The sequence below is a fragment of the Hemiscyllium ocellatum genome, chromosome 28 (genome assembly GCF_020745735.1).
Source record: "Hemiscyllium ocellatum isolate sHemOce1 chromosome 28, sHemOce1.pat.X.cur, whole genome shotgun sequence".
Classification (NCBI taxonomy): Eukaryota; Metazoa; Chordata; class Chondrichthyes; order Orectolobiformes; family Hemiscylliidae; genus Hemiscyllium; species Hemiscyllium ocellatum.
In genome coordinates, this window is record NC_083428.1 from 30,895,587 (window position 1) to 31,039,765 (window position 144,179).

The 144,179-nt window shown below is 40.3% G+C and overlaps 4 protein-coding genes across 5 annotated transcripts; 2 read left to right on the forward strand and 2 right to left on the reverse strand.

The window, feature by feature from the left end:
- Positions 1-4,915: 4,915 nt before the first annotated feature.
- On the forward strand, positions 4,916-28,732 carry LOC132828784 (uncharacterized). Its single transcript, XM_060845870.1, has 9 exons — positions 4,916-5,116; positions 10,331-10,582; positions 14,906-15,153; positions 15,550-15,708; positions 16,903-17,005; positions 17,405-17,551; positions 23,055-23,249; positions 23,600-23,775; positions 27,855-28,732. Exons 2-9 carry the CDS (start codon positions 10,543-10,545, stop codon positions 28,002-28,004), a joined length of 1,218 nt encoding a protein of 405 aa, XP_060701853.1. The 5' UTR covers positions 4,916-5,116; positions 10,331-10,542; the 3' UTR covers positions 28,005-28,732.
- A 9,646-nt stretch (positions 28,733-38,378) lies between these two features.
- Positions 38,379-82,128, reverse strand: med16 (mediator complex subunit 16). Of its 2 annotated transcripts, XR_009646156.1 has the most exons (15): positions 81,834-82,128; positions 79,916-80,023; positions 78,865-79,034; positions 78,227-78,658; positions 72,173-72,278; positions 66,613-66,765; positions 59,494-59,705; positions 58,192-58,398; positions 56,305-56,515; positions 50,861-50,994; positions 48,664-48,856; positions 41,815-42,031; positions 39,656-39,739; positions 38,522-38,704; positions 38,379-38,396 (listed from the first exon to the last, which is right to left on the reverse strand). XR_009646156.1 is itself a non-coding variant. In XM_060845985.1 (14 exons), the coding sequence occupies exons 1-14, from the start codon at positions 81,967-81,969 to the stop codon at positions 38,578-38,580; spliced, it is 2,490 nt and encodes an 829-aa protein (XP_060701968.1). In that variant the 5' UTR covers positions 81,970-82,127; the 3' UTR covers positions 38,484-38,577. The 2 variants fall into 2 exon arrangements, 1 of the variants encoding a protein (XP_060701968.1); XM_060845985.1 differs by lacking the exon at positions 38,379-38,396 and having other exon boundaries at positions 38,484-38,704; positions 81,834-82,127.
- Positions 82,129-101,661: 19,533 nt separating this feature from the next.
- LOC132828900 (iron-sulfur cluster assembly 1 homolog, mitochondrial-like) lies at positions 101,662-113,439 on the forward strand. The gene is made up of 4 exons (XM_060846092.1): positions 101,662-101,767; positions 107,119-107,172; positions 109,622-109,727; positions 112,236-113,439. Exons 1-4 carry the CDS (start codon positions 101,687-101,689, stop codon positions 112,382-112,384), a joined length of 390 nt encoding a protein of 129 aa, XP_060702075.1. The 5' UTR covers positions 101,662-101,686; the 3' UTR covers positions 112,385-113,439.
- r3hdm4 (R3H domain containing 4) lies at positions 113,437-137,719 on the reverse strand. Its single transcript, XM_060846091.1, has 8 exons — positions 137,583-137,719; positions 124,331-124,485; positions 122,129-122,244; positions 120,612-120,735; positions 117,431-117,516; positions 116,096-116,181; positions 115,642-115,697; positions 113,437-115,549 (listed from the first exon to the last, which is right to left on the reverse strand). The coding sequence occupies exons 1-8, from the start codon at positions 137,642-137,644 to the stop codon at positions 115,446-115,448; spliced, it is 789 nt and encodes a 262-aa protein (XP_060702074.1). The 5' UTR covers positions 137,645-137,719; the 3' UTR covers positions 113,437-115,445.
- Between the last annotated feature and the right edge of the window lie 6,460 nt (positions 137,720-144,179).

Consider the following 144,179-nt stretch of genomic DNA (forward strand, 5'->3'; position numbering starts at 1 on the left):
CTTTCATACAGTCCTCCCATACTACTGCTACCAGTATCTTAGCCTTCCGTTCCTCCGCCATTATGCCTCTCTATACAAATACCTTCTGAACCTCCTGTAACAACTCCGACTCATTTCTACCGCTCCCGTCCTCTATCTTCTGTAACTTCTTCTGGATATCAGGCCATGCCTTTGTACTCATTTCTACCGCTCCCTTAATCTGTGTAAGAATGGACAGGGAGACTCGTCCTTTCCCTGCCTCAGGTCGAAAACCTTGGCTAACTTTCGCTGTTTGGGGATGCAAGTTTGTATCCCTCGGATTATCAAATTTTGCATGTCTAGTATATTATTTCACTTTTCTATATTATGGTTGTCTCAGTTAGGGTTCTGAAGGGGATATTTGTCCTCACCCCTAACCATCCCCCTCCCATGCCAAATTGTCCGGCAAGCTTAATACCGGCGCTGTTACTAGTTTTTTAAAAAAAATCTCAATTAACACTTTCCCTATTCAGTATCCCCATATAAGTCTCCTTTCTCCCCCAGTAAATAGTATATTCAAAAATAGACATTATCTCAGCCCACATATATAGACTGGGCCTCAAACATTAATTAATTTGTTCTGACAATCCTATCGGATTCTCATCCAGGACCGTCATTTCCTTTTAAATGTTCCGACCTCCCCACTGGTGAGGGGGTCACACACAAACCCAATTTCCTTGTCCCCTATCGGCACTTTTTAAGAAATATTGTAATGTTCCAAACTTCTCATATCCTCAAACACCAATTTAATAATTCATGCTTGACTAACTTTAAAGCCTGTTCCTAAACTGTAAACATATATATATATCCATTTATTTAGTATTTAATATTTAAAATATAAAATACATACAGTTCCCAAATTTTAAAACCCACTGTAATCACCCAAATTTAGTATCCTAATTTAGATCCAAAATTAGTTTTCTTGTGTACTCCTAACTATTTCTCAATTACAATACTTTAGGTCATAAAATAATCATAACTGTCTTACAATAATTTGTCATTTCAAGTTTTAAAAAATTCTAATAGCCGAATCCAAGGTCTCAGATAATAACTATGGAAGTCCTAACTACAACTGTCCTTCACATAGTGAAAATAAATCATGTTAAGTTTTCATAAAAATCACATTTAAAACAATCCTGGAACTCAAGTTCCAGTGAATAAAACTTCCTCATTCAATCACCAACAAACAAATGTGCATTCAACCCGAATCACAGAGAGTTAAATGTTTTGCAAGCAGTTCTCTCTATCTCTCTCTCTCTCTGTCGGTCTTACTGCAAACTGCTGGTTAAAAAAAAAACTTTGTCCGTTCCCCAACCGGGACCTCCCGTGTGGGGACAGTCTCACTACTTCTTTATCCCCTTTTCTCCTCATGTCTCTCTCTCTCTCTCTCTGTTTCTCTCTGTTTTAGTCTTGGATTATATTTATTCTTTAAATGATCATTTAAAATTTGACAAACCCAATCCTCGTCCGATCCAAATTTGGGCCACCAAACAGAACCCCCTTGAATAGGTTGTTGTGACCATTTTTCGCAAAATTTAACCATTTTTCGTCTAGACTTCCCCTTTCTTTTCCCATGACCCCAGTTACGTAACATTCGTCCTAACGGGCTATCATCCGGCACCCCCTTGTATTCTTCATCAGGCAACGGTTCAGGCACTCTTGCGCCCCCGTTTCCCATGCCGAAGATAAATACAAGCAAATAAACCGCCCGTGCGAGAAACAAGAATATCCCACACTCACCGGATTTCCTTATGATCGACCAGGTAGCGGCAACAGGTAATCAACCCTTGGTAACTGACTGAACGCAGAGTCTCCGGTACGTAAACAACACCAAACAAGGCAAGGTGTCCTTGAGTTTCGCATCAGTCAGAGACCAAACCCTGGTAACTGATTGAGCGCAGAGACTCCGGTACGTAAACAACACCTGACAAGACAAGGTGTCCTTGAGTCCTGTGCATCAAGCAGAGACCAAACCCTGGTAACCGATTGAGCGCAGAGACTCCGGTACGTAAACAACACCTGACAAGACAAGGTGTCCTTGAGTTTCGCGCATCAATCAGAGACCAAACCTGTCCGAACGCAACAGAAGAAATCTGTGCCTACCTGGCTTCGGTGCACCAAAATTACTCGATCCCCTGCCCGTTTTTCCCTTTATGACTGGCCAGTCTCCTCCCTCTTTGTTCTCCTGAGCCTCCCGGATACCACTCGCTCAAGCCGCGAAGCGGGACGGCGAGGAAGGAATCGGGGACTACCGAACTCGGTAGGGTGCACCGTCTCCGATGTCCTTCCTTGAGCCCACCGCAGCCGGAGTGTGGAGCCGGACGAGCCCCCAAGTTGTTAGAAATGAAAATTCACTTCTAAATAATCGCTCTGGACAAATTCAAGAGAACAAAGATTTTATTAACAAATTCTGCAGAATTGGACGCCTTCCCAAAGAAAAGCGTACCCAAGCATTACAGGGATCTTTCTTATATAGCAATTTAGAGCCTCCCCTATGGCCCCTAGAGGTCACGAGGGTCATTGCTTTACAATGATCTCATTTCTTACAGAGAAAGCATATGATCATGTCCTCATTGTCTCGAACTCCAGCCGCATAACCCACTTCCCTGTCTAATAATATTTTCAGCCCTTGAACTTAGCAACCGTCTCGCACCTTGTACTCTTATCTGGTTGTTTTTGCACCATATTAGCAGAAGTATTGTCTCGCTCAAGGTTTCGTTATTTTTCAAAGCTGACCCCTTGCCCCCAGCTAGCTTGTTTTTCTTACTAACTGCTTACATTGCAATACTGATCGTTAGAAGATCAATCTTTACGTAAATTAGCCCAAACGTTAACATTTCCTTAAAATAAAACAGCCAGTATATATAAAATAAAGTAGCAAGACATACCACATATTTAGTTTGGTTGTATATTAAATGTCTAGGGTACCATGCACATCTTAATAGCTTCTTGTTGCATAATAAAGCAAATCTAAATCTCACAGCTGCCTTTCTCTTTCACAGCTACTATCTGATCTGTTGGGTATTTTCGACCTTTCTTATACGTATTTCATGGCTTATGTTGCAGCAATTTGCAGATTGTATTCTTAATCAAACGTCAAAAGTTCACAGCATGAAAGCTTTATGCGCGTTTATTTAAAGATGTGAATTATGATTGGAAGATTGTCCTTGCTGAAGCGTGGAAAGAAGTTGCGGTCGGAACCAGACATCTAACACAGCCAACTTTGGGGGAAAATAGGTGGGAAGTTTAAACTTCCGATGGACAACTATCCAGCATTCTCAAATGTTTGAATAAGTTCCAGGCTCGCAATTCACTCAACGCAGAATCCGTGCTAGAGGCCAAGATATCTTAATCACGGCACGAGATCTGTTGAAAGAGTTTAATGGGCCCAAATACACTTTAATAAATTGTGAAGAGAAGTGTGTAGGGAAGGTGGGCACAGTGCCAAGCTGGTTTGCGGGAGGTCAGTGGGGTCAGGGGGCTAGTGAACTCCGACTGTATAAGCCAGGACTCTCTGTAAAAGTTCCAGGAGTTGGAAACTTCGGGTAGCTCCTTACCTGGATAGTTTCCCGATGAGAAAGTAAGGATTGGAGAGTCAGACTCAAAAAGCGTGGTGCTGGAAAAGCACAGCCGGTCAGACAGCATCCGGGGAGCAGGAGAGTCACCGTTTCGGGCAAAAGCCCTTCATCAGGAAAGTGGTCGATTTTCGTGCTCCCCGGATGCTGTCTGAGCGGCTGTGCTTTTCCAGCACCACACTTTTTGACTTTGGATAGTTATTCTAGAAAATCAGAGTAATTTGAAAACCTGTTGTAATTCTTATGTAACCTCAAAACGATCCAGTTTCTGTCCCTGACATTCTTCAAAGCGATCTGACTTGATTACCCTCCCAGTCTGACCCTCCCCTCCTACCACCCCCCCCCCCCCCCGGGCTGATTACCCTCCCAGTCTGACCCTATTCCCCTCTGACCTGACGAGCCCCTACAAACCAACCTACCGCCTCCCCACCTGGTGCAGTGCCCCCTCACTCACTTTCCTTACACGCTTCTCTCCACAATTTATGAAAGTATTTGGGACCATCATGTCCTTTCCACCAGGTGTCGGTGCGGTGACAGCAGTTGTCTGGGAATCTGCCTCTGTTCCTGCGCTGAGTGAACAGTCGGTGACAAATGGCCAAACCTGACATTCTGCCTTTCCAACAAACCACCAACCACCTTCCTTCCTTGATCTAACCTGAGTCGTTTACCTAGAATGAGACGATGTTTACAAACATGAGACTTGCCGGGTCATGAACGAGTGATTCCTGTAGACAGATGGCTTTCCTCAGCAGATTTGAAGAAAAGTTGAGGCACCTGTTTAAATGTATTGGTATTGCAATGTTACTGTCCGATATAAAAGGATTTGTGTTATGTGGGATGAGATGTCGCTTGATTTTCTTTCCTTTTTTTGTGCAACTGTTTATATTTAGAGTTTTAAAATCAGTTTTCAGAATAAATTTATATAAGCCATTGTTCTATAAAATTATTTCGTTGCAAACATATTCCTTCATGGATTTTTTTGTGTGTGTATGCAAAAGCCAGTGATACAAACTATTACTAATAAGCACTGTCCCTTTAAATGGTTTTGGGCTGGAATACAATGCTCCGCCATTGCCAATGTTAATACAGGGTGTAGCTTAGCAACGCCAAGCCTCTGCCATGTAAACTGAAGCTTCCTCCCTCCTTGGCGGAGATGTGCAGTTGGGACAATTGGCAGCGCATTGATGCTTCAGCTGAAGGGCCCCGGGTGGAGGAAACAAAAACGTTCGATCGTTTAGTCGTAAACCCCGGGCAGAGTGGACAGGGTCACTCGCCATGGGCTGTGCCCCGAGCGTAAAGACAACATCAGCCGGAGATCCCCGGCCACAGCCACCCAGCCGCAGCCCGCTCACTGACGCTGACCGCTTGGATCCTGGTGATCACAACCGGCCCCCTGAAGACCTCCCGAGTTTGATATCAGGCTGCGGGACAGCAGACCAGGAGACCGGGGAGATCGTGTGCCAATCCCGGTCACCCGGAGACCAGAGAATCGCAGATTCCAGTCCTAAAGGCAAGTTCCTACAGTAATGTCAAAAATACTACATAATTTAGATCTGAGGTTGCTCCTAAAAAGTTCATCAGTTCCTTAAACAATTAGTTACAATCAACCTGCCGAAGTGATTATGTCACAGTGAACACAATATGCTCCCTGTTAATAGTAATCAATAAACTGAGAGTATTTGGTCTCCTGCGGACTAACATAATCATACAATCGGTTTCCTAGATGTTGAACATCGATTTTAGCAGGGAACCTAGTAAAAATTACGAGTCAGAGTTTTTAACGATTCGGGGAAAGAGGCTCTTCGGCCCATCGGGTCTATCATAGCCGCCAAAGATCTATTTATCCAAATTCCATTTTCTGGCACTTGGCCTTGTATGCTATTTCAAGTGTTCATACACATACTTCTTAACTGCCTTGAGGATTCTTGCCTCTTAGGCAGAGTTCTAAATACCCACAACCCTGGAGTGAAAATAAATCTTCAAATCTCACTAAGCCTGCTTCTTACTGCTAATTATTGACCCCCACCCCTAGACAAAGGGAACAAATATCCCTGTCTCCCCTGCTTATTCCCTTCAGAACTTTGTATACCTCAATCAGAGTGTCCTTCTCTGCTGTAGGGTAAATAACCCAGCCTATGTAGTTTCTCTGCATAGCTGAATCACCCAGGTAATATCTGAGTGAATCTCTTGTGGACCCTCTAGTGCAATCACATCCTACCTATGTTGAAGAGACCAGAACAGCAGACAGTACTGCAGCAATGGCCTAACTAACATTGTATTCAGCTCCATCATAACCTCATTGTCCTTGTATTCAGTGCCTTGATGAAAAAGTATCCCATATGCCCCCTTTGCCACCTTATCTACATGCCCTGTGCCTTCAAGGATTCTTGGGCAATAATCTTTCAGGAGCGACACCTCAGCTAGTTTCTTCTCTCTGACTTAACAGTTTATGGGTCAACTTTGCCATTTTACCTTTGGCTGCCAATAAAGCTTTGGGATGTAACAGAATCTTCCTATTCTGTTTTATCCAGTCCCATAGTAAATGGCTATTCACCCATAACATTCAGGGGAGCTGTTTCCTAATGCATTGAAGTGCTGAGCTATGTATGTTCTGTGATATGTGATAGGAGTTATAATTGTACTGAATTAATTAATTCTAAGAACTTGTTTCATTGCACTACTATGGAAATGTTGCAGTATTCAAAGTGCTATCTTTTTGATAAAACAACAAATAAAGGTGTTATGTATGCTTTCAAAAGACACTATTCAAAGAGTTGATATCTTGGCCAGCATCACTCCTTCAATCCATATCACCCAAAATTGGTTCTCAGCTCATTTTTCAACTGTTGTTGTGGGTCCTAGTTGAATGCAACAGTTTCTGCTACAGTTGCTTGTTTAACATCTATGACTGTATTTTGGATTGGTTGTAAAACTTTGGAATGTTTTAAGGTGATGATAAGACACCATTTTAAATGTATCTACTGTCTCTGGGAAGAACATGTGTCGATGAAGTAATTGGAGTTTTCAATTTTATGAAGCAGATTGTTAATGACCAACAAAATAGGAAATTTGGTGAAAGCGGAGGTAAAGTAAAATATAGGATCAAATTACTGCAGATGCTTGAATCTGTACTGAAAACAAAAAATGCTGGAAATCCCAGCGGGTCAGGCAGCATCCATGGAGCGAGAGCAAGTTACTGTTTCAAGTCATTTAGACTCAAAATGTTAGATTAGATTAGATTACTTACAGTGTGGAAACAGGCCCTTCGGTCCAACAAGTCCACACCAACCCGCCAAAGCGCAACCCATCCAAACCCCTACATTACCCCTTACCTAACGTTACGGGCAATTTAGCATGGCCAATTCACCTGACCTGCACATCATTGGACTGTGGGAGGAAACCGGAGCACCCGGAGGAAACCCACGCAGACACGGGGAGAACGTGCAAACTCCACACAGACAGTCGCCTGAGTCGGGAATTGAACCCGGGTCTAGCTTGCTGTCTCTCCGAGGAGACTGCCTAAACGGCTGGGATTTCCAGCAGGTTTTTGTTTTCAGTAAAGTGAAATATATTTGTTCATGCTGTTGATCAAATTACTAGACAGAATTATTTTCAGAACGGAATCTGAGGGAAATAATGCAGAAATGCATATACAAAAAACAGTGCATTTATATATTGCTTTCATACCTCAAATATTTTAGTGTTTCAAAAGATATGTTTTGTTTGGACATGTGGAGACTGCTTTATGGAAGCACAGTGGTAAAAGGAAATGAAAATTCCTACAAGTATTGTTGGAATGAAACAATTTTTAAAGCACAGAAACATTGCAGTTGTGGATCTATGTCCTTGGATAATCAGGAAAAAATATGGTTTTCTATAATATTCACTTTAAGTCCACTGAATAAAAACTTCATGTTTGCAGTCCATTCCTCCTGTTTAGGGCTGTTTTAATCACAATCAGTTCAGCAACAAATCATATTATTTTCATAGTCTGAATGAAGGATAAGGTTTAAAACTCTTGAAAGTGTCACACCTCCAACATTATTACATAGCCTGTAATTCCGAGTATCTGAATGAATTGATTCCATTTTCTTTTAATTTATATTGTTAGTGAAAATTAACAACAAAAAAGTTAATTTTCAAAGTACTCTGCATCCATGATTCCACGAGTCAGAAGTTAAATCTGTAACAAGTGTCAGAATTAAATGACAACTAAAGGCTAGGAGTTAGAACCACGTAGAAAGAAATGCATTAGGATTATCAAAGTTAAAGATGTTGTGACCTTGCTCATAGGAGGATTCACCTTACTCATAAATTTTTACTAAATAGCAGAACATAAGTCTTTTGAATGATTTGGAGATTACACATTATAGTTGCTACCCCCATAATTGTGGACTCGAGATTTCTACTACCCAAAAATATCTAGAAGGCAAATAGGATAGTCATTTTCCCCATTTTTTTAAAGATGTTGACCCATTACTTAATGATGTTTCAATGAATATTCATCACCTGCAGAATTAAAACATATGATTTAATCTGCATCCCATGTCTTTTGTTTTCAATGTGGTAAAGTATTTATCTTCTAAATCCAGCTAGCTTGTCCTGTAGCAAAATTACAGGTGCAGTTTTTTCTATTAATGTAAAGGAAGCTGGATTTAATACTATGAATATAGATTCAAGCCTCATACATTACTTTCCAGTCACAAAATGAGAAGTGGTGCAAAGCATTGTATATGACTATATGTAGATGTGTAAATTTAAATGTACAGGAAATGGTACAATTTTATATTAAAATATACGGTTTTTATTTGTCCTGCCTCCTCTTTCTGGAGTATAGATCAACCCTACAAATTGGCAAGCAAACTGTAGAATACATGTGCCATGATATTTAATCAGAAGAAGTTGAGTCTCAGCCTGTCCACACCTAGTGTTCACATATAAATTTCAGAAGGGGCTTAACAGATGGTGATTTAGAGAAAAAGCCTAGATACAGCTGGTAACCAATTGGATAGTCTGTCCAAAATTAAAATTTATGGTAGCAAATTTAATAGACGATTTGTAAAATGTTGTAGGTGAAAGAAATAATGTGACAGAAGTGATATTAACTATTTTTTCCCTCTCCCCTTTTTATGCATAGACCCAAAGTAACCCCAATTGTGCAAACAATTCAGTGTCACTGTTTAGTATTAATCTAAATACGTAATCTAGAGAGATTTCTTCAACAGTCAGGAGGAGAATGATTAAGAATAAACCAAGTATAATTAGGACCATGAGCATGGATCATATTACACCAATCTGTTTACTCAGCATCACAAGGACCATTGAAAGATTATCCAAATTAGACATCTTATTTTAAAGACTTGCTATCATTTAAAAAAAAGTAATGAACAAACAATGGTTTATCAGTTCAGCAATTGAGTTGTGGTTGGCAGCTTCAATGATAAAATGCTGAAGACAAGTGTTCAGTTGGAAAAGATTGAGTTTTTGATCCATTTATTCAGCACTGGATCACGAAGAGTCTGAATCAAGGAATTTACAGCTGGCATTTTTGATGCATCATGTGGTTGACTGTTAAATACCCCTTGAAAGAGCTTACTAAACCAATCAGTTGTATCAAAAAACGCCAGAAAAATGTCTAAAAGGAATGAACGTGGATGGACCTAACACTGGAAATGACAATGGCAAACCCTGTCAGCACTGCAAAGTCCTCTTTACCAACATCTGGGGACTTTTATCAAAATCGGAAGAGCTGCCCCACAGGCTGGTCAAGCAACAACCTCACATTGCCAGATATGAATCCATGAATATGACTATGTGCCAGACACTACAATCCCCGCTGGTACGTTGACAGACCCACTAGCAATATATAGTCATTTTGGAGTTACCCTTGTAGTACTTATTATTGACTGCACACATTATGAATTCTCATGCCAACAGGTCAAACATGGGCAGCTTGGAGATGATCACCTACTACCATATACCAGCACCCCAAGTGATAAAGCATTATGCCCCCATGTTGAATCCTACTTGAAAGAAGCACCTGAAAGGACATAAAATGTTCTTTGGGTGGGGACTTCAATATCTATCACCTCATTAACTCAGTAGCACATCACTGACCAAATGGTTAGTATCTGAGGAAGGGTCACTCTACCCGAAACGTTAACTTTGATTTCACTCCACAGATGCTGCCAGAGCTTTTCCAAAAAATTCTGTTTTTGTTTTAAAATCTTAAAGGATTGGATTTGTCCTGGTGATGAATGATCTAACAAAATGGAAAAGCCTACTTGACCTCATCTGTTAATGTGTTATAGATATATCTGTCCATAGCATTTCTAGTTGGAGTGACCACTACATAGTAATTGAAGAGGCAAAGTATCCATCTTCGATTGAGCATATCCTCCTTTAGTGTGAAATGCACTACCATTGTGCTAAATTGAATAGTTTTAAAGCAGATACAGCAACTCAGAACTGGGCGTCAAAGACATGCTATTGGGCAGCAACAGAATCAACCATCTTCTGGAAAGACATGATGTAATATCTCCCCCATTCCACCATTACCATGAAGCTGGGGAGGGGAGATGACGGGTGGGGCTGGGATTAACTCTGGCACTACAAGGCCAGGAGGGCATATAGTAATACCAGGAGTAAAACCAGGCACACCTAAAAATGGGATATCGATCCTGGGAATTAATTTTAAGAAGTCTCTTGTTAAGTCTCATCAAATTCTTTAATTTTAGATTCAAACAGCTCAATTACTGTGGAGAGAAACAAAAGGAATAATGAAAGGAATTTGGGAGAGCAGCAGTGTGTTTTGAAAGACAATCTAGAATTGGTTCCTGAGGATCAGGGCCAGACTATCAGCAAGGTCAGTGTGAATGTTCAGGATGATGTAAATGACCCAACACAGCCAGAAGCAACCAAGACACAAAATGCTAATTTCCATAACCAAATGCTACATTGTGAGAGAGACCTGCTTATGAGACATGATGGTAAGAAATACGTTTACTTATTTAACTTCACATCAAATGCTATTGCCTGTAGTTTTCTTTATTCCCCCATCGTCTACTGTAGCTGCTTATTCTTGAAATAGCTCCACAGAGGATGATATCCCATCACCAAGTCCCCATTTATCTACACATGCTCAGTACTTGACACTGGTTCAGCCTCCTCAGTGCCAGCTCTCATATGGAATAGAACTTCAGCCACTCCTGTTACTTCTTTAATTTTATTAAACAATTCACAGTTTACAAAACAATTAACATTAACAGCTGTAATACAGAGATACAGCAATTTTACATGGGAGAGGAGCAGCAAAGTCAGGTCCCAACCCCTACCGTTCAACCTGTTTTCAGGGAAATGAGGACAAACCTCAAATTCCAGTTTCAATCATTTCAAAACAGTAACAATGACATTTGTACATACAAGAGAGTCCAATTACATAAAAAACAGTGCATACAATACAGACCTCAGAAACCCAGCAAGCGCCCCCCCGTCCCTCCCACCCTCCGGCCACTCTAAGGCAGCCCATCCCTACACACCTTCAGGCTCTCGGTCCGCCCTATGCCCCTTCCAGTTCTTGGTCCATCCCTACACACTTTCCGACCACCTCGAGGTCCGCACCGCACAACAATCAGCAGACAGGAGGGATCCCCCCCAGTTGGGGAAACAGTTCAGTGGTCCAGGACATTCAGCCTCGGACTTTCGGGTGACCATCCGCCAAGGTGGACTTCGGGACAGGCAGCAGAGAAAAGTGGCCGAGCAGAGGTTGATAGCTAAGTTCGGTGCCTATAGGGAGGGTCTCAACCGGGACCTTGGGTTCATGTCACCTTACAGGTGACCACCACTGCACTACACACACACACACACACACACACACACACATACACACATATTTTGTGGGGTGAATTTGTACTTGCAGGGTTACATTGTACTTTGTTCAAAAACTGCATGCATTCATGTAGACTCTGAGCTGCATAAATTATGTAAAACTCCATTATCTCACTTTTTAGATTAGAATCAATCTAAACATCATGGCAAAGACAGAGAACACAGGGTGCCAACACCTTCAACATGTTGTCTAGATATCACCATAGTTAACAGCTAACCCAAGAATGCAATTTTTTATATATAAAAAATTTGTGATTTACACATGAAAGAAGTGAAACTATCTCTGTATTCTAACAGATGAAAGGCTTAACAGACAATCAATTTTTCAATGTATAATTGCATTTACATCACACTGTAAATTTTTGCTATAAATTCTGTGTGTTAGGATTGAGCCCTCCACTAATGCCTGATGAAGGAGCGACGCTCCGAAAGCTAGCGTGCTTCTAATTAAACCTGTTGGACTATAACCTGGTGTTGTGTGATTTTTAACTTTATATTTTTGATGATACTTGAAAGTACGCTTTTCATTAGTTTAAAGCATAGGAGGCCTAAAAATGTGTTTAATCAATTATGTTTTACTTTAGTCATTTGTCACAGCAAAACTTTTAAAACATGACATTTTAATGTGGCACTCTTCAAGCTATTAATATAAGTTCAAATTTCTCCAATCCTTGTAAGAAGATCTCAGCTATCTGTAAAAATAGTAGGGTGGTTATGGTAAGGGATTTTAACTTTCTGAACATAGACTGGAACTGCCATAATGTTAAGGGTTTAGATGGGGAGGAATTTGTTAAGTGTGTACAAGAAAATTTTCTGATTCAGTATGTGGATGTACCTACTGGAGAGGGTGCAAAACTTGACCTACTCTTGGGAAATAAGGCAGGGCAGGTGACTGAGTTGTCAGTAGGGGAGCACTTTGGGGCCAGCGACCATAATTCTATTCGTTTTAAAATCGTGATGGAAAAGGATAGACCAGATCTAAAAGTTGAAGTTCTAAATTGGAGAAAGGCCAATTTTGACGGTATTTGGCAAGAACCTTCGATAGCTGATTGGAGACAGATATTCACAGGTAAAGGGACTGCTGGAAAATGGGAAGCCTTCAGAAATGAGATAACGAGAATCCAGAGAAATTATATTCCTGTTAGGGTGAAAGGAAAGGCTGGTAGGTATAGGGACTGCTGGATGACTAAAGAAATTGTGGGTTTAGTTAAGAAAAAGAAGGAAGCATATGTCAGTTATAGACAGGATAGATTGAGTGAATCCTTAGAAGAGTATAAAGACAGTAGGAGTATATTTAAGAGGGAAATCAGGAGGGCAAAAAGGGGACATGAGATAGTTTTGGCAAATAGAGTTAAGGAGAATCGAAAGGGTTTTTACAAATACATTAAGGACAAAAGGGTAACTAGGGAGAGAATAGGGCCCATCAAAGATCAGCAAGGTGGCCTTTGTGTGGAGCAGCAGGAGATGGGGGGAGATACTAAACGAATATTTTGCATCAGTATTTACTATGGAAAGGATATGGAAGATATAGACTGTAGGGAAATAGATGGTGACATCTTGCAAAATGTCCATACTACAGAGGAGGTAGTGCTGGATGTCTTGAAATGCATTAGGAGAATAAATCCCCAGGACCCGATTAGGTGTACCCTAGAACTCTGTGGGAAGCTAGAGAAATGATTGCTGGGCCTCTTGCTGAGATATTTGTATCATCAATAGTCACAGGTGATGTGCCGGAAGATTGGAGGTTGGCTAACGTGGTGCCACTGTTTAAGAAGGGTAGTAGAGACAAGCCAGAGAACTATAGACCAGTGAGCCTGATGGTGGTGGGCAAGTTGTTGGAGGGAATCCTGAGAGACGGGATGTACATGCATGTGGAAAGGCAAGGACTGATTAGGGATAGTCAACATGGCTTTGTGCGTGGGAAATCATGTCTCACAAACTTGATTGAGTTTTTTGAAGAAGTAACAAAGACGATTGATGAGGGCTGGGTGGTAGATGTGATCTATATGGACTTCAGTAAGGTGTTCGACAAGGTTCCCCATTAGAAGCTGGTTAGCAAGGTTAGATCTCACGGAATAAGGGGAGAACTAGCCATTTGGATACAGAACTGGCTCAAAGATAGAAGACAGAGGGTGCTGTTGGAGGGTTGTTTTTCAGACTGGAGGCCTGTGACCAGTGGAGTGCCACAAGGATCAGTGCTGGGTCCTCTACTTTTGTCATTTACATAAATGATTTGGATGCAAGCATAAGATGTACAGTTAGTAAGTGTGCAGATGACACCAAAATTGGAGGTGTAGTAGACAGCGAAGAGGGTTACCTCAGATTCAAACAGGATCTTGATCAAGTGGGCCAATGGGTCAAGAAGTGGCAGATGGAGTTTAATTCAGATAAATGCGAGATGCTGCATTTTGGGAAAGCAAATCTTAACAGGACTTTTACACTTAATGGTAAGGTCCTAGGGAGTGTTACTGAACAAAGAGACCTTGGAGTGCTGGTTCATAACTCCTTGAAAGTGGAGTCACAGGTAGATAGGATAGTGAAGAAGGTGTTTGGTATGCTTTCTTTCATTAGTCAGAGTAGCTGTACAGGACATTGGTTAGGCCACTGTTGGAATATTGCATGCAATTCTGGTCTCCTTTCTATCGGAAAGATGTTGTGAAACTTGAAAGGATTCAGAAAAGATTTACAAGAATGTTTCCAGGGTTGGAGGATTTGAGCTATTGGGAGAGGCTGAACAAGCTGGGGCTGTTTTCCCTGGAGCGTCGGAGGCTGAGGGGTGACCTTATAGAGGTTTATAAAATTATGAGGGGCATGGATAAGATAAATAGACAAAGTCTTTTCCCTGGCGTGGGGGAGTCCAGAACTAGAGGGCATAAGTTTAGAGTGAGAGGGAAAAGATATAAAAGGGACCTATGGGGCAACTTTTTCACACAGAGGGTGGTACATGTATGGAATGAGCTGCCAGAGGAAGTGGTGGAGACTGGTACAATTGCAATATTTAAAAGGCATTTGGATGGGTATATGAATAGGAAGGGTTTGGAGGGATATGGGACGGATGCTAGCAGGTGGGACCAGATTGGGTTGGGATATCTGGTTGGCATGAATGAGTTAGACCAAAGGGTCTGTTTCCTTGCTGCACATCTCTATGACTCTGTGACATGGAGATCATAATACTTACCAATGTGATAACCTGAAAATCACTAATTGTTTATCTCCTCTTTAGGCCAAGGCAATCTCTTTTACATATTGTCCATTCCTACTTGCATCTAACTTACTGTATTGAGGCACAATCGACTCACTGTCATTAAGTTTTAAGCTTTAGATAGATTTTACTTAGGTGTTGTCATGCAGACTCATGTCAGTTTTCAGCAATCATAACTATGTTTTGCTATACTTATTGTTTCATTCGTTCAAATTCTTTCCAGATTGTTCAGTTTTTAGGCTGACTAGCTCTTCCTCCAGCTTAGCTAGTGAGCTGTATCCTCCAGTTGTAATTGATAATGGCAGTGGGCTGATAAAAGCCGGACTCTCAGGAAATCATTCACCAACGCACGTTTTTCCAAGTGTGGTAGGAAGACCAAAGAACACAACATTGAACGTTTTTGGATTATCAGAAAGGTGCACTTATGTTGGAGAAGAAGCCCAAAGAAAACGTACCATTCTTCATTTGGTTGTAAGTAAAATGCTTATGTGCCAATATTGGGATAACTTCTTATAATTTACCCACTTAATTTGGCATGTTGTTAGTTTTACTCAATGAGGATGCATTGACTGCAATATAAGGTTAAGGTAAGTGCAGACGTTTGGCTTGGGATAGCTTAGGTTGAGAAAGAATAGAAATAGCCGTATTTCATTCACGATCACCATGTTTGCTACTGGATGAAAATAATGAAGGCTTAATTTCCCAAACCTGATATTTATCCACCAAAGGTTCAACCAAAATGCTGAAATCTGTACATCAGAAAATACAATCAGTACAAGGGGTGAATAGCAGCTTTGGAGAATCTTATTCCTGGGCTGATTAGTAGGTGCTTATTCAGATATTTGATTAAGTTGTGTTTGATTACAGTATCCAATTCAACATGGACTGATTGCAAACTGGACAGAAATGGAAGTGCTCTGGAGGCATGCGTTTGAAAATGAGTTGCGTGTTGACATTCAGGAGCACCCAATTGTTATGACAGAACCACCAAATAACCCCCAGCAAAACAGAGAGAGAACAACTGAGGTAATAAATTAGTAAGAAGCTCCACCAGAGGACCTGTTCCTTTGACTACACTTTCAAGTCCTTTTTGTAATTTTAAGCACTTTAATTAGGTCACTCTTCATTTATTTAAATTACTCCACAATTTAAGTACTAATCTCATTCCAGTGAATCGGCAGTGTACCCCTTCTGAAGGTTGATACACGAAACTCAATATAATTCAGCTAGATTCTGGCCGAAGCATCATTTTCTCGCTTCTTATTTCCAAATGCCTTGAGACAAAGATTAACATTCCATTAGCCTTTTTGATTACTGTTTGCACCTGAGCATTAGCTATCAGTGACCTCTATGCAAGAATGCCTAAATTTCTTGCTCCTTTACAAGTCCTGGTTTCCTCACTATTAAGAAAATATTCAAAGTTGATTATCTCACATTTCCCTGCTTCAAATTTTATGTGCTATGTTTTTCCTCCTTATTTATGTTCCTTTGTGTGAATTGGTTTGATCCTCATAATCTGTTGTGCCTCCTTCATGTCATGTTTTATCCATTCAGGCAAAGCTATCATTTAATACCCATAATTGACCTTGAGGTAATGGTGAGATCTTGAAAAATAAGTGACTTGATATACCATTTCAGAAGTCAACCCATATTTTCTGTGGACCTGGAATTCATTTGGGTCAAACCATATAAGGAAGGCACAATCCATTCCATAAAAGTGAAAAAGTGATCTAGATGAGTTTTTACATCAATCTTGCAGTTATACAATGACAATACCAACTTCTTACTCCAGGTTTATTTAATCGACCAAATTTAAATTTCCAAGCTACTGTTCCAGGATTTTAATTCATGCCTCCAGATCACTAGTCCAGTTACTCAATCAATATGCTACAGTGCTGTACCTGTAAGCTTGATATATCAGTTTCTGTTCCTACATACAATATGAATGAATGCATACCAAACAAAGGACAGCAACATAAAGACTGCCTTTCTGTTCTTATCCTTTGTCGGTAAATATTTATGACTCTTTTTAAAAGTCACAGAAATGATTGTCTACCCTCTCCATAATTAGTTCATAAATGAACCTGACTCCCATTTCTTAGGCACATATGATAATATTCCACATGAAAAGTGAAAGTTAGAAGCATTGTAAAAATGTTGAGAGTATTTCATCTAAATTTTGCGACTAACATTCTGTTGCATTTGTTTTGTTCAATATAGATTCTTTTTGAAGCATTTCAAGTTCCTTCTTTATTTCTGGGTGTTCAGGCAGTGTTGGCACTACACTCCACTGGCAAAGTTACAGGAACTGTTATTGATTCAGGTAACGTCTTCTTAATTGATCTTGGAATTATTTCAATAACTATTCATTATATTCCAGGGCGGGTGATCTCATACTGCAGGTGACAGTCTCTCAATCTTTCGTAGAGTGGATTTAAGCTGATCGGAAAGTAGGATGGCTGAAAAAGATCACATTTCATCAATGTATTTAACTCTCCTATTGATGATTTGCATCTAGATTTCAAACTTTGCATAGTTAGTCCATCATAAACCACTCCACAAAAAGTAAAGAAACTTTATATTTTGAGAGAGGATTTTGTTAAAACAATGCAGCAGGTCAGTAAACTGTTAGCATTTGTAGTCGATGCTGGTATCCTGTTCCCATACCAAATTATCAATTGTTTCATAAAATGAATTTATTTCCAAATGTTACTACTTGCAGGATCAACTGTGACGCATGTAGTTCCCATTATTGAAGGAGATGCTTTAGAGAACATTACTCAGAGTGTACACCTGGGAGGAGAGGACCTGACAGAGTACATGATGAGATCTCTGGCTGAAAATAATAGCTGGTCCTTCACTTCCAAAGGTAATGTTCACAACTTACCAACATCCACCTCTGGTATCACTCAGTATAGGGAGATTGAGTCATATAATCTGAGGCATGGAAATCACATGTGACATGCCACTCCATCCCTTTTTTGCACAACGAAAGATTCCAATCAGGATTCCTTAGGAAATCCAAGACTGTATTTAGTTTCTGACAGGTAATGCACAAAAAAAATATCGAAGGAAGACAAACCACACCTTTTTCATAGCAGTCCATTGCATAATCTGTGATTTAAAGGTCCAGCACCTTTGAAAAGGTAAGTGTGTAAGGGAAGTGTGAGGTTAAGGTGTCAGGTAAGTAGGATGCCAGGTAGGTAGGTTTCCAAATAGGTTGGGGTAGGGTTTCAGGGGGTTGAGTGCCTGGTACGTATGATGCTAGGCACATGGTCAGCAGTTAAATTGCACAACATTTGGGTTTGGTGGTTGTGAGCAGGATGGAGTGGGCTTTGGATCCCACTGGATGTGGAGTGTCAGGTCTCAGGGTGTTAGTTTCCCCCAGCTTTTATGCTGTTCCACAGGGGTCCATGTGGAACCCAATGTGTCAGCAGCAAAATTGGCATGACCAAAGGCCTTGCTGTTTAGAGATAACATTGGTCCTGAGGCAGAGTAGAGAGTTTGGTCTAGTGGTTGAACAATGGGGTCAATTTCCTGGTGTTGAGGGTGGGGTCATGGTGAGTCAAGTTCAGAACAATGGAGGGACGTTGGGTGTGTTGGCAGGCTTTTGGGACTCAGGGGTAGAGATGGGGAAGTTTAATGGCTCTGTGGAGATGTAGCTGGAGATCTGTAGTCACAGAGTCATAGAGATGTACAGCATGGAAATAACCCTTCGGTCCAACTTGTCCATACCAACCAGATGTTGCAACCCAATCTAGTCCCACCTGCCAGCACCCGGCCCATATCCCTCCAAACCCTTCCTCTTCATATACCCATCCAAATGCCTCTTAAATATTGGAATTGTACCAGTCTCCACCATATCCTCTGGCAGCTCAATCCATACGATATAAGAATGGAAAAGGTTGAGATTCTGAAGGGAGATTAGAGAGAGTTAGGCAGAAATTTAAAAAGGAGGTCCTCAAGGGTAGTAATGTCTGGATTATCCCCAGTGCTATGAACTAGTGAGGGCAGAAATAGGAGGATAGAGCAGATGAACGCATGGCTGAGGAGCTGGTGTATGGGAGAAGGATTCACATTTTTGGATCACTGGAATCTCTTTTGGGGTAAAAGTGACCTATACAAGAAGGACAGATTGCACCTAAATTGGAAGGGGACTAATATACTGGCAGGGAAATTTGCTAGAACTGCTTGGGAGGATTTAAACTAGTAAGGTGGGGGTCGGCTCCAGGGAGATAGTGAGAAAAGAGATCAAATGAGACTGGCAAAGTTGGGAACAGAAGTGAGTCAAACAGTCAGGGCAGGCAGGGACAAGGTAGGACTAATAAATTAAACTGCATTTATTTCAATGCAAGGGGCCTAATGGGGAAGGCAGATGAACTCAGCTGGCCCCTCTCCCCCGTGAGAACATTCTGCACCCTCTCTGAGACATCCTTGATCCTGGCACCAGGGAAACAACACACCATTCTGCTGTTTGTCTGCTGGCCACAGAAATGTCTGTCTGTACCTCAGACTACAGAATCCCCTTTCCCCTAACACAATCGATCTCTTGGAAGCTGACATACCCTTTGTTGCATTACAGTCAGTCTCAATACCAGAAACTTGGCTGTTTGTGCTACATTCCCCTGAGAATCCATCACCCCCTACGTTTTCCAAAACAGCATACATGTTTGAAATGGGTATATCCACAAAAGACTCCTGCCCTAGGTGCCTACCTCTCTTATCCTTCCTGGAGTTAACCCATCTGTGTGGCTGTATCTGAGACTTTCCCTCCTTCCTATAACTGCCATCCATCACATACTGTTGCAGTTGCAAATTCTTCATCGCTTCTATCTGTCTCTCCAACCGATCCACCCGATCTGAAAAGATTCGCATCCAACGGCATTTGTGGCGGATATAATGCGCAGTAACCCTTAAACTCTCTTTAAACTCCCACATCTGACACAAAGTACATATCACTGCAAAGGCCATTTTTGCTCTTTCACAATCTACAGACCCAGAAAATAACACCATCTTATCCACCTCTGCGTGAAAAAGTTGCCCCTTAGGACTCTTTTATATCTTTTCCCTCTCACCCTAAACCTATGCCCTCTAGTTCTGGACTCCCCGACCCCAGGGAAAAGACTTTGTCTATTTATCCTATTAATGCCTCTCATAATTTTGTAAACCTCTATAAGGTCACTCTAGAGAAAACAGCTCCAGTCTGTTCAGCCTTTCCCTATAGCTCAAATCCTCCAACCCTGGCAACATCCTTGTAAATCTTTTCTGAACCCTTTCAAGTTTCACAACGTCTTTCCGATAGGAAGGAGACCAGAATTGCACGCAATATTCCCAACAGTGGCCTAACCAATGTCCTGTACAGCCACAACATGACCTCCCAACTCCTGTACTCAATACTCTGACCAATGAAAGAAAGCATACCAAACGCCTTCTTCACTATCCTATCTACCTGCGACTCCACTTTCAAGGAGTATGAACCTGCACTCCAAGGTCTCTTTGTTCAGCAACACTCCCCAGGACCTTACCATAAAGTGAATAAGTCCTACTAAGATTAGCTTTCCCAAAATGCAGTACCTCGCATTTATCTGAATTAAACTCCATCTGCCACTTCTCGACCCATTGGCCCATCTGGTCAAGATCCAGTTGTAATCGGAGGGAACCCTCTTCGCTCTCTACGACACCTCAAATTTTGGTGTCATCTGCAAACTTACTAACTGTACCTCTTATGCTCGCATCCAAATCATTTATGTAAATGACAAAAAGTAGAGGACCCAGCACCGATCCTTGTGGCACTCCACTGGTCACAGGCATCCAGTCTGAAAAACAACCCTCCACACCACCCTCTGTCTTCTATCTTTGAACCAGCTCTGTATCCAAATGGCTAGTTCTCTAATGTTCCAGGATACATATGCTACAGGAAGGATAGAAAGGGAGGCAAGAGAGGAGGGGGAGTGGCATTTTTGATAAGGAAAAGCATTACAGCTGTGTTGAGGGAGGATATTCCCAGAAATACATCCAGGGAAGTTATTTGGGAAGAGATGATAAGAAAGGGATGATCACCTTATTGGGATTGTATTACAGACCCCCTAATAGTCAGAGGGAAATTGAGAAACAAACTTGTAAGGAGATCTCAGTTATCTGTAAGAATAATATGTTTCGTTATGGTAGGGGATTTTAACTTTCCAAACATCAACTGGGACTGCCATACTGTTAAATTAGTGTGGAAATCACTTTAATAGCTACTCAGGCTTTAGATTAGGTATTTAATTGTCTGACTTTTCCTGTGTGATTATTTACTCAACTGCAAATGACCTTTCTGAATTCTACAATTTAAATGGACACTTTTGGAAGGTCCCAAGTGTTGGGTAATTGTTCATCAGAATCTTCAATGACAAGTTTCCTGTGTTTCTGAAGGAAACATAATTGAAATCTCTTGTCAGAGCTCAAGAAGATTATCTAAGGGCATAACAGGATCTTGATCAGCTGGGCCAATTGGCCAGAGTGGCAGCTGCAGAATTATTTAAATTAACGTGAGGTGTTGCATTTTGGTAAGACAAACCAGGGTAGGACTTACACAGTAAATGGTAAGGCCTGAGGGAGTATTGTCAAGCAGGGAGGCCTAGGGGTGCAGGTACACGATTCTTTGAAAGTGGCATCACAGGGAGATGGGGTGGTGAAGAAGGCATTTGGCGCACTTGTCTTCATTGGTGAGAACCTTGAGTAAAGAAGTTGGGATATCATATTACAATTATACAGGACATTGGTAAGGCCACATTTGGAGTGCTACATATGGACAGTTCTGGTCACCCTGCTACAGGAAGGTTGTTAATAAATTGTAAGGAGTACAGAAAAGATTTACAAGGATGTTACCACATCTTGAGGCTTTGAGTTACAAAGAGATGCTGAATAGGCTGGGACTTTTTTCCCTAGAGCATAGGAGGTTGAATGGTGACTTTACAGAGGTTTATTAAAATCATGAAAGACATACATAAGGTGAATAGCAAATATCTTTTCCCTAGGGAAGGGGAGTACAAAACCAGAGGCCCATGGGTTAAAGGTGAGAGGGGAAAGATTTAAAAGGGAACTGAGGGGCAACTTTTTCTGAGGGTGGTGTAGATATGGAATGAACTTCCAGAGGAAGTAGTAGATGCAGTTACATTTGGATAGGTGCATAATTAGGAAAGGTTTAGAGGGATATGAACCAAACACATATAAATGGATCTAGTTCATTTTGGGAAATCAGATCGGCACTGAAGGGTCTGTTTCTGGGCTATGTGACTTTTATGACTCTATAAATTATAGAAGCAGGTGAAAATCTGGCTATCATTACTCCTCCAAAAATCCAGCTCATAGAAAAATTAATATAACGACAGTCAGTTCTGCTACAACCCGGTACGTCTGTTCTCCTTCAGTCCCGTATTCAGAAAAATTGTGTAATAGGAGCACCATTTAAACTAATGGGGCCAGAATCATGTTGTAACCAATACATACTTTAAAAGTTTGTGCTTTGACACATTGGCAACACTGTTTCTGCTCATGTTATAGCAAATTCGCATTTAACAAAATGTGAGTTATAGCACAACGACCTGTATAGTTTAAAAAATGCAAGGTCAACCTAGCTAAAAGTTTCATTGTCCCTCTTTGTTCACTTTAATTGCCTATTGTGCCAATTGCCATGATATTTTAATATATAATTGCTCACTAGTTAACATCAAACATCACCCACCTGCATTGAATGATGTGTATCAGACATCATTCACAGTCTGACCAAATGTGAAGCTGAGGAATAACAGCTCTACTGCATTGTGTAAAAAAAAATCACTGATACAGAAGTACAGGATTTCTTTCTTCTGACGTTCGTTTGTTATCTGCCTCCTAAATAAAACACCAACAGACTGGAGGAGAAGCACAGAGGCATAAGTGAACATGTTAACTCACTATGTTCCATTAAAGTCTCTTATATTACATAGTATTTTGCATGCAGAAACAAGCCATCTGGTATAATCTGTTAGTGCCTTTGATTTTTTTTTCCCCTGACAATCCTCTTCCCACCTGACTTTATCAGATATGGTTTGATCTAATATTAAATAATAGGATCTCAATTATTAACATGGAAAGTATACCAGTTAAAACTCAACTTCTGATGGCTCATGGTAAAGATGCAACATACAACATAGTGCAGAACAAGGCAGACCAACAAGGTATTGATAGGCTCCTACTTGCTCTAAGTAATAACAAGTTAATGTTAAAATACAATCCAACAACCTGACTCCAAAAGTGTTTTATTGATCTGGGAAATCTTTAAATGCACTAGCAATAATTTAAATGATCCACTCTGTACATATCGAATTGTATTTTGTGTCAATTTCCAGCTGGGTTAGATATCATCAGAAACATCAAGGAGAAATTTTGTTACGTTGCCAGTGATTTTGAAGCAGAACTTGAGAACTTCAAGAATAATCCAGGAGAAATAAAGGAAGAGTATGTGCTTCCAGATGGACAAAATATGATTATCACAAGTCAAAAATTCATCTGCCCTGAAGTCATCTATAAGCCATTTTTAATAGGTAACTTGAGGCACTTGACCGGACTCTTGATAATTTTTCACTGTTCATAGATTATTGACAGTAGAACAATGTTTCGGTGAAAAATATCTCCTTTGTGACATCTGTCTCCTGACTTTCCACTGCTCAACTGGTAATTAACTTAGTTGTAATACAAATGGCTCATTACTTCTTTTCATTTCTGTTTTTATTTCATCTCTAAACATGGTCCTTCAGAATTACTTAATTACAGCAGTCTTCAAAAATGGATGCTGGAAATAGCACAGATGGCATGGGGTGAAGTAGCAGTTTTTAAAAAGAAAAGTTTTGCTTTGGCACAATGTATGTCATTGAAAAACCTCACATTGTTTCAGGCAAAGATATCCAGAACCTGCCTGCATTGACACATTCAGTGATTGAGAGATGCAGTGAGGAGATCCGCAATGACTTGTACACCAACATTGTACTAGCTGGTGGTAACAATATGTTTAGAAATTTGGAAGAACGACTACAACAGGAGATGTCAAACCTTGTAAAAACAGGAATAAAGGTATTTTCCATATTTTCTACTATCTTCTCCAGAGGGTATAGAGTCTTAATGGGATATGATTCTTTGACTGTAGCACTCCTACATTCCCAGTTACATTTTCATTTGCCCAGGATGTGCCTAGATATAAAGTGACTTAAGGCTATTTGATCACCTCTGAATCATCTCCTGTAGATACCAGTCATTTACACAAGTTCCAGTGGAGGTCACTTGTTTGTAAAAGTTTAAACTGCATATAAAGTCAAATAAAATGTTAATATTGAAACAGCCTATGTGACTCGAACAACCCTTTTTCTTAATCAGATCAACCTAATAATTTCTTTGTTGTACAGCAAGCACTTGCTGAAATGGCTAAATAGCAGTCTCATAAACTGAAGTTTCCACATGGTCCTCAATTTTTCTCTCTCCAGCTATGCATTTAGTAGTCTCCTGACTTCTTAGCTCAGTATTAATAGTGTGGGCCAAATATTACAAGTTAGTGTTTTTGGGTAAGTCAGAACTCCCATTGCTTGCTCTGAAAATTCGAACCAATCTTGGGTTAGGCACTACCGCTGGTCCATTGGAGCTTCGAGCACAGCACAAAAAGATCCATTCACATAATTGAACTAGTGTCTTTCATGGTGTAGGCACAGTCCATTCCTTGATCATTCTTAAAATATCTTTTGAAATGTTCTTTATGGCATAAAAGAAAGTTGTTTGATGCTTCGAGTGCATATTATCCTTCCGTACACCAACCCATACAGCCCCACTGACCTGCTCTATTCCCTGCATGTTTAGTTAATTTGAATGCCAGTCCAACTTCCTATGCTTATTATCTAAAATGCTTAAAACTGTATTGCTTAGTCCTTATATATTGCCAAAAGGGAATAGTTATTTTTTTAGTCAACCTTACTAAATCCATTATAATGTGTATATTTTTATCAAACCTCCTTCCTATTGCTTTCTTCTTAGGCAAAACAGCATGTCAAACCTAACTTTGTGGCTAAAAGTTCTCAACCCTAGAACCCCAGAATTACTTGAGTAATTCTCCTCTGCCCTTTCTGAACCAGACCCTCCCTGGTTTCATACTCAAAATTCCATTCATGAAGCTCAGAATCCCATCTGCTTTGCTAGATACTCTCATACTATGTCTTTTGACCTTCCAAGATCTATCTACAAAACTCCCTTTCATTGCATTATCACTATCCTCTGCCATTACGTTTATACTGCCTTTATGCATCTCTTCTACCAAAATATATTTCCTCACGTATATAAATTAAATTACCACCTGCTAATTGCCCATTCTTTTAGGTTACGTCCATTTATAGTTGATTGGTATATCATCCTCACTCTAAATTTGATGTCATTGGCAAATTTTGGAATTTTACTCAATTCAAATATCCAAGCAATTTATTTAAATGAAAAATAAATGATAAATAAATTAACAACCATAGCCCTAGAAGACCCTTGAAGAACCCTACTATTTACCATCCTCCAATCTGATAAGCAACCATTTTGCCTGACACCGTCTTTAGTTCTTAAGTGTTTTATTGATTCAAGTTGATCCTGGCACTGACATTGCCTTTTCTTGAGTCTTAATTCTGTCAACCAGCTTTATGCGGTACTTTGTCAAATATTTTATCAAACTGATTTTCTGGTTATACATCAAACATTTATTTGGACACAGTCTGCTTTTTACACACCTACGCTGGGTCTCCTCTTTATCTCGGTTTTGTTTTGCAAAACCTTACCCACCACTGATGTTAAACTGACTGTCCAACAGATAGTAGGATTGCCCTCACCCTTTCCTAGATATGGGTGTTGGTATTTGATTGTCTCTTAAATTCTGGTATCTTTTTTAATCTAATTGTAAAGTCCCAGCTGATGGTCCAACTGAACAGTTCAGATCCCAATCTGGCCCATGATAGATCATGGGTGGCACGATGGCACAGTGGTTAGCACTGCTGCCTCACAGCGCCAGAGATCCAGGTTCAATTCCCACCTCAGTCAAATCTCTGTGTGGAGTTTGCACATTCTCCCAGAGTCTGTGTGGGTTTCCTCTGGGTGCTCCGATTTCCTCCCACAATCCAAAAATGTGCAGATTAGGTGAATTGGCCATGCTAAATTGCCCGTGGTGTTAGGTGGAGTGGTAAATGTAGGGGAATGGGTCTGGGTGGGTTATGCTTCAGCAGGTCAGTGTGGACTTGTTGGGCTGAAGGACCTGTTTCCACACTGTAAGTAATCTAAATATATTTTTGTTAGTTAACATCATGGTCATTTACTGTAACTTAGTCATACATGGCTGCGGATGGTTTTTAACAACAGAAGGTTATTATTGCAAAGGACAAAAACAAGCTATCTAGATCTAGAACACAGAAAAAATTGAAAACACCCAACAAAACACAGTTTCAGTCTATACCCCAACACAACCATGTTACAGAGAAAGTATCCCTCAATATCCTATCGTTAAGTTTGATGTAGCCAATTCTCTCCAGTTTCTTCCTGTGAACTGTTAAGTCATCTTATATGAATATTCATAAATTGAGAGAGTGGATTTTCTCAGTGTTTTAGTAACCTATAGATGTCTAAATAAACAGTTCCAGGCCAGAATTTGCACAAACTAAACCTTTCTATTGAGGTTGCTGTTTTCCCTTTGAGATAAACAATATTTAGTTCTGACCCCAATCAGATCTTCTCTTAAGCACCCAAAAATCATTTTATCTCCAGATTTTCAAATCAAAATCAATCCATGGTTATCCTGAACCAAAAACAATCCAATAGCCCTCTTACATTCTCTGTCATAAACCAGCACAGGATTCCCTGCTCGCTGACAAACCAGATTAGATCACTGTTATGAAAAGAGTGTCTAATCTAGTTTTTTTTAAACTCTATAAAAATAACTAATTCCATATGCCCACTATTGTAAAGTCTACATTCTATAAATGATTAAAATATATAACATATGTAAAACACCTTTCATCAGAGTAGAAAGATCAGAAAGTTATGACAACCCCATTGCACTTTGTTTAGTTAACTTGGCTCCAATCGGCAGGATATTGCTCCACTTGCCAATTCAGAATAGGCAACTTATATTCATGAGTCGAGAGTGTGGTGCTGAAAAAGTACAGTCTGTCAGGCAGCATCTGAGGAGCAGAAGAATTGACATTTCGGGCTAAAGCCCTTCATCAGGAATGAGACTCTGATCTCCAGCATCTGCAAACCTCACTTTCTTCTAATTTATATTCATGCTTATACTTCTGTCATATCTGTTTTTAGCAATTATTTTAGCTCCTTCTTGCTTAATAAATCTAGCTCCACACAACATTTGGCTATCTCTATTGCCAATTCTATTTCACATCAAAATATATTTGCCAAAACAAATGAAAGCTATTCAGTTCGTTCAGAAATAACTGCTTTTGCCAGCAATTTATTTCATATTTAGATTAGATACAGTGTGGAAACAGGCCCTTCGGCCCAACAAGTCCACACCGACCCGCAGAAGCGCAACCCACCCATACCCCTACATATACCCCTTGCCTAACAGTACGGGCAATTTAGCATGGCCAATTCACCTGACCCGCACATCTTTGGACTGTGGGAGGAAACCGGAGCACCCGGTGGAAACCCACGCAGACACGGGGAGAACGTGCAAACTCCACACAGTCAGTCGCCTGAGGCAGGAATTGAACCCAGGTCCCTGGCGCTGTGAGGCAGCAGTGCTAACCACTGTGCCACCGTGCCGCCCGTAACTGTGCCACCGTGCCGCCCTTGAAATTTCGAACCAATAAGAAAGCAAAGTTACTGTTTCTGCAAACTTGTATTTTAGTGGTTCCAAGCTGCTTAAGTTCACTTTAGAAGCATCTTACAGCAGAATAATTCTACATATTTGACAGATGTAACCTTGAGAGCCCATTGGTTACCAGGGAGACCGATGGGATCGGTTTAGCAAGATTTGCATAGATCAAATTAAATTATGACAGAAAGGAATAAATTGCAAATTAATTTTTAATTATTAACCAACTATGACTCAGTCAAATTCCTTTCTGGTCTAACTAGATTCCAACACATTTCTTTATCTGAAGCTCTTTTCTCTCCTTCAACAGGTGAGGGTTCATGCACCTCCCAACCGGAATTACCTTTCATGGAAAGGAGCAGCCATTTTGTCTGGTCTTTCCAATTTCCACCAGATGTGTGTATCCCGCCAAGACTTTGAAGAATTTGGAACCACTGTTTTGTACAGGAAGCTAATTTAGCAAGAAAGGAACATTTCCTGAAATCCAAATGAAGAGATCAATCATTAACAGAGTAAAGGCAGATCAAAAACTATGACTATTTGTTATAAACCATTGCTCTTTCACTACTTAATCATCACAGAAACAGTGGGGTACAATGGGGTGAGGTCATTGCTATTTGTTAGAGTGGGCATGGGCAGCAGCAGTGTTTGGTGAACAGATATGGTATGTATTTGATAAGAGATCATTGGCTGAGACTAATTTGACAACTAAGTCTGACCATATATCATTTTACTCTGTTCCTTAAGTAAATTTCATTAGCAACATAGAGTCATAGAGAGGTACAGCATGGAAACAGATCCTTCAGTCCAACCTGTCCACGCCAACCAGCAACCAACCCAATCTAGTTCCACCTGCCAGCACCCGGCATCTCAACAAACTTAACCCTCAATCCCTAAAATGTTGCTGCTGTCTAGCCAGACTACTGCTAAGTTTTCAATCTCAGCAATGCTTAATTCAATGTTCCATTCTTTTACATCTCTACAATAAAAATGAGACACAATCAATTTTGTTTCTACCAAAAATATATCCCTAAGACCACAAGAGCTTATATTGAAACCTCCTCACATATACTTGGAATGTAAAACTATGGAGGTAAGGTCCCATGACACAGAAAATTTTAAAATTTATTTACAGCTGTTCTGCAGCAGTTTCTTTGTTTTTAGACTTGTATCTACAGAGTCCTCAAATATCAGGTCAGTGAATACCTCATTTAAACCTTTCATACAATTCTGAATGTAAGTTGAAAACATATAAAATTTGTGATTTATGTATAATGTTTTTGTGGAAAGGGGGTTACTTATTTTGAAAATAAAACTCTTTCCTGTGTAACTACCAAATAATAAAACTGAGCAATGTATACATTTTCTAATATGTACAATAGATAATAATAGTTGCTACCTAAAACAACATTTTTTAATACTGTCAGGAAACAATTGTTCTCACTTATTTGTCCTTTAATGAATAGTTTGCATGGTGTTTCATTAATAAATATATAAGAGTCTGACTAGGTGGCGCAATGACCATTTAATTTTCGGAAATGTTGTGTACATTACTGACATGTTGTGGTTCTGTTTGCCGAGCTGGGAATTCGTGTTGCAGACGTTTCGTCCCCTGTCTAGGTGACATCCTCAGTGTTTGGGAGCCTCCTGTGAAGCACTTGTGTGATCTTTCCTCCGGTGTTTGTAGTGGTTTGAATCTGCCGCTTCTGGTTGTCAGTTCCAGCTGTCCGTTGCAGTGGCCGGTATATTGGGTCCAGGTCGATGTGCTTATTGATTGAATCTGTGAGTGCCATGCCTCTAGGAATTCCCTGGCTGTTCTCTGTTTGGCTTGTCCTATAATAGTACTGTTGTCCCAGTCAAATTCATGTTGCTTGTCATCTGCATGTGTGGCTACTAAGGATAGCTGGTCGTGTCGTTTTGTGACTAGTTGGTGTTCATGGACACGGATCGTTAGCTGTCTTCCTGTTTGTCCTATGTAGTGTTTTGTGCAGTCCTTGCATGTGATTTTGTACACTACACTGGTTTTGCTGGGTATCGGGTCCTTTGTTCTGGTGAGTTGTCTGAGAGTGGCTGTTGGTCTGTGTGCTGTTATGAGTCCTAGTGGTCGTATAGTCTGGCTGTCAGTTTGGAAATGCTCTTGATGTATGGTAGTGTGGCTAGTCCTTTGGGTTGTGGCATGTCCTCGTTCCGTTGTCTTTCCCTTAGGCATCTGTTGATGAAATTGCGCGGGTATCCGTTTTTGGCGAATACATTGTATAGGTGTTCTTCTTCCTCTTTATAGTGTACTGGTTTCCAGTTCTGGTGTACTGCAGTGTGTTGTGGCCCTTTTGAATAGTGTCTTGATGCAACTTCTTTTGGGTGTGTTGGGGTGGTTGCTTTCGTAGTTCAGGACTTGGTCTGTGTGTGTGGTTTTCCAGTATACCTTTGTGGTGAATTCTTCATTAGGTGTTCTTTGTACCATCACATCTAGGAATGGGAGTTGGTTGTCCTTTTCTTCCTCTCTAGTGAATCGGATTCCTGTGATTGTGCCGTTGATTTGTTCATATATTTGGCTGTTGAATGTGAAGTCAAAGGGCACAGGTCCAGTAGTTTGAGTATGCCGTCTTTGTTGATAGGTTCAATGTCCTGTTGTCTGTTCTGTATGTCCAGCAGGTTGGCTATTGTTTCTCTGGCTACGGTTTTGTTGATAGAGGTGAACAGTGCCGTTACATCGAATGAGACCGTGTACAAATCAACGGCACACCCATGGGCTCACCCATCTCTGGACTTATAGCAGAAGCGGTAATGCAAAGACTAGAATAAACAGTCTTACCGCAAATTCAACCCAAACTCTGGATCAGATATGTGGATGACACCTTTGTAATCATTAAAAATACAGAAATAGAAAACACGCACCAGATCATCAACGCCACACTCACAGGAATCCGATTCACTAGAGTGGAAGAAAAGGACAACCAACTCCCATTCCTAGATGTGATGGTACAGATGGTTCACAGGTAAAGGGACGGCTGGAAAATGGGAAGCCTTCAGAAATGAGATAACAAGAATCCAGAGAAAGTATATTCCTGTTAGGGTGAAAGGGAAGGCTGGTAGGTATAGGGAATGCTGGATGACTAAAGAAATTGAGGGTTTGGTTAAGAAAAAGAAGGATAAATCAAGTTAATCCTTAGTAGAGTATAAAGGAAGTAGGAGTATACTTAAGAGGGAAATCAGGAGGGCAAAAAGGGGACATGAGATAGCATTGGCAAAGGGTTTTTATAAATATATTAAGGACAAAAGGGTAACTAGGGAGAGAATAGGGCCCCTCAGAGATCAGCAAGGTGGCCTTTGTGTGAAGCCACAGAAAATGGGGGAGATACTAAATGTATATTTTGCATCAGTATTTACTGTGGAAAAGGATATGGAAGATATAGACTGTAGTGAAATAGATGGTGACATCTTGCAAAATGTCCAGATTACAGAGGAGGAAGTGCTGGATGTCTTGAAATGGTTAAAGGTGGATAAATCCCCAGGACCTGATCAGGTGTACCTGAGAACTCTGTGGGAAGCTACAGAAGTGATTGCTGGGCCTCTTGCTGAGATATTTGTATCATCGATAGTCACAGGTGAGGTGCCAGAAGACTGGAGGTTGGCAAACGTGGTGCCACTGTTTAAGAAGGGCGGTAAAGACAAGCCAGGGAACTATCAGTGTTGGAGGGAATCCTGAGGGACAGGATGTACATGCATTTGGAAAGGCAAGGACTGATTAAGGAAAGTCAACATGGCTATGTGCATGGGAAATCATGTCACACAAACTTGATTGAGTTTTTTGAAGAAGTAACAAAGAAGATTGATGAGGACAGAGCAGTAGATGTGATCTATATGGATTTCAGTAAGGCGTTCAACAAGGTTCCCAATGGGAGACTGATTAGCAAGGTTAGATCTCATGGAATACAGGGAGAACTAGCCATTTGGATACAGAACTGGCTCAAAGGTAGAAGACACAGGGTGGTGGTGGAGGGTTGCTTTTCAGGCTGGAGGCCTGTGACCAGTGGAGTGTCATGAGGATCGGTGCTGGGTCCTCTACGTTTTGTCATTTACATAAATGATTTGGATGTGAACATAAGAGGTACAGTTAGTAAGTTTGCAGAGGACACCAAAATTGGAAGTGTAGTGGACAGCGAAGAGGATTACCTCAGATTACAACAGGATCTGGACCAAATGGGCCAATGGGCTGAGAAGTGCAAGATGGAGTTGAATTCAGATAAATGCGAGGTGCTACAGTTTGGGAAAGCAAATCTTAGCAGGACTTATACACTTAATGGTAAAGTCCTGGGGAGTGTTGCTGAACAAAGAGACCTTGGAGTGTTGGTTCATAGCTCCTTGAAAGTGGAGTCGTAGGTGGATAGTATAGTGAAGAAGGCGTTTGGTATGCTTTCCTTTAATTGTCAGAGTATTGAGTATAGGAGTTGGGAGGTCATATTGCGACTGTACAGGACATTGGTTAGGCCACTGTTGGAATATTGCGTGCAATTCTGATCTCCTTCCTATCAGAAAGATGTTGTGCAACTTGAAAGAGTTCAGAAAAGATTTACAAGGATGTTGTTAGGGTTGAAGGATTTGAGCTATTGGGAGAGGCTGAACAGGCTGGGGGCTGTTTTCCCTGGTGCATCAGAGGCTGAGGGATGACCTTATAGAGGTTTACAAAATTATGAGGGGCATGGATAGGATAAATAGACAAAGTCTTTTCCTTGGGATCGGGGAGTCCAGAACTAGAGGGCATAGGTTTAGGGTGAGAGGGGAAAGATATAAAAAAGACCTAAGGGGCAACTTTTTCACACAGAGGGTGTTGCGTGTATGGAATGAGCTGCCAGAGGATGTGGTGGAGGCTGGTATAATTGCAACATTTAAGAGGCATTTGGATGGGTATATGAATAGGAAGGGTTTGGAGGGATACGGGCCGGGTGCTGGCAGGTTGGACTAGATTGGGTTGGGATATCTGGTCGCCGTGGACAGGTTGGACTGAAGGGTCTGACTCTATGACCAAGAACAAGTTAAATTAAAAATGAACAATACTTTAAGAAATAAAGCATAACAGGGAATAATTAACTAACAACTATTTACAATTTCTTACTCTAACCTGTTACCTTACCTTCTATAATACTAGTCTGATAAAACTCCTGATTACGATTTACAAAACAAATCTTCTTATTTCAAAAGCAGGCAGCTTTCGTTTTCTCTGAATTCTGGTCTTCTTTTTCTTCTTAGTGATTTCTGCTTCACAGGCTACTGATCGATAAAGGTACCTTTTAAGAGGGTGATTGTTCAGGCAGTCTTTTTACATATTGGGGCTTGGCAGTTCTCCTCTCAACTGTTCAATTTTCCCTAGTCTTATACCACCCCACCCCCCCAATCAAAGCATCAGATTGTGTCATTGGCTTTTATGAATGTCAATATACTAAATTAAAAGGTACCCACATCTTCATAACACCTCCCCCCTTTAGAAGAAAAAAAGAACCATCATCATGAAAAGATGGCTTCATTTTTTTCTCTACTTTTTAAACACATTACCCTAACATACATCTTCCTGTAGGAATACATCCCCAACTCCTATGTCACTAGCATCGATGGTGACGTTAAAAGGTTTTGAAAATTCTGGTGTAGCTAAAACTGGTTTATTGGTTAATATAGCTTTCAAATGGTCGAATGCTTCCTGATATTGTTCCGTCAACCAAAACTGTGTTCTTTTTCACCAAGTTTGGAACAAACTTCTGGTAGAATCCGCTGAGTCCTAAGAATCGATGCACTTCCTCGTGGTTGGTCATGGAAATTCCTCAATGACCTTCATCTTTGCATTCTGTGGGGTTAACCTTCCATGACTGATGTCCCAAGAACATCACCTCTGCTTTTGCAAATTCTATTTTACTTAAATTTATCACCAGTTTTGCTTCTTGTAGTTGTTTAAAGAGCTTTGCCAACTGTTCTATATGATCTTTCCAGGACTTTCTAAAGATCACTACATCGTCCAAATAGACTGCACATTTTGTTAACCCAACCACAGATCTGTTCATGAGTCTTTGGAACGTGGCGGGTTCATTCTTCATCCAAAGGACATCACTTTAAACTGATATAGCCCATTTGGGGTTTCAAACGCAGAAATTTCTTTTGCCGACTCTGATAAAGGTACCTGCCAGTAACACATATTAAGTCCAACTTGGTGATGTAACTGGCTTGTCTGACTTGCTTGTTAGATTGGATAGGAGTCAGATTTTGTAACGGCGTTAACGTTCTGATAATCCACACAATCATTGAATCCAGTCTGGTTTGGGAACTAAGACGATCAGCAAACTCCATTTGCTCTGGCTTGGTTCAATGTTGTCCTCATCAAGCATTGCCTCCACCTCCACCTGGATCTGTCTTGCTTTAAAAGAATTAAGCCAATAGGGATGTTATTTTATAGGAGCAGTATTGCCTCCATCTACTTCATGTACAATAGCATCAGTCCTCCCCATCTGATTCTTACATGTGTTCTTACACTGCAGTAACAAATCTTTCAACTGTTTTCTTTGCTCCTGAGACAGATCACTTACTAACCTATCCCGCTCCTCAAGGACTTCATTTTTTAATCTATTTCGAGGCACCTCAAATTCCACGTCATCTGGATTTGATTCCTCACTCTGTGGGGCAGTAACTAACACCTTTTTCTCCAGTATAACATGGTTTTAACATGTTCATGTGACATAACCGAAACCTTTTCTCCCCCCCCATCTGGCATCTTTACTAGATAGTTCACCTGACTCAACTTTTTCTCAATTTGACAGGGACCACTAAACCTGACTTTGAAGGGATCGTTTATCACTGGTAAGAGTACTAACACGTTATCCTGTTGGGAAAATGTCTGAGTCTCAGAGCTTTTATCTGCCACCTGCTTCATTCTACACGGTGCTCTCTTTAGGTACTGTTGAGCTAACTCACCTACTCTATTTAGTCTCTCCCTCACTTCCGATACATGATGTCCGACTTTGGTCCAGTCAATTTTTCTTTCATTAATTTCAAAGGGAGTGAACCGAGTAGATCCATTTGGGGCATCTCTAATGGCAAACAATACAAATGGGATACCTTTATCACTATCATTCGGGTAGTCCTGATGTATGGTCTCAACATGGTCTTCAAGGTCTGATGCTACCTTTCTAAAGCTCCCTGGGATTCAGGATGATACACACTGGATTTAAAGTGCTGTATACCTAAGCTATCCATAACCTTCTTAAACAGCTTAGCAGCAAAATTTGACCCTTGCACCAACTGAATCCCTCTGGGTAGCCCATAACGTATGAAGAAAGCTACTAATTCCTCTACTACTCTTTTATCCTTGATACCCAGTGAGGGAATTGCCTCCGGAAATCTGGTTGACACATCTATTATAGTTAACAAGTACTGGTTACCACTTTTAGTTCTCAGGAGAAGACCCACACATATCAATTATAACCCGCCTGAAAGGTCCTTCAAGTGCGTGAATTGGCAACAAAGGTGTTGGTTTTCTTACCAGCTGTGGCTTACCTACTATTTGGCAAGTATGACATGTACAGCAAAAGTTAACCACATCCTTGTGCATTCCAGGTCAAAAAAATGTTTTTGCACCTTAGCCTGAGTCTTTGTTACGCCTAGGTGACTTCCTCCAGGTAGTTCATGCGCTACCCATAACACTTACTGTCTGTATGCTACCGGCAACACAAGCCAGTGCACTTTGGCCCATTCTCCTCTGCACTAACCTGCTGTGGTTTCCATTTCCACCTTAGGATCTTACCTTTTAGGTAACAACCTTCCAGAATATTATCTGCCTCATTTTCAGAGTACGCGTCCACGTATAGATCTTTTATCACCTTGTCTTGCTGTTGCAAGTCTCTTAGCCATTCAAGAATAAACACTTCTGTCTGACCCTCTGTCTTTACATCAAACAGGGTATCTTCTAACTGAACCTCAACTCCTTCATCCTACTTTTTAACTTTCACTTTGTGCTGTGACTTTTATGATAGTAGGATCTGGTTACTACGCAATCTGGGAAAATACCAGGATATTTCTATTTTGATTCCTCAGTTTCTCAGTCTTCCTTGGGCTTCTCCACAACAAGGGGTGTCACTCCCACCTTGGATTATGTGAAATCATTCCTAAGAACAAACTGAATTCCTGGAACTGACACACGGTCAATCACACCCACTGTAACTTCCCTAGTCTTGAGGTGGCACTCCAACCTGATCTTACACTCAGTGAATGCTAGATTTCTGTCCATTTATCCCATAAATTACCACACTGTCAGGTAACAGTTCAGAAAGAGTGCATATTCGCACATCTCTTACTATCAGTGACTGGTTTGAACCTTCTGTCTCTCTCTTTCCTCTCAGTTGTGTCTCATTCTTTTTCCCTTTGTTTATCTAACTCCATTTTCCTCAATTGTAATTTACGTTTTTCTGCCTCTGCTGCACTTGTCTGTTTCTCTGATACACCTAAGTGTTTGCATAATTAGTTTACAATTTCAGCTTTACTTTTGTCCTCAGTTAAAACCAAATCTAACTTATTTGTTAATTCTAAAAGTAATGTCCTTTTTGTTTCCTTCTAAACTTTCTTGGCAAAGTTGAGAATAATCTTAAAATCCTAGAACCTCTTTAGCAATTTTAAGAGCCATTTCTCTCATTTTAGTCAACCGCAAGTCACCAAAATTAAACAAATCGACTCACCTACGTTTTATTTAAGTCCCGGATGAGCCACCAAACTGTTACGACATGGGTAAACTCTCCTGCTTAATTTAAAACAAGCAACACAGAAAAGATTTATCCTGTGCAGTGATCTATGAAAATTCCATAGAGCAAGAACTAGTTAAAGTAAAAACTAACAACTTTAAGAAAAAAAATGTAACAGGGAATAATTAACTGACAACTACTTACAATTCCTTACTCTAACCTGTTACCTTCCCTTCTGTAATAGTCTGATAAAACTCCTGATTATGATTTACAAAACAAAACTTATCTTAAAATCAGGCAACTTTTGTTTTCTCTGAATTCTGGTCTTTCTTTTCTTCTTACGGGTTTCTGCTTCACCGGTTACTGATCGATAAAGGTACCTTTTAAGAGCACTATTTTTCAGGCAGTCTTTTTACATACTGGGGCTTGGTAGTTCTCCTCTCAACTGTTCAATTTCCCCTGGTCTTATACCCCCCCCAAAACATCGGACAGTGTCATTGGCTTGTAAGAATGTCAATATACTAAATTCAAACTGGATTGGAATTTGGTATTTTCCGGGTATAATTTAAACTGATTGGCCTAATTCAAATCTGTTTTGTCATTTCCAGGCAACCAGCTAATCGAGTTGTTCAACCAAATGTTACATTATATTTCTTTTCAGAACACTTGGTCCTGTCAGGTAATTCTGTTGCTTTTAACACTCTTAAAAAGGTAGAGTATACCCACATCTTCATAACAAAATAAATAATCAGCATCATATAAAGCCATATCGCTATGAAGACAAAGGACAAATATTTGCCCCAAAGTAGCTGAAAAATTAAGTACCAAGTACAAGAAGGGCCTATTTAAAGCTGGCTCAGTTACTGTTGTTTTGCTTAACTAATAAATAGTGATAGTATAAGTCACTATTGTGAATTTCAGTTTAATACAGATGTGCCAAATGGCCTTCCTGCTCTTAAAACCTTTCACTCATGTTTACACATTTACATCCAGTTCCCCAGATCTTTCTCTATTTCCTGCCATCAGTCTTCTTTCATCACATTTCCAACCATAATTTTTCCAGCTCCTGTTCCCACCCTCTGCCTTACCTTTAAAGTCTCTAGTGTCCACTTTATTCTGGTTGTTCAGAACCTATATAGGTGCTCTGGGCTACACCAGTGTTAGAGGTAGATCAATATAATTCTGCTAACACTGACCAACTTCTGCCACTAAATGAAACCCAGTCAAATAAAACTTCATCCGGAGAGTTTAATTTTAATATTTACTTATTATTAATTGTTATGATGGCCCTCCTATGGTGCATTGGCCATGTCCCTACCCCTGGACCAAGAGGCCCAGGTTCAAGTCCCACTTGCTCCAGAAGTTTGTTATAACATCGGAGTAGTTTGATTAGAAGAGTAAGAAATCCATTTTTCTAAGTTATTGAGATCACAGGTTTGGAAAGCAAGGTCTAAGCAGCCTTGCTGAGTTGTTGCAGTGAATCTTGTAGCTGGTACACACTGCTACCACTGTACCTCTGTGGTGGAGAGAGTGAATGCTGAAGAAGGATGAGCTGCTAACAAGTGGGTTGCATTGTCCTGGATAATGTTGAGCTTCATGAGTATTTGAATTGCACAAACTGGTGGTGAGTCGGAGACACTGTATTTATAATCGGCTGCTCCTGTTTAGTTTCTGGTCAGAGTAATGGGTGGGTGATTCAAATGCTATTGAATGTCAAGGGGTGTAGTTTGAATTCTTTCTTGCTGGAGCTGCTCATTGTCTGGCCCTGGTGTTGGCATTGCTTGCCACTTTTCAATCCAAGCCTGGATATTATCCAGAACCTCTGCAATTGACAGAGATTGCTTCAGCATCTCAAGAAATTATACAATGTTCAAAACTCATAACATCAGCAAACATCCCCACTTCTGACCTTATGATGAAGAGAAATTAACTGTTGAATTAACTAACTAAAGATGGTTTGGCTTAGGGTACTACCTTATGGAACTTCTGCAATGCTGTCCTGGAGTTGAGATGAATGATTACCAACAATCACAACTATCTTCCTTTACTTCAAGTATGACTCCAACCAGTGGAGAGGTTTGTCCAAGGCAGTAATCCTCACTTCCTCCTGGAGGTCAGCTCATTTGTTTATATTTGGACTAATGAAGTAAAAATCAGAAAAATAGCCAAGAAAACTAAGCGTTCTATGAAACAAGTTCATTTATTACAATAAAAATTCTATCAAAACTCAAGTTTTTTGGTGAGAATTAGAGGCAATATATACTTTCCAACTGATATCTTCGAATGCATATTTTGTCTTATCCTCGTAACAAAGATTATTTAGGACAGACTAATGGACACTTTGCGCCATAGCCCTCCGCACAAACAGTTCTTAATCCACCGTTGCTCCCATTGTTTAACTGCAGTCGACTTGTTTGGTGATTTCAACATGGTGTTACACCCACATCTGTTTGAAAGAAAAAAAAGAATTCAGTCATCCCAATCTTACCCTTAGACATCAAACTCCAGATTAAACATATTTCATACAAATGGCAGTACTTTTGCTGAATAGGCATTACCTCCAGATATTGTTGTTAAGCTAAGAGAAGTTATAAAACGAACAGCATGTATCGTTAAATACAGAGGAACCTTGATTATCCAAATGAGATGGGTAGGCACTATTTCGTTCGGATAATTGATTATTCGATTAATTGATTCAATGCCTTTCCCTGGGGCTCGGAGTTTTCTGTAAAGTCTGCTCCCTGTTCAGGAGATAAGGTAGTATCACAGTGCGCGCGTGTGAGCCGCCACGCCCTGTATAACCTTGCTCCCCAACCCCATCCACTCACCGGGGCAGTCAGATTGGACACCAACAACAAGACTGCTGCTGCCTTTTGGAGGGTGAGTCTCCAAATAGCATAAACACACAAGTTCTTTGACAGGTTCCACCTTTGCCCTGTACAGGACAATGTTGGAGAGATTATCTAGGGAAGGGGGGTTTAGGCTACGAGAGAGAGAGACAGAGAGAGAGAGAGACAGACAGTCATTTAGAGAAGGTGCCTGTGCTCCCATCAGTCCAGGACTGTTCTTGGCAGCACTTTTAATCACTAAACAAAAGACACGATCAGTGTTGGACACATGTCTTTGATGTTACATTTCTGTCGGGACCTCGACATCTCCTTCGGATAATCCGATTTTCGGATAATTGGTATTCAGATAATCGAGGTTCCTCTGTAGACAGATTCACAGTTAGAGCAATGTGGGGAGATCTTGTGGTCAACTTAATACTTATACTTACCATCACAAAAAAAGAATTCTGACAAATGAAGCAGCTGGACCTATGAAAACCCATCACTGGTGCTCAGCTGTACAGGTAAACTCTTACATAAATTGCCTTTTCATTTTTTTTGCTGCTTACCTAGTACAAGATTTGGTTTCTTCAGTTGGACAGACTCCTAAACTAAGTCTCCTTAAGTTGTCCATTTTCTGATACCCTGGTGATCTGCAAGTAACATGAATTTGAAAGCATATCAGGTATAATGACAAGGAATTATTATGACAGAGTAATACAGTGGGGTTTATTTACATGCATCCAATTAGTGGAAAAACAAGGTTTCAATCTGTTATGGTACTTCAGCTTTTTGCTTGGGCTGACCAGCAGAAATGATTCAGTATTTATTCTGAACAGGATTGTATTTATTCACATGGAGCTTACTGAAGCTGGCTGCCCAATATCCGGGACACAGGTCTATGACTGCAGCAAAGAATCATTCAGTTATTAAGCTCATTTAGTACTCTCCATCCTTGACACCATGCTGAGAATTTGGACTGAGCACATGTAAGGAATGCAAGATTTCATTCTGGAATCTCAACCAAGCATCCTAGAGGAAGCTCATTTCCAAACTTCAGTAACAATATTAAATCAAGGAAAATGTTTACAATACTAAGGCTTGTTGACTATCAGTGCTATTTCGGAGTCTTTCCTGAAGGCAGCCCAATATTTAGCTATGATAGTTCTTAAATTGACATGCAGTACAACAGACAAATAAGAAAACATTTTTCAACAGAAAGTCAAAAGTTTGTTCTCAAATACATGTCTTCAGTGTTAGTGCATTTAGAACATAGAACATAGAAAAATACAGCGCAGTACAGGCCCTTCGGCCCTCGATGTTGCGCCGACCCAAGCCCACCTAACCTACACTAGCCCACTATCCTCCATATGCCTATCCAATGCCCGTTTAAATGCCCATAAAGAGGGAGAGTCCACCACTGCTACTGGCAGGGCATTCCATGAACTCACGACTCGCTAAGTAAAGAATCTACCCCTAACATCTGTCCTATACCTACCTCCCCTTAATTTAAAACTATGCCCCCTCATAACAGCTGACTACATACGTGGAAAAAGGATCTCATTGTCAACTCTATCTAAACCCCTAATCATCTTGTACACCTCTATTAAGTCACCCCCAAACCTTCTTTCCTCCAATGAAAACAGCCCCAAGTGCCTCAGCCTTTCCTCATACGATCTTCCTACCATACCAGGCAACATCCTGGTAAACCTCCTCTGCACCCATTCCAGTGCCTCCACATCCTTCCTATAGTATGGCGACCAAAACTGCACATAATACTCCAGATGCGGTAGCACCAGAGTCTTATACAACTGCAACATGACCTCAGGACTCCGGAACTCAATTCCTCTACCAATAAAAGCCAGTACACCATTTTCCTTCTTCACAGCACTATTTACCTGGGTGGCAACTTTCAGAGATCTGTGTACATGGACACCAAGATCCCCCTGCTCATCCACACTACCAAGTATCTGACCATTAGCCCAGTACTCCATTTTCTTGTTACTCTTACCAAAGTGAATCACTTCACAATTACCTACATTGAACTCCATTTGCCACCTTTCTGCCCAGCTCTGCAGCTTATCTATATCCCACTGTAACCTGCCACGTCCTTCCTCACTGTCAACAACTCCACCGACTTTCGTACCATCCGCAAACTTGCTCACCCAACCTTCTAGCCCCTCCTCCGGGTCTTTTATAAAAATGACAAACAGCAACGATCCCAAAACAGATCCTTGTGGAACACCGCAGGTAACTGCACTCCAAGATGAACCTTTACCATCAACTACTATGCTCTGTCTTCTTCCAGCCAGCCAATTCCTAATCCAAACCTCTAACACACCCTCAATGCCATACCTCTGTATTTTTTTGCAGGAGCCTACCATGGGGAACCTTATCAAACGCCTTACTAAAATCCATATACACCACATCTACCGCTTTACCCTTGTCCACCTCCTTAGTCACCTTCTCAAAGAATTCAGTAAGGTTTGTGAGGCACGACCTGCCCTTCACAAAACCATGCTGACTATCCTTGATCACATTATTCCTATCCAGATGTTCATAAATCCTATCCCTTACAATTCTCTCTAAGACTTTGCAGAGTCTTATTATACACATTATTTATACACATTAATACAGGAGCTTGTAAAACTATTCATAATGGCATTAAAGCAAACTCAGCATGGTAAGAACAACTAGGTGAGCATTAAAAAGCAAAATAGGAAATTACCTTGCAAAAATATCTAGCTGAGAGGTTGCAAAGTGACTGGGTACACTGATCGGCTTTCCAAACTGCAGTTTTAACAGCTGTTTACTCTGTAATTTGCCAATAATTCCATCATTCACTGGCAACCAGTCCATGCTGGGAACAAGCAGTTGGCTGGGAAGCAGACAACATTCATCAATCAGATTGTCATCAGGTTCAGTTATATGATTTTCATCTCTACCTGAAAAAAGCATTGCGAGAAGCATTAGACTTTACAAAAAGCAACTTTATATTATTTATTAAGCTGCAAGTTTGGTTTCTTGGGCATTCAACATTTAGCATTCAATATTATTTAATATCGTAAGTACAGAGAGTCACCATTAAAAAGAAAACTTTATGAACGGCAAACGAAGGAAATATTATTTTTTCCTTCGAGTAGCTATACACCCTCCATCAGGTGGCATACTTTAATCTTAGCTACTGCAGTCCCAATAATGTTTCAACTTAACCATATTCTGTCCTTTGTAAAAGACTGGACATTAATTAATGCACCCATTGAAAAGCATCCCTCAGATCCAAAGTAATAGCCAACTAGCAAGATAACGAAAGCTCGTAGATATGAGAATCTTCCTTTTTGAATATGAAAAATACAAAGCTCAGTAATAAACAAAGTTAGCAAGAATTTATATTATTGATCACTATTTCTAATCCTTCATGTGTTAGGTCAGCGATTGTATGTGTCCTCTGCACAAAACTATTTCAGACTTTTGTTTCCTTTAGTAGAGGAAATCTCAAACTAGGGGACATAGTTTAAACGAATGACTCTTTATTTTTGTAAATGAGATGCAGAAGAATTTATTTGCTCAGAGGATACTGAATGTCTGGAATTTCTAACCCAGAGTTGTAGATGCTAGATCACAAAGTATTGAAATAGAGGAGTTGAGACCTAGGGTAACATCAGCTGTTATAGAATAGTAGGATAGGGTTGAAGAGATTAATGTTCTCCTTCTGCTTCTATTTCTTATGTTCAATTTAAACTTGCTGAGTTCTAGTCTTAAAATTTTAAAATGTGGTGAAGCAAATTAATTGTGGTTTTAAAAGTTTCAGACTTAGATTCATGGCTAGATACTCTAACTATACCCCAATAATGCGACTTCAGTTCAACTTCAGAAGACCATTTTCCATATAACAATTTTTCTTTGACTCATATGAAATTTCCTGTGTGCTGTCTCTTGTGCTGAAAGCCATTTTTTAGGAGGTACATGGATCCAGCTCACATAGTAGCACCATTACAAACCTATTATATTAGTCTGAGTGGGAATCAAGCTAAGGACATGCAATGCTAAAGTATCATATCAAATCACTATCACTCAAACTTCAGAACTTTTGTTTTAAGTAAACGGCAATGAATATTTCACAAATTAATCAATAAAGATAAAGCTAACCCAAGACCTAATCCTGACATAATACCTTATTCTTGAATGCTAGAATTTATTTCAGTATTGTATTACAGACTCAGTTATTTCTACAGTCAGGACTGCAAATTAATATTCTCTTGGGGAAACACAATATGCCACAATTAGTTTGCCATTTTCGAACATATAAGGAGGTATGCGCATCCATAAGTTTAACAAAAAGGTTCCAGTTTACTCATTGGAAAAAATACACCGAAAGGGAGTAATTTTTAATAGTAAAACTTGAAATAAATCCAGTAAAACACATTCTGAAACTGTAGTACTACAGGACACAACACAACTGAATACACTGAGCCAGTCCATTACTTAAGTAGCTGATCAAAATTATTCAACAGCTTTCTGGATTAAAATGGCAGGGAGAAATTTTCTGAATTGGATTGTCTCACTTTACGGACTAATGTATGAACTGAACAGAAGGTTACCACTCAACCCTTCAAGGCCCCTCCATCTTGCAATAAGGTCATGGCTGATCAGTTTGTTTCTGAAATCCAGATTCCCATCCATGCCTGATGACATTAGATTCGTTTTAGACAAGGGAATCAACCTACTTCCATTTTAAAAATAATCACTAATGTAACCTCAACTCAGAAGGTGGAGGAGATAGGGTCATGGAATTTTTAAAGAGAGAGGTGGGTAGATCCTTGTTAGGAAAACAAATCTAGGGTTACTGGGATTTAAGGGAAAGTGGAATCCTGATCAGTCAGGATCTTATCAATCCTGTTCTGCAAGAATAAACAGCCTTTCCACATACATCTTATCAAGATAGTTTAGGATGTTATAAACCTAAATCAAATAATCCCTCCCTTCCTCTTTTAAACTCCAAAGAAATCAAACTCAGGCAGTTCAATATTGCCTCATTAGACAACCTACTTATTCCAGGTATCAAACTAATAAAACTTCTCTAAACCACCACCTATTTATGTCCTTCCTAAATAAGGAGATGGAAACTACACATAGCATTTGATATATGGTCTCATCAATACCCTGTATAACTGAAGCATAACACCCCTAATTTTAAAAGTTCAATTCGTCTTTTGATAAAGTATAAAGTATAACATCCTATTATGTTTCTTAATCATTTACTGTACCTCTACATTAACTTAGTGATGTGAATTAGATCATCTAGCTCCTGCAACTTGGAATGCTGCTGTCATTCTCCATTTAAATAATATTGCTTTTTAATCTTCTTGTCAAAGCGAGCAACTTCACATTATACCACACTATATCCCATTTGCCAGATTTTTGCCCACTCACTTTAATCTGGTTGTAATGGTTTGCATCCTTGTTATAACAACTTCACAAGATGCTTTTCTCTGTACCTTCTGTCATCAGCAAATTTAGCTACCATGTCGTTAATGTGTTCATCTAAATCATTGACATATATTGTGAAAAACCGAGGGCAGCACAGATACCTGCAGGGATCTGTCACACCCTGCTAAACTGATAATGAACAGTTTAAACATACTCTGTTTTCCACCAGCTAGTCAATCTTCTATTCATGCTACTATATAATCCCCTACATCATGAGCTCCTGATTTGCACAATAATCTCACATGTGGAACCTTGTCAATGCCTTCTGGACATCAAAGTATAGTACATCAATGTCTCTCCTTTCTCCACAACTACACTATGCTATGCCTCGAAGAATTCCAATTAATTGGTTAAACACCATTTCATTTTCACAAATCCATCCTGACTTCTCTTTATTACCTTCAGTTTCCCCAAGTGCCCAAACCTCCTTAATGATCAATTCAAACATCACCCACATAACACGTCCAGCAAATTGCTTCATGTTTTCTGCCTCCTTTACTTTCAAATACTAATTTGATTGGAACATAAAGGGTGACTTTGATCTAATATTTACAGATGATCACCACCAACCTCAACACAATCTTATCTAAATAATATATGCAATTTGCCTCTACCCCCTTTAGAAACAAACTGACTAAACCTGGATGAAAATGCCAGCTGGAAGAAAGCGAGGACTGCAGAAGGTGGAGATCAGAGTCGAAACACGTGGTGCTGGAAGAGCACAGCCAGTGAGGCAGCATCTGAGGAGCAGGAGAATTGATGTTTTGAGCATGAGCTCTTCATCAGAAATGGCAGGGTGGCCCAAGGGGGCTGAGAGATATATGGGAGTGGAGGGAGGGAGGTGGGGGGGATGGTGGTGGTGGTTGGGGTTGCAAAAGGTAGATAAAAGTGGCGGTTGATGGCAATAGGTTGGGAAGGTGGGTGGAGTGGATAGATAGGAAGGGAGATGGACAGATAGAACAGTTAAAGAGGTCGGTGCCAAGTTAGAAGATTGGATCTGGGATAAGGTGGGGGTGGCTGTGGGAGAGAGAGAAATGAAAAAACTGGTGAAATCCACATTGATCCCGTGCGGTTGGAGGGTCCAAAGGCTAAAGGTGATACATTGGGTGGCTACAGTTTGGCGGAGTGGGAGGGGCAGTTCGTGTTCGGCCACAGGGCACTGGGGCTGTTTAGTCAGTGTGTTCCAGAGATGTTCTGTGAAACATTCTGCAAGTTGGCATCCTGTCTCCCCAATGTAGAGGAAACCACATTGAGAACAATGCACACAATAGATGACGGTGTGTGGAAGTACAGGTAAATCTTTGTTAGATGTGGAAGGATACTTTATGGCCTTGGATGGAGGTGAGGGGGAGGTGTGGGTGCACGTTTTGCATTTCTTGCAGTGGCAGGGGAGGGTGGGCTGGTGTGGGAGGCATGGACCTAACAAGAGAGTCACAGAGGGAATGATCGCTGCAGAATGCAGATAGGGTGGGGAGGGAAATATATCCCTGGTGGTGGGAATGGTGTAGGATGATGCTTTGTATCCAGAGGTTGGTGGGAAGGAAAGTGAGGACTAGAGGTGTTCTGTCCTTGGTACGATCAGAGGGGTGGGGCTCAAGGGCGGAGGTGTGGGAAGTGGAGGAGATGTACTGAAGGGCATCACTGACCACGTGGGAGAGGAAATTGCAGTCATTAAGGAAGGAAGCCATCTGGGATGTTGTATGTTCTATGGTGGAATTGGTCTTCCTGGGAGCAGATGTGGTGGAGCCAGAGGAATTGGGAGTAGGGGATTGCGTTTTTACAGGAGACATGTTGGGAGGTGGTGTAGTCCAGGTAGCTGTGGGTGTCAGTGGGTTTGAAGTAGATGTCAATGTTGAGCCGGTCGCCAGAAATGGAGCTGAAGAGGTCCAGGAAGGGGAGGGAGGTGTCAGTGATGGTCCAGGTGAACTTGAGGTCTGGGTGGAAGGTGTTTGTGAAGTTTATGAACCGTTCAACCTCATCATGGGAGCATGAGGTGGCACTGATACAGTCATCGATGTAACAGAGGAAAAAGGTGGGGAATGGTGTTGGGTTAGCTGCAAAAGATGGACTGTTCCACGTACCCAACAAACAGGCAGGTATTGCTGGGCCCCATGGGGTGCCCATGGCTACCCCTTTTCTTTGGAGGAAATGGGAGGATTTGAAGGAGAAAATGTTGAGGGTGAGGACCAGTTCAGTCAATTGAATGAGTGTGCCAGTGGAAGGGTACTGGTTGGGCTGGCAGGAGAGGAGGGCTTGGAGGCCTTCATCATGGCGGATGGATGTGTATAAGGACTGGATGTCCAAAGTGAAGATGAGGCATTGGGGGCCAAGGAAATTAAAGTCATGGAGCAGGTGGAGGGCGTGAGTGGCGTCCCAAACATACGTGGGGAGATCCTGGACCAAGGGGAACAGGATGGTGTCAAGGTATGCAGAGATACGTTTGGTGGGATAGGAGCAAGTGGAGATGATGGGTTGATCGGTGCAATCAGGTTTGTAAATTTTGGGTAGGAGGTAAAACCAGGCACTGTGGGGTTCCCAGAACATGAGGTTGGAGGTTGTTGGTGAGAGATCCCCTGAGATGAGGAGGTTGTGGATGGTCGGGAAAATGATTGTTTGGTGGTGGGAGGTGAGGTCGTGGTTGAGGGGGCAGTAGGAGGAGGTGTCAGTGAGTTGGCACCTAGCTTCAGTGGTGTAGAGGTCGATGTGCCAAACTGCCACTGCGCCCCTCTTGTCTGCTGGCTTGATGATGAGGTTGGGGTTGGAGCGGAGGGCTGTGCATTGCAAAGGTGAGAGGTCAGAGTGGTGAGGGGTGTGGACAGGTTGAGGCAGACAATGTGATGGTGGCATTTGGAGATGAAGAGATCGAGGGCGGGTAATAGACCAGTACAGGGTGTCCAGGTGGATGGGGGTGAGAGTCCCAATGGAAAAGGTAAGCATTGAAAAAGGAGGCAGAGGCAGTGGACGAAAAGTTCGATGTTGCAATTCCAGAAGGACTAATTCCATCATTGAAAATCCCAAATTTCAATCCTTGAAGCAGGAGGCTATTTCCACTCCCACATGGTTAACGATGCTCTCCAGTGCATCTTCTCCACTTCCCACACTTCCGACCTTGACCCCAACCCCTCCAATCGCAAAAAGCACAGAACACCCCTGGTCCTCACCTTCCACCCCATCAACCTCTGCCATTTCCGCCACCTACAAACAGAACCCTCCACCAGGGATATATTTCCCTCCCCACCCCTCTGCGTTCTGCAGAGACCATTCGCTCTGCAACTCCCTTGTTAGGTCTGCGCCCAACAATCCATCCTCCACTCCCAGCACCTCCCAAGCCACAGCAAGAAGTGCAAAACCTGCACCCACACCACTCCCCTCACCTCTGTCCAAGGCCGCAAGGGATCCTCTCACATCCAACAGAGATTTACTTGTACATCCACAAACGTTATCTACTGTCTCTGTTGCTCTTGATGTGGTCTCCCCTACACTGGGGAAACAGGATGCCAACTTGCGGAATGTTTTAGAGAACATCTCTGGGATACAAGCACTAAACAATCCCAACACACTTCGACCGAACACTTCAACTCCACCCCCACCCCCCACTTCGCCAAGGACATGTGAATCCTGGGCCTCCTACACCTCAAAACTCCAGCCACCCAATGCCTGGAGGAAGAACTCCTCATCTTCCACCTTTGGACCCTCCAATTGCACGGAATCAATGTCGATTTCACCAGTTTCCTCATGTTCACACCTCCTCCCCCCACCCAAAGTCTCAGATCCAACCTTCCAATTCAGCTCAGCCCTCTTAAACTGTCTTACCTGTCCGTCTTTCTTCCCACCTATCCGCTCCACCCTCCTCTCCAACCTACTGCCATCACCTCATATCTTCATCTACCTATTGCATTCCCAGTTACCTTCACCCCCCCCAGCCCCACGCCCACTTATATCTCAGCTCCCTTCGGCCACCCCCTCATTCCTGATGAAGAGTTCATACTCAAAACGTTGACTCTCCTGCTCCTCAGGTGCAGCCTGACTGACTGTGCTTTTCCAGCACCATGCTTTTGAAAATGCCAGGTGTACAATTTGAACTTACAGCAGAGCCAGAGTTTGGTGAGCAGTCGGAAGAGCAGTGACATGCTATCTTGGGTGTCGGATGTCGCGGTGTATATCGGCAGACAACCAGGCTTAAGGAGACCCCATATTCGGATCACCACCATTAACTCTCTGAGCATTCCAAGCGAGGTGCCATCTCTGAGGAAACTAAATCCTGGCCGAACTGGAGAACCCTGAAAATACAGATTGTAACACCAGTATGACACTAACCCACACGCGGAAGAAGCAAAGTACGGAAGAAGGACTGTTTGATCAAAATATATTCTTGCCAATTATTTTGTTAGTATTTTTGTGGTGTAGAGTTAATTCTGCCTTAGTAATCTTTGTGTATCATTCCCTTCCCTGCTGTGCAGTGCAAACATCGCTGTATGGGAAATAACTACCTCCATTTCAGATTCTATCCTATTCTATCACAGTGAACTGTGATTTCAGACAAGCTCAGCAACAGCTGCAGAACCTCCTGACCCTCAGGATGCTACCATCTGGGAAATATTCATTCACAATTAGCAGCAGAGTTTCTGAAAGATTGCATTTGTCCTTCATTGTTTTGAAGTCACTTGAATAGCTCAAAAAGAGAGATCTGATTAAATGGCAACAACAGAAGTTGCTGGAAAAACTCAGCAGGTCTGGCAGCATCTGTGGAGAGAAATCAGAGTCAACGTTTTGAGTTCAGTGAGCCTTCTTTGGAACGGTTCTGAAGAAGTGTCACTGACCCAAAACATTGACTCTGATTTCTCTCCACAGATGCTGCCAGACCTGCTGAGATTTCCAGCAAAATTGTTTTTGTTTCTGACTTGCAGCATCTGCAGTTCTTTTGGCTTTTTTTAATCTGATAACTGATGAACGAAAAAGCAGTTAATATGACATGAATGTATATCGTTCTTGTAGATCAAGTGGTTTGAATAAAGATATACATACATTTGAAAAGAAGAACAGAAATATACTAATTGGTGCATCAAATCCATCACATTCAGGCATGATCAGCCTAATTTACATTTACAAAATGTAGTTGAGACAAATGCCATAGATGTAGTTACAGAAAGGTGCACAAATAATGTTAGGAAGACGATCACGTTTAGTATAATTACTAGCAAGGTTAATTGTGCTGAATATATGTATGTGATGTATGTTCTATGCAAACTCATTCTCCTTAGTCATATAATTGCTGGAATAAAGGTGTGGGGGAAAATGAGGAAAAACTGACATTTCTTTCTGACTAAGTAAATATAGTCAAGCTGCAGCAGGTCAACATAAACTGTTCAATCTAACTACCACAAATATCTTACTACTTGCTCTCCATTCTCTTGCCTTCTCCATGAATATTATTGTACATTATGCCATAATAATGGAACTGAAATCTCACATTTCTAAATGCTCAAGAAATATTTGCACACTGATCAGCATTCCTCAAGTTTCATGCCGAGGACATAACGGTTCGAGGTAGCCTGATTATAAACATTTTGTGCAAACCCCAGATGTTTTTTGTGGGCATATTTTGTATTCTGTTTCAGCACTCAAATATTGAATTCTTATCCAAAACACCATTAAATAATCATAGGAAGCAAAAAGGAAGTACAAAAGGTAAGCAACAGAAGTTGCCTAATTTAACAGGACATAAGTGCTCCTCAATCACTTTCATGTAGCTTTGATCCAATATTCATCTAATGGATGGATCAAACTAAATTTTAAAAAAGGCAATTGATATCTTCTTCAATGGACTTGCTATAGCAAAGAATAGAATATTTTTAAAAACAAAATGGGGACAAAATTTGGAATCAGTTGGCATTAAATGAGTAAAACAATGCAGCACCCATTACAGAGTAATTTTCAATGTAAGTAGCAAAATAACATTATCGGTTAGCCTCTGTCACATTTCCTAATCAGAGAAACAGTTTCACTTTTGGACTAAGGCACACTTGTTCATTGATGCCTATACTCTGGGATTGTCTGTTTAGGACAGAAATTTCTCAAACACTTAGAAAGAGAATCAAATTGATACTCCGAACATCCTGTTCAAAGAACTGAAATACTAATGCAAAATTGTTGGTGATGGACTGAACAATGCAGCCTTTAATCTTTGGGAAAGATTCAGAAAAATTTTGATCTCTTTCTTGGCATAAATTCTATTTTGATAAAAAATATTTAAGTATACCACTCTATATTAGGACTATACTCACTTGATTTGGCAAACTAGCCAGAAGGTATAGCACAAAGTCTCCAACCCACTGTATGAGCTGCTGAAGTGACTGTAACACCCATGCATCCAGGACAAACTCTTCAGTTTTCAGATTTATCATAACTTTATCGATATCTGAAGCAAACATGTCAGTTAGACCCTTTAAACGACTAGTCACTTAAAGAATAGAAACATCAAAGATACTTTTTGTTTCTTTAAACGTTCATGCAAAATGGAAGTTGCTGGCAAGTTCAGCACTGACTTCTCATTCCCAATTGCTGTTGAAGAGGATGGATGGGCTGCTTTCTTAAACCATTACAGTTCATTGCTATGTAGATACAAACAAGTTAGGTGGGGTCCTCCAGAATTTTGACTTGCAGGTGGTGCTGTTCCTATATGGCTGTTGCAGTTGTTTCCAGGCTTAGGGCTGGAAGGTGCTGAAGAAACCTCATTAATCTACTGAATAAATCCATTTGCAGCAGTTACAGTACAGAGGGAGTGAATGCTTGAGGTGGTAAATGAGCAGTTAATCAAGTTGTTTTGTTTCTTAACCATTGAAATTCCAAGGAATAGAATCCTTATTTATGTAATCTCTCCTTGTAAATTAACTCTTCAATTCCAGATGCCATCTGAAAAAGCAAATTGGAGTTACATCCACGGCCTATGGATACTTCCTAAGATGTGACGCCCAGACTATATGTATTATTGAAGGTGTGACATAACCTGCGCTTTGTATGGCAGATTATGTCACACCTTCAATAATACATATAGTAAGCATTAGTACTCCATCCTCAAATATAAAGGCCAGCATTCCACTTGTATTTTTAATTATTTTCTGTATTTCATAATATTTTAATGATCTCTGGACTGTCCCACCTAACTACTTCCATCATGTCTCTTTGGACTCCATGGTGTCTGGCTGTTCTCTATTTAGAAACCGTTCTGCTCTAACCTTTTTAGGTCCAAAATGGGTGACATCACATTTGCCGACATCAAAGTTCATTTCCCACAACTTTGTCTACCTAATTCATCAATACACTTCTGTTTATAATACTGTCTCTAGCAAATTTGGATATATGACTTTCTACGGAAATCATTTGATGTGGGGGCTCTGTCACTCTGTTGTCATTTTTCTCTTCATTTTTGTGGTTTTCCTTAAGCAAATTTAGAAAGTTCCTGACCCTGAATCAATATTGGTCCTTTTGCAATGTCTGGCATGTTGACCTCTTCTTCCAATGTAGAGGATAACATTAAGTAATTAGTAACATGTCCATCAGTTTCTCCTTTAAGAGGATTGTTTGACTCCAGTTAGACATAGCGCTCCAAACAGTATGTGCCCTCCTCATTCTTCCCACCAAAATGTATTACCTTGCATCAGATTTGTCACAATTTTCCTGTACATTTACTAAAACCAACAATTTTGCGTCATCTATGTTGAACTTGTACTTCAATTCAAGTCCAAACATCATTGCAAAAGATGAACAGTGATCAAAAAGCCAATAATCCTTGATTACTAATCCCCACCATCTGACAAATTGATTAACTCTTACTCTGCTTTTCTTTTGCAACTAGTTTTCTATCCAGATTGCTACTCATCATGTGACTCTACATCTCCTAAAACTCTGCCATATATATCTATAGTCTACAAACAAAGGAAATCTGAAAGCAGCTTGGTAAACACAGGGTTTTTTTTAGACTAGACTTACAGTGTGGAAACAGGCCCTTCGGCCCAACTAGTCCACACCGACCCGCCGAAGCGCAACCCACCCATACCCCTACATTTACCCCTTACCTAACACTACGGGCAATTTAGCATGACCAATTCACCTGACCCGCACATCTTTGGACTGTGGGAGGAAACCGGAGCACCCGGAGGAAACCCACGCAGACACAGGGAGAACGTGCAAACTCCACACAGTCAGTCGCCTGAGGCGGGAATTGAACCCAGGTCCCTGGCGCTGTGAGGCAGCAGTTTTGTAGTTGACCAAAGGAGTCTAGAGAAAGAGTTGTAAAACTCCATTAGAAAAATGAATTCTTCATATGTTACAGAAGAGCAACATTGAACATAAGGTAATTCAGTCATATTTTTGTTTGAGAAAATCTGAAAACACGCCATACCATTATACATATGGGTTATCGTAGCTAAATTTGGGAACAAACAGAGGCAGTTGTTGCTTTGTTTTTTAGGTAGACTAGGTCAACTAATGATATTGATATTCGTTATATCTGCCAGTTAATACAAAATTTATCTTTTCAATTTGTGTGTGAATACAGATTTAACTTACATTGATTCTGGATTTAAAAGTATGGGTGGTTAGCTAAGTATATTTATTCTGTTTTGCTCAACTATTTTATAATAAAAATTCTTTGGTTTTAAACTGTGGAATTTTGTGTCTTCATGGGTTTTTGTAAATAACTGGGATTTCAGGTATCTTTGTGTTTTAAAAAGCAAGTTACTGGTCTCTACTGAGATTGTTACAATTTCATTTTGGAAAAGTAGTTAGAAGATTTACTCTAGCGTGCAGTAGTGGAAAAGATCTACAGTGGTCCTTCAAAAGCCTTGTAACAGAATACACAGTCAGTTAACTTGAAAAACTGTGGAAAAATAATGGATATCTGAGCAGGGAGCTGAAGCATCCAGAGTTGACAGATCCAGGTAGCCAAATAATAAACAAATGGAAGGATTACAACAGAATCCTACTCTGGAGAATGTTTGGAACATTGAGGAAAATTAAAGTGAATTCCAGAGTGGTGTGGTATACTTTTGGATTGATTTATACCAAAGTCAATACACCCTCAAGATTATTGTAATGTATAAGAAAATCCCTGGGTGTGAGGGGCTAGAGAAATAGAAAAGTGAAACGGAGCTCATAATAGTGTAGGAGAAAGTGAGGACTGCAAATGCTGGAGATCAGAGCTGGAAAAGCAACACATTTTCAGCTCATAATAGTGTAGTTTGAAACTATGTAAATTAAGTTAATGTGCTTATTTTGTTTAATTATTTTTAATAAGCAGTAAACTTTGCCTTAGCTTAAAAACAAAATCTTGTTGCAAAAGGCAAAGTCGCCCCAGTCCCACAGGACAATAGAAAGATGGAAGACTCAGGTAAGAGGAGAAGTTGAGAAAATGATTCCTTCACAGTAACCTCACCCAGTATGGGACCTGAACCCAGGCGTGGGCAATAAACTGCTGGCCTAGCCAGTGATGCACAAGTTGCATGAGTAAATAAAAAAGAAAGAAGATTAGTACTAAAAATTTTCTGTGGACATTGCAGTCACTACTAAGGAAAGCATTTGTTGCCCATCCTAATTCTCGAGTCACAGAGTCATACAGATCAGGAGGATCCCTTTGGCCCACCATCAAGTCTGCAATGACAAAAAAACCCATCACCAATCAATACTAGTCCCATTTTCCAGCACTTGGCCCACAGCCTTATCACATTTCAAATGGACAGCCATACATTTTTTTTTAAAAAGTTGTGAGGTTTCCTGCTATTCAGTAGCCTCTGGGCTAGTACATTCCACATTCACACTGCACTCCAAGTGAAAAGATTCTTCCTTAAATACTCTCTAAACTTCCTGCCCTTCACCTTATCCATAATGTTCCTCGCACTGACCCTTCAACTAAGGAAAGCAGCTGCCTCCTATCCACCTTATCTGTGCTCCTCATAATCTTATACACTTCAATCAGGAACCCTTTATATCGGCTTTCCCTGTTCTAAAGAAAACAACCTGGGCCTATCCAGTGCCATTGTAAAAGGTGATTTCCAGCCTCTTTCATGAGCTCCTGCAGTCCACATGCTGTGACTACACCAACAGCAATATCAGGAGACCCAGGACTTCAATCTAGTGACAGAGAATGATTAGTTAGAATAATGTTCCTTGGGAGGGAACTTGCTAGTGGTGGTATTCCCATATGTACAATTCTGGTTGCCCTGCTATAGGAAGGAGACTATTGAGATGGAGAGGGTTCAGATAAAATTTACTAGTCTGTCACCAGTGCTGGAGGGTTTGAGTTAAAGGGAGAGGCTTGATAGTCTGGGACACTTTTCACTCGATTGTAAGAGTTTGAGGGGGGACCTTATTGAGGTTTATAAAATCATGAAGGGAATATATAAGGTGAACAGCAAAACATCTTTTCCCTATGGTGGGGGAGTTCAAAGTAGGAGGCATATTTTTAAGGTGAGTTGGGAAAAATTTAAAAGGAACCTGAAGGCCAAGTTTTTCCACACAGAGAGTGGTTTGGTATGAACTGCCAGAGGAAGTGGTACATGCAAGTAAAATTACAACATTTAAAAGGCATTGACAGATACACAAACAGGAAAGTTTGAGGGGTACATGGGCCAAATGCAGACAAGTGGGATTAGTTTAGTTTGGGACACTTGGTCTGCACTGATGAGTTGGACTAAAGGGTCTGCTTCTGTGCTGTATGACTCGGAGTTCACTGCCCTTGTCCTTCTAAGTAGGAGGGCTTCAGGAGTTTGGAAGATGTTAAACAGGCTTGGTGAGCTGTTGCAGTGTATCTTGTTTCTAGTACACAACGCAATCCTGTGTACCAGTGGTGCAGGAAATATTTATGGTGAATGGAGTTAAGAAGGCTGCTTTATCCTGGATGGTGTCAAGCTTCTTGAGTGTTGTTGAGCCAATGTGACAAGTGAAGAATATTCCATCACACTCACAAATTGTGCCTTTTAGTGGGGAGACAGGAGGCAAGTTACTCTTTACAGAATTCCTTAGGTCTAACCTGCTTTGTAACTGCAGCATTTATAAAACTGCTCCATTTCAATTTCTGGTCAATGGTAAACCACACAATTCAACAGTGATAATGCTAGAATGTCAATGGGAAGCAGTTAGGTTCTCTTTTGGTGAAGATGGTAATTGGCCAGATTAGTATCACTTACTAATTTTCAGCCCAAGCCTGAATGTTGTCCAGGCTTTACTGTATATGGATATGGACTATTTCAGCATGAAGAATTATGAATGGTTTTGAATATCATGCAATCGTCATCAAATATTCCTATCTATGACCTTTTGATGGCAGAAAGGTCATTACTGAAGTATCGTTGAACATTGTTGGACCTACGACATTACCCTGATGATCAGCAGCAGTGATGTCCTGGGGCTGTGACAATGCTGCTCTACTTTGCCTAAAAACTGTCCAATTTTATCTTAAAATGTAGAAATCAGTTAACTTATTCAATGACTTAAAGAAAGAACAGAATTTAAACCAATGATCCCAGCTCTATGCTTATTTGCCTCGGGTTTGGCAAAAAAAAGGCAACTGTAATTAAAAATAAATAACTAGCATCATGAAAGTCAGGATATGACTCCAACTTTTGTTACAAATTACAGGTGTTTTTAAATGCAAGTTCAATCTGAAAACACTAGTAGCAGTATCTAAACTGAAGAAATCAGAAAGCTTGCATTTCCATCACTTGGCACATACCAATGTCAGTATTTTTACAGCAGATTTCAGTCAGGCGCTCTCCAGGGCTCTTGTCTGGCGTGTTAAGCAGATGTGGTCGAAGGAGTGATTTCAGTGTGGAACCAATCGCAATCAACAACAGCTTTGCATGGAAGTCACAGGCTCTTGCCAATGTGTTCGTTGACAACTTACACAAAGATGCTTTCATGGCAACAATTCGAGTAGATAGAACCTTAATCAAAGCAAATAAAGCAATTTAAGTACGTGCACAGAAAGAGAGCTCCCAAGTTTCCAAGGAAGTAATATTTTAACAAACTGAGCAAAGATCACTGCTATCCCAAGGTATTACTCAAGGAAGGCTGGACAACACTGGTCTATAATGGGATGTTACAGGTGGCTTCCCAATGTGGAAACAATGATTTACCTCTACATTCATTTTAATATATAGTATTCATTGAAAACAATGCAGTCTCCACTACCTTGGGGTCACCAAAATACAAGAGTGATTGCTTTGCCCAACATCTCTGTTCCACCTGCAGTTGTTCTCAGTTTCTGATCTCCCGCAATTTAGTTCTCCACCTTGCTCCCCTTCTGACTTTGTTGTCTTAAGTGTCCTGCGATGTTCCAGCGAAGTTCAATGCAAGCTCAAGGAACAATACTTGAACTGTGTCTGCCACTGGCATTTGAAAGTCTGCCAAATTCAATATCACGTGTGGCAGGTTTACAGCATAACCTCTGCCTGATTTTGTTTCCTTTTGTTTTGTTCAACTGTGATTTTTTTTTCTGAGGAAGAATGTTTCTTAATTTATTTCATTGCCACTATCTTTCTTAGACCATGATCCTTTTGTCATTTAAGCTCTTCTACCATCTTATCTTTTCCTACGTCCCGACAATTTACTTATTTTTTAAAAATCCCATTCTGAAGAAAATCATTGACTTGAAATATTAACTCTTTCCCTCCCTGCAGATATTGCTAGGTCTGAGTATTTCTAGACTTTCCTGGTCATATTTCAGAGTTTGCATCTTGTTTTTGAAATTTTTTTAGATGCAAGTTGTGAAACATATGTCAACCTGGATATCAGAAGTACTCCCCTGCTCCTTACTGAATATAGTGTTATATAAAATTGTATATGTGTTTACATTTGTTCATTTAAGAAAGCAGATGATGACATTTGTTTTTCCTGGTGGTGGTGGTGGTAATGATGACCAGTTTCACTCATTAACTCCAAGGCATAACTTCAACAAAGTAGCATAGCCTTAGCACGGAACAGAAGTGCCCAGCTTAGACTCTGTAGAATCATAGAATCCCAACAGTGTGGAAAGAGGCCATTTGTCCCATCAAGTCTGCAATGTCCCCATCACACTAATGAGAAAAGGGAAGTGGATAAATATATTTTTTTTCCTTTCTCAATGTGAATTCAAGTTTCAGTAATCTGCTACGATCTCTTTTGTCTGTTGTAAAAAGCTGTGATTACATAACTAAGGATTAGGTTAAGTACTCAGCTGTGAAAATATAACTACCAACTGTACAAGCACAGCTTCACATATCTGAAGCCTTAAATAGTATTTTCCTAGCAGTCTCTTATCTATAGTCTTCTGATTTAGCAATTGCATTTTAACTAACACCATTTTGAAGATACCAAACTGATGAAATAAACTGATTCATCACTGCTACAGAAATTTGCAGAACTGTCAAACTCAACCTCAATTCCATGCCTTCACCACTCTCCAAGTTGAGGGCTGTGTTCCCTAAGCTCACATTTCATTAGTAAGATAGAGTTTAGCTAGGCTTTTGTTTATATATGCAGGTTTAATAATCAGCAAAAGTGGTTAATCTAAAAACAAGTGAGCATTACGGACAGACATATTATGTAACCGACACAACATGACATTCTATTAATCCCTTACCTGTTGCAAAGCCTGATTCTGGCGTGTGTATTCCTCATGTAATTTCTCCACTAGGTTTTGCACCATGTTAGGCTGCACATGCAAAAGAATGTCCCACCAATCGTAACCAGTCACCATGCAGTACTCCAGTAGGAAAAGCAGGTGACGTAGCGATGTGTTCATATCTAACGTGTGACCCATCGAAGGTGAGATCCTCAGCATACTTAACTGTTTGAAAACAAGATAGAAAGCCAGACTTCAAAATTTCAACAAAAAAGGACAATGCAAATTTTCATTATGAACACCGTATTAATTCCTTTAAAAATTCAGACAAGAGCAGAACTGACTCTTTTATAATTTATTTCTGTGTTTTTTCAAAAGTAAATCAACTTTCAAACCATGAAGAACCTTCTAAAAGCTGGTTAAGTAATTTTTTTCATATATTTATAGTTTTCTTCTACTACTGCCACTAAAAGAGAGTTGAGAGAGCTGGGGCACATACTGACATTGAGTACCACTGATTCAAGATCAAGGAGGTAGTGAGGATTAGATGAGATTCCCTACAGTATGGAAACAGGCCCTTCAGATCAACAAGTCCACACCGACCCTTCGAAGAGTAACACACCCAGACCTATTCCCCTACTCCCTATATTTACCCCAACTAATACACCTAACACTACAGGCAATTTAGCATGGCCAATTCACCTGACCTGCACACCTTTGGATTGTGGGGGGAAACCGGAGCACCAGGAGGAAATACACGCAGACATGGGGAGAAGGTGCAAACTCCACACAAACAGTCACCCGACGTGGGAAACGAACCCGGGTCCCTGGCACTGTGAGGCAGCAGTGCTAAGCAATAAGTCACCGTGCCGCCCCAGACTGCAGATGTTGAAGAGTCAGAGTCGTTAAGGTGAGGCACAGCAGGTCAGGCAGCATCCGAGGAGGCTTTGGGCATAACCCTTCATCAGGACAAAAATGTCGATTCTCTTGCTCCTCAGACACTGCCTGACCTGCTCTGATTCAAGATTAATCAAATCAGTCCAGCTCCAAATCACAAGTCATTGGGGAATAAACGTAAACTCACTTGAGTAGCCCACAAATAGGAAAGATGTGGTGAGTGGGAAAATATTTCTGCAATGTATAGCATTTTTTAAAAAATGGGATGCATTTTTTTAAAATTTGAAATGGCTACTTTATTTTTTAAATTAACAAAAATGAAGCAGTCATTTTAAATTTTGAAAATGCATCCTAGCAGAAAAATGCTATAATGTTTTATAAATGTTGCATGTACTTTCTAATTAACTCAAATTTTGTTCTCACCTTTCCATGGTTGTCTATTCCTACCAATGCCAATGAAGTCCAGGACAACTGTAATGCTTTGAAGTGTACAGAAGAAGCAGTTGTACGTTGTCGTTTAATAGTTTGGTCATCTGTTGGTCGCTGAGAAGGAGTGCTGTAGAAAACTCCCATTGTTTGTAGTGAAAGTCTGTGAACAATGTGAATAGTTCCATCATGGAATGCTAATGCAAGCCCTGAACAGAATGAAAAATAAAAGCTTTAGAATTTAGTACAAGAATGTTGTCCACATCAGATGCAATACACTTCTGCAGCCCAGGGATTATCATTGCTGTAGGATAATTAAGTCAATGCATGAAACAAAAGCCACCATGTACTTCTTCAACCAACAATATTTGTTTGAAGATAGCACAGCTTTAAAAAATATAGATAATAATACATAAACCCATTTCTGGAAAGTCATTCATAATTTCTGTTAAGTTTAGATATCCTATTAAATAGGGGCATAGCAGGGTGACCACAGTGCCATGGAGCGCACATCTAGTTCAATATGGGAATTCCAGGAAACTTTCACGTTTTTAACAACTAAAAGTGCAAGCAGTGTGATCACCAGGAGAAATTTAAGACTTAGGCATTAGGTTGTGTCAAACTAACAGGTATTGGCAAAGGGTTTAAGTTAGGTTTTCCTGGGGTGGGAGAGTCCAAAACTAAAGGGCATAGGTTTAAATTGAGAGAGGAAAGATTTAAAGGGACCTAAGGGGAAAATGTTTCAGGTAGAGAGTGGTGCATGTATGGAATGAGCTACAAGAGGAAGTAGTGGAGGCTGGTACAATTACAACATTTAAAAGACAGATGGATGGATACATGAATAGGAAGGGTTTAGAGGGATATGGACCAAATGCTGGCAAATGGGGCTGGATTAATTTAGGATACCTGGTTGGCATGGATGAGTTCGACTGAAGCTTCTGTTTCCATGTTGTACAGATGTATGACTCTAAGTGTGGCAAATAGGATTGGTGAGTTGTAGGCAAAAATGAAGTGATAATGAAGACCTCGCTTGAAAGAAGTCAGAATTGCATATTAAATATGTCAGAATGCACTGTGTTCAGGAAACACAAAGAAATAAAGGAAGGAAATTACATAGTTACAATGATTATGGAGAAATTTAGTGCTGTACAGAAGAGATACCCTGAAGAGATCAAGGATAGAATCTTTTTGGTTAGACAAACAATAAAGGTATCATACACTGCTGATTATTTTCTATCGGTCACCAACTAGTGGGAAAAATATAGAAGAGGAGCTTTGCAAGAATATTGTAGAGAAATACAGAAAATAGAGTAATCATACTGTGAGGCATCAAATAACCTATTATAGTCTGGGGTAGGAATAGTTAAAAGAACACAAAGGGGGAAAGAGTTTTGAACCTGAAAGAGAATTTTCTAGCCGAGTGAGGAAAAGGGTCTTGCTGGATCTGGTTCTGGAGAATGAGCGAGAAGTCAAACATCAGTGAGGAACTTGTAGACAACTGTGAACATAGTGGAAAGTATAGGTTAGGCACAGAAAAAGACAAAGAGCAAACTAAAGTAGAAAAAAGTACTAAAACAGAAGACATCCACTTTAATTAGAATGAGAATAAATCTGCCCAAGGTAATTACAATCAAAGATTGGCAGTCAAAGCAACACTGTAAGAACAGGCTGCCTTTAAAGGTCTGAGTACATATAAGGTACATTCCCACTATGGAGATAGGTAATGTAATGCAACTAAAGCCAGGGCTTCATGATTGATGAGAGGGACAAAGGAGGCATATGATAGGTACCAGACAGACAAAATATAAAGATGTCCAGGCTGAATATGGAAAGTTCAGAGGGAAAGCAAAAAAGCAAATATGTGAGGCAGAGAGTGAGTACAAAAAGAGATTGACATAACTTCTTCTTCTTAGGCAGTCCCTCGAGACAGAGTATGATTTCCTTGCACTCCAGAGTTTGGGTCCCAAGGTGACTAAATAGTCCATTCCTAGATCTTCATACCTTGTCGGAAGTGGGGCAGATAGTGCATGAAGAGGCAGGTGGCTTGGATTTTTGCACATTGCTTCCATTTTTTGTGCTTAACCGCTATTTGGACCTGTCAGAGATGCTTAAGATGACCAGCACCTGAGCGAATGCTTCTTCTCCAGTTTAGGCAGTGCTGAGCTAGATTCCCACAAGTTTACAGGGATTTATACATTTTCAGGAAGCAGATAAATTGTTTTGGAAGTTTTGTGCCAGGCAATGTGAACAATGTGAATTACCCAATAACAATGGCATAACTAATATAAAATGGAATCCAAACATTTTCTGTAAGCACTTAAATTAATAGGTCTTTGTGGTGGAACCAATGAAGAAAAAAAAAGCAGATACACACAATGGCAGAGGGCAAAGCTGAGGTACCAAAATTAGTGTTTGAATCTGTCTTTACCTAGGATAAAGATGCTGCCAAAATCAAACTGAAAGAAAATGTAGTTAGATGTTAGATGGGAAGTAATGATAAGGCTTTAGAAAGACTGGCGGTACTTATAAGTTGATAAGTCACCTTGACCAAATGAAATGCAAGGTTGCTGGGGTGGAAATTGAGGTGGCACAAGCCATAATCTTCTACTTTATCTAGTCTAGTGTATTCACTGCTCATGAGATGGTCTCCTCTGCACTGTGGAGACAAAATGCAGACTTGTCGACTAATTTATAGAAACCTCCTGTCCACGAAAATAACCCTGAGCTTCCCCTGGCAACCCTGCAACCTACAATATCAAGTTCAATTGTTTTAGAACTTCAACAGCTTCTGCCATGTTCTTTATCCACCCCCACAAACCAGACCCTGTCATGACAGGGATTGCTTTCAGCAGAGCCATTTATTTAAAAAAGATTCCTATAATCAGCTTTTCTTTCTCGCTGGCATACTATCATCTGTCACTTTGTTTGCCTGTTACTCACTCTCTCTCTCTTTGGGCTCCATGTCCACTTACTGCTCACTCCTCCTTCAGCTATATACCTACATTTCCTGGCTACTATTAGCTCTGAAGGGTCATTCAACTCAAAATGTTAACTTTGCTTTCTCTGCACAAATGCTGCTAGACCTTCTAAACTTCTCTAGAAATTTCTAATTTTGTTCCATAAATTTCCCATCCTTCCTGGATAAGGAATTGTAGCCGAGGACTGAAGAATTGTGAATGTTACATTCATCGAAAAATGCCCAAGGGTACACCTAACCACTCTAGCCCAGAGTTAAACCCTGGAGGTGAGAAATCTGGTGGCTCACAGCACCAGGGTCCCAGGTTCGATTCCTTGGGTAACCGTCTGTGTGGAGTTTGTATATTCTCCCTGTATCTGTGTGGGTTTCCTCTGGGTACTCCGGTTTCCTCCCACAGTCCAAAGATGTGCAGGTTAGGTGAATTGGCCGTGCTAAATTGCCTGTAGTGTCATTGCCCATTAGTCAGAGGGGAAATGGGTCTGGGTGGGTTACTCTTCGGAGGGTCGGTGTGGACTGGTTGGGCCAAAGGGCCTGTTTCCACACTGTAGGGAATCTAATCAATATACTGAAGATAATAATCTGGGACAAAATCAATGGTCAGTGGACAAGTATAGATTATTTGGCAAAGTCAGCACAGATTTGTTAAAGGAAAACATGTTTGATATTTTCATGACGTAACAGAGATGGTTAATAAAGGTAATGCCAAACAAGTTTTGATAAAGTGACCCATAAACTTCAACTTTGCAGGCTAATCTGATGAAATAAAAGTAGACAGTGACAACATGGAAAGAGACTTGGGCGAGCTACAGGAAGCAGAGCAGTGTTGTATGATTTTTATTGGATTGGAGGGAGGTACAAATTGGAGTTCCCTGGAATCAGCATTTGGAACACTGCTTTTCTAGTATAAATGAATTACCAAATGTTAAGGATGTGCACACAGTTTAAAAAATTGCACATGGCAAAACTAGGAACTACCTTAAACAGTGAGGCTGGTAACAGTCTTCAGAGGTCACAGATAGGCAGTTAAACTGTTGGACAAGTGGGAAATAAAATTTAATGCAATGTGGGAAGTGACACGTTTTCATATAAAGGACAAAGAGAGGCAGTAGAAAACAGAGGGAATGATTTTAAAGATGTGCAAGAACAGAGAGACTGGAGGTATATATGCACCAATCTATGACTGTGACGATCATTGAAGGTAGGAAGGTAGACTGAGAAAGGCATACTGAGTCCTAGACTGTATAAAGGGAGACAGAGTACAACAGCAAGGAAGTTATGATGAACTGTTTTAAAACACTGCATCAGCTTCAACAGTGCAGTTGGTCATTGGTTCGGAGCACTGTATTTTAAGGAGGATGCAAAGGTTCCAGACTATTACAGGAATGATTGAAGGTATGACAGACTTCTATTAACTGGATAGATTGAAGAGACTGGGGATCTTCCCTTAGAGAAGTTTAAGAGGCCATATCATAAAAGTGCTGAAAATCATGACAGTTTTAGATAGAATATTAAGAGAGGAACTGTTCCCATTAGTGCATGACTTTAGAAAGGTCATTGTCTGAGGTGATTAGCAAAAGAACAAATGGTGTCATTATACAAGAACAGATAGAAAAGTAAGTTGTGAAGAGAAAATAAGGTGGTTATAAAGGGATGCAAATAGATTAAGTGAGTGGGTAAAGATCCAGGACATAGGGTTTGGAAAAATGTAAAATTGTCCACTTTGGCAGGAAGAATTAAAGAAAGTATATTATCTAAATGGTGACAGTTTATAGAGCTTTGAGCTACAGAGGGATCTAGTGTATGAATCACCAAAAGCTAGCATGCAAATATAACAAGTAATTAGGAAAGTATTTATTGAGAGGTGAATTGAAGGGAGGTTATATTTCAATTATACAGGTGCAACTACATGCAGAGTATGGTATACAGCATTGTTACAGTTTAGGGATTCACTCAACTAATCCATACCATGGGCGACTTGTCCTGTGAATAAGTATTGGACAAGATAAACGTGCATCTGCTGGAGCTTTGAACAGTAAGAGACAACCTAATTGAAACATGCAAGGTCCTGAGGGGTCTAGATAGGGTGCATTTGCAAAAGATAGCTCCTCTTCTGATCACTGTTTAAAACTCAGGGGTTGTCTATTTAAAACACAGATAAGCATAATTATTTTCTGACAGAGGGTTGTGAATGTGTAGAACTCTCTCAAGAGGTAGTGGTTGCAGAGATTTTTTGATGGAGTTAGATACATTCTTAACAAGCAAAGGGTGAAAAGGTTATTAGGGATAGACAGATCAGTCATGATCTTTTGAAGTGGCCTATTCCTGCTCCTAATTCAGATATCTGCATGTATGTTCACAAGAAAAGAAAATCATGCAACCAATGATTAGAATCTAGAATGCATTAAGTTTGGTAGAGACACACACAATTAGGACTTTCAAAAAGGAATTGCATAAGCACCTATGGAGTAATGATTTGCATGACTTTCATCATTTATATAAATGATTTGGACGTGAACATAGGAGGTATAGTTAGTAGGTTTGCTCATGACACCTAAATTGGAGGTGTAGTGAACAGCAAAGAAGGTTACCTCAGTTTACAATGGGATCTTGATCAGACGGGCCAATGGGCTGAGAAGTGGCAGATGGAGTTTAATTTAGACAAATGCAAGGTGCTGCATTTTGGAAAAGCAAATCAGAGCAGGACTTATACACTTAATGGAAAGGGCCTGGGGAGTGTTGCTAAACAAAGAGACCTTGGAGTGCAGGTTCATAGTTCCTTCAAAATAGAGTCACAGGTAGAAAGGATAGTGAAGGTGGTGTCTGGTATGCTTTCCTTTATTGGTCAGAGCTTTGAATATAGAAGTCAAGATTAGAGTGGTGCTGGAAAACCACAGCAGGTCAGGCAGCATCCAAGGAGCAGGAAAATCTACGTTTCGGGCAGGAGCCCTTCATCAGGAAATAGGAGTTGGGAGATCATGTTGGGGTTGTATAGACATTGGTTAGGTCAATTTTGGAATATTGTGTGCACTCTTGTCTTCTTATCAGAAGGATGCTGTGAAACTTGAAAGAGTTCAGAAAAGATTTACAAGGATGTTTCCAGGGTTGGAGGATTTGAGCTATAGGGAGATGTGAATAGGCTGGGCTGTTTTCCCTGGAGTGTCAGAAGCGGAGGGGTGATTTCATAGAGGTTTATAAAATCACGAGGGGCATGAATAGGATAAATAGAAGGTAGTTTCCCTAGGGTGGTGGAGGGGAGGGAGTCAAGAACTAGACGGCATAGATTTAGGGTGAGAGGGGAAAGATATAAAAGGAACCTAAGGGGCAACTTTTTCACACAGAGGATGGTGCATGTATGGAATGAGCTGCCACACAAAATGGTGGATGCTGTACAATTACAGTATTTAAATGGCATCTGGATGGGTATATGAATAGGAAGGGTTTAGAGGGATATCGACCAAGTGCTGGCAAATGGGACTAGATTAGGTTACGATATCTGGTCAGCATGGACAAGTTGAACCAAAGGATCCGTTTCCATGCTGTACATCTGTATGACTTTATGACTTTGTTAAAAAGCAGCTGAATAGAACAAAAGGGAGTTGTTGTTGTAGACAACTAAGACAAACAAAATAGACAGAATTGCCTCCTTCTGTGTTATAACCATTTTTTGAGTAGATTTAGAAAATAAATTTCAAAAATGGCATATTCTCATTACAGAAAAGCATCTAACTTTTTCCAATCAACTGTTCTTCATCAGCAAATCTCTCCCTAAGGATAGGAATGTCAAACTGCCCTGAAAACAATACAAATACGATTCTAGCAAACAGAAGAGAAACAGCCATAGATTCCAGCTATTTCCAGTGCTAATGCATGCCAACAAATACAGGTAACTCAAAACACCATACTCTCTTGAGCTACCAGACAAGGATTTGATGATGTGAAAGCCATTCTGCTCAGTTACCATCACAGCTGGTCTTCAGCAATTTCTAAATCTCACCATAACATGATCAAACATTATTAAACAGAAAATGAAGACTTTGAGAAGTTCAAGCTCAGGGATTTATAAAGCCACATTTTATTGGACAAGTGGAAAAATATTAACAAAATTTTTACTTGGATTTAATGTAAGGGGTAGTACTAACCAAGTCCTGGGAAGAATTTGGTGTCTGTCGCCACCTTTAGGTCAGTGCTGGTCAGTGAAATTGGAAGTTTGGGTAAACCCACAGCTGTTACTCTATCCAGGTCATTGGTTGCAGACAGAATTCTCCACTTCAGAATGCTTGGTTGTTTATCACCTAAACAAAGCAAATCAAGAATTACAACATGAAATAAAAGAAAAATATAAGGATACTAGAGATCACAAATGAAAACAAAATGATGGAGAAACTAAACATAAAAATGACTGAAGAGTGCTATTGGATTCAAAATATTTCAGTTTCTCTTTCCACAGATGCTATCAGACCTGACCAGTTCCTCTACCATTTTATTTTTATTGCAATTAATAAAAGGTGCATTTCAACAATGAAATAGGCAACATGATGCATCAGATAAATTGGTCTGTAAACTGAATGTATGAAGGAACTTGCACATCCAGAGAAAAACTCAAAGGTCAGTTAGTGTGACCAAAATGGTACACAAAATTAATGACCTTGATCTTTTAATTGATTTTCACACCAACTTCCAGCCAAACTACCTACAGTTTCTGATAATAATAGAATTGACTTCTTGGGCAATAGTACAAACAATATTAATCCAGCTATGTGAACAATATTCTGCTTCTTAGGTCAGTTTTAAAGAGAGATGGAAATTGGGAAAACTCTCAGTATTCAGTACAAAGTGAGATTGCCATCCCTGCTATAATGCAATTAAAAGGTTACCATTGTTTTTAATGAAGAATCATTAATCATTTACTACTAATGGCTTATGAAATTATCTTACCAATGCAACAAACTTGATCATTTCCCTCATACACAGCTGAAGAAGCCCAACGATTTTTAATTATTCAGATCTTTTCAAAGAAACATCACAGATATGAGTCATAGAGATGCACGGCATGGAAACAGACCCTTCGGTCCAACCCGACCATGCCGACCAGATATTCCAACCCAATCTAGTCCCACCTGCCAGCACCCGACCTAGATCCCTCCAAACCCTTCCTATTCATATACCCATTCAAATGCCTCTTAAATGTTGCAATGGTCCCACTTTCTCTGGCAGCTCATTCCATCTACGTACCACCCTCTGTGTGAAAAGGTTGCCCCGTAGATCTCTTTTATACTTTTCCCCTCTCACCCTAAACCTATGCCCTCTAGTTCTGGACTCCCCAACCCCAGGGAAAATACTTTGCCTATACACCGTATCCATGCCCCTCATGAAGTGCACCCATCTCCAGCTCCTCCAAGCCCGTGTTAGGGAACTGGAGCTGGATTTGGATGAACTGCGGATCATTCGGGAGGCAGAGAGGGTCATAGATCAGAGCTTTAGGGAAGTAGTTACTCTGAAAGTTCAAGATAGATGGGTGACAGTGAGGGGGAGTGGGAGGAGGAAGCCAGTGCAGGGACCCCCTGCAGTCATTCCCCTCAAGAACAAGTATACCGTTTTGGATACTTGTGGGGGGGATGACTTACCAGGGGCAAGCAACGAGGTTCAGGCCTCTGGCACGGAGCCTGGCCCCGTTGCTCAGAAGGGAAGGGTGGAGAAAGGTAGAGCGATAGTTCTTGGGGACTCGATAGTGAGGGGTACAGACAGACGGTTTTGTGGGGGCGACAGTGACTCACGTTTGGTATGTTGCCTCCCAGGTGCAAGGGTACGTGATGTCGCTGATCGTGTTTTCCGGGTCCTTAAGGGGGAGGGGGAGCAGCCCCAGATCGTGGTCCACGTTGGCACCAACGATATAGGTAGGAAGAGGGGTGAGGATGTCAGACAGGCTTTCAGGGAGCTAGGTTGGAAGCTCAGAGTTAGAACAAACAGAGTTGTAGTCTCTGGTTTGTTACCCGTGCCACGTGATAGAGAGTCGAGGAATAGGGAGAGAGAGCAGTTGAATGCGTGGCTACAGGGATGGTGCAGGAGGGAGGGATTCCGTTTTCTGGACAACTGGGGTTCTTTCTGGGGAAGGTGGGACCTCTATAAAAAGGATGGTCTACACCTGAACCTGAGGGGCACCAGTATCCTTGGGGGGAGGTTTGCTAGTGCTCTTTGGGAGGGTTTAAACTAACTCCGCCGGGGCATGGGAACCTGGACTGTAGCTTTAGGGTACAGGACCTTGAGTGTAGGGAGGTTATGAATAATGCAGCGATCTCGAAGGAGGGTGCCTGTAAACAGAAGGGTGGATTGAAGTGTGTATACTTCAATGCCAGAAGTATAAGAAATAAGGTAGGTGAACTTGCAGCGTGGGTTGGTACCTGGGGCTTCGATGTTGTGGCCATTACAGAGACGTGGGTAGAACAGGGACAAGAATGGCTGTTGCAGGTTCCAGGGTTTAAATGTTTTAGTAGGATCAGACATGGGGGTAAAAAAGGGGGAGGTGTGGCATTACTTGTCAAAGATAGTATTACAGCAGTGGAATGGACGATGGAAGAGGACTTGCCATCTGAGGTAGTTTGGGCTGAGGTTAGAAATAGGAAAGGTGAGGTCACCCTGTTAGGTGTTTTCTACAGGCCTCCTAATAGTCCTAGAGAAGTAGAGGATAATATTGCAAGGATGATTCAGGAAAAGAGTGAAGGTGGCAGGGTGGTTGTTATGGGGGACTTTAACTTCCCAGATATTGACTGGGAGAGCTATAGCTCGAGTTCATTAGATGGGTCGGTGTTTGTCCAATGTGTGCAGGAGGGTTTCCTGACACAATATGTAGACAGGCCAACAAGAGGTGAGGCTATACTGGATTTGGTTCTAGGTAATGAACCAGGCCAGGTGTTAGACTTGGAGGTAGGTGAGCACTTCGGGGACAGTGACCACAACTCGGTGACTTTTACTTTAGTGATGGAGAGGGATAAGTGTGCGCCGCAGGGCAAGAGTTATAGCTGGGGGCAGGGAAATTATGATGCAGTGAGGCATGACTTAGGATGTGTGGATTGGAAAAACAGGCTTCAAGAGAAGAACACTAATGAGATGTGGGGATTGTTCAAGGAGCAGCTACTACGTGTCCTCGATAAGTATGTACCAGTCAGGCATGGTGTAAAGGGCCTTGTGAGGCAGCCGTGGTTTAGTAAGGAATTGGAATCCCTTGTGAAAGGGAAGAAGGCGGCATATGTAAAGATGAGGCGTGAAGGTTCAGTTGGGGCGATAGAGAGTTATAAGGTAGCCAGGAAGAATCTAAAGAGAGAGCTAAGAGAAGCGAGAAGGGGACATGAAAAGTCTTTAGCTGGTAGGATTAGGGAAAACCCAAAGGCTTTCTATAGGTATGTCAGGAATAAAAGGATGACTAGGGTAGGTATCGGTCCAGTCAAGGATAGTAGTGGGAAGTTGTGTGTGGAGGCGGAGGAGATTGGAGAGACACTAAATCAATACTTTTCATCAGTATTCACTCAGGAACAGGACACTGTTGCTGACGTGAATATGGAGTCACAAATGATTAGAATGGATGGCCTGGAAATATGCAGGGAAGAGGTTCTGGGAATATTGGAGAGGATGAAAATAGATAAGTCTCCTGGGCCTGATGGCATTTACCCTAGGATCCTATGGGAAGCTAGGGAGGAGATAGCAGAGCCATTGGCCTGGATTTTTATGTCGTCATTGTCAACGGGAATAGTACCAGAGGACTGGAGGATAGCGAATGTGGTCCCCTTGTTCAAGAAAGGGAGTAGGGATAGCCCTAGTAACTATAGGCCAGTGAGTCTGACTTCAGTGGTGGGCAAAGTCTTAGAGAGAATGGTAAGGGATAAGATTTATGAACATCTGGATAGGAATAACGTGATCAAGGATAGCCAGCATGGTTTTATGAAGGGCAGGTCGTGCCTCACAAACCTTATTGAGTTCTTTGAGAAGGTGACTAAGGAAGTGGACGAGGGTAAAGCAGTAGATGTTGTGTATATGGATTTTAGTAAGGCGTTCGATAAGGTTCCCCATGGTAGGCTAATGCTAAAACTACGGAGGTATGGCATTGAGGATACATTAGAGGTTTGGATTAGGAATTGGCTGGCTGGAAGGAGACAGAGGGTAGTAGTTGATGGACTAAGTTCATCTTGGAGTGCAGTTACTAGCGGTGTACCACAAGGATCTGTTTTGGGACCATTGCTTTTTGTTATCTTTATAAATGATCTAGAGGAAGGGCTTGAAAGCTGGGTAAGCAAGTTTGCGGATGACACAAAAGTCGGTGGAGTTGTGGATAGTGAGGAAGGAAGTGGTAGGTTACAGCGGGATATAGATAAGTTGCAGAGCTAGGCAGAAAGGTGGCAAATGGAATTCAATGTAGCTAAGTGTGAAGTCATTCACTTTGGTAGGAATAACAAGATGATGGATTACTGGGCTAATGGTAGGCTACTTGGTAGTGTGGATGAGCAGAGGGATCTTGGTGTCCATGTACACAGATCTCTGAAAGTTGCCACCCAGGTAAATAGTGCTGTGAGGAAGGCATATGGTGTACTGGGCTTTATTGGTAGAGGAATTGAGTTCCGGAGTCCTGAGGTCATGTTGCAACTGTATAAGACTCTGGTGCGGCCTCATCTGGAGTATTGTGTGCAGTTTTGGTCGCCATACTATAGGAAGGATGTGGAGGCATTGGAACGAGTGCAGAGGAGGTTTACCAGGATGTTGCCTGGAATGGTAGGAAAATCTTATGAGGAAAGGCTGAGGCACTTGGGGCTGTTCTCATTGGAGAAGAGAAGGTTTAGGGGAGATTTGATAGAGGTGTATAAGATGATTAGGGGTTTAGATAGGGTCGACACTGAGAACCTTTTACCGCTAATGGAGTCAGGTGTTACTAGGGGACACAGCTTTAAATTAAGGGGTGGTAGGTACAGGACAGATGTTAGGGGTAGATTCTTTACACAGCGGGTTGTGAGTTCATGGAATGCCCTGCCAGTAGCAGTGGTGAACTCTCCTTCTTTATGGTCATTTAAGCGGGCATTGGATAGGCATTTGGAAGTTATTGGGCTAGTGTAGGTTAGGTAGGATTCGGTCGGTGCAACATCGAGGGCCGAAGGGCCTGTACTGCGCTGTATCTTTCTATGTTCTATGTTCTATAATTTTGTAAACCTCTATAATGTCACCTCTTTGCCTTTTTCCAGAATCATTAATATATTGAAACCCTTCTAATGTGTCTAGTGTTTAACTTGTTTCTTAGATCAAGATTTGATTTGATTTTGATTCAACTATAACAGCCATTTCCATGGGGTGAAGAATAAAGGGGTCGGTCCAAAAGCAGTAGCACAAAACATTAATACCCGCATTTAGCAAATAAAACAGTAATATGCTGAATAATAGTACAGCTGTGGGGAGACTAGTTTTTCAGCAAAAGGTTTGATCTCAGCTTTGTTCTCAGATTCCACCTAGGAGGAGTTCACAAAGTTCAATTTACTGGGGAGTCATCAAAATGGGGAAAGCACACCCAACCTTAATCACTGATAACAACCAGGTTTCAGAGGAATGTACATTCTGTAGTATACTACTTGCAGCCTCTTTGAAAGAGCAGGTTGAGTGTCAAGTACTGTTATGTGCAATTTATACTTAATGAATCTTGTTTGGAGCAGTAACATCAATACTCACCCACAGGGGAAATTGGCTGAAAGATGTTATTCACTGGTAGCCCTTCCTTCCTTAATGACCAACATTCTACAATGCTGCCAGTCAGACTGGAAGCACACAGTAATACCTGCAGGGGACATGAAATATCAATTACTTTGACACCCAAGCGTTTACATTAGTAATAGTGACAGATCGGAAACAAAAGATTAATTCTCCTAATCTGAAACGGTTTGTTACCATCACAGTTACTCGCCCCCAGATTGCCAATTTCAGTTACCAGTAGAACAGAATGCTTATCATACCAAAGTACTATTAAGAGTGAAAACTTAAAAGTCAAACCATCGTTTGCAGTGATCAAATGTATCAGTGGGCTGATTTTAACATACTCAAAACCTATGCACTTGCACAGTTAAAATCAGACACTGCAGAAACAGTTACAAAGCAACAACAAGCAGTTACAAAAATAAGAAAATAAATTATGGTCAGGCAGCACCAGTAGACTGATGCATGATTCCCTGTTAATGGTGAAGGCACCCCCTATTCTAAAGGAATTTCTATTCCTTGCACTGTAGATCATTACCATAAACTTGTTCTCCCTAAAAAGGAATACTACACCCGATCTGAAGAACATGATGGCATGAGAGAGGGTACAGAAATACATAGTCAGATTCATGAGCAAATGCATACCATTCAGCCCTCGAGTCTACTCAGTCATTCAATAAGATCATGGGTGACTGGATTGTAAACTCAAATCCACAAACCTGCCTCCCCCTGAAAACTTTTTAACTTCTTAACAAGATTCTACCTGCCATTGCTTGAAAAATATGCAAGGACTCTGATCCCACCATTTTTTCAAAGCTCCAAACACACTCAATATTGAGAGGCACATATAGGTTGAATACACTTAGTCTTTTTCCTAGGATTGGGAATTGAGGACTGGAGGGCATCAGTTTAAGGTTAGGGGGAAAGAATAAAAGGGAACCTGAGGAACAACTTATTTTACAGAGGGTAGTACGCATATGGAATGAACTGCCAGTGGAAGTGGTTGAGGTGGGTACATTAACAACATTTAAAAGGCATTTGGACAAATACATGGATAGGGAAGGATTAGAAGGACATAGGCCAATTGCAGTGAAATGGGGTTAGTGTGGACAGACATTTTGGTTGGCATGGATCAGTTTGGGCCAAAGGGCCTGTCTCCATGCTTATAGGACTGTATGATTCAGACACAGAATTTCACCTAATATCTGATTTTCAAACAGAGATCCCCTGGTTTAGATTCTTCTCTCAAAGGAAACATTCTCTCACATCGATCCTATCAAGAACCTTTTGGATTTTGTATGTTTCAATCAATTCATCTTGTAGTCTTCTAAACTCCAAAAGGATACAAGCCTAGACTGTCTGACCGATCCATGTAAGATAACTTGCACATTCCAGGTATTAGTCTAGTAAACCTGCTCAAAACTACCTCCAAAGCACTTACATATTTTCTTAAATAAGGTACTGAGCACAGTGTTCTGGATTTGTCTCACCAGAGCCCTGTGTAACTGAAGCATAACCTCCCTATTCTTGTACTCAATTACACTCATGGTAAACAAAAACTTTCTATTCATTTACTCAATTACTTACTGTACCTGCAGACTAACCTTTTGTTATCACACACAAAGACACCCAGGACCCTATGTATCGCTTCAATCTCACCATTTAAATAATATGTTTTTTTAAAATTTATTCTTCCTGCTAAAATGGAAAATTTCACATTTGCCATACTATTCTCCATTTTCCACATTTTCGTTGCTTACTTAACCTTTTTGTAACCTCCTTATGTATTCTTTACAACTTACCTTTCTTCCTATCTTTTTGTCACCAGCAAAATTGGCAACCATACCTTCCGTCCTTTCAACTAAATCATTATATAAATTGTGAACAGTTGAGGTCTCAGCTTGACCCATGGCACACCACTTGTCAAATCCTGCCAACCCGAAAAAGGCCAATTTACACCTGCTTCCCATTAGCCAGCCAATTTCTACCCATGTCATATGCTATCTCCAAACCACAAGTTTTTAATTTCCACAACAATCTTTGAAGTCGCATTTTATCAAATGCCAGTGGAAACGCAAGTACAGCACGTCCACCAATTCCCTTTATCATCACGGCATGTTACCTCCTTAAAGAACTCTAACAGATTAACAAACATGATTTCCATTTCACAAAGCAATGCCAACTCTGCATGATTACCTTAAACCTATCCGTGTGTTTTTGTAACTTATTAAATAATTGCTTCTAACATTTGCTACAAATATTAAGGTGGGAGAAAGTGAGGACTGCAGATGCTGGAGATCAGAGCTTTAAATGTGTTGCTGGAAAAGTGCAGCAGGTCAGGCAACATCCAAGGAGCAGGAGAATCGCCGTTTCGGACATAAGCCCTTCTTCAGGAATGAAGAAGGTGTGCCAAGCAGGCTAAGGTAAAGGGTAGGGAGGAGGGACTTGGGGGAGGGGCATTGGGAATGCGATAGGTGGAAGGAGGTTAAGGTGAGGATGATAGGGGGTGGGCGCGGAAAGGTCAGGAAGAAGATTGCAGGTCAAGAAGGCGGTGCTGAGTCCGGGGGTTGGGACTGAGATGAGGTGGGGGTAGGGGAAATGAGGAAGCTGGAGAAATCTGCATTCAAGCCTTGTGGTTGGAAGGTTCCTAGGCACAAGATGAGACGCTCTTCCTCCAGGTGCCTTCACCAGACCATAAACTGACTATAAACCGACTGACTCCCACAGCTACCTAGATTACACCTCCTCCCACCCTACCCCCTGTAAAAACGCCATCCCATATTCCCAATTCCTTCGCCTTCGTCACATCTGCTCCCAGGGGGACCAATTCCAATACCGAACAACCCAGATGGCCTCCTTTTCAAAGACCGCAATTTCCCCTCAGACATGGTTGACGATGCTCTCCACCGCATCTCCTCCACTTCCCGCTCCTCCAATCGCCACCAGGACAGAACCCTACTGGTCCTCACCTACCACCCCACCAACTTCCAGATACATTGTATTATCCTTCGTCATTTCCACCACCTCCAAACAGACCCCACCACCAAGGATATATTTCCTTCCCCACCCCTATCAGCGTTCCAGAAAGACCACTCCCTCCGCGACTCCCTCATCAGATCCACACCCCCAACCAACCCAACCTCCACTCCCGGCACCTTCCCCTGCAACCGCAAGAAATGCAAAACTTGCGCCCACACCTCCCCCCTCACTTCCCTCCAAGGCCCCAAGGGATCCTTCCATATCCATCAGAAATTCACCTGCACCTCCACACACATCATTTACTGCATCCGCTGCACCCAATGTGGCCTCCTATACATTGGGGAGACAGGTCGCCTACTTGCGGAACGTTTCAGAGAACACCTCTGGGACACCCGCACCAACCAACCCAACCACCCTGTGGCTGAAGACTTCAACTCCCTCTCCCACTCCACCAAGGACATGCAGGTCCTTCGCCTCCTCCATCGCCAGACCATGGCAACAGACTCCTGGAGGAAGAGCGCTTCGTCTTCCGTCTAAGAACCCTCCAACCACAAGGGATGAATGCAGATTTCGCCAGCTTTCTCATTTCCCCCTCCCCCTACCTTTTCTCAGTCCCAACCCTCAGACTCAGCACCGCCTTCCTAACCTGCAATCTTCTTCCCAACCTCTCTGCCCACACTCCCTCTCCGGCCTATTACCCTCACCTTAACCTCCTTCCACCTATCGTATTCCCAACGCCCCTTCCCCAAGTCCCTCCTCCCTACCTTTTATCTTAGCCTGCTTGGCACACCCTCCTCATTCCTGAAGAAGGGCTTATGCCCAAAACGTCGATTCTCCTGTTCCTTTGATGCTGCCTGACCTGCTACGCTTTTCCAGCAACACATTTTTAAGCTCTGATATAAAACCTGCTCAATTTGTCTGTTTCCTTATTTTCCAAGATGAATTCTCCAGTCTGACATACTATAGGGCCAGCATTCAATTTGTTGATGCTGTTCTTCTTTAAATACTTAAATATTTATGTAAGTATTTTAAATTGATGGGTAAATTTATGCTCTAATTTTTCTCCCCTTAATAATTTTCTTTTATATTCTGACCTGCGATATAATCTTTCCATAATTATATGCTTTTTCATTTAGTTTAACACAACCTTTAATATGTCTACTTAATCCTAAAGAGTGAGTCACCCATTGGAATGTTTCTTATTTGAGCATAGTTTCAGGAATGAGGGATTTCAGTTATGTGAATAAACTAGGGAAGCTGTGACTATTCTCTTTGAAGAATGGATGGTTGGAAAATTTGATAGAGGTATTTAAAATCTCGAGGAGTCAGAATAGAGTATATAGAGTCATAGAGCTATACAGCAAGGCTTCGGTCCAACTTGTTCATGTCGACCAGACATCCTAAATTAATCTAGTCCCATTTGCCAGCATTCAGCCCTTATCACACTGAGCCCTTTTTATGCATACACCCATCCAGATGCCAGAGGCATAGAGATCAAAGGGCACAGACTGAAGGTGCAATGACCAATGAGGAATAACTTTCTACGTGGCAAATGGATCTGGATATCACTGTCTTCGAATACGCTGAAGACAAATTCAATCATTACATTTAAAAGGTAATTGGATTGTTCCAGGAAAAGGAATTATGTGCAGGCCCAGACAGGATTTGGCACAAGATAAATTGCTTTTGCTGCATGGTGGGTCAAATGGCATCTGACAGTACTGTAACCATTCAAAGTTGACACTATGAAAGACATTAAGAAACTAAAGGACTATATAGAATATGAAACAACACTGTAATACTTCTGATAGCCAGGAACTTTATAGTGGCACAAGAACAAAGTTTGGTGTGGCTAATAATCTGAAATAAAAACATAAAATGCCAAGAATGCTCAGTAGACCTGAGAGCATCTATGGGTAAACACTTTAACTTCTGGTCAGTCCTGAAACATTAAATGCTGTTTCTTTCTCGAAAGGTTCTGTGAAGCATTTCAAATTTCTGAGATGTTAAAGGGTTAATTTGTTCTGCTGACCTGCAAGAAATTGGATGTCCCAGGAGTAGGGTGGCATGCTTCTCTTTCTTGCAGGTAGAATGTAAAAAAAATTGATATTGCCATCTCCTGCTAGTCAGAGTAAATTTACATTGTCATCTCCTGCTATTCAGAATCAATAAGAACATTGCAGTTAAAAGTCTGCCTACACCCCGCAGTTAAAAAAAGATTTATACCAGATCTTGCCATTAAGGAATGATCTGAATTACATTGTTTCTGAAAATAATCAAATCACTACTCTGTGTCTTGGTTGGCATGTGACTATGGGGGAGTGGCTGGGGGTTGTCTTGTGGGTATTACTGACTGTAATGTAAAATTTTGTATAAAGGAAGAACTGGTCACTTTGTTCAGAGAGGTTTGCGTGACACACTTTGCAAAGTGTTAAGTGATCCTCCAAAAACTTGTACTTGCTCAATAAATTTTGGCTGTTCACAGAAGTTGGCATATTGCAGTTGCATCAAGTGTGTGAGAATCTCAAGAAAAAGAATCTAACACCTCCACTGATTTTCAGAATTAAATTGGTAATCATATGCACATGGTTACAGCACAGCTCCTCTTATTCAGGTCAGCTACAGAAAATGGCAGCCTACCAGAATTAAGAATAAATACACTGTCATAAATGAAGATTTAAATAATTATAGCCTTATTGAATGTTATTTTGATAAAGTTTAAATAGACTCTCATCCATCAACCATGGCAATACTTATGTTATGTGGATACTAATATCAATTCTCACACACTAACTGCACGGACAGTATGTTTTGAGATTTTTTTAATCTCTATAGGCATAACATAGTATGGCTTTAAGGGAACCAAACTATCAATCTCAAAATGAAACTAGTTGTGTTTAAATATATTTACTTCAGAAGTAATTTTTTGATAATACAAGGAACTATAACAAACACATTGACCAACAGATACCTGAATTCCAACATAAAAATGCCTTTGTGTGGGACTGGCAGCAGAGGTATGCAGGGAGAGAAATAAGGAAAGAATCACATTACCTGCTCAGATGTCTCTCTTGTCAAAAATTTCAGGTGTGTGACAGCCGGATACTTCTCCTTTCGAGCAGTGTCTGTTGTACAGCGCATGAAGAGTGATGGAAGTAGTTCAGTGTCAATTTTGCATTTCTCATTTACAACACTCACACAGACTTTATAAAATTGAACAGGAGAAGAGCTGCTACCGTCCGAAGTGGTCACTACGATGTTCCCACCACCAGTGAACGCTATGTCTGCCAGGGCAACTCTGCTTCTCAAGCGTGATAAACTCTCTGTAGCAGTGAGAACCTGTCCACTTGGTTTCAGTAACGACACAGTCACTAGACCACTGATGGTTACAGCAATCCAACCTTCCATTGGCTTCCCTCCAAAAAGTGTCAAGGAAGGGGAGAACTTCACTCGAGAAAACTTCTCACCAAAATTGGACGCTCCAGACTGATGGGGAACGAGATAAAAAATAAAATTAAAGTAATCTTTAAGTTCCAGAATTTAAGAGTCACAGATTAATGAGAAAATGCAGTTCTGTGCTACACCTAGCCATGTGACAGACTGTATCGGGCAGTGAATTTTGTTCCCGACAAGATGTTGGATTTTGACAGGTAGTTAAAAAAATTGCTTAAGACTTTGACTGCAGCACATACCTTTTCTACATGCAAGGCCAACTTGACACCATTGTGTAGCCACGACAAGGCCACAATAGGGTCCCCGTCCACTGAACTCCCGACTATATTATCCCAGCTGTTTACCAGATGATCAGTCATACTCCAGCATTTCACCTGACCATCTGCATCAGCAGATAATAACCGAGAACCTTACAAGGAGGCAGAGTAGAGCAAAATGACATATTTTAGACAGACATTTCAATTCAAAAAGATACATTTTAGAAACAATTATGGTACCATTCAGTTCCTGAGCTAACTTTATTTTCCAACTACATTAACTTTGAAGTCAGAAGATAATTCAGTCAACAACGTAGTAGCTATCCACAAAGGAAATGTGAATTTCATAGAGTCAGATGTACAGCATGGAAACAGACCCTTCGGTCCAACTCCATGCCAACCAGACAACCTAAATTAATCTAGATCCATTTGCCAGCACTTGGCTCAGATCCCTTTAAACCCTTCCTATTCGTATACCCATCTAGATGCCATTTAAATGTTGTAACTGTACCAGCCTCCACCATTTCCTCTAGCAGCTCATTCCATACACGCACCATTACTGAAGTAGCAAGCATTGATCTGGATGAGTGCTCGTCTGCAAAAATTGAGAAAGAGTTCTTCTCTGCATTGTGTGGTTAAAATCAAGAGCACACTTTGTAAAGTATTTTGTGACTTTACTACAGGATAAAGCAGAAACATTATCTCAGCCATACAACCTTCTCAAATGATTAATATGATGTGCTCCTACCGAGCGCATCTTTAAATGAGGGTACAGGCAATAGGGAAAAACATTGAACAGGTTAGATCTTAAGCCGGAAACCTTCAGTACCATCTAGCACCACTAACTAGTGAGGATAACTGATCTTCAGATTGTCATGTTTTTTCATGTAAATATAATGCATATGGTAGTTATTTGTTTATCAAATCCATGATGGGCTTGCATAGCTAGATTTGCCTTGTTATTTTATGATTGAATCTTGTGGTTCTGGGTCAGAACAGTTATATTCTTACAGGTTAATCAAACAAAGCTTACCAGACTGATCCCACTCCAAAGAAGTAATCACTTCATGATGTCCTGAGTTGATGGAGTAAACATCCCAAGGATGCTCAGTGTCCAAAATGTGAATCATATAAGTAAGATCTGTAAGAAAGTGATGTACAGTTAGGAAACTATGTACAATCTCACTGCCCAAATTATTCTCAAATAAAATCATGAATAATCTAATATCAAACAATTTTGGAAACACAGAGCCAGTTGATTAGGTCTAAATATTGACAAATATACAGTACAAGGTTTAAGAACAAACGTAAAGACAAAGAAAGGTAAAATTCTCGTCAGCACTCAGTAAGAATACAAACGTTGGTACTTCTCATGAAAGAGTAAAGTTTGGGGCCTGAGTTCATCACTGCAAAGTCGTAGTGGTTTAGCAAGACCCCAACATGTTGGAAATTCCTTTCCTTTTAACAAATGCACTGCACTGATCTGGTTCAAGTTGGCAACACACCTAGAATTCAAAATTTTGGTTGTCAGCTTTCACAAAAGTTTAAGTCCAGCCAGAAGCAGAACGTAGGAAAAATGTTTTACAAAGCAATTGGGTCAATTATTTTGTCTCAACATTCAATTGGTACTGCAAACGTTTTATATTTGCTCCAGTCCTGTCCTGTTTTGACTTCTATTTAGAAGTTAAAGGTTTCCTAACAGTATTTTGAATATTTATCTTATTTAGTATTACTCCAATATATCTGAGAGCATTTCTTTGATTTCTAGTTACAGTATAAAAAATTGGGTTGGAGTTTAGATCAGCAAATTTTATTTTGGAAAATAATCTAGAGCCAATGTCTTCTCCACTTTCTGCTGACAACAAACTTAATTCTCAGGGCCTGCTGCTTTTGTAGCCACAGGAATTATTTGAACATATCCAATTTGATATTTATTGTATGTCCAACAAACAAAATAAAATGCCTTAATCCCCAGAGATACAGATATTGTATTAAAAACAAATTGTTCAATATTATAGTCAGAAGCATACAATAAATGCAAGAAAAATAATCTTATATTTTTATTGCAGTGCTCACAATATCAGGATATCTTAAAATCACTTCCTTTTTGAAATAAAGTCACTATTGTAATATAGGAAATGCAGAGAGCTAAATTGTGCAGAGCAAAATCTAACCAACAATAACGCAAATAAAAACCCAATAATCTGCTTTCAGGTGTTGGTTGATTATTACACTAGAAAGAAGTTCTATGCCCCGCTCTAAATAGTGCACGAGCTGAAAATGTGTTGCTGGAAAAGCGCAGCAGGTCAGTCAGCATCCAAGGAGCAGGAGATTCGACGTTTCGGGCATAAGCCCTGAAGAAGGGCTTATGCCCGAAACGTCGAATCTCCTGTTCCTTGGATGCTGACTGACCTACTGCGCTTTTCCAGCAACACATTTTCAGCTCTGATCTCCAGCATCTGCAGTCCTCACTTTCTCCTCTAAATAGTGCATGGCCATCTTTAACATTCATTTTAGAAGACCCCAACAACTCAGAGATGGTACCTTCTCGCATGGTACATTCCCTCTTAAATTCACTGATGTGTCAGCCTAGATTTGTGCTCAAGTCTTTGAAGTGATACTTGAAGGCACCTGACTAAACTGCAAAAACTGGTAGCTGCAGTATGATAGACTCAGGCTAGGTGACATCTATTTCTTTCCTTGGTTGACACAGTCAACCAAAACATAAGTTTGAATTATTGCTGAGATCTTATTCTCTGCAAATGGGTTGATATTTCTGTCAGGTAACAACAGTCACAACTCTGTTTATCAAGCTCTTCAAGATGTTTCCAAAAGCCAGGTCAGCGTTAGAGAAATTCATACCGCTGGAGATGGTATTTAAGAATTTTAAATCACCGTAACTTTATTATGTCCGAAAACAAAGATGATTCAGACCAGACCCAAAACCTTACCTTGTTCTTCCTCGTTCTTCAGATCCGTTGTGAAGGCAACCAGGTTTCTGCAGGACCAAGCACATACCAGTGATACAGACGGACAGTAATTGCTCTTCGGCCGCTTCTCCCACTCACAGACATACGCTATATCCATGTTTACTTCGCCAGAGCCTGTCCACTTGGTTTCCCAACGCCTAGAGCGCAAGCGCGGCCCGACTAGCCATCCCCAGAGCGCAGGCGTGCTGCGACCCGCTTCACCCAGAGCGCAGGCGCGGCCCGTCTAGCGATATCCACGGCGCAGGCGTGCTGCGACCCGTAACACCCGGAGCGCAAGCGCAGCTAGTCCATCCGTACTCAGCGCAAGCGCTGCCCGACCTGCCGTGCTTCCAGCGTAGACATGCTCATTAACACGGCGCATGCGTCACTTGATGTGATGTGCTGTCTGAGATTTCAGTTTGATCAATTTATCAATTCACGCGGTTTCTCATAAACCTTGTTTGCCCTCTATCCAATACATTCACATCTTTCCTATAAAATTTGGTGTCCAGATTGTATACAGTACCCAGCTGAGGCCTAACTAGTGTCTTATATATGTTATTCACAGCCTCCTTGCTCTTGTACAATATGACTCATATTAATTAAGCCAAGAATACAATGTGCTTTATCATAAGGCTACTTTAACTGTCTTGTCACCTTTAATACCCGATGTATATTTGCACTGAGTTCTCTGTTTCTGCATACCCTTTAAAATATAGCCTTTATTTTAATTTGTCCCTCCTTTGTACCAAAGTTCTCACCTCGCACTGCTCCACACTGAACCTCATTTGCAATCTATTCACTCAATCCACCAACTTGTCACTGTCCTTTTGAGGTTCTATATAATCATCTGTACTTTGTTCAGATGCAACCCACCCTTCTTGTAAAGGTACCATTGCCCCCAGAGCCAGTCCCAGAAATCTAAAACCTTCCCTCCTGCATCATCTTTTCAGCCATATGTATTCACTTTTACATCATGTCATTTGGAAATTGTAACTAGAGGTGCTGCTTGCTAATTTTATGCATAGCTCACTAAATTACAATTGCAGTCCACATCCCCTTTCCTATCTATATCAGTAGTGCCACTGTGGTCCACAACCTCTAGCCATTCAACCTCCTCAGCACAATGTACTGCAGCCATTCTGTGATAATCTTGACACTAGCATTCGCGATACAATGCACCATCCTGGAATCACGTAGATTGCTACAGGAAAGCTTGATTAATCCCCAAAGTAAAGAATCCCCCATTATTAGTTTATCCTGCTCTTCCTCATTCCCTCCTGCACCTGGTCACCTGTGGTGCTGGGTGTGGCTCTTGCACTCCTCCAAGGATTTATCCCCTCATCAATATCTGAATGGAAAACTGGTTAGTGAATGGGACCTCTGATGACTCCTACATTACCTGCCTGTTTCTGTTATATGGACTGAAGTTAGCTATTCCATGCCAAGATTAGACTGGTGCTGGAAAAGCACAGCAGGTCAGGCACATCCGAAGAGCAGAAAAAATCAATGTTTAGGGCAGGAGCCCTCCTTCATCAATGAAATGTTGATTTTCCTGCTCCTCGGATGCTGCCTAACCTGCTGTGCTTTTCCAACACCACTCTAATCTTGACTCTGATCTCCAGCATCTGCAGTCCTCACTTTCGCCTGGTCACCTATTCCATATCTGACAACTTGCAGTTGGCCACTTTTCTGAACATTCTGTCCACATAGTTCTCTGGCTCACAGAGGCACATCAGTGACTGGAGCTGCTGTTCAAGGTCTGAAACCTAGAGCTTGAGATTGTGCAGCTGTTGACACGTTATGCCTATGGGCTTGTGTGGATTACAATATCCACCACTCCCCACATGCCACACGATATGCATCGTGCTTAGCCAAGCTGCTATTCAATATCTTAATGAATAATTTTAAGTTGCTTTATGTTAGTTTAGCATTATTTGTGTGCTATTAATTAAAAACTGGGATTAATAGAAAGTAGAAATTCCTCATTGCTCAAACTTCACTCCCTCTCCTGTGCCAATAATTTATTACTTTCTCTGGGCTAGTTTAGAAATCTATATAATTCAAAATGACTAGAATTAAAATACAGTGCCCAACAGCCACTGCTCAACAATCAATCAACCCTGGATCTTATACATTTTTCTTTCCTCCCTGTTTTATTTAATGTTAACTCTTCTTTAATATGGCATTTAATAGACAAAATTTACAGATTGTTACTGATTTAAACATAATTAGTATTTGAAATGATGTAGACTATGGATGCTTTTTTTTTCTCTTCAAATCAAAATAATGGATTAAAAACCAAAAGAACTGCAGATGCTGGAAATCAGAAACAAAGGCAGAAATTGCTGGAAAGGCTCAGCAGGTTTGGCAGTTGAAAAGAAATCAGATGTGTGATCCATCCTCAGATCAGATGGTAGCTAGGAAAATGTTTTTTTTTGTGCAGATGTTAGGGTAGGGGAGGGGTTACGGAGTAAACAATCAGCGGAGATAGAGCACAAACAGAGAGAACTGTTGGACAGACAAAGGGGTGGAGTTGTAGGTAGATAGGATAGTGAAGGTGTTTGGTATGCTTGCCTTTATTGGTCAGTCTATTGAGTATAGGAGTTGGGAGGTCATCTTGCAGTTGTACAAGACATTGGTTAGGCCACTATTGGAATACTGCATACAGTTCTGGTCTCCCTGCTATAGGAAGGATGTTTTGAAACTTGAAAGAGTTCAGAAAAGACTTACAAGGATGCTGCCAGGGTTGGAGGGTTTGAATTATGGAATGAGTTGCCAGAGGAAGTGGTGGAGGCGAGTAAAATTACAACATTTAAAAGGCATCTGGATGGGTAAATGAATAGGAAGGGTTTTGAGGGAAATGGGCAAGGTGCTGGGAGGGGGGACTAAATTGGGTTGGGATATCTGATCAGCATGGACAAGTTGGACCAAAGGGTCTGTTTCTGAGTTGTACTTTGACACTTTGAATAGATAGTGATCAACCTGGGAGAATGAATAGCTACTGGTGGACAGTTAATAGCTAATGATGAGTTGTGTATAATAGCAATTGATGTGATAGCCTAGTGCGGGGGGGGGGTTGGGGGTTGGGGTGAAGACAAGGGATTGTTTTATGCAGTTATTCACATTTGTGAATCTGATGTTTATTTTTAATCCTTTGTAACTGCTGATAAGATTTGTCCTATAACCAGTGAAATGTAACTCATTTTGCCTTTAAAAGTGAGTGTTTGTTCCTGCTGAGACCTCTGAGATATAGGATAAGGGGCAAGATTTTTGTTTTGAGTGAGAAATTGACAGGTGGTAAATGGTGTGACCATATTGCCCACCCTACATCCTTTTGATACTTTGACCACATATACATTTCATAGCAAGCAGCAAATGCTGAACAATCATTAACAGACAGTATACTGACTGCAGGAGGGGATTCCAGGAACAAACATTGTTTGTTAAGGGGGGGGGGGGGGGGGGGGGGGAGTGTAGAGAGTTTGGAGTAGTTCAGTGTAGTGCAAAGGGAAAGCAGATGGAAGTATTTGTTTGTTGGATATATACCTGGCTTCTCAAACATCAATTTAAGGAAGACATTTTGGATTAATCAATCCCATAAAGAGCTGCTATCAAGACCACTTTGTCACTAATATCAATGGACCAGAGCATGCATTGTTCATCCATTTATTTTTTTTTCTTTATTCTTTCATTGGATATGGGGATTGCTGGCAAAGCCAGAATTTGTGATCTGTCTCTAATTGGCTTTGAACCGAGCAGCTTGCTGGGTGATTCAGAATGTAGTTAAAAGTCAACCACATTGTTGTGGATCTGGAGTCACTTGTAAGTAGGTTTGGTTAAGAAAAATAGACAGCTTTCCTAAGGAACCAGATGGGTTTTTACAACAATTGGTAATAATTATCATGGTCACCATTACTGAGACTTGATATTCTTCATTTTCTAATTGAATTTAAGTTCCACCAGTTGTCATGGTGGGAATCAAGCCCATGTTACCAAAGCACTAATCCAGGCCTCTGGATTAACCCCAGCCCGGTGATATTACCAATTCACATTGGTGCCCAAAATACAAAATAAATCCTGACTGGTAGATCACAATCTGATATCTGCCTAAAATATGCAGGTATTTAGGATGGTCACAAAGAACCTAGTAAGTATTTCTGCAAGGATTGACCAACATCTGGAAGGTAGTGGTATTTTTACCTATCAATTTATGAATACTGACACCTGTTCTTCTGGGAAAGACAATGAAAATCTGTCATCGTCGGCTCAAAGCTTACTTCCAGACTGAAATGTTGGGTTGTTCCTTCAGTGTTTTAGTAAGTGAATGTACTACCATCCAATTCATTTTAAGCACCTTCTTATTTTTTTTCTTCTTTTTACTGGTGCCTATTCCTCTGCCAGTGTAGTTTAAACATACCCAAATACATGAGCAGCCTGTTCTCAAAGATATTGGTTTTTATTCTGTTGAAGTGGAACTTTTTTTTAGAATTGGTACCTTCTGACTGGAACTGGTCACCATGCCCCAAGAAACTGAAGGCTTCCCTCTTGTACCATGTCTTATGTCACAGATTATAATTGCAAGATACTATTCACAGATGAGTTCAAATACCATAATTTCTTAAATAAGCAGGTGTTCCAGTGTCCAAGAACTGTAATTTCCTCAAACAATACCAGAAAAAAATAAATTGATTATTTATTTCATTGAAGTACAACATAGATATCCTATTCATCTATATTGCAAAAACGATTCAAGGTAATACAGCAGATTACCTTGAATTTTGAATATTTCTGTTAATGTTTTATGTAAATTGAAGTTCTTTCTTTCGTGCCTAGCTAATTATTTTGGTTTTCATTCATTATTCTATGTTCCATTTTGTTTTTGTATTTTGTTCTCAAAGTCATTATTTTTACCATCCTTGTCACGCTTTCTTTTTGCAGAAAAAAATTGGCAGCTATTCCCTTTAGAGAAATATATAAGACTATACTGTGAGTTAGTTAGAGTTTCTGTGGCAACAATATCAGAGCTCATGGTGCAGACAGATGACAAAGAAGTACTGAATTAAAAAAAGTGTGATGCAGAATTCATCCTCTCTCTATCTGTGGTCAAGGACATCCTTTATTCAGAAATAATTACAGAAGAATATAAATATCTGAAGATATCATTTGGTGGAAAATAGAAGCTGAAATTTGCAGACCAGCAAGAGAGAGAGAGTCTAACTGTATTTGTAATTTTATACAGGTCTTGTCAATTTTTATGTTCAGGAGAGACACAGTACAAATGCAAATGAAATTACAAATGCAAATAGTTAACCTGGTAAATTGCTAACTAAATGTCTTCTATGGTATGAAAAATAATTGTAGACTGTATTTTCTACCTAACTTTATTCATAAATGTTTGCCATATTTTGATTTTAGAATTGAAAGTGCACGAATTTTGAATTTTCCTCAAAACAGATGGTCTAATTAAAGGAAGAAAACGTGTTCTGTAATAGCTTGTTGGATAAATTTACCACCAGTGACAACTTGGGTCATAGATGGTAGGTCAGTCACTTGTCTTCACTAAATTAGGTGATTCTAACTTGGAGAAAGTAGAAGTTAGTGGTCTTATTGTCATCTGCTATTCACTGATGCAACCTGCAAATTATGAGACCATATTGTATGTTGTGGCAAATATCCTGCCAACACTTTGCCAATTCACAAATTAAGAATGAATGATAATCACCACCTGTGGAACTGTACCCTATATGAGTCAGTCCTTCCAGCAGCAAAAAGATAAAATTGGAAAAAAATTATATTAGATTAGATTCCCTACAGTGTGGGAACAGGCCCTTTGGCCCAACCAGTCCACACCGACCCTCCGAAGAGCAACCCACCCAGACCCATTTCCCTCTGACTAACACACCTATCACTACGAACAATTTAGCATGGCTAGTTCACCTGAACTGCACATCTTTGGACTGTGGGAGGAAACCCATGCAGATAATGTGCAAACTCCACACAGACAGTCCACCCAAGGCCTGAATTGAACCTGGGACCCTGGTACTGTAAGGCAGCCGTGCTAACCACTGAGCCACCACGCCACCCTGTTTTATGCCAGTTTTAAAATAGCTGTGGTCATTTGTTACATTTTAAAGCATCAGCCATAATTCAGTGTACCTGAATCTTTGTATCTGGTTTCTGTAAGAAACAACAGAAGATTCATCAGTAGTAACAGACATTCTTCCTTCATACCAGGTGCCTGTGTCATGCACAGTGTAAATAACCACACATTAAGTGCAGATACTTTAAACAAAGGAATGTTATGGATAGGCAGTAAATGATAGCTTAGCCAGTAATGCCCACAAGCCATGAAAAAATTTAAATAAAGGTCACGATAATCTATGATTTGGAGGGGAACGCCGGCGTGATTGTGTTGTCATGCATTTGTTGCCCTTGTCCTTCCAGCTGGCAGAGATTTCAGATTTCAGGGAATGAATGAGTTTTTCAAGAGTTGTATTATAGATTGGGGGAAGTTCAAAGTAGAGAGCATACATTTAAGGTGAGAGGGATTTAAAAGGGACCTAACTGGCAACTTTTTTCATGCAGAGGGTGGTGCATGATCTGATGGCCCAATGGACTGAGAAGTCACAGATGGAGTTCAATTTAGATAAATGCGAGGTGCTGCATTTTGGGAAAACAAATCTTAGCAGGACTTATACACTTAATGGTAAGGTCCTAGGGAATGTTGCTGAACAAAGAAACCTTGGAGTGCAGGTTCATAGTTCCTTGAAAGTGGAGTCGCAGGTAGATAGGATAGTGAAGGCGTTCGGTATGCTTTCCTTTATTGGTCAGAGTATTGAGTACAGGAGTGGGAGGTCATGTTGCGCCTGTACAGGACATTGGTTAGACCACGTTTGGAATATTGTGTGCAATTCTGGTCTCCTTCCTATCAGAAGGCTGTTGTGAAACTTGAAAGGGTTCAGAAAAGATTTACAAGGATGTTTCCTGGGTTGGACGATTTGAGCTATAGGGAGAGGTTGAATAGACTGGGGTTGTTTTCCCTGAAGAATGGAGACTGAGGGATGACCGTGTAGAGGTTTATAAAATCATGAGGGGCATGGATAGAATAAATAGACAAAGTCTCTTCCTTGGGGTAGGGGAGTCCAGATCTAGAGGCCATAGGTTTAGGGTGAGAGGGGGAAAGATATAAAAGGGACCTAAGGGACAACTTTTTCACACAGAGGGTGGTACGTGTATGGAATGAGCTGCCAGAGGAAGTGGTGGAGGCTGGTACAATTACAACATTTAAAAGACATCAGGATGGGTATATGAATAGGAAGGGTTTAGTAGGATATGGGCCAAGTGTCGGCAAATGGGACTAGATTAATTTTGGATATCTGGTTGGCATGGATGAGTTGGACCAAAGGGTGTTTCCTTGCTGTACATCTCTTAAGATTTTATGACTCTATGAAATGGCAACAAAAATAAAATATTGCAAATACTGAAATAAAATCATAAAACGCTGAACTAGTCAGCAGATCAGGCAGCATCAGTTGAGAGAGGGAAACAACTGATAATTTCAATTATTAAATAATCATTTGAGTTCTAAAGAAAGATTAACAGTTTTCTTCCAAATATGGAGACAGGAAAAGAAAGGGAGAGACGAAAGTAAGGAAAGAACAAAAGGGAAATCTGATACAGTGACAGCAGAAATGATTAAATGACAAAAATACAAAAGAAATGAAGATCTATCATGGGATTATCTGAATTAGAAACATTTTTGCTGCTGGGGAGAATATGTTGAGAGTATTAATTGTACATTGAAATTTTATACTTGGAAAAGTACACCTGTATTTGTTTCCCATCCACTATACGAATCCTAAATTGTAGTGAGCAAAATGGCCACAAGATGGCAACAATATGTATTTATTCAGTGCCTTTTATGTAATAAAACATCCCAACGTGCTTCACAGGAGCTTCACAAAACAAATTATGACAGGAAGACACAAAAAGAGGTATTCTACCAAATAACTAAATAGCTTGAACAAAGAGGTTTTAAGGAATTTATTAAAGGAGGCAAGTGAGGTGGTGGTGTTGCGAGGATCTTTCAGATCTTGAAGCCAAGGCAACTGAAGACATGACCACTAGTGGTGGAGCAATTAAAATTGAGAATGCTCAGGAACCAGAAGTTTTGGAAAATATTACAGAGAGGCCATAGAACGATTTGAAAATAAGAATAATAATTTTAAAATTAGGGGTTTGGAAGATCATGTAAGTCAAAGAGCATAGGTATCATAGGTGATAGAACATGATGCAAGTGAAGACATATTATGTAGAACTATGAAGAACCTTCATCAATTTGGTTGCAATCCTCTATTTGGCATAACAGATCTATGCTCGTCCTACTTTAATACTTCTCATCATACTAACATAATTTTGTATTCCTTTTTCTCTTATATACAGAGATAAATTTCCCTCTGCATACTACTTGCAACTTATAGTTGAATATTTGGTTGTTTTAAATTCAATCGCACTAGCTTATTTCAGATGGTAACAGGTTGACTATGCTCCTGTTATAGTGCGTTCAGATGCATATCTTTTATTACATCATTTCAATTCTTTTTGTTTGCTTTTTAGATTTTCACTTTTATTCCTTGTCCTGTTACCAATGTAAAATGTTGACTGCTGGCTTTTCATTTCCCTGATTGTGTTGTTCCGCACTATCCAGACAAAAGGTAAAGTCACAGCAGTCATAGGGCTGCTCTCCCATTATAGACAAATGACTGTTGGTGGGTTTAATCGGGGGGGGGAACCACCACTCTCCAGATGAGGTTGAGAAGACAGGCTATTCATGTTAACTTCAGTTGGTGTGGGAATTGAACCTATGCTATTGACATCCCTGTGCATCCCAAACCAGCTGTCTACCTAACTAAGCTAATTACCAATGTGCAAAGTTATCTCTGAGTATCTAATTCATATATTTAGCGGGTGTGTGTATAATGGCAAATACAAGAGCAGCTTGTGGTGCAGTGGTAGTGTCTTACCTCTGAGCTGTAGAAGCGTGTGTAATGTCTCTGATCTGTAGAAGTGTGTATAATATCTTTGAGCTGTAGAAGTGTGTAATAATGTCTCTGAACAGGTTGATTACAAATATCTGTAATTGTCATAATGGTGCAGGTTGGTGTAGTGAACAGAGGAGGCAGAGTGAATAGAAGGTGATGTAGCATGTGTACTGATTAGATAGCAGAGTCTAGTGAATATGGCTTTCAAATGCTTTGTATGTCACCAAGAAATTCTGAGCAAAATTTAAAAATGGTCTTCCTTAGGATCTAAACAGGAGAGGCAGAGGGCATGGCTGAGATTTATGCTTTTCACCACTTCACTAAAGAGGAGGATGCTGCCAAAGTTATAGTAAAGAGTGAATAAGTAGAAGAATTGGATATGATAAAAATCAGCAAAGACATACTTAAAGGTTGGTAGTATTCAAAATATAAAAGTCAATGTTCCTGGTAAGATGGTCAAGGCAAAAATGGATTGAAATTGCAGGGGCAGTAGTCACAATCATGCAATTCTCCCTGAGATTTGGGAATGGCACCACAGAACATGAGAATTGCAAATGTTGCAGCCTGGTTCGGAAAATATGCAAGGGATAAACCATGAAATACTGACCAGTTAATCAACTGATGAGGAAACTTAGAGCTGATGAGGGATAATATACAGATAGACTTTCAAAACATATTTGATAAAGTATTACAGAATAAACGTGCTTGAAAAAAAATCAAACCACACATGATTGAAAGAAACATTGGTTTTGTGATTGCAAAATTAGCTGAGGGACAGAAAACAGGGAATATTAGTGAACACCTGTTTTTCAACTGGAGGCAAGTGTATAGTGTTCCCAAAAGTCTGTATTAGGAACACTGCTTTTCTGAACTTATATTAATTATCTAAATTTCACCTTGCAGGGCGTAATTTTAAAATTTGCAAATGGTACAAAATTTGAATATATGGTAAAAAAGGAGGATTGCAACCAAATTTCAGTACGTTATGTCTGAACGTTGAGGATGCAAGGGATGAGAGAGGATGTTAGGACTGTTTCACAGTTACCAAAGGGCTGGTGTTTTCTGTCTTCTGACACTTGCTGGGTATTTGAGTCTTTCCTGTTCATTGCTAACAATGTGGAAGCAAAGTGACTACAATCTGGAAATTACATCTCTCTGCAGTATAACTCCTCTTAATATTTGCATGAGAAAGTAAAATGGTGGAAGAAAGCAACAATACATTTCTAGAATGTATTCAATGACTCTAATGACTCTACTTAATCCCACACTTCTGCAGTTGTTATTTTTTGGTTGTATTATGATCTCAGACAAGACAGCAGGTTTATGTCATGACCCGGTGAGGGCCCAATAACTTTTGTTTTTAAAATAGTCAAAAGATTAGATTTGATTCGGGTGTTTTGCTAGGAGAATAAACCACAAGACTCCATAGATGTGCACTAACAATATTTTACTATACAAGTAAGAGTTGTATTACAAGCTACAGTGCATATGCAATTTAATTCTAACACTCAGATGTTTGTAACTCTTGGCTTCATTTCTGTTTCTGGCACTGTTCTGAGTTTGTTCTAACCTTACAAGACCAGTCAACTGCCTCGTCTCCTTGCCTGCAGCACATCTATCAATTATGCTTCTAACTTGGGAGTCTTCCCTTGTCACTGTCTCTTTTTTCAACATTCTGTGTCCTGAAATTGCTTTTCGTGATCCCTGAATTATTCCAAGCAACCTATAAGAATCAAGGCAATAAGCCCACCTCTATCAGAGGACAGAACTGAACGCTCCCATCTAACAAATCTTGGACTGGTGTACCATAAATGTTACATTTCACAAAGAATGCTGTCTTCCCTGGTATAACTGAACATTAAAAAATACATTTCATTATCATGAATTAAGTGAAAATGGGATTGCTTTGTATTGAGGACAATTTTCTACTTATGGTGGCTATTAATCTGCAGCTTGGTAAATGCTTCAGGTAGTTTCAATAAAGGACAATATTCTGCAGTAAATAAATACAAAGTCATGCAAGATGATTCACATGCTGGAAATCTGAAACAATCAGAAAATGCTGTAGAAACTTAGCAGGTCCTGCAGCATCTGCAGATAGAAAAACAGACTTAACATTTTGAGTCCAGCATGACTTTTCAGAATGAAAGTAGTTGGAAAACAATAGGTTTTATATTTTTGACCGAGGCAGAGGAGGAATGAGGAGAACAGATGGTGTGGAAGCCCAGTGTAAAAGACAAAGTGCTCATTCGTTGTGGTGACAGGGAAATAAAGATGTCTAAAGTCAAAAGATTAAAACAGAAATCCTGTCGGAGAAAAGAGTAGAACATATTCAAGGTGGGCATACTGGAAGGGAAATCACCAGAAAAGAGCTGTCCGCAGTTAACATCATAAGCTATTTTTAAAATGTGTATTTTTCTTTCTGGCTCTTGCTCAAGTAATCCACACACCAACAATTGGTGATACCACACCTGGAGTCCTGTGCACAGTTTTGGTCTCCTTATTTGAAGAAAGATGTAAAGGCATTGGAGGCAGTTCAGAGGAGGTTCCCCAGAGGTTATGGGTTTGTCATATGAAAAGAGATTGAACAGTTTAGGCCTAAATTTAGAAGAATGAGGGGAGATGAAATTGAGGTATTCAAGATGATAAAAGGTGTGATACAATAAATGTGGAGCAGATGCTTTCTCTCGTGGGGCATCCTAGCACGAGAGGTCATAGTCTAAGGGATAAGGGCTGGCAAATTTAAAAGAGAGTGGAGAAGAAACAACTTCTCCAAAAGGGTTATGGATCTTTGGAATTCACCACCCCAAAGTACAGTGGATGCTGGGACAGTGATTACATTTGAGGAGGAGTTATGCAGATTATTAATTGGTAATGGGTTGAAAGGATACAGAGAAGAAACAGGAAAATGGGAATGAGGAGCTTATCAGCCATGATCAAATGGCAGAGCAAACTTGATGGGCCAAATTGTCTAATTCTGCTCCTATATCTTATGAAGCAACAAATTACATCTTGTTCCCTGGGCAAATGTCCATACCTCATCTTGATAGTAGAGAATACATTTTTGAACACAGTGATTAGGGAAAGTCAATGAAAACACAATGTCCTTTTCTCAGTCTACAGATATCCCAACTGACGTGTGTTGATTGGTTCAGTTTGAAGAAATATGAATGGTGCAGAAGGAAATGCAGCAGGAAACACAAACAAATGGTTCACATAGATTTTCTGGACTGATTCAAAAAAAGAAAACAGCTGATGTAAGTGAAAATGTTCAACTCTGTAATGTGCAGTTATGTTTGGGTGTTGAGTGAGGACAGGGTTAAACTTTGGTGATTCCTTCCATGATTCAATCGTCTGGTCACAGTGTTGTCTCACAGTTGAGGACTAACACCAAAACAATTTACTCGAGCACGAAGGATTAGTTGGGAATATGGAGAAGCGTAGGGTGATTTTCATAGGATGTTGGAAAGAATTTCAAAAGTAACACAACCTGCTAAGTTGCCAGCCAGTTCACCAAAAGCAGCATGGGTTAGAGCTGGCTGTTACTGCTGATGTTAATCACATCCAAGACTAAACCATCTTCATTCTAATGTCCAGTGCCACTGTTAGTTTGCAATGCCACATTCCATCTCTCAAATCTGTATGAATCGATTATTCAAACTGCAGACATCATTTTTAACTACTTAGAATTTTTATAATTAGGATTCCTTCCAGCAAGTCCACACTGATCCTTCAAAGAATAACCCACCTAGACCCCTTCCCTGACATTTCTTCCTGACTAATGCACCTAACCTACATATCCCTGAACACTACAGGCAATTTAGTGTGGCCAATTCACCTAACCTGCACATCTTTGGACAGTGGGAGGAAACCGGAACACCCAGAGGAAACCCATGCAGACACAGGGAGAATGTGCAAACTCGATACAGACAGTCACCCAAGGCTGGAATCGAACCCAGGTCCCTGGCACTATGAGGTACTAACCACAAACCACCATGCCACCCATGTGCTGAGTTGTGTCTCACCTGAAAAAGAGATTAAATATCCCCCAATTCAATTTACCAATAATCAACAGAGCATTCACACTACATTGTAGAATCAAAGAGCTCTCATCTAAATGACCTTATTTCCTTTGAAGAGCATATGGTGATGGATGACCCTATTGTATTAACTACTTGAAATGGCTAAACTAAATTGAGAAGCCTCCAATTGCAGGTGAAGCAGAGACTTGAATTAATTTTTTTGGCTATATAAAATTTTATAGAGCTGTGAGTCAGTATTAAATTACCTGTCCTTAGCATTTCTAAAATAGGTGCATTTAATGCCAGAGGTCCAGTAAATGTGACCTTTGTGTATCTTCCATTTTCACTGATGAGAATAATGGGTGAAAGCTGGAATTGAGCAATTAGAACATTGCTATAAGTCAACAATTTTACTGATGTGTCATATATGCATTCAGAAGTACCATGTTGATAATTTCTGACAAAATCGCTGTAATAATTCGCAAACCTGAAAATTTCTTCCATCCTGTGATTCTTCTACAGTGCATTTCCATTTTAAAGTTAAAAGTTTATATGTTTACACGTGTTGAAACAGAAGAAAAGGACATGTATTTGACATAATCTACTTGGATTTCATGATGTAGAGGCCCCAGTGTTGGACAAGGTCAAAAATCTCATCACACCAGGTTATTGTCCAACAGGTTTATTTGAAAACATGAGCATGATTGAAAGTTATAAAAATTGTGCGTGACATAGACAGTGTGGGAGCAGGCCATTTAGCCCAGCAAGTCTTCACCAACCCCCCAAGAGCATAGCACTCAGATCCACCCATCCCCTCACCCCACCATATTCCTGTGACCCCCTAGCCAGCACACCTCTGGACACTATCTGTTAAAAATTGTGGCGCTAGAGAAGCACAGCAGATCAGGCAGCATTAAAGGAGCAAGAGAGTCGAATGATGAATGCCTATCTGCTGTGCTTTTCCAGAACCACACTTTTCAAGTCTGATCTCCAGCATCTGCAGTCCTCACTTTCTCCTTCTGGACACCATGGGGCAACTTAACATGGCAAATCCATCTAACTTGTACATCTTTGAACTGTGGGAGGAAACTGGAGGACCTTGAAAAAACCTACGCAGAGAACATGGAAACTCCACACAGACAGACATCCAAGGCTGAAATCAAACCCAGGTCCCTGGCACTGTGAGGCAGCAGTGCTAACCACTGAGTCATCGTGCCATCCTGAGGGCATGAGGAGAAATGCTTTTAACCCAGTTAGTGGTGGGAATCTGGAACTCACTGCCTGTAAGTGTAGTAGAGGCAGAAACCATCACAATATTTAATGAACTATTTAGGTATACACTTCTAATGCTAATGTATACAAGGCTATGGGCCAAGTGCTGGAAAATAGTATTAGAATAGTTAGGTGGTTGTCTTTTAACCAGCGCAAACCCAATGGGCCAGAAGGCCTAATTCTGCCTTATGCTCTCAAGGTTTTCTTCTGGATATTCAGCTTTACAGTACACAGTAACACAATAAAACTGAAGTGTCATCAAAAGAATGTATCAACCGGATTAACAGCTAAAGGAGCCTATGCCTCAGATGAGCAGATTGAACTGGCTATTCGAGTTTCCTCCGCAGTCATTTATTTATTCTTGAGCTATGTGGACGAAGTAGTGAATTTAGTAATACAAGGATCAACCAACTGGACCAAACTCATTGTGGATGCTCACATGGTCCTAACAATTCTTTACTTTAAAAATCTGCAAATTTATTATGATTGATTTTAATGGAAAAAGTTTTTTACAAAACCTAATAATGCTTTGTGGCAAATTCAATCTTAAAATTAGCCTATCACTTTACAACAGCTAAGAATCAAAGATGTACTTTTCCTAGCTTCAGAAACCCTGTGGCTATTGTATGTTGTATAAGAAGGAAAAAATTTATAGCACTGGTAAAAATATTATACTTGGGTTATAGTCATAGAGATGTAATGCATGAAAACAGACGCTTTGGTCCATCTCGTCCATGCCTACCAGATATCTTAACCTAATCTAGTTCCATTTGCCAGCACGTGGCCCATATCCCTCTAAACCCTTCCTATTCATATACCCATCCAGGTGCCTTTTAAATGTTGTAATTGTATTAGCCTCTGCCACTTCATCTAACAACTCATTCCATACATGCACCACTCTCTGTGTGAAAAAGTTGCTCTTAAGTCCCCTTTTAAATTTTTCACCTCTCACCCTAAACCTATGTCTTCTAGTGCTGGACTCCCCCACCCAAGGGAAAAGACCTTTTCTAATTACCCTATACATGTCCCTTATGATTTTATAAACCTCTATATGGTCACCCCCTCACCCTCCAGTGCTCCAGGGCCAACAGCTCCAGCCTATTCAGTCTCTCCCTATAGCTTAAATCCTCCAGCCCTAGCAACATCCTTATAAATCTTTGCTGAACCCTTTTAAGTTTCACAACATCAGAACCAACAGGAGGGAGAGACCAGAAATTTTAAAACTAAATGGAGTTCTAGATGAACTTCCACTGAAGATATGGTGGGGGACGAAAGAAGCCAGCAAGTAATTCATCCCCATTCTTCGTTCATAAACTCTGTTTAAAATTGCAAGATATGGCAAATGGAACCTTGGATAATTTCTTCCTCTTCCTCAATTCAATGCAGATCACTTAACTTGTATACTTTCTCATGACTGAATTTATATTTCCATAGGTTTTCATCAGTTCAGCAGGTTTTTAAAGTTGCTACAAAGTTAAAAAACCACACCACACCAGGTTATAATCCAACAGGTTTATTTGGAAGCACTAGCTTTCAGAGCGCTGCTCCTTCATCAGGTGGTTGTCCTGACAAAGTTGCTGACAGCATAGCCGCTAGACTGCCAATGCCAACTAGTGACAACTTTAGAAAAAGTCTTAATCAGTCCTAAATCTCCTCTGCACTCTTCCTAAAGCTTCCACATCCTTCCGACAATGAGGCGACCAGAACTGACCACAATATTCCAAGAGTAGTCTAACTAGGGCTTTATCGAGCCGCAGCATAATCTCGCAGCTCTTAAACTGAATCCTCTGGCTAATGAAAGCCAACACATGATACGCCTCCTGAACAACCCTATCAACTTGGGTGGCAACTTTGAGGGATCTATGGACGTGGACCTCAAGATCCCTGTGTTCCTCTACACTGCCAAGAGTCCTGCCTTTAACCCTGTAATCTGCATCCAAAATGAATCACTTCATACTTTTCCCCATTGAACTCCATCTGCTATTTCTCAGCCCAGCTCTGCATCCTGGTCAATGTCCTGTTGCAACCTACAACAGCCCTCCACACTATCCACAACTCTACCGACTTTCATCATCAGCAAACTTACTAAGTCACCCTTCCACTTCCTCATCCAAGTCATTTATAAAAATCAAAAAGGGCAGAGGTCCCAGAACAGATCCCTGTGGAACACCACTGGTATTGAACTCCAGGCTGAACACTTTCCTACTATCACTCACTGTCTTCTATGGGTCAGCCAATTCTGTATCCAGACAGCCAGATTTCCCTGTATCCCATGCCTTATTACTTTGTGAATAAGCCTACCATGGGGAACCTTATCAAGTGCCTTGCTAAAATCCATATACACCATATCCACTGCTCTACCTTCATCAATAAGTTTGTCACATCCTCAAAGAACTCAAAAAGGCTTGTGAGGCATGACCTGCCCTCACAACGCCATGTTGACTATCTCGAATCAAGCTATGTTTTTCCAAATAATCATAAATCCTGTCTCTCAGAATTCTTTCCACAATAATTTGCCCTCCACTGATGTAAGACTGACCAGTATATAATTCTCGGGTTATCCCTATTCCCTTTCTTGAACAAGAGAATAATATTTGCCACCATCTAATCATGTGGTACTAGTCCAGTGGACAGTGAAGATGCAAAGATCATCGCCAAAGGTGTGGCAATCTCTTCCCTTGCTGTCCATAGTAATCTTGGGTATATCCCGTCTGGCCCAGGGGATTTACCTATCCTCACGTTTTTGAAAGTTTCAGCTCATCCTCATTCGTAACACCAACCTGTTCTAGCAAATGAGCCTGTTTCACATCATCCTCACAAACAACAAGATCCCTCTCAGTAGTGAATACTGAATCAAAATATTCATTAAGGACCTCCCCTACCTCCTTTGACTCCAGGCAAATTCCCTCCACTAGCCCTCATTCTGGCCATTCTCTTGTTCCTCAAGTCAGTGTAGAACATCTTGGGGTTTCCTTAATCCTACCTTCCAAAGTTTTTTCATGCCCCCTTCTCGCTCTCCTAAGTCCATTCTTCAGTTCCTTCCTGGCTACCTTATAATCCTTTAGAGCCCTGTCTGATCCTTGCTTCCTCAACCTTAAGTAAGCTTCCTTCTTCCTCTTGACTGGATGTTCCACATCTCTTGTCATCCAAGATTCCTTCACTTACTATCCTTTCCTTGACTCAATGGGACAAATCTATCCAGCACTGACAGCAAGTGCTTTCTAAACAATCTCTACATTTCTGTTGTGCCGTTCCCGGAGAATATCTGCTCCCATACATGCTTCACAGTTCCTGCCTAATAGCATTGTAATACCCCCTCCCTCAATTAAATACTTTCCAATACTGTCTGCTCCTCTCCCTCTCCATGACTATAGTAAAGATCAGCAAGTTGTGATCACTATCACCAGAATGCTCTCCCACTTAGAGATCTGACACCTAACCTGGTTCATTGCTAAGCACCAAATCCAATATGACCTCCCCTCTAATCGGCCTATCTACATATTGAGTCAGGAATCCTTCCTGGACACACCTGACAAAATCTGCTCCATCCAACTTATTTGCACTAAAGAGGCTCCAATCAATAATAGGAAAATTGAATTCATCCATGACAACAATTCTTTTACTTCTGTGCCTTTCCTTTTGAAACATAAAAACCTTGGAACATCCAACAACCATTCCCACCCTTGTGATATCCAAGTCTCTATAATGGCCACAATATTGTAACTCCAAGCAATGATCCATGCTTGAAGTTTATCACCCTTATTTTTGACACTTCTTGCATTAAAATAGACACACTTCAACCCATCACACTGACTGCAACCTTGCCTTATCAACTTTCTATCTTTCCTCACAGACTCTCTGCAAGCTGTATCTGCCTGTTTAGCAGCTACCCCATTCTCTGATCCATAACTCTGGTTCCCATCCCCCTGTCAAACTAGTTTAAATCCTCCCAAAGAGCTCAAGCAAACCTCCTGGCTAGGATACTGGTGCCCCTCCAGTTCAGGTGTAACCCGTGCTCCTTGTACAGGTTCTACTTTCCCCAGAAGGTATACCAATGATCCACATTTATGAAGTTATAAACATTACCTAGTTCTACGGTCCTGACTTCAAAATAACTCTTCATAATAGTCAATGACTCTTTATCATTGAAAGATATTTACTAGGTACTAACAATCATTATAAGAATAAAATTAGCCTTATGGATTTGATGCAAGCTCTATTTTGTTGTTTTTGGATGTTGGCACCACATTGGTGTAATTCTAAATTAGAGATTGAATAAATCTGTATGTGGGAGATTAGAAATGTTGTTTTTGCAGGTGGGGGAGGGGGTGTAGAGGGGGGAAGGGAAGGGGAACATTATACAAACGGTCGTGGAATTCTTGTAGCATGTAGCATAGTTAAGGCTAAGACTTTAAGGAATATAGAGGGTCTTTTAAACAAAATAGTTTTCAGCTAGGAAATAACTATGAAGGGTTGTAGCTGACCACAAAAAGAAGCAGCAAGGGCATTTCACAATAAAGTTTATAGTATGATAAGAGAAACTGGATAAAAGAACAAGCTGTAACAAACAAGGAACAAATAATGCAGACAAAGACAGCAGGATGGTCAGATAAGAAAATAACTAACAAGTGAGGTAATCGGCTTATGATAGGATGGGAAAAGGGAGGCGTAATTCCGCAACTTGTAAACTGAATAAGAAAGCTAACAGGCTCTGTTTTGGCGCGCATTTCTGCTTAATTGCAGAAGCGTCCGGTGCTTGCAAGGCTGTAATAAATTGTTCTTTTTCCAAGGCTTTGTCTCAGGCTGATTGATTTGTGAGTGAGTTCTGTTTCTCACATGTATTATACAAGATACTTGATATTCCCACTTGAGAGACTAAGAACACACTTTTCAAAATCAGCACAAACTTCAAGACTTTAAATTTTAATAAACTTGAAAAAAAATCCAAAATCATTTTTTTGTGTTGCAAAGACCAGAAGAGGGAAGAGATGGATTGATGCAAACATGAGAAAATCATAAATTCCACAGATTTATTAACGATTGATGAAAATGTACCAGAAATCCTACTATTACACTTCCAGATGCAAAAGTATTGATTTCCATTTTGAGAATGTCCAGACACAACCTGAAACTAAACTTACCAATCAGTTTTGGCTATTCCTCCAGCCTGTCTACCTCTTGCTTCAGGAACAATCTTTGCCCTCCATTCTCTTTACTTTCTAACCAGGAGTTAATGGTGCAGAAGTGGCTGAGGCCAAAGCATGGGTTTAAAGTACCTCAGTAGCAACTGAGCCCCACAAACATTTGACATAAAGAAAATGAGAACCGAGTCGCTGATAATGGAGAGAAAATTAATGCACCACCACAGCTCGGACTCCATCCCTCACTCACTGTTGCTGTGACGCCATCCGTTGGCATGACACAGTGCGACGCGCTGTGATTGGTCTGCAGCCAGCCACTCAGAGACGGCGTTGTTGGAGGTGACGCAGGAGACAAGATGGCGACGGCAGTGAGGACGAGTGTCCGAGCGGCGAGAGATCGGAGGCTGAGGGTCCCAGCGAGAGCGGCTCTCCTGCTGGTAAGGACAGGGAGTGCCGCGCGGGGTGGGGGGGTAACTCATGGCTGACATCTCAAAGTTCACATCGTCACCAGGTCCTAATTTTTTTTGCCCTGGGCTGGTACCCGGCAGTTATGTAGATCCTGCACTGAAAACAACGAAGTTAAAAATCATTAACTTTATACACCCCAGTCCAACACCGGTATCTCCATATCGTGAAAACAACAAATGCTGGAGATTACAGCGGATCAGGCAGATTGTAGAAGCTGGGCTGTTAACCTTGAAGAGAAGGTTCCGAGGAGCGCAGTTCAAGATCATGGAGGGGTTTGGTCAGGCTCCATGGGATGAAGTTGTTCCCATTTGGCAAAGTGACCCACATAAAATCAGAGACTTAATTTTTAAAGTGATTGGTAAGAAATGTAACAGCGAGATGATCTGAAACAATTATACAGTGAGTGGTTGGGGTCTGGAGTTGACTTGCTGACAATATGGTAGAGGTAGATTCAGTTTGAGAGATCTGAAATACTGTAGATGCTGAAGATTTGAAATCTGAAGAGAAGCGTTGGGAAAGTCCAGCAGACCAGGCAGCAACTCGGGAGAAAGAAAACAGCATTTTTTTAATTGCAAAAGTCTATTTCATTCATAAAAAATCTTTATCTACAGGTACTAAAGCAGTTCCATAAGGCCTTTGCATGTCAAGAAAAAAACAAACATTGACATTCTCTGCAATTGCAGTAAGCATAGGCATTTCTTACTCCTGCAGTAGAGTATTTACATATGTGGAGGCAGTGAGAGGGTCTGATAACTGAACAGACCCTTATTAAACTTTGACAGAAAGACCTTGGACAGTGGCCTTTCCCTACTACACCAGGGCAGCGGCTTTAGTGCATCCCTCAATACATAGACCTGGATTTTGGAATGTGCCAGTCTGCAACACTCAGTCGAGGTCAGTTGTTTGCACTGGAAGACGAGCAAGTTTCAGGTAGACTAAAGAGTGTCTTTCGCCAAGTTGATGGTCATCCAGGAGCAATTTATGTTTCTGTTGGTGTGTGCCCTGGGATCACAGAGTTGTGCATCATGAAGATGCTTGGAACGAACCTCATCAAAAAACACTGCTTCTCTCTCCAGACCTCCTTTGCAGGCACATCCCAGACAGAGAAATATGACATTCTGTTTGCCAATGCAGCTGCTTCAAGAACAGTGGAGTTGGCACACAGAGACAGGGCATATATGAAGGATCTGACAGGCAGTGCTCTTCTCACCACTAGCCAGGCTATACAATGCATTCTAGCAAATGACTTTGATAATTTGCTCAGGGATCCACCCTCCTTTTCTTGCAGGATCTTGAGGATGTTACATGCTGACCACTCCCTGATGGACTTGTGGTCGAAGGTGTTTCTCTTTACACATTTTTCCACAAAGGTCAGATAGTATGGAATTGTCCAGCTACTTGGACCATTCCATGGTGCAGAGACTAGACCCATCCGTCTCAACACCAGGTATAACCTCAGTACACAGTGACACTTGGAGTTTGCAAACAGAGGGTCTGCACATGGCCTAATGCACCCATACACAAAGATGGCCATCAGGATAAGGGCAAATTTGGTTATGTTCCCTGCCCTGCCCATCCAGAGCTTTGGACATGGTGTCCCTGCAAACACAGTGCACCTTCAGCTTTCAGATGAAGGTGGCTCAGGAAACTGCTAAAGGTGCAACTTTGAGGAATGGGTTAGACCTGTGCCTTGTGCAGCAAAACCGAAAGTACTTTACACCTAATGACCAGGTTTTTACCTACAATGGAGAGAGGGCAGTGTTCCTATAAGTCCAGTTCTGCCTCTGCTCGGAGATACACTCCTTCCAAGTTTTTGTATATGCCTCCGAACCATATTCCCAGCAAGGCTAGTATCACTCCTTTACAACTGAAGTGAGGTGGAAAACTGATGTAATTTATACTGTAGAAAACGATGAGGAGGAACAACTGGAACAAAAGGGAAGGGCAGCAGGCGGTTAGAGGGCAAGTGATTATGGACTTCTCAGAACAAACGATAAAAGGAGTGGTAATGGTTGGTGAAAGTGATAGTTGTAAAATGGTGAGAATAGCAGGATAAAGGTTAGCTCTGCACAAAGAAAACCAATGTTAGGAAGTGGGGAAAAAAAAATTTGAGTGCAGAATTCCTGGTGTTAAGACATTGAATTCAAATGTTGAGTCCGAAAGGCAGAAGGGGTATCTAAAATGAAAATGAGCTGCTCTTCCAGCTTGTGTTAGATGTCACTGGAACGCTGCAGCAGACCTGTGACAGAAATGTGAACACAACATCAAGATAGTCTTGTGAAATGTTATTGAGATGAAGATTTCAAGCATTTTCTGTTTCTATTAGGATTTCTAGCATCTGCAGTATTTTGCTATTTTAAATAATAAATTATTCTGATGCAAGTTGGTGTCATAATGCCAATGTCAAGGCTCTGCTATTGATTGTCTGTGCCCTCATTCTTAACCTATAACTTTACCATCACTCTAATATAGCTAATAGGAATGTGTAATGCTTACAAAATGTGTACTCTAAGCCCTGTCTGTCATTTTAACACCCCTACCAACTTTTGAGAATTTATAAATATGATTTGTCAATATATATATCATACATCAGAAAATATTGCATCTGCAGTTATATTATTGATTTTGATTTGAAACAGATGATTTTGATGAAGCCCATTCATCTGTGTTCTCACCTCAGGAATTGTTAGATCCCACTTCAACCTTTAGTCAAATTCCCAGCGATTCCCAAGGATTCGAAACTGCATTTGGAGTCCTATTTGAATGTAGGGACTCCCTTATTTTTCTTCTGTATTCTGGTATCCATGACCTCTTTGTAACAATCATAAACTACAAGACCACACATTCACCAGTAGCTGAGCTATAACAGTTTCCAATTCTGACAACTCCCAACAGTGACTTCACATGAAAACATAAGAAATGGAATTAATACATAACAGCTCATAAAATCTGTTCTGCCATTCATTAAAGTCATGCTGAACTTTCACATAAGCTCTATTTCATAAGGGTTTTCATAGTGAAAAAACAAAACTCCATCAATCTCTTTCTTGAATATTCTCATTAATTGAGCATCCACAAGTCTGTGAGATAGCTGCTTATAAATATTCACACCTGAGTCGAGAAATTTCTCCATGTCTTAGTTCTGAATTGCCAGACTATTGCCTTCAAATATGGCACCTAATTCAGTGTGGGAGAATAGAGGTTGAACTTCTTTCATAATATCTTGTGATTGTAAAACTTCCGACTCACCATATTTGGAGTGGCAGGGACTGATTTGGGATGGTCATTGTACATGGGAAATTGTCTCTCTCAAACTGGATTGAGTTTTTTTGAGGATGTGACCAAGAGGATCGATGAGGGCAGAGTGGTAGACATTGTCTGCATGGACCTTAGCAAGACTTTCAGCAAGGTTCCACATGGTAGACTGGTTAGTGAAGTTAAATTACAAGGAGAGTGAGCCAATTGGATACAAAATTGGCTTGACAATAGGAAAAAAATGAGATCTGCAGATGCTGGAGATCATAGCTGAAAATGTGTTGCTGGTTAAAGCACAGCAGGTTAGGCAGCATCCAAGGAATAGTAAATTCGACATTTCGGGCGCTTATGCCTTGACAGTAGGAAACACAGGATGGTGATAGAGGGTTCATTTTCAGACCGAAGGCCTGTGATCAGCAGTGTTTTGCAAAGATCAATGCTGGGTTCACAGTTGTTTGTCATTTATATAAATCATTTGGTTGAAAATATAGGAAGCATGGTTGTGGATGACACCGAAATTGGTGGTATAATGGACAGTGAAGAAGGTTATCTAAGGATACAATGGGATCTTGATCAGCGGGCCAATAAGTGGCAGATGACGTTTAATGTAGATAAATGCAAGGTGTTGCATTTTGGTAACACAAATTAAAACAGGACTTTACACAGTTCATGGTAGGGCCCCAGAGAGTGGTGTTGAAAAGAGAGACCTAGGGTTTTAGGTATGTAGTTCTTTTGAGTTGTCATCGCTGATAGACAGGATGGTGATAAAAGATGTTTGGCATACATGTCTTTATTGGTCAGAGCATTGAGTATAGAAGTTTGGGTGTCACATAGAGCTTTACAGGACACTGATGATGCCACTTTTGGAGCACTGCATACAGTTCCTGTCACCCTGCTATAGGATGTTATTAAATTAGAAAGGGTGCAGAAAAGATTTACAATGATGTTACTGGTACTGGAGGTTTTGAGTTATAAGGACAGCCTGGATGGGCTGAGACTTTTCTCCCTTGAGCATAGGAGAGTAACTAATGACTTTTTATAAGTATAGAAGCATAGATAAGGTGAATAGCAAAAGTCTTTTCTATGGGGTAGGGGCATTCAAAACTAGAGGTTATAGCTTTAGACTAAGAGAAGAAAAGTTTAAAAGGACCTGGGGGAACAACCTTTTCACATAAAGTATGGTTTATAGGTCGACTGAACTGCTGGAGAAAGTGATAGGTGCAGGGACAATTACAACATTTAAAAGATATTGGACAGGTACACAAATAGGAAAGGCTCAGAGGGATATGGGCCAAACTCGGGCAAGTGGGACTTGTTTAGTTTGGAAAGTCTGCTTAGCATGGACAAGTTGGACCAAAGGGTGTGCTACTGTGCTGTATTGACTCTAAACAATATTACAAGATATTTATTAGTCATAGCATCTAGTACTTGCATCCAGCACAGACCCTCAACATGATTGTAAATAGAAAATAAACTCTTTAATCAGAGAGTAACATAATTGATCCATGCTGAGCACTTCTGATATGTAGCCATAAATGTACAAGTAGCTTCCTGTGTCCATTGATTGATAGATCACCTTTCCATTGGGGATCTACATCCACAATTCAAAGTCACAACTTTGCTCATATTACCATGAACAATGACTGGGAGATTAGCTGGCAGTGTAATACTTCTCATCCGGCTCCGTTTAGGTACTGTTAAATAATATATAATGCTATTGGTGAAGATAGCTCGTCCAGTTCATAAAAAGGATCATTTTAGCAATATGGTCATTGTTGCTGTGTTTGTAGTTGTTACAAAGCTACAAAAGTCAATTTTCTGGAGTTACCACCAAACTGAAAATAAATGACCAATTAATTTGAGATTTATGTTAGTTGAGAGAGAAATAACACTGTGGAATCATTAACATTCCTCTAGAACAGAAAAGGAAAATTGATTAAAGTTGTCTTCTGAACAATAGCACTCACTTCAGTGGTATTGCTACAGTCAAATAGTCTTCAAACCTCTTTTTCCTAGCTATAACAACTTAGATTTTTAATTTTGTATTTATGCTTTTCATTTTCAGACTTCATCTGCTGTCAACAGAATTAAGACTCTACTGCAACAGAGACCAGAATGTGTACGTGAAATTGTATTTGTTTATTAGAGTTTAAGTAGATGAGAATTTTTTTTCTCTCTGAAGGTTGTGCAGCTTTGGAACACTGCCTCAGAAGGTGGAGGACATGGGATCATTGAATAATAGACAAAGGTGAATAGATTTTGGTTAGGCAGTAGAATTAAGGCAGTGTTCATTGACGCCTGTGGGCATTTGTGCATTCACTGACATCATCACATACACTTGGTATGATGTCACATGCAATTGTATCACTGCACACGTTGGGCTTCAGTGGTGGAGAGAGGTCACAGAAGCAGGGACAAAGGAAGCCGAAGAGCCAGGAGCTTTTGCCCTCTCTGACTATCTTCCACCCCCTACTCCCCTCTGCCTCCACTCCTGATCTCTCACCACACACCCAAGTCAAAATCTCTCCCTTCCCCTCTGTTCCGATCTCATTCTCTCCTCCCCCACCCTCAAAGTGCAGGATTCTACTCCCCCACCCTGCAATTGAGCTCTTTGCCCAATTTCTTGTTTTTCCTTCACAATACGTTTCTACTTTGTGCAATAAGCTTTCCTCCTGCACCTTGTCAACTGCCTCACAAAATCCAAGTACACTTCATGAACAGATGCCCCTTATCCACAGCACAGAACTCCAGTAAGTTTGTTAAATATGATTTCCCTTTTACATAACCACACTGACTCCTTCCTTGACTTTTTCTAAGTGCCAATTATACCCCTCTAATGATTGATTGTAACATGTTTGACAGAAGAACCAAGAGGCACAGTTTAAAACTAAGAGGAATACAATTTAGGATTGAGAGTGGAGAGCCTTTGGAATTCTCTAACCCTGAGGTCCATGGAAGCCCAGTTTTTGAGAATAATGTGGACGTTGATAATTTTTTTTCATTATACATGGCATGAATGGTTATGAGAATTGTATGGTTGAAAGGCATTGAAGTTTCGATCAGCCACGATCATATTCAATGGTGAAGTGGGCTGAATGGCCTAATTCTCTTCTTATGTTCCAAGATACATGTTAAGTTAATTGGCTTACAATTGTGGTTGCCTGCCTTTTGAATAGAGGTTACATTTGCTACTTTGCGGTCATAGAGTCTTAGTCATAGAGATGTACAGCTGGAAAACAGATCCTTCGGTCCAACTCGTCCATGCCGACCAGATATCCTATCCTAATTTAGTCCCATATCCCTCTAAATCCTTTCTTCATATATCCATCTAGATGCCTTTTAAATGTTGTAATTGTACCAGCCTCCACCACAGCTCCTGGTAGCTCATTCCATTCATGCACACCCTCTGCATGGAAACGTTGCCCCTTAGGTTCCCTTTTAAATTTTTTCCCCCCTCACCTTAAACCTATACCATCTAGTTATGGACTCCCCCACCTCAGGGAAAATACCTTGTTTATTTACCCTATCCATGCCCCTCATGAATTTATAACCTCTATAAGGTCACCCCTCAGCCTCCGGTGCTCCAGGAAAAGCAGCCCCAGCCTATTCAGCCTTTCCATGTAGCTGAAATCCTCCAACCTTGGCAACATCCTTCTTAATCTTTGCTGAACCCTTTCAAGTTTCACAACATCCTTCTGATAGGAAGGAGACCAGAGTTGCACACAATATTCCAAAGGTGGTCTAGCCAATGTCCTGTACAGCCATAACATGACCTCCCAGCTCCTACACTCAATGCTCTGTCCAATAAAGGAAAGCAAACCAAATGCCCTCTTCACTATTCTATCTACTACAATTGTAGAGCCTTTCCAGAAACTTGTGAATTCTGGAAAATTAACACCAACGCATCCTCTGCCCCATGAGCCACCTTTTCGAAGACCCTAGAATACAATTACTCAGTACACAGAGGCTGATCAGCCTGCAGCTCCATGAGTCGCTGGCTTAAAATCTGAAACTCCATCCCGAAGAACATTCTGGATGTACCTACACCAAATGGGCTGCAGCATTTCAAGCAGGCAGCTCATCACTGTCTTCTCAATGGCAACCAGGGATGGGCAATGAATGCTGGGTCACAACCCTTGAATAAAAAAAAAAGCATGGTACCACTTCCCTGGCAATTGTAATTTGACTAAGTTTCTCTCCTCATTTCACCCACTAATTTACAGCTATCACTGGGTCACTGTGTGTCTTCCATAGTGAAGCATTGAGCTAAAATAATTCTGCCATTTTCTTTTTACTTACCATCAACTCCACATTCTCATTTTCTAGAGGACTAGCACTCCCTTAATTATTCACATGATTTAAATATACTTATTTTTCTTATAATCGTAGTGAAAAGATAAATTATGTTTCAATGTTCTAAGGACCTTTATTTATTATTTTATATGTACAGTTAAGGGAGTATCCTAGTTTCATTTCAGGGCTTATTCTGTAAGTGTATTTACTAAAACTGCACTAATCCTGCTTTAATGCAACGTGTTGTTTATCGAGTTTTCCCATTTATTCTTCAGGTTGGTTTGAAAGTTGGAGTCCGCACTCGTGGTTGCAGTGGTCTCTCGTACATGATAGAGTATGCAACAGAGAAAGGGAAGTTTGATGAAGAAGTTAATCAGGATGGTATGCAATGACAATAGACAATAGGTGCAGGAGTAGGCCATTCAGCCCTTCGAGCCTGCACCGCCATTCAATATGATCATGGCTGATCATTCCTAATCAGTATCCGCTTCCTGCTTTATCTCCATAACCCTTGATTCCACTATCTTTGAGAGCTCTATCCAACTCTTTCTTAAATGAATCCAGAGACTGGGCCTCCACTGCCTCTGGGGCAGAGCATTCCACACAGCCACCGCTCTCTGGGGTGAAGAAGTTTCTCCTCATTTCTGTCCTAAATGGTTTACCCCGTATTTTTAAGCTGTGTTCTCTGGTTTGGCACTCACCCATCAGCGGAAACATGTTTCCTGCTGCCAGAGTGTCCAATCCTTTCATAATCTTATATGTCTCAATCAGATCTCCTCTCAGTCTTCTAAACTCAAGGGTATACAAGCCCAGTCGCTTCAGTCTTTCAGTATAAGGTAATCCCTCCATTCCAGGAATTGACCTCGTGAACCTCCCTCAATAGCCAGAATGTCTTTCCTCAAATTTGGAGACCAGAACTGCACACAGTACTCCAGGTGTGGTCTTACCAGTGCCCTGTACAGCTGCAGAAGCACCTCTTTGCTTCTATACTCAATCCCTCTTGTTATGAAGGCCAGCATGCTATTAGCCTTCTTCACTACCTGCTGTACCTGCATGCTTGCTTTCATTGACTGGTGTACAAGAACACCCAGATCTCTCTGTACTGCCCCTTTACCTAAATTAATTCCATTGAGGTAGTAATCTGCCTTCCTGTTCTTGCCACCAAAGTGGATAACCATACATTTATCCACATTAAACTGCATCTGCCTACTCACGTAGCTTGTCCAGGTCACCCTGTAATCTCCTAACATCCTCATCACATTTCACCCTGCCACCCAGCTTTGTATCATCAGCAAATTTGCTAATGTTATTGCTGATGTTAGCAATCTGTTAATTCATGGTGAAATCTGTTTGTCAAGTCTACCACATTTGTTTTTGAAACATCAATCCAAACTAAGCATTCTTGGTTTGCTGGGAATTTATTTTCCTTTTCATTTATGTATGTTAGCTTTAGAGCCTCACGTTTTCATAATTTTCAAGTCAACAATTTGCAGCAAGTGGTCTGTTGCTTGTGCTTGTTTTATCATAATGAATTTTCTTCAGAAAGTGAAAGAGAACTGACTGATGGTGTTTGTTTGACGTGTGGGAAACCTTGTCTTTACAAGGAATATGGAACTTTGATTTCCAAAGGAAGATAAACAAAATAAAAAAATTGAATTAGCATAGTGCCATTCAGGTTGTCTCAATTTAAAGCATTTTAAGCGTATTCACTGTTATAGTCAGAGCAACCAATTGGTCCATAGAAATCCCCCACAAACAGCAGCATGATAATGACCAAATAATCTTGTATTTTGTGATATTTTTTGAGACAAAGTATTGGTCAGAATACTGGCAATAATTTCCTAGCTTTTCACAATAATGCCAAGGAATATTTTGTATCTGCCTTGGGTTCAGTTTGATGTCTCATTCAAATGATGAAACCGCTATCAGTATAACAGTCTTTCAATAGTGCATTGGCATGCTTGGTTGGAGTTTTGTTCATGTTTCTAGAGCAAGACAGATGCACAACCATTTGATTTGATAGTAATTTGTATTTAAAGTAATAAAAGACACTTTGTAGAAGAGTTTTATAAAGCAGCATTTAACATTGATCTGTCTAAGGTGATATTAGAGTGAAAGGCCAAAAGTTTGGTCAAAGAGAATTTTTAAGAAAAGTCTTAAAGTAAAACTGGAAATGCAGAAAGATTTTGAGAGGAACTCCAGGGCTTAAAACCTACTGAACTGAAAACAGAACCCCAGAGGTAGAGCCGTTAAAACTAGGGATTCTCAAGAGGCCAATATTAGAGGAGTACCAAAGCTTATGGATTGGCGAAAATCAAGGTCATGAAAGGATTACAGAATAAGTATGAGCACTTAAAATCAATGTTACCTTGACTAGGGCCACTTTAGATCAATGAGTACAGTGATAGATGAACTATGGCTCACACCTCTTGATTCACACATATACCGCATTTACTGTGGTTAGATTAAATTAGTTTCGATTATATTGTCACGTGTGCCTGAGCACAGGAGTACAGAGCTCTCCAGCGCCATCTTAATATATAATAGTCGAATTAACAAGAGCCGAAATCAAAGAAAAAGGCAAAGACAATATCCAGATCTCCATCCCTGCCATGAATCTTCAGCTGGTCTCAGCAATATTGCCTGTGCTGAGGAGATTAAAGTGATGTGTAAATGAAACAAGGATGCTTCAGAAAAAAAACTGTCACACAATGAGTAGTTTGACAAGAACACGCTGCCTGTAAATTTGATGGATGCAGGTTCACTTGAGGTATTCAAAAGGACAGACTGTCTGCTGTAAGCTTTTGATCATTCAATTAATGAATATTTTAAAAACAGCCTTATTCTACACTATTATCTAGTCCATTCATTGTATTATTTTATTTTCAGGTGTGCGTGTGTTCATTGACCAGAAAGCACAGTTAACCCTACTAGGCACAGAAATGGATTATATTGAAACAAAACTCTCTAGTGAATTTATTTTCAATAACCCAAATATTAAAGGAACATGTGGATGTGGTGAAAGCTTTACTATGTAATTATTCAGAAAATAATTATGTATATAAAATTAAGCTGGTGTGATTCATTGTTGAGCTTTGTAATTTTCTCAGATTTATTTAAATATAAATGTCTGTGGATTCTTACAGTAAAACAGTACAAGTCTGAGATTATCAAAGGGAACTTTAAACCTGCAATAGTAACATCCATCACTCAGTTGCAGATTTTCACCTATGTTTGCATCAATTATTAGCCCTTTAGAAAACAAGAATCTAACTGTTCTCCTTATTTTGAATACAGTAAGCGTGTGATTAGAATCTTGTACTCATGTCAATGTTCAATTTAAATACTTGGAATAGAAAAGTTAAGTCCAAAATTTTTTGCTGTCCCTTTTTGTATAAAGAATGATCATTGCTGATGCCTTGCTTTATTGTGTGCAGTCTTTGGTGGTGGTGTGTATAAAACTGAGTAGTGCTTAATATTTTTACACAAGGTGGAAAGGGATTATTTGGTCAATAGAAACTCTAAAATATACATCCTTGTTGTAATAGTTTGCCTGAACTCTCAGGCAGTGTGTACTCTGGGCTTTTTATTTCTGTTCATTTACAGAAGTGCCTAAATCAGCAAATTAATTGAGAGTTAACACCACTCTGGCAATTTAGTGACTTGTGGATGCAAGTGTTATTATTGTTGTATTGCTTAACATGTACAGATAATTAAACAATTATGCATTTGTTAACAGACAAGAATTTGTGTTGATGCAATAATTGGAGTGCTGAAAAATATAGGGGACCCCAACTTAAGAGTTCCTGTATACAAACAATGCCATACAGGGATGTAATTTTAAAAATCTAATATTTGAACATTACCTATACTTACAAATGGCTATTTTATATTGTCCTGCATTGTGCTGCAACTTGCAAAGGAGTTCCGTTCTTGAGTCTATTCCAATATGGAGAATGCCTGTAATTTCATGATCTTGGATGTACGACAAGTTCATTAAATTGCTGTATATGTTAGCCAAATGTTGAAAATATATTTTTATGGTATATGAATAATTTGTATGAAAACAAAATAAAGTTAAAGAATTAGATAATTTTGCTGAATTTATTTGAAATTTACATTTTAAAAATGGGATTAGAAATCTTTTGGGTGCAGAGTACACAACAAAAGATAAAACATCAGCTATCTTTATACTGTTAAGTGGCTTGAGACAATGAATAACATTTGTGACAAGGATTTTGAATTAAATCAATCTTTTATTCTGCCTTCCATTTCATCCTGACAACATGAAATATGTAACAGGTTGAAGTTTGTTAACAACTTCTACATACTATACAGAAACCTTTAAGACAAAGCCAACCAATCTACTTAAAGTTTTTCCATGAAAAAGTCTACCTTCTAGAATTTATTAATATATTGGTTGATTGGATTTGCAAGAAGGTGAAGACCAGATAACAATGACTAATTTTTTAAAGTATTTCTGCATTACAACTAAAAATGGAAGTGACTTTAGCAGAAAAAGACAGTGATTTGTAACTCATTGGAAATTGAATTTTATAAAAAGGATTGGCAGATCATAACAATTCTGAAAGTAAAACTGCAGAACCATATTTTGTAGGACAGATATAGACTTTGTTTGGGCGTCAGTCAGCATTGATATCTTTCAAAGACAAAACTCCTGCAGGTGTTTTTAGAAAATACTGCAAATAATAAGCATGCCAAACAAGCTAGCCTCTTGGAAAAAAAAGACAACTTGACCTCTGAAAGAAAAGACAACTTGACCACCAAAAGAAATTAGTCCAGTCATCTTGTCACAGATTGTGGAATGTTTGGTCACATCCCAAGTTAAATTACTGATCTTAAACTGCTGTCTCAGCTGCCATCAAGTCCATACTAATTAGGAAACTGAAGCTGGGACTTTTCAGGACTGTTAACTCAAATCAAGTAACATTTACACACCAGCTGATGGGGAGCATTGAGGCACAGCAGCTAAAGGAGGTGGCAAATGTGTGACACTGCAATTGGAAATATTTTACTTAGCAGACAGAAAAATGCTGAGAAAATAATGAAATTCTGTAGAAATGTTAAAATTGCCCAAGGTCTGAGTGCTGAATATCACCTTGACAAACTGTTTACGAAACAGCGCATGCTTAATGAAACAGAAGTTAATTTATTTAAAAATCGTAATTCCTGGTGACTAAATTCACACCATGTGGAAATCTCCAGATAAGTAATACCATACAACACTTCACCTATTTCAGTCCAAATCAAAGTCTGTATTTTTCTTCCTTATTAATAATATACAGGCCAAAATCCATATTGACTCTTAATTTGTCTATTAATTCTTGAAGTAAAATTAATACAATCACATGCAGAAGATGCTATTACTTTCCGCAATACCTAATGTTACCTGCAGATACACAACTAAACATTCTTTACGATGTGTTAAAATATTTTTCAACAACCCCACCATATTAGAGATAAAATACTCTTCATGTATGTGTGGTTCCTTAGCTATACACCCCAGTAGGGTTAGGGTTCATGGGAATTCTTGGTGAGCAGTGTGATCACACCAATACTAACTCATTGCATACTCTTAGATAAAGAATTGGCAAATGAGATAAAAATCTGAAGTTGGTGCATCTCTGGAATTATTCAGCTCTTCCATCTGTGCCCCCCCCGCACCCACCAAATATTGGGTGGCTCCCACAAGCCAGGCAGAGTAAAAAACAAACTAGAATTGTTCATAAATTAAACAAGTAGCCATAGTTTTCAACGTCACATAAACCAGTCTGCAGAAGACATTTACTTTCCCCATCAATATTTAATATACCAGAAAGCGAAATATAGAAAAATAAAAGTAGTGCATCATATTTTTTGATCAATCTTCAAAACTGAACATTACATTCAAAAAATGTATTTGTGGCTTTAAGCAAATGAAGTAATCAATAACTATATCCATAAAATAGGAACCATTGGTTTTAGTTCCTAATGTGAGACTAAACAGCATGGAGGATTTTACACAAACATACTTTGGCAGCTGATTAGTCACTTAACATTTATACATCCAACTGAAATATGATGGGGATAATTTCATGATCATCTCTTCTGTTCTAGGTAGGCAGATAACAGAGGCACAGGAGGCAGAAAATCTGTCCCTTTGTTGCTTACTTCTGTCTGCCGTTTTCCATTGCAGTCAGAACCTATAAAAGATTGCACGAATAAAGTGGTATGGCAAGTTCAATTACACGCCAAGTATAAAGCTGAATTAACAAAGCACTGATGTAAAACTTACTTTGAGAGACAAGGTCCAGATACTGACAAAGGGCATGAAGTAATAATCTCTCATAGCTGAAACAGATGTACAAATGTATGGAAAGTGACTTGTGGCTCCAAAAATATTTTTTAAATCACATTTATCCAACACTACAAAGATTAAATTCAGTGTTCTTTCCAAACAAAACCACAGCTGAATTCTCAGCCACTATTGGTCTTTCCTAGTTACTTGCTTTCTAGATGAAATTTCATTATTGATTTGGGTCAAATATGATGTTGAAACATTGACGAATGAAAATAAAGTAGCAAAAATACAACATTTTATTATTTTTCGCAACAGCTCAAGCCAATTTAGTTTCCCCACAAACCCACCAATAGTGAATATTTCAGCATTTAGAGTGCAACAAAAAGCTTTTTATTTTCATTTAAGACGTTAAAACTTTTAACATATTGCTTTCGGGAAATTATCTTACCTGTTTTCCAGCATTGCTTTGTATACGGACTGTGGTTTTATGGCAAAGAATCTAGTTAGCTCCTCTTCTAGAAACTCCAGGGTACCCTGAATGAAAGAATGTCCAAACAATGCTCATCACAGGATTGGAAATAAAATGTACCCCTCCCACCGTATGCTACATTTACCATTGATAATCAATACCATAATATTAGTCAAATCACTACTATGAAGCTCATCAGTTTCTATACAATTCATATCATCATCTGTCCCTTCATCAACATCACTTAAATAAAAATCTATCTGGTTATTATTTCATTGCTCTATGATAAAAATGTGTAACTTGGTTGCCACATTATCTACAGTGCAGCAGTGATTCCATATTTTAATTAAACAATTTGAGGAGCAAGGTTGGAAGATGTACTATGTAAATACAAGGTTTTTCTTCACCCCCCATAAAATTCAGTCATTATTTGGTGACTGCATCTAAAACATTTCTTGTTTTTATGCAACTGATGTATAAGCAGTACAACATCATAGTTACCAGAATAACTCTGCACAGGTGTAAATTTCTCTATATGTGGTTTGCCAGGGGCATGAATTTATTCTCTAACTAAATTGATTTAGTGATATAGATTCAATTATCTAAGAGGAGTGGGGGTGAGAAGCAACTACTCGTAGTCAGTTCATTTTTAGTTTACACAATTGTGAATTACACAAGAAAATATTCATTAGCAATTTTAGGAATGTATTTTTGGTGTTATGCTACATTTACCATTGATAATCAATATCATAATATTAGTCAAATCACTACTACTACTCAGACCATTTTTGGAAAGAATTTTACTAATCAATTTATGAAACTCATACAATTCATATCATGAAGGAGAGACCTATTCTACTGTTTCATACCTCCAAAATCAGGATTGAAACAAACCAAACTATATATCCAGCTCAAAGAATTTCCATCTTATCAGATTGGGAACAAAGTTGTATCACATGGTATAAGAGTCAAAATATTACTCAGAGACTGAATATGTCACCATGGATGGAGTGTGGTGTGAAATCGGGGAACATTGTGTGTTCTATGCATAGTTATAGCATATAATGTTACACATTACTTATGCATTAACATGCATTTTTGAAAGTTAGCCCCCAAGGTTACTGGTTCAGCCTTTTCAGAGAAAATCAGCTGAAATCACAATGTGATCCTGAAATAAAATCAGCCTTCCAAGACCTACTGAGTCACCTTAAGCTAGTCTTACATGCATAAACTACATACAGTAACTTTGTTTTAGTCTATTAGTGCAGCTACATAAAAACTCTCATCTTATTACAAAACCCCTGCAGTACTAACCATGGGAATTTGACGCCGTCTTAAAGTAACACGGAGTCTTCGATCAATTCGCAGAAAACATTCCTTTCCTGCATAGCCAGACTGCTCTATAGGAGAAAAAATATTGTACATATGACAATAAAATACAATTCACGTTTTTCGCTCATTTCCCTGCGTAATCTTGTGACTGCCTTGGAAAAGCAGTCAACAGTGCAAATACTTTAATTATTTTGATTACTCAGTCTCAGAACAGCAATATCCAAAGCATGAATGGGACACTTGAAACAGGGTCTCAAAATTTGGAGTAAAATTTTTTTTGCTCAATTCAATTAGCTAGTGTTTAAACCAAGGCGAAACTTAAATAACTGCATATATTAGCTTACCAGTCTGACAAAGATTCTGGGAAGTTATTTAAAACTGAGTACTTGCACAAATTTGGACTTGTCAGCTCAAGTCTGCATAGATTTCTGTAGGCTAAGGAATGTTCAATTAATTTAGCGGAACGAATTTAAGTCACTGACATAGTAAGAGAATATGAAATATTCTGATTTTTTTTTATGATTCTGATATTATGCACTTCCAGAAAGCATTTAATAAGGTTCCAAATGGGATCTTTGTCAAAAGTGAAAGGTTACAAACATTTCGGCAAATTTATGACATAGGTTATAAAATGGTTAGGCAGTAGGAGATAGAGTAACAGGGACAGAGTACATACCATAAAATCATAAGAGATGTACAGCATGGAAACAGACCCTTTGGTCCAACTCGTCCATGCCAAGCAGATAAATTAATCCAGTCCCATTTGCCAACACTTTACTCATATCCCTCTAAACCCTTCCTATTTTATACCCATCCAGATGCCTTTTAAATGTTGTACTTGTACCAGGCTCCATCATTTCCTCTGGCAGCACATTCCATACACGCACCACTGTCTGCGTGAAAAAGCTCCCAGGTCCTCTTTAAATCTTTCCTCTCTCATCCTCAACCAATGCACTCTAGTTCTAGTTCTAGACTCCCCCAAGTCAGAGAAAAGACTTTGTCTATTTACTCTATCTATGCCCCAAATTATTTTATAAACCTCTATAAGATCACCCCTCAGCCTCTGACACTCCAGGGATAACAGCCCCAGCCTATTCAGCTTCTCCCTCTCACTCAAACGCTCCAAACCTGGCAAATCCTTGTGAATCCTTTCTGAACCCACTCAAGTTTCACAATATCTTTCTTCTAGGAAGGAGACCAGAATTGCACACAATATTCCAAAAGTGGCCAAACCAATGTCCCCTACAGCTGCAACAATGACCTCCCTATTCCTATAGTCAATGCACTAACCAAGAAAGGACAGCATACCAAATGCATTCTTCACTGTCCTATGTATCTGTGACTTCACTTTCAAGGAACTATGAACCTGAATGCCAAGGTCTCTTTGTTCAGCAATACACCCCAGGACCTTCCCATTAAGTGTATAAGTCCTGCTCTGATTTGCCTTCTGAAAATGCGGCACCTCACATTTATCGAAATTAAACTCCATCTGCCACTCCTCAGCCCATTGGATCATTTGATCAAGATCCTGTTGTAATCTGAGGTAACCTCCTTCGCTGTCCACTACACCTCCAATTTTGGTGTCATCTGCAAACCTACTAAACTATACCTCTTATGCTCACATCCAAATCATTTATATAAATAACAAAAAGCAATGTACCCAGCACTGATCCTTGTGGCACACCAGTGGTCACAGGTCTCCAGTCTGAAATGCAACCATTGACCACCACCCTCTGCCTTCTAATTTCAATACAGTTCTGTATCCAAATGTCTATCTTCCCTGGATTCCATGTAATCTAACCTTGCTAACCAGTCTACCATGAGGAACCTTGTCAAACACCTTACTAGAGTCTATATCGATCACATCTACCACTCTGCCCTCATCAATCCTCTTCATTACTTCTTCAAAAAACTCAATCAAGTCATGAGACATGATTTCCCATGCACAAAGCCATGCTGGCTATCCCTAATGACTCCTTGCCTTTCCAAAAGCATGTACATCCTGTCCCTCCAACAACTTGCCCACCACTGATCTCAGGCTCACCAATCTGTAGTTCCCTGGCTTTTCCTTACCACCTTTCTTAAATAGTAGCACCACATTTGCCAATCTCCAGTCTTTCAGCACCTCAGCTGTGACTATCCATGATAAAAAATATCTTGGCAAGGGGCCCAGCAATCACTTCCCTAGCTTCCTTCAGACTTCTAGGACACACCTAATCAGTTCCTGGGGATTTATCCACTTTTATGTGTTTTAAGACATTCAGCACCACCTCCTCCGTAAGATGGACATTTTGCAAGATGTCACCATATATTTTGCCACATTCTATATCTTCCATGTCCTTCTCCACAGTAAACACTGATGCATAATACTCGTTTAGTATCTCCTGTGGTTCTACACATAGGCTGCTTGCTAATCTTTGAGAGGCCCTTTTCTCTCCCTGGTTACTGTCTTTTATCCTATATTAATACTGATTCCAGTGCAAGTTCTGTTTCCTTATTACAACATATACTATACCTTTTACCTTTTGTTTCACATATCTTTGTTGTTTTAAACATATCTGACCTTCCATTTTGTGCCACCTGACCCACTTCTCTTTCTCAACAGCATAAAACCCATCACATCTTTACCTCTCTTCAGTGATTATGATCAAACATAGTGGCCTCAGAACATTAACTCTTCACAGATAGCGCCAGATAATATTTTATTATTTCCTAGGATTATGCCTATTTTAGATTTACAACATCTGCAGCATTTTGGTTTTATCTTATTCGAGAAACTTGGCTCATACCTATCAGATATAAACAGTGATTTAATCAAGGTGATTAGAATGATAAAGAAATAATAGAGTAACGAAAGAGAAAATATTAGTTTTCCAGAGGGGAAATCCAGAATAAAAGGGACATATTTTTAAAATTGCCTGGTCAGGAGTGAAAACAGGTGATATCTCTTACACAGAGGGCAGTAGAAATTTTTCATCAAAAGATTATAGATTCTGAGTCACTTAATTTTTTTCAATGAAGATCTGATACATTTTTCTTGGATTAGAAAATCAAGGAATATGAAGCAAAGACTGATAAATGCAGGTAAGGTAAAGATCAGCCATGAAGTAATTGAAGGTCAGAAAGATATTCAATTCCCATGTTTCTAAGGGCTGTTTCTTACCCCCTCTTTTGTCTTGTGAATGCAGGTGCACTTTTCCTTTGCTCTTTTTCTTTGCTTCTTCCTCTAGGTAATGTAGAAACTTCTCCTGTTCCTCACCAGTACGGTTCATGAAATCATTCCAGATCTGTAAATGGAATTTAACTGCTATCTACCACGTACATTGAGCAACAATAACAATCTAATGGTAAAAAGCTGTTATTTCTTGTATCAACTTGGCCTATTTGTTACCCAGCAAAAGACAAATTTTGCACTGCAAATGGTAATTAATTCATAGCTAATAATGTAATAAATTCCATGCTCACAGGGAGCTGTTTCATCAGACTTCAAGATTCTGTATCTGAATATTTTTTCAAGCATTATCTTTTCACTCCAATAGTGAAGCACTGAAACAGAGTGCAAAATGAGAATAACAAAAGTACTTTCCTAATTATTAGAAATAGCTCTGCTACAAGCACAAACCTTTCATCTTCTTAGCCCTACACTCACATGGTAGCACCCTGAAAAAGTGTACAAAGGTTGAAATCATGGCTCACAGGGAGGTTAATTAAAAACACATCAAATAATAGTGATCTTTGTTTCATGGCAAAGGGGCACACAAACAGTAGTAAGGTAGAACTGAGGACATGTACAACAGAAGCAGAAGTGATAAGTAGTGCTCAACAATGCAACTACTTCTGTTCTAAAATGGAGTGAAGAGGGAGTGAATTAGTAAAATTTGCTTTTTTAAAATGTATAGTTAGCAGATCTGGTATGTGAAATTAAACAAAACAAAAACCTGGAAGAAAGAAGAAAGGATTGAATAGCCAGATGATATAATGAATGAAACTGCTGGAATTTCACAGTTCACAACTAAAGATATTATTTCATAATTTTATTATAATTTTTCAATGTTGAATTATTGGTCTTCTTTCATCTCTGTTAAGACTGGCAATTATAAATTGAAACTTAGAAGTTTATAAAACAAACTTTACAAATTATAGAGCACAAGAAATTTATTTTCATATATCTAATGATGCATTCGCAATTCCACATATTTCCTCACTCAGGAGGCAATTATCAATTTAAAAGAGACCCAGCTACCCCTCTGGAATAGAGTAGCAATTTTACATGTACAGCATGGGAGTTCTGTGATTTTCTAGGAGCTTTTCCCAAGAGTTATGGTTATCCAATACTTGTGCACAATACCTGTTTACTTAAGGAATCATTTATGGGCAACGTCACTGGTTTGCATTTTTCATGGAAGAATGCACAGAACTAATGAAGAATCATTAAAGCACAGATTAAAATTTCAGAATTTACAATGAATGAAATTTGGCCTGACCGCCATAAACCCATCACCATGATTATGAATCAAATAGACAGAAGACTGTTTTAAGAAAAATACAGAATCGCATGTAATAAACAGAATCTGAGTTAGTAATTCAGCATAAATTAATGAGCTTGATGAAAGATAATTTTAATCAAGGTATACATTTTTAAAGTTCTAATTCAAAAGTCAAGTCAATAAACTAGAATACCTCAATATAGTCATCATTACTACACACTTCTGTGAAAATCGTAGGGGAGGCAGGATCTGTCTGGTCTCCATCTTTGGTACAGTCATCTTTGTCTACAAGGTTCATCAAGTAGTGAGCTAAACAAAATAATGAAAAATACAGATGTATTTTCATGCTATAAATTCAGTATTAAAAACTAAGTAGGGTTTGCTAGTTTATAATCATGAGGTAATTACACCGAGTCTGTGACCGGACTTCTCTATTTCCTATTCTGTTTCACAGAATTTAAATTAAGCATTGGCAATCCAAATCTTGAGATTGCCACCTTTCTTCCAGTGTAATATCAGACATGGCATGCTCTCAGGTAACTACAAAATAGCACAGATGCTGGAAATCTGGGAAAAACATAGACATTTCTGGAAATTCCTTTCAAAGAGTCATATTGGATTTGGAATGTTTACTTGGTTTATCTCTCCACAGATACTGCCAGACCTGTCAAGTTTCTCCAGGATTTTCTGTTTCTATATTAGCTTAATTATGGGCTGGCACTTACAAAGAAAAGGTCATTATACTAAAGAATAAGGCTACTCATACTTGCACCACTAGTTAAGTCCAAAGTAGACATTTCCTGACTCAGTGCGATCAGCCACTGCTTTAAGCAGAACTATGCCATCGGCATTTAGAAGCTTCTCAGGCAAAATTATTGTTACATAATCATAACATGCCCCCCGCCCCAAGTAACACGATGAATACTATTTGTTATGTGAATTGCAAGCTGAAATCTCAAATGTATCCCTACATGCATTTCTCCTGCCTTTGAAAGGCAAACTAAATAAATAATTTATTGACATAACTTTAATGTTCATTTCGTAGTTGGTGAATATACTGATTAATGATTAACATCCACTTTTTTCATCAATACTGAACTGTAACACTGAAGTGCAATTTGCCATGCTACATAAATTATTGAGGTAATCTCTAATTACAGACTCCCTGAATCTAGTTGCACTAGGATCAAAGAAAAAAGGTTCCTCAATCTGTGTCTTACTTCCTGAACCAATTTTCAGTTGGACCTTCTTCCTGCTCAGAGACCTCACAGAATAGTAAGCATGAAAACAATGAAAATGAAATATAATATCAGAACCTTCACGTCACCCCTTAATTACACATCATTCCAATTTCGGCAACTCAAATGAGCATCGGCTGGTTTACCACCATTGACAACATTTCAACAACAAAGCCTTATTTGGTTCTCAGCTAATATGTGTGTTCCAGCACGAATCAACGTATACAAAAAAACTGTTGGTTCATTTTCCCATCCTCAACCTAGAAAGCTAAGTTAATTCTAGCATTCAAATCACTCTTTTCGCCAAGATTAGCTAACGGAGTACTGATGCTAAAAGATTGCAATTCAACAATTCCATTTGTTTCAGTCTCCAACAACTCTATTCAGAGGAAGTGCACTGTCAGAGGTACAATCTCTTGGAAGATGTTTTAAGCCCGAGCCCTGCCTAATTGCTGTATTCCATTTATTATATTCCAAGTAACTTTGAAAGGAATGAGAATTATTTCTGCACAGTAAATCAAAGGACTGTAGATGCTGAAGATCTGAAACAAAAATAGAAATTACTGGAGAAACACGGCAGTTCTGGCAGCAGCTGTGAGAAAAAAAGTAGTTAGTGCTTGGGGTTCACTGACTCTTCATCAGAGCTGTTCAGATTTCTTTTTGTGTCTAAATACTGATCTTTCAACATCACTTAAACAAATTAACATGACTGTTACTGCTTTTCAAGCAGAAGGCTGCTTGATATGAACTGCTCTGCAAAAGTCTGCTGATCTGTTTACCCACATTTCAAAAATGATTAATCAGTTGCAAAATACTTTACAGCATCACAAGGTTGTGAAAGAGATTGAATAATAGCAGTTTGCAACTTCCTATTTCCACATTAGGAAGTGAATTTACTCAGCAAGCCATTAGGAAAGTTGAGTAAAACAAGCACCAGAAACCAGTTACACTTTCCAAAAGAGCATATCCTAGACTGTATAATCCAGTCAATATTCTTTTTGAATACCTGACTAAACGCAATTTAGATCAGTAAAAGAAACACATTAATATTTAAACATAACAGTAATAAATGCTATTAGTAATTCAAGATATCAGTCATGCTGATAACAGAAAATGAGCACTTTGGAAATTCTGTGTACTCAATATCCAATCCTTACTGTTCTCAAGTCTCCTCAGACTTTTTCTTCCTTTTGGCCTGGGAATGAGATCAGAGTTGCGAATTGCTTGATTGATGTAATATTGTTTGCGTTTTGCAGGTGATATACGCTTTGATGGGGAGTGGTGCAGAGGAGGAAGGCAATCTTCAATCAAACTGAAAATACATGAAAGAGGGAGAGTAATTATCATTTATAATATATTACAAATAATGCAAGCAGCATGCAAAAATTGGATTCTCTGAATCACAATGTGTGCAGACTAGTTTCTTCTTTTTTCGGAGGCTCTGACTCTGCAATTCCACAGGCATTGGCAACCTGCTGATACCTCTTCTGATAGGCGAGTTGTTTTTCAGGTAGCAGGTAAACATTATTTCAGCTCAAGAATTCAAATGGAAAAATCAAAACTTAAAAATATGACTAAGCGATGCAACACAAAAAGTTGTTTTTCCTGCAGTTATTCCTGACAAACAAAGCCAAGTAAATTGTTAACCACTGAGTTAATTAAAAAATCAATTAAATGTGCTGTCAGTTTTAGGATTGCATTCTGACGTGAAGCAGTAATTACACATAGCTGTAATATGGCAACTTCAAGATACCGCAAGTATTTCTTGTTCTGAATGAGCTAAGACACAAAAAAAAACAAAGAATAATCAATATCAACTAAGTACATAAATATTAAAATTTGTTTTAAAAGATGTGTGTATTTTGTGTTGCAAACACATTTAAAAGTATATCACTTCCTTTAAAAGTAAATGAATCATAATGCCTTATAAAACTCTTGGTTAAGGACAGATAGCAGAACAAAGTGGTAAGCAGTTATTTTCTAGACATCAGAGAAGAATACAGGAATTTTCTGCAAGACTCTGGATTAGGACTTCACTTTTTTTCAGTAAGCTACACATTAAGGATCTGGACTTGTATGTACAGGATATAATGTTAAAGTTAGGGGCTGTTGTGGCACAGTGGTAGTGTCCATATCTCTGAGGGGTTAGGCCTGGATTCAAGACACACCTGCTCTCAGAAGAAGTTGGTTAGAAAGTATCAATAATGTTAAAGTTTGCAGATAAAAATTTATAAAACAATAAGGAATTCAGTAACAGATGTGAAGGACATGACAGGCTGGTGAAATAGGAAGGAATGGGTGGCAAGATGAAATTTAACACAGCAAAATGAGAAGTGATATATTTTGATAGAAAGAATGAGGAGAGGCAGCATAAAATGGAATGGTTTTAAAGCAGGTACAGAAATAGACATCAGGGGTATATGCACAAATCTTTGAAAGGTCAGAATAAATTGAGAAGCCTGTTATTAATAATAGCAGCGCTAGTACAATCATAGACATGTACTGCATGGAAACAGACCCTTTTGTCCAACTTGTCCATGCTGACCAGATATCCCAATTCAATCTTGTCCCACCTGCCAACACCCAGCCCATACCCCTCCAAACCCTTCCTATTCATATATCCATCAGATGCCTTTAAATGTTGCAATCGTACTAGCCTCCACCACCCCCTCTGGCAGCTCATTCTGGACTCCTCCACCCCAAGAGACTTTATTCATTTATTCTATCCATGCCCCTCATGATTTTATAAGCCTCTATAAGGTCACCCCTCAACCTCCAACGCTCCTGGGAAAACAGCCCCAGTCTATTCAACCTCTCCCTGTAGCTCAAATCCTCCAATCTGGGGAACATCCTTGTAAATCTTTTCTGAACCCTTTCACATTTTACAACATCTTTCCAATAGGAAGGAGACCAGAATTGCACACAATATTCCAACAGTGGTCTAACCAACGGCCTGTACAGCCACATCATGACCTCTCAACTCCTGTACTCAATAGTCTGACCAATAAAGGAAAACATACCAAACACCTTCTTCACTAGCCTATCCACCTGCGACTCTACTTTCAAGGAGCTATGAAGCTGCACTCCAAGGTCTCTTTGTTCAGCAACACTCCTGAGGACCTTACCATCAAGTGAATAAATCCTGCTAAAATTTGCTTTCCCAAAATGCAGCACCTCACATTTATCTGAATTAAACTCCATCTGCCACTTCTCAGCCCATTGGCCCATCTGGTCAAGATCCTGTTGCAAACTGAGGTCACCTTCTTCGCTGTCCACTACACCTCCAATTTTGGTGTTATCTGCAAACTTACTAACTATACCTCTAATACTCACATCCAAATCATTTATATAAATGAAAAGTAGTGGACCCAGCACCGATCCTTGTAGCACTTCACCTGTCACAGGACTCCAGTCTGATAAACAACCCTCCGCCACCACCCTTTGTTTTCTAACTTTAAGCCAGTTTTGTATCCAAGTGGCTAGTTCTCCCTTTATTCCATGATATCTAACCTTGCGAACCAGTCTCCCATGAGGAACCTTGTCGAACATCTTAAATGAAGTCCACATAGATCACGTCCATCTCTCTGCCCTCATCAATCCTCTTTGTTACTTCCTCAAAGAACTCAATCAAGTTTGTGTTACACGATTTCCCATGCACAAAGCCATGTTGATTAAGCCTGATCAGTCCTTGCCTTTCCAAATACATGTACATCCTGTCCCTCAGGATTCCCTCCAACAACTTGCCCACCAACATCAGGCTCACTGGTCTATAGTTCCCTGGCTTGACCTTACCACCTTTCCTAAACAGTGGCACCATGTTAGCCAACCTCCAGTCTTCCGGCACCTCACCTGTGACAATCGTTGATATAAATATCTCAGAAAGAGGCCCAGCAATCACTTCCCTAGCTTCCCACAGAGTTACAGGGTACACCTGATCAGGTCGTGGGGATATATCCACCTTTATGCATTTCAAGACATACAGCACTTCGTCCTCTGTAATGTGGACGTTTTTCAAGATGGTACCATCTATTTCCCTACATTCTAATCTTCCATACCCTTTTCCACAGTAAATACTGATGCAAAATACTCATTTAGTATCTCCCCATCTCCTGCAGCTCCACACAAAGGCTGCCTTGCTGATCTTTGAGGGGTCTTGTTCTCTCCTTAGCTACCCTTTTATCCTTAATATATTTGTAAAAACCCTTTGGATTCTCCTTAACGCTATTTGCCAAAGCTATCTCATGTCCCCTTTTTGCCCTCCTGATTTCCCTTTTAAGTATACCCCTGTGGCCTTTATACTCAAAGGATTCACTCGATCTATCCTGTATATACCTGACATATGCTTCCTTCTTTCTCTTAACCAAACCCTCAACTTCTTTAGTCATCCAGCATTCCCTACACCTACCAGCCTATCCCCTCATCCTAACAGGAATATACTTTCCATGGACTCTCGTTATGTCATTTCTGAAGGTTCCCATTTTCCAGCCGTCCCTTTACCTACAAACATCTGCCCCCCAGTCAGCTTTTGAAAGTTTTTGCCTAAGACCGTCAAAATTGGCCTTCCTCCAATTTAGAACTTCAACTTTAAGGTGTGATCTATCCTTTTCCATCACTATTTTAAATCTAATGGAATTATGGTCATTGGCCCCAAAGTGCTCACCCAGTGACACCTCAGTCACCTGCCCTGCCTTATTTCCCAAGAGTAGGTCAAGTTTTGCACCTTCTCTAGAAGGTACATCCACATACTGAATCAGAAAATTTTCTTGTACATACTTAACAAATTCCTCTCCATCTGAATCCTTAACACTATGGCAGTCCCAGTCTATGTTTGGAAAGTTAAAATCCCTTACTATAACTACCCTATTATTCGTACAGATAACCAAGATCTCCTTACAAATTTATTTCTCAATTTCCCTCTGACTGTTAGGGGGTCTATAATACAAATTCAATAAGGTCATCATCCCTTTCTTATTTCTCAGTTCCACACAAATAACTCCCCTAGATATATTCCGGGAATATCCTCCCTCAGTACAGCTGTAATGCTATCCCTTATCAAAACGTCACTCCCCCTCCTCTCATGCCTCCCTTTCTGTCCTTCCCGGAGCATTTGTATCCTGGGACATTAAGCTGCCAGTCCTGTCCATCCCAGTCCCATGTTCCTAACCATGCCCTGAGTTCACCTGCCTTCCCTGTTAGGCCTCTTGCATTGAAATAAGTGCAGTTTAATTTATCAGTCCTCCTTTGTTCTCTGCTTTGTCCCTGTTCTCAATTGTACAGTCTCAGATTGATCTACCACTGCATTAGTCCCCTTCCAATTTTGATGCAATCCGTCTTTCTTGTACAGGTCACTCCTGCCCCAAAAGAGCTTCGAATGATCCAAAAATCTGAATCCTTCTCCCATACACCAGCTCCTCAACCATGCATTCATCTGCTCTATCCTCCTATTCCTGCCCTCACTAGCTCGTAGCATCAGGTGTAATGCAGATATTACTATTCTCGAGGACCTCCTTTTTAAATTCCTGCCTAACTCTCTGTAATCTCCCTTCAGAATCCCATCCTTTTCCCTTCCAATATTGTTGGTTCCAAAATGTACAATGACCTCCTGCTGGCCCTACTCCCCCTTGAGAATATTCTGCACCCTCTGAGACTTTCTTCATCCTGGCACGAGAGAAACAATGCACCGTTTTTATTTTTCGTTGCAGGCCACAAACGTCTGTCTGTACCTTGGACTAGACAGTCCCCTAACACAATCAATCTCTTGGAACCCGGTGCACCCCTCGTTTCATTAGTCAGTCTCAATACCAGAAACTTGGCTGTTCGTGCTACGTTCCCCTGAGAATCCATCACCCCCTACATTTTCCAAAACAGCACACTTGTTTGCAATGGGAATAGCCACAGAAGACTCCTGCACTAACTGCCTCTCTCTCTTACCTTTCCTGGAGTTAACCCATCTATGTGACTGTATCTGCGACTTTTCCCCCTTCCTATAACTGCCATCCATCACATCTCTTTGTTCTTGCAAATTCCTCATTGCCTCTAACTGTCACTCCAACCGATCCATTCGATCTGATAGGATTTGCAACCAACAATATTTATTGCAGACGTAATCCTCAGTAACACTTAAATTCTCACATCTGACAAGAAGAGCATATCACTCTACTAAAGGCCATTTTTGCTTCTTTCAATTTACAGACCCAGAAAATAGCACTATCTTATTCCTCTACAAAACACTGCTCCAGATTAAATTAATACTTATGGCTTATTTTTTAAGTTTAATCAAAGAGACATATCTCAACAAAACATACAATCAAGAAAGAACCCACTCTACTCACTACTGCAGGCTTACTGTAAAGCCTGCTTAAAATATCCATTTCTCTGTTTCTGTGCTGTGACCTCGCCTAAACAGGTTCCTCCAAGATTAGTTATGAATTTCACTGTTTGTTAATTTTCCCAGATGCACTCTGATGTCCAGTGATACATGAATCCAAACAGCAAAGGCAGTAATTGTGCAGGTTCACCGCTGTGTCAGTTAGCAGTGTAGGTTTCTTTGTCTCTCTCTCTCTCTCTCTTGCACTGACCTCACCATGTGCTTCCTTTGTCTGTTCCTCTCCCTTTTAAAAGTGCTGTTGTTTTGACTTTTTATTCTCCAAAATTCCAAAACAATGCAACAGCATATAAAACAGTAATTGCTACTCCTGCAATTTGAGGGAATCATCTCCAACACCTAAAATACCTCAAAAAAGGAACAGCTGTTACAGCCAGGAATTTTTCCTGTCCTCCATCTTGGATTACCCAGAACTGGGTACAACAGAAGCAAATACCTACTCTGTTTCTTGTCGTCTTATTGCTGCACTTTAATGTTTAGCATGCAAGTCATCACCAAGCTGACACCTCTTTCTTAGATATGCCTGTGCTACTTCCTGATGATGGGCTTTTGCCCAAAACGTCGATTTTCCTGCTCCTCGGATGCTGCCTGACCTGCTGTGCTTTTCCAGCACCACTCTAATCTAGCCTCTGGTTTGCAGCATCTGCAGTCCTTGTTTTTACCTTTTAACTACTTCTGGCATGACCACTTTTATTTATTCATTCATTCAATCACAGGATGCCGACATTGCTGATTAGGCCAGCATTGCCCAGAGGGCAGTTAAGAGTTAGTCACATCCAGGCCAGACCAGGTAAAGGTGCACCCTTCCCTAAATGGCATTAGTGAATGAGATAGTTTTCCCTCAGCAATCAGTGGTTACATGGTCATTAGACTCTTAACTCCAGATTTTTACTGAATTCAAATTCCAGCATCTGCTATGGCTAGATTCAAACCTGGGCCCCCAGAATATTAGGTAAAAACAATGATTGCAGACGCTGGAAACCAGATTCTGGATTAGAGTGGTGCTGGAAAAGCACAGCAGTTCAGGCAGCATCCAAGGAGCAGGAAAATCGACGTTTCAGGCAAAAGCCCTTCATCAGGAATACAGTATTTTGCCCGAAACGTCGATTTTCCTGCTCTTCGGATGCTGCAAGCCCCCAGAATATTACCAGGTCTCTGAATTAATAGGCTAGCAATAGTGATGACAACAAATCAAATCAGGACATGTACCTAAGTACAGTGAAAAGTGCTATTTGCAGACAGTTCAGGCAGATCATAACATAACATACAAGGATGTACAAATCATAAGCAATTTATACAGAGCAAAGCATACAAGGTTACAGCTACACAGTGGTGCACAAAAGCAAGATCAGGATTAGATTTCAAGTTATAAAAGTCCAATAGTCTAATAACAGCAGGGAAGAAGCTGTTCTTGAACATCTTGGTACGTGTGTTCAAGCTTCTGTATCTTCTGCCTGAGGTTAGAGATCGGCAGAGAGTATTACTGTGGTGGGAGAGGTCTTTGATGATGTTGGTAGCCTTTCGTGGCAACGAGAATTGTAACAGAGTCCATGGATGGGTAGTTGGCTTTTGCATTATTCTGGACTGTGTACACAACTTTCTGTAGTTTCTTACAGTCCTGGGCAGAACAGCTGTCATACCAAACTGAAATGCACCCAGATAGAACACTTTTGCAGCATTTGTAAATGTTGATGAGGGTCCTCATAGTCATGTCAAATTTCCTAAGCCACCTGAGAAAGAGATGTTGTTGTGCCTGCTTGACCATTGCTGCTACATGGGAGGTCCAGGAGAGATTGTTGATTATTGTCACTCCTTGGAACTTAATGCTCTCCACCTCTGCTCTGTTGGTGTAGATAGGGGCGAGTCCTCCTTCTTTCTTCCTGGTCAATGATCAGGTTTTTTTATTTTGCTGACATTGAGAAAGACATTATCATCATTGCACCATGATACCAAGTACTCTATCTCCTTCCTGTATTCTGACTTATCATTGTTTGATGTCTGGCCTACATCAGTGGTATCATCAGCGAACTTGTAGATGGTGCTCATATGAATTTGACCACACAATCGTGAGGGTACAGGGAGTACAGTAGGGGGGCTGAGTGGGCATCCTTGCAGGGCGCCAGTATTGAGCATTATTGTGGATGAGGTCTTCTTCATTGATTACCATCTGTGGATTAGCCAGCTGAGGGTCCAGTTGCAGAGGACAGAGCTGAGATCCAGGTCTCGGAGTTTTGAGATTAGTTTCATTGGGATTATAGTGTTGAAGGCAGAGCTGTAATCGATAAATATGAATGTGACATAGGTATCCTTATTATCCAGATGTGCCGGGGATGAGTGTAGGGCTAGGGAAATGGTGAACCTGTTTCACCGGTTGACAAATTTTGAGGGATCAAGACAGGCTGGGAGGCTACAGTTGATGTGGGCCATGGTTAACCTCTCAAAGCACTTCATGATTATGGAGATCAGGGGCACCAGGTAGTAGCCATTGATGTGGTTTCTTTAGTACTGGGATAATGGTGGTCTTCTTAAAACAGGTGGGCACTTCAGATTGTAGCATGGAGAGGTTAAACATGTCAGTGAATACTTTGATCAGCTGGTATACGCAGAATCTGAGTCCTGCATTGTTCACTGAACCAGAATTGATCCCCGAGGTTCATGATATTGAGAGCGTGGGGAACATGCAGGATCATAAGGTTGTGGTTATGGTAGAGTACAATTCTGCTACCACTGACCGCTCATGGGATGCGCAGTTGAGTTGCTCGGTCTGTTCAAAATCAATCCCATTGAGCACAATGTAGTATCACACAGCATGGAGGGTACCCTCAACATGAGAATGGGACTTGGTCTGCACAGGACTCTGCATGGCCAGACATATCAGAGGATGATGTCAAATATGATTTTCCACCTTGTTGCCTTTTTCACCAGACTGGCAGGGCCTTGTTAGGACTTAGCCAGCCAAATAACTGCATGAAATTATAAGAAATAGGAGTAGGAGGGCATTGAGCCTCCCCTGTTACTGGACAAGATCAACGCTGATCTATCCCTGGCCTCAACTCCTCTTTCATGTCAGTTCCTCATAACACTTTATTCTCTGACCCTTCAAAAATCTATCTGCATCCTCTATAATTACTTTTGGTGATCTAGCTCCACACCATTTTGGGGTAGGGAATTCCAATCTTTCACATTCTTCTGGGTAAAGAACTTCCTTCAAATCTCAGGTTAAATGAGTATCCTGTAATTCTGTTATTATGTCCCCAGCTCAATGTTCCTATACTAATTGAAACATCTTCTCAACATCTACCATATCAAGTCCCCTCAGAATCTTCAATGTTCTCACAAGATCATCTCTTTTTCTTCTAAACTCTTATGAACAAAAGCCTAACTAGTTAACCATTTTGATAAATCAACCAGTTCCTTCCAGGAAACAGCCTAATGAATCACTTTTGAATTGCTGCCAATAGCTGTACATCCTGATGAAGGGCTTATGCCCGAAACATCGATTCTCCTGCTAGTCAGATGCTGCCTGGTTTGCTATGCCTTTCCAGCAACACACTCTCGACTCTGATCTCCAGCATCTGCAGTCCTCACTTTCTCCATATTAATCCTGATGTGTGTTAACCAATTCACAATCCAAAAATTACCTGACATTCCATGCTCAATCGCTTTTTTTGTGGCATCTTATTAAATGAGTTCTGGAAATCCAAATACATGACACTATTTGTTCCCCCTTTATCAACTCTGCTTCTTATATCCTCAAAAGAAGTCGAGTCAATTTGTCAAACATGATTTCCCTTTCACAAAGCCACGCTGACTCTATTTGATCACTTTAAAGTTAAAAATCACAACACCAGGTTACTGTCCAACATTTTTAAAATGCTTGGATGCAGGCCATCAAGTCCTGGAGACATGTCTTCCTTCAGTCCAATTAATTACTCAAATACTTTATCCCTTATGATAGAAATTGTTATAAAATCTTTCCTTCCATTAGTATCTTTCTTACTGTTATCTTTGGATATTTATAGTGTTCTTCTAATTAATAAAATATATCTTTTACTAAGGTTTAAATTATCTGCATTTCCCTGTTCCCATTATTAATACCCCAGTTGCAACCTCTCTTTGTTTACACATACCAGTAGAAGTTCTTGGTGGGTTTTGATTTCTTACCAATTTATTTTCATGATCAATTTTCTCTCATGCCTAAAACCAGGGCTGGTTCCTAAAACAAAATTTCAATCCTCTGGCCTACTACTAGTTTTCACTGCTTTGTATGTCCCAGATTCTGATTGGATATTCTACTTGCCTACTTCTGTTTACCATGGGTGGTTTACAAATCAGTACTTTATTTTTGACTGGTATATGTTTATGCTGAACATTATGAAATATCTGTTTAAGCATCTGCAACTGCTTATGTTCTGATCTTTGACTTAGTGCTGCAAGAAACAGTCCCTGGTGCAGTCTAAAAACTTGAACTTCTACATTGCTATTCCCATCTTATTTGTCCAGTAAATGTACAGAATAAAATGACCTTGTAGTTCCCTTCTATCACTTGTTCTACAATGTGACACTTCACTGGGGCCTAGCCAACTCTCAACAGTGATCTTTTTTTTTCCCTTGCTCTTCCTTATTTCCACACAAACTGATTCAGCATCTATCACACCAAAATATTTATTCACCATCACTCTGATTTCTTCCTTGAAAGCAAAGCTACCCTACCTCCTTTTCCTTTTTGCCAAATCTTACGAAATATCAAATACACTGGAGTATTGAGTTCCCAGTCCTGGTCATCCTGCAATAATGTCTACCTACTAACTATCAAGTCATAATCATTTATTTCTATTTGTGCCATCACTCATCTATCTTTTTAAAAATGCTGCATGCATTCAGGTAAAGAGCCTAAACTTTTCACTTTTTACCATTATTTATTCTGGTTCCAATTCCTGTTGCACTCTTCTGTAAATAATTTCTATCCCCTCCCTGTCAAACTTTGAGTATTGTTCCTCACTTCACTATCCTGGACTTCTGCACTCTCATGTCTTTATGATTTTTAAAGATTTTCTTCAGTTGAACACCCTCATCCATTAGTCAGTTTAAAACCCACACTTTAGTCTTGCTGCCAAGTCACTTTTGGTAATGTATATTCAATTCCTTCACCCAGAATACATTGTGCCCTTGCCACTCTCAATGTTTCCTCCAAGTTGTGTTAAAGATGCTGGAACAGCTAGGTAGCTGGGGAAGGGCGAGGAGAAAAGATCAATGTTGAAGACTCCAAAACCACACCCTCACAACTGTACACCACTGTGCTGCCATCTTACCTTGGACAGACATACCCTGGAAAGTGGGAGGTGATGTCATCATCTGATTTGATTCCTGGAGTCTGACTATGTCAGGTTGTTGCTTGACTAGTCTATGAGACAGCTTCTGATTTTAGCATTAGCTCCCAGATCTTAGTAACTTTGCAGAGTCAAGAGGACTCTGGTGCCTAAGTTTCCGGTGCCTAAGCTATGACAAAGCTACCCTACTTTCTTTTCCTTTTTGCCTATTCTTGCCACTCTCAATGCTTCCTCCAAGTTGTGTTCAAGATGCTGGAACAGCTGGATAGTTGGGGAAGGGAGAAGAGAAAGATCAATGTTGAAGACTCCAAAACCTTTGTTATTTCAGGTGTCTAGGTTGATGCCAAGTGGTCCATTCAGTTTTGTTCCTTTTCTGAGGCAGTTGTTATAACTGAATGGCTTGCAAGTCCAGTTTAGAGGGCAGTTAAGAATCAACCAAATTGCTATGTGTCTGGAGTTATACATAGGCCAAACAAGGCAAGGGCAGATTTCCTTCTGTAATGGACACTACTCACAAAATTAAATGTGTTTTAATGTCAACTGACAATAGTTTCACAGGCATCATTCGACTTTTAATTCCAGATTTTTAAAAAATATAAATTCTTTCATCTATCTGCTGCGATAGGATATCAATCTGTTTCCCCAGATCATTACCAGAGTCTCCGGATTACTAGATCAACACGACAATATCACCTCTCCTAATTTTTGGGGGAGGAATGTGAAGTGCTGATCAGATGCGCCTTGGTCACTGATGTAATTATGAGTGTCATTAGTTATGTAGAAAGGAAAACATATATTTATACAGCACTTCACACAACTTGAGGATGTCACAAAGTACTCACAGTCGAAGTACTTCTGAAATCTGATCACTGTGCAGACACAGAAGCCAAATGTGTAAGACCAACAAATATGAAATAAAAAGTTTTTACAACTAACAACACGATCTATTCTAATATTTTTCCACCAATAACTGGAACACTAGTTATTATCACCAACACCACCATTAGTTATTAACTTTAAAAGAAAACCTTGGAAAATGTACAATGGCCATTTAAGGTTGAAGAAATGGCTAGATGAAGAATTTAATTTCAAATTTTTAATGCTGGTGTTAAATTTTGGTGATCCACATGACAACTACAGGGTATTTTATAATAGGGAAGCAACCAATCAAAAGCACTTGATAAAACTGGAATACAGAGGACAGCTGCCAGGAAATCAACAAACTTAATGACTCAAGAGGTCCTACTCCAACATTCCTAATAGTTGGCAAACTGGATAGATAGAAAGTGTTCAAAATCATAAAGGATATGAAAACAAATGAGAATTGGATATAAATTCAGATGGGTCGATAACTAAGTGACAAATTCAAGGTGACTTGCAAAAGAACAAGGGGCAACAAAAGGATTTGTTTTCCTGTTCTTACAAATGCATCGTTTGGAAGGACAGTGGAAGCAACCTCAAACATAATTTTAAAAAGACAAATGTATAAAAACTATGCAGTCAACAAATTACTCTGCCAAAGAACTTGTGCATGAATGACCACCTCCTATGCTGTATCTCCAGAGGTACGTAATAGCATCTCTGAACCAGCTGCTTAAAAATATCTATCATTCTATCATCAAGGAGGAATAGCAGTGCAGATCATAAAGGAAGTGAAACAGCAGCATATATGGTTCTAAACAATTCAGAACTTTCAAACTTAAAAGTGTCTGAAACAGTTCTTTGCACAATCATGTAAACATTTATGATAGAATGAGATACAGATTTATAGTTGGCATTTCTAAAGGTCCATGCATATTTTAAGCACTTAAGAAAATAATCTTATTCCTGTTTAAAGGGATGTGTTGTGCAATGAACAAGAAAATAAATGCTAAACAGATGTGTTGTGACACTCTATGATCTCCAGAGACTTAGCCCTCTATAAGGACCTCTACTACTCCCACAGCAGCTGGACTTGGTAGATGTTTAGGAATAACTACATACTGAAAGAGCTCTTGTAACACAGTGGTGATTTTCATAACTCTGAGCCAGGAGGCCTGGGTTCAAGTCCCATCTCTTCCAGAGATAGACAATAAAGTCTCTGAGCAAGTTGCTATTTTACAAAAAAGTACACCAAAGAGTTTCGGGTAGTGCAATAGTCACCACCTTCACCTCGCACGCAAGAGGCTCTCCGGCTCGAAATAGGGCAAAAACAGCGATGAAAAAAGCTTGGAAACTCATGCAAGATGACAACTACTTCAGCGCAGGGATCCTGCCTTAAGAGATCAGAAACAAATGTGCGGAGAAGCCAAAGAACGGGTGACTTGAATGGTTTAACCACGGATGTTCCTGCCCTGCTGAATCTAGCATTCTTTATTTTCATTTGGGGGATCTATAACCCTGCAGATCCTATACATATACATATATATATATACACATACATATATATACACACACACACACACATGCCCATCTAAAAGGAGCTCCGTTCTGTTCTGATACAATCACCACCCCCACCCTTGGCCATCCGCCCACCAACAGATCCCGCCCCCTCCTCACTCTGATTGGTAAAACCAGTCACCTAGGAAACCGGCGCACCCTGCCATCGGTCCGCGATCTGTCAATCAGACCTCGGGCGTTCCTTCAGCCACAAAATCCCATGCCGTGGATATTTCAGGAAACTCGGCGCAAGAACAAGGGCAGGCCGTTACTCACAGGCAGTCATCGGAGGGCAGCCGGTCCAACACATCGTTCCTGTTCGCTACCACCATCTTCATTGACGGGACACAACACACCGTACAGAGAGACGCCCTCGCCGGGCCACGGCCCCACCCCCATCTGCCTACGTCACTCGCCACGTGCATCCGGGCACTGGCCGGAAGTGATGCCCCCCTCATCATGTCAGGTGATGTGAGTGTCTGCTCCCCAAAGTCTGATGTGATGTTGTATTTGTGGAGGGAGCAACAAGTCGTCTCTAGTCCAGTCACAAACAGTTTGTTTCACATCACCAGATTCCATCCTCATTCACCAGACTACCCTTCTTTCCCCATTGTAAGAAAGTAATTTCATTCATCCAAGTCATACAAAGAGGTTAAAAACAATGACTGCAGATGCTGGAAACCAGATCCTGGGTCAGTAGTGCTGGAAGAGCACAGCAGCTCAGGCAGCAGCAGCTCGTTGGATGCTGCCAAGTCATACAAAGGTTAGGCCCTAGCTCTGGCATGACATCATTGAATGACTTAACAGATTCAAAGAGCCTTTTTCTATAGCCATATTCTGAAAGGTGATATATGATTTCAAAATAAAAGTTGGAAACCTTCAACAAGTCTGGTTACATCTATGTGGAGATGCTAGTGTTGAACTGGAATGTACAAAGTTAAAAATCAGACAACACCAGTTTATAGCCCAACAGGTTTAATTGGAAGCACTAGCTTTCGGAGCACCGCTCCATCCGTTGGTTGTGGAGTACACAATTGTAAGACAATTTATAGCAAAAGTTTACAGTGTGATGTAAATGAAATTATACATTGAAAAATACTTTGAATGTTTGTTAAGTCTCTCATCTGTTAGAATTGCCATGTTAGTTTCACTTATTTCATATGTAAATCACAAAACGTTTTTTAAAAGTTACATTCTCAGGTTAATCTTAACAATTGGTGTCAGCCCAGACAATGTGTTGAAGGTGTTAGCCCCCTGGGTGTTGCTGTCTGTGTCAAAATGTTTAGACAGATTCTAATTTTAAAAAATGAACTAACAGAATCTTACAAGGATTCATGCAGTTTTTAAGCAAAGTACGATGTAACCCTGCAAATACAAATTCACCCCACAAACATATGTGTGTATGTGGGTTTGTGTGTGGGGTGTGGGGGGTTGTGAGTGCCTGTGACAGAGTGTATATGTGTGTGTGAGAGTATAAAGGGGTCTAAATCTGAGAGGATGCATGTGTATGTGTGTAGGAGTGTCTGTATAGTGTAGAGTGCAATGGTGGTCACCTGTAGTGTGACATGAACATCAGCGTCCCAGTTGAGGCCCTTCCTATGGGTATCAAATGTAGCAATCAGCCTCTGCTCAGCCACTTTTCACTGCTGCCTGTCCCAAAGTCCACCTTAGAGGATGGTCACCCGAAGGTCCGAGGTCGAATGTCCTGGACCGCTGAAGTGTTCTCCAACTGGGAGGAAACACTTCTGTCTGTTGATTGTTGTCCGGTGCCCATTCATCCGTTGCCCAGTCATCCGTTGCCGTAGCTTCTGCTTGGTTTCGTCAATGTACCATGCCTCAGGGCATCCTTGCCTGCACCGTATGGGATAGACAACATTGGTTGAGTCACATGTGTACCTGCCACGTACATGGTGGGAGGTATCCCCACACATATTGGTGGTATCCATGTCCACACTCTGACACGTCTTGCAGTGCCTGCCGTGACAGGGTTATATGGAGTTGTCCTGAAAGCTGGTGAGTTTGCTACGAACAATAATCTATCTGTTTGAGGTTTGGTGGTTGTTTAAAGGCGAGCAGTGGAGGTGTGGGGAAGGTCTTGGCAAGATGTTCATCCTCACTGACAATGTGTTGCAGGTCGCGAGGAACATAGCCTAGTTTTTCAGCTCCTTGGAAGTACTGGACAATGAAGGGTACCCTGTCGGTTGCAGCATGTGTCTGTCTCCCAAGAAGGTCATTACGGTTCCTTGCTGTGGCACGTTGGAACTGACGGTCAATGAGTTGAGCATCATGCCCCGTTCTTATGAGGGCATCCCTGAGTACTTCCAGGTGCCTGTCACATTCTTCCTCATCTGAACAGATCTGGTGCACGCGTAGGGCTTGTCCATAGGGGATGGCTGTTTTAATATGTTTTGGGTGGAAGCTGAAGAAATGTAGCATTGTGAGGTTATCTGTAGGTTTGCGGTAGAGTGTGGTGCTGAGGTGCCCATCCTTGATGGAGATGCATGTGTTCAAGAATGAGACAGATAGTTGAGAGTAGATCTATCTCATAGGCTGCAGGCAAGGATACCCTGAGGCATGGTACATTGATGAAATCCCCACCACACACAAACCCACATGCACACATACACATATACGTTTGTGGGGTGAATTTGTACTTGCAGAGTTACATTGTACTTTGCTCAAAAACTTCATGAATCCATGTAAGATTCTGTTCATTCATTTTTAAAATTAGAATCCGTCTAAACATTATGGCACAGACAGCAGCACAGAGGGGGACTAACAGCTTCAACGTATTATCTGGGCTGACACCAATTGTTAAAGTTAACCTGAGAATGTAACTTTTAAAAAATGTTTTGTGATTTACATATGAAATAAGTGAAACTAACATGGTAATTCTAACAGATGACAGACTTAACAAACAATCAAGGTATTTTTCAATGTATAATTTCAGTTACATCAAACTGTAAACTTCTGCTATAAATTGTGTCTTACAATTGTGTACTCCACAACCAACTGATGAAGGAGAAGCGCTCCGAAAGCTAGTGTGCTTACAATTAAACCTGTTGGACTAAAAACTGGGAACATCTATGTTCTATTATCATCTCCTTTCGTCTTCCACTGTTGTCATCTATAACTTTAGTTTCACCGCCTTTCACTTTCTTGGATCATCTCCCTCTCACTGAAACTACTTTTTTTTTAAAGGCTGCCTACATATCTTAACATTTTTAAATTTGATGAAGGTGCAGAAAACTTTTATAAGGCTGTTGCCGAGCTCAGAGAGTTTGAGCTACATGTAGATGCTGAATTGTTTGGGGCTTTTTTTCTCTGCAGTATCAGAGACTGCGGGATGAATCAGGGTAGGGGAGTCCAAAACTAGAGGGGATAGATTTAAGTTGAGAGGGGAGAGATTTATAAGGGACCTGAGGGGCAGCTTTTCCAGAGGGTGGTGCATGTATAGAATGAGCTGCCAGAGGAAGTGGTGGAGGCTGGTACAATTAAAACATTTAAAAGATATCTGAATGGGTACATGAATAGAAAGTGATGGAGGGATATACTGGCAAATGGGACTAGTTTAATTTAGGATATCATGTCAGTATGGAAAAGTTAGACTGAAGGGTCTGTTTCCATGTTGTATCATTCTATGATGTATGAATGGTTGTTAACTTGAAATGTTAATCCCATTTCTGTCTCCCACATACTACCAGACCTGCTATGTATTTCCAGCATTTTCTGTTTTAATTTGCTCAGGCAATTGTCAACCAAATTGGGGCGGCACGGTGGCTCAGTGGTTAGCATTTTAGCCGCACAGCACCAGGGACCCGGGTTTGATTCCAGCCTCGGGTGACTGTCTGTGTGGAGTTTGCACATTCTCCCTGTGACTGTGTGGGTTTCCTCCCACAGTCCAAAGTTATGCTTGTCAGGTGGATTGGCTATGCTGAATTGCCCATAGTGTTAGGTGCATTCGTCAGAGGGAAATGGGTCTAGGTGGGTTACTCTTCAGTGGGTCGGTGGGGACTTGTTGGGCTGAAGGGCCTGTTTCCACACTGTAGGGAATCTAATCTAATTAAAGGTAATGGTTAAGACAGTGATTTATGAGGAAGATTGAGACAAATTGGGAACGTATTTAATTAAGTGAATAGGTTGTAAAAAAAATGCCATATAAAAGATTACGTCAATAAAGACAGATTTACTGGTTCTCATTTGCATCCTAGTGTGCTGTAGGTAGGAGGTGGAGACATTTGTCAGTGGCATTGCAGTTAGTAATTTTCTGATGTCAGCTATCCATTCGGAGTAAGATCTGTGCCAGTACTCTCAGGCTGATTTGGCCCATGGTCCAAAGATGGGGAAGTGAAAATTAAAAGAAAAATTTCATTAAAGGTATATTTCAAAAAGCTGATTAGAATGCCATTTGCTTGCCAATCAGATATGTCTTTGTTAATATTGTAGCTCAACTTCACTTTTTAAAAAATGTATGGTATGAACCATTCTGGGTTTGAATGCTTATGTTTTGGTTATAACTTTTTTCATTGACTGATGTATATATTCAGTTTTGCTGTATATACAAGTATCATGTAAGTCACGCATGTATAACTTCCTATGTAAGTTGTCATTGTTTTCAAAATTGCCTCGACTGCCCTTTCAAGTGCACTTGTTTATAAGTCTTCTGAACTGGAAGGATAAAAATGTTCCTTTTCCATAAGATTTAAACTTTCAGGGTTTGTCTTCAAAATTGATTGCCCCTATCTGGTGCTTAAAAGGCAGGTTTCTACTAGCCCTAATTTGCATTTATTGACATCTTAATTGAAGATGGCCACAAGAATGGAAAATGTTCCACTGATGGAACTGGATTCTCTCATGTCCCTTAATTGGCATATTTGCTGTTGAAATTAGAAGAATGCAAATGAATGTTTTGCCTCAAGCATATCATTTTATGACAATGTTCTCCCTAAGCATTGCAGAAAACCAAAAGTTCTTGCAATGCCTTTTTTAATTTACTGCATCTGCACATCCACGTCACATTTAAAAAGATTAAAAGGCTCTGCACATTTGGAACAAACTGTTCATGTACAACATGCATTACAAAAATATTTGGAGGATATGTTATTCAAGGGAGTCGGAAATCAGAAGTGAAGTGATGCCTTAATTTGTACAAAGTTTTGGTCAGACTCCATCAAGGGTATTGCATTCATATTTGAGTACCAGTCCTCAAGAATGATATTATATTTGAAAGGGATAGACTGGAGATTCATCAGAATGATGTCATTATAAAAAGCTGCACTTAATTTTATTCCCTTGAGTTTATAAGGTTGATTGGCAGTTAAAGAAATAAAAGGGTTACAAATATAATTTATAGCTACAGAGAATTCAGAACATAAGGACTTTTTTTTTTAAATTAGGAGTGAATTCTGGAAATTTTTACTCCAAGTGTAATGCAAGCCTTGAATTCACTCCTCTAAAAGGCTATTGTATTTTTGGTCCATTCCATCTGAAGGTAGAACTGAAATTGACAGATTTAGTTGTTGTGGATATATTCACTGAGCTGGGAATTTGGATTACAGAGTTTCTCAGTGACATTCTCAGTACTGTGGAATCTAGAATCCCTACAGTATGGAAACAGGACATTTGGCCCAACAAGTCCACACCAACCCTCTGAAGGGTAACCCATCCAGACCCATTCCCCTACTATCCACATTTACCCCTGACTAATGCACCTAACCTACTCATCCCTGAACACTGTGGGCAATTTAGCATGGGCAGATCACCTGACCTGCACATCTTTGGCCTGCGTGAGAAAACTAGAGCACCCAGAGGAAACCCATGCAGACACAGGGTGAATGTGCAACCTCCACACAGACAGTCCCGAAGGCTGGAATTGAATCCGGATCCCTTGCAGTGTGAAGCAGCAGTGATAACCACTGAGCCATATGCCATCTCCTGTGAAGTGCTGCTGTACTGTGCAGTTGGAACTTATTTGGTTTCGTTCCCGCTGCTTCTGGTTGCTGGTTCCAGTTGTTCGTTGCAGTGCTTAGTATATTGGGTCTAGGTCAATGTGTTTATTTATGGAGTCAGTGTATGAGAGCCATGCTTCTAGGAATTCTTTGGCTGTCCTCTATTTGGCATGTCCTATTATTGTTGTGTTGTCTCAGTTGAATTTGTGGTCCTTGTCGTCTGTGTGTACAGATACTAGTGGCATTTAGTGGCAAGTTGATGTTTATGAATACAGATCGCTAGTTGTCTGTTTGCCTATATTGTGTTTCATGCAATCTCTACATGGAATCTTGCACAACACATTTGTCCCGCACATGGTGGGTGTTGGGTCTTTTGTTGTGGTGAGTTGTTGTCTGAGCATGGTTGTTGGTTTATGTGCTGTCATAAATCCAAGTGGTCGGAGGATTCTGGCTGTCATTTCTGAGACATTTCTTATATAAGGTAGAGTGGTTAGTGTGTTGAGTTGTGGCATGTCTTCATCGTGTTGTTTGTCTGCCAGGCATCTGCGGATGAAGTTGCAGGGATATCTGTTCTTGGCAAGGAGTTGTAGAGGTGTTATTCTTCTTCTCAGATCAGGAGTGCTGCAGCGTGTTGTAGCCCTCTTGAACAGGGTCCTAATGTCGATTGTAAGACAAAAAGGAGCACAAATTCGACTGGGTCAACAGCAATAATAGGACAAGCCAAACAGAGGACAGCCAGAGAATTCCTAGAAGCATGGCACTCATCTACAGACTCCATCAATAAACACGTTGACCGACACCCAATATACCGACCACTGCAATGAACAACTGGAAATGGCAGAAGCAGCGGGAACAAAACCAAATAAATTCCAACCGACGTAGTACAGCAATGCTTCACAGGAGGCTCCATAGCACTGAAGATGCC

Coding starts and splice junctions, on each gene's coding strand:
- LOC132828784 (XM_060845870.1), top strand. CDS start 10,543: ATGCTACATTGTGAGAGAGACCTGCTTATGAGACATGATG. Junction 15,709..16,902: donor ACAGAGAGAGAACAACTGAG/GTAATAAATTAG, acceptor TGTTCAATATAG/ATTCTTTTTGAAGCATTTCA. Junction 23,250..23,599: donor CTATAAGCCATTTTTAATAG/GTAACTTGAGGC, acceptor ACATTGTTTCAG/GCAAAGATATCCAGAACCTG.
- med16 (XM_060845985.1), bottom strand. CDS start 81,969: ATGGATATAGCGTATGTCTGTGAGTGGGAGAAGCGGCCGAAGAGCAAT. Junction 80,024..81,833: donor GAAGAACGAGGAAGAACAAG/GTAAGGTTTTGG, acceptor ACTTTCTTACAG/ATCTTACTTATATGATTCAC. Junction 39,740..41,814: donor CAGCTAGATATTTTTGCAAG/GTAATTTCCTAT, acceptor TGTTACTTGCAG/ATCACCAGGGTATCAGAAAA.
- LOC132828900 (XM_060846092.1), top strand. CDS start 101,687: ATGGCGACGGCAGTGAGGACGAGTGTCCGAGCGGCGAGAGATCGGAGG. Junction 101,768..107,118: donor CGAGAGCGGCTCTCCTGCTG/GTAAGGACAGGG, acceptor TTTCATTTTCAG/ACTTCATCTGCTGTCAACAG. Junction 107,173..109,621: donor TGCAACAGAGACCAGAATGT/GTACGTGAAATT, acceptor TTTATTCTTCAG/GTTGGTTTGAAAGTTGGAGT.
- r3hdm4 (XM_060846091.1), bottom strand. CDS start 137,644: ATGAAGATGGTGGTAGCGAACAGGAACGATGTGTTGGACCGGCTGCCC. Junction 120,736..122,128: donor GTAATGATGACTATATTGAG/GTATTCTAGTTT, acceptor TTCCATTTACAG/ATCTGGAATGATTTCATGAA. Junction 117,517..120,611: donor TTCACAAGACAAAAGAGGGG/GTAAGAAACAGC, acceptor TTTCTCCTATAG/AGCAGTCTGGCTATGCAGGA.